Source organism: Anguilla rostrata, chromosome 15 (genome assembly GCF_018555375.3).
Source record: "Anguilla rostrata isolate EN2019 chromosome 15, ASM1855537v3, whole genome shotgun sequence".
NCBI lineage: Eukaryota > Metazoa > Chordata > Actinopteri > Anguilliformes > Anguillidae > Anguilla > Anguilla rostrata.
This window is the reverse complement of record NC_057947.1, coordinates 2,267,656-2,411,834: the sequence shown is the minus strand read 5'-3', so window position 1 is coordinate 2,411,834 and position 144,179 is coordinate 2,267,656. Positions and strand designations below refer to the sequence as shown.

Sequence of the window (144,179 nt, the reverse complement as noted above, 5' to 3'; positions counted from 1 at the left end):
ACGGTACGAAATCCACCATCCACATGCTGACAATGGGTACCCACTACACCCCACCGGGTCTGGATCTCCATAAAATCGTGATTTACAACCACGGTGAACTTGACTGTAGGACACCTACTTCAAAATGCACGCCTATCATCGTAAAAAAAAAGAAAAAAAAAACATACGCCTATTATCGTAATTTATGGAAATACCTCACTCAAAGGGCACAAAAGGATAATCACTAGAAATGAGGATAAGCACATTTGTGTTTAAAAATAGGTGTGACCTACAGTTCAGTTCAGTGTGGTTCTAAACCCCAATTTTACAGATCCAGACCCACTGTGGGATGTACTGGGAACCCATGTTCAGCATGTGAATGGTGGATTCGTAACACCTTTTCACCGTTTTAATCGAGGATCGTTTGACAATCGGGTGATTCAAACATGAACTGTATAAATGGATAAAGTCATGGTGATGAAATACTGGCATGTTTTAAACGCTCAGTAACTGGGCTTTCTGAAGTGTAAACAGCCGAAGAATGTGGGCTGCTGCTGTGTGTGCTGATATCCAGCTAAGTAACAGCCGGAATCAGCAGACCCTGTGTCTCCCCGCCCCCCTTCTTCTGAGTCTCTCCCCTCTCTCGCTCCCCCCCTTTTTCTGAGTCTCTCCCCTCTCTCGCTCCCCCCCCTTTTCTGAGTCTCTCCCCCCTCCTTCCCTCCCTGCATCTCTCCCCCCCCTCTTTCCCTCCCTGGGCTATCCCAGATCACTGCTGTACTCACCTAGGAGAGTAGAGGCTGTAGGGGCTGTAGAGGCTGCTGTACTCACCCAGGAGGGTAGAGGCTGTAGGGGCTGTAGAGGCTGCTGTACTCACCCAGGAGGGTAGAGGCTGTAGGGGCTGTAGAGGCTGCTGTACTCACCCAGGAGGGTAGAGGCTGTAGAGGCTGCTGTACTCACCCAGGAGGGTAGAGGCTGTAGGGGCTGTAGAGGCTGCTGTACTCACCCAGGAGGGTAGAGGCTGTAGGGGCTGTAGAGGCTGCTGTACTCACCCAGGAGGGTAGAGGCTGTAGGGGCTGTAGAGGCTGCTGTACTCACCCAGGAGAGTAGAGGCTGTAGAGGCTCTAGAGGGCGCTGTACTCACCCAGGAGAGTAGAGGCTGCCTCCACGGCCCCGTTGTAGGCGCGCTGGTTCTCGGACGCGGGGAAGACTTTGTCCCACAGCACGTGCACGTAGAAAAGCACCAGGTAGTACCCCGTGGAGTTGAAGACCCACCACAGGCTCCAGAGGCGGAGGCTGGGCACGCGCACCACGCTCTTCAGCTCCTTCAGCATCAGCACGAACGGCGACTCCCTCCAGCAGGAGGAGCAGGAGGAGGAGGAGGAGGAGGAGGGGGGCCCGGCCTCCGGCCCGGCGTCCGGCCCGTCCGCCTTCATCCTGCTGAGCTCGTCCGCGCTGCTGCCGGCCGCCTGGCGGAGGTGGCGGTTGAAGAACAGGCTGCGCCTGGGCCAGGGCAGGCAGAAGGACAGCAGCAGGCTGAAGCTGACCAGGCCCAGCGAGGTCATGGCCAGGCCCCGGTACCCCACCCCGCCCAGCGACAGCAGCAGCTGGCCCGTGACGGAGCTGGTGAAGACGCCCAGGAGCACGGACGAGCGCGAGTAGCCCGCCACGCGCTGGTACAGCTCCGGCGGCACCAGGGAGAAGATGTAGGAGGAGTAGGCCACGCGCGCCGCCATGCTGATGCCGTAGAAGAACTCCATGAACTGCATCTCCAGCAGCGAGGAGCCCAGGAGCAGCAGCAGCCAGATGGACACGTTGCTCAGGCTCTGCAGGATCAGCACGGGCTTGTAGCGCAGGAAGTCCGTCAGCAGGAAGATGGGCACCAGTACCGCCATGTTGGAGTAGACCAGCACCGGGTTCACCTCGTTGGTGATCTGCGAAGGATGCAAATATTTCCTCTTTATAGAAAATGAACGACAATCACGTGCCGATATTTACTCGCAATGTCTTACTTATTGTAATTATGATTATTTTTATTATACAGTTGGTATTTGATGACATTGGTATTTACTGATTCATTATTTATTTTTTTATTTTTTTACCCAGACAGCCTTGCTCATTCAGCCTTTACGAACATTTACAAAATATTAATACTCAAGTATAGGCATATGCATTAAAACTGTACTTGTTTACATGTATTTAGCAGCCGCTCTTATCCATAGCGACTTACACTGTGTCCAGTTATACAGCTGGATATATACTGGAGCAATGCAGGTTAAGATTCCATGGTGATTTTCCCCAATCTCCGGTTTATTGCTTGTTTGCACAAGAGGCATTGAAAAACACAATGAGCAAAGTATTATAATATGTACTTATGTATTCTTGGAAACATAAGCGTTATTAAATTATAGATCCTATTTTCGAACGGTTGTAGAAAGTTGTATTTTGCTACGTCATTAATACAGTAATCACTCCATTTCACGCCGTAAGAAATCTGACAGGACACACGTCTGCTGTTCAGACAATGCAAATATTTGACTAACGTTAGGTCACTTAAATTAGAGTGCTTTAGATTATTTCTGTATATTCTTTAGCTAGCTAGCACGTTAGCTAGCTAGAGTTCTTCATGCAATGTTATCGATAACGTTAGCTGCTAGTTTGCTTTAGAGGCGTTATAGTTGTGCTTTATCTTAACTTGGCTAGCTAGATATCAAAATTATCATTGGATATAAGTCAACGTCCTTACCTTAGCTATCTACCGATACTTGATATACTAGCCCTACTAAGCTAGCTAGCTTGTGAAAATTCAGTCTCCCAAAGAGAGCGCATATCATGGGGGTAGCTATGGTAACGGGGCACGGTCTGTCAATCATAGCTAACTGACAGTTCTCATTACCACGCCCAGATGGTTCGGGTGAATTTTTATCGTGGGAAATTTAGGCTTAGAAAAATACGTTTTAAAGTACATTGAAATGACTGAAGAATAAAAAAATTATGCACATTTGTTTTGTTGTTGCCTGAAGACAACTGGAAAGTGTCACGTTCAACCACCATGGTACTCCTTTAAGAACCTTGCTCAAGGGTATAATGGCAGTGTCCTACCAGGGAATCGAACCTGTGACCTTTAGGTTACAAGACCAATTCCTTAGCCATTATACTGCACTGCCGCCTATACTTCCTGTTAAATACACAAACTACTGACAATGATGACATTACTATTATTATTATTATTATTATTATTATTATTATAAAACACAAAGCCAGGTTACATTAAATAATTTAAGAAACATTCGGCAGCATTGCTTTGGAACAGTGTTTGTTTGTGTGAGCTAAGATAGCCAATATGGTTTGTTGCAACTTGGTCTCATTTTCATCATTACTTTTAATGGCAGGCCTAGTTTTAGCAGTTTTAAGTAATGGCTTATAGACAGTGCTTAGCATGCGTGAGTAACTTGGTATTTTTTAAATGTTGAAAACCAACGCACATAATGATACCTCAGATATCCCTTTAAAAGTTGCACAATTCATTTAACAACCTGTGTCTTTAAGATTTTCTTAGTTGAAAATGAGACACAAAAATGTGTTACTGGAAATATGACATGGTAAATACAAATTTTCCCATGTCTGCTCTCCAATTTCTGATGCATTGATAAAAATCCGCTGTTGTATGTCTGAAACATAAAGGTTCCTCTGTCTTACTGCAGGCAGGACTGCAAACAAACAGTGACCCACTTAAAGAATGTCTACTTTGACCTCATTCAACAGGCTGGAACCCCCCCCCCCCCACCCCTCCATTCGGCTCCTCACTAATGAGGTGCATGCTGGGAATGGCCAGAACACTCCCTACCCAAATTTTTTGGGCTGTTCCTAGAGTGGAATTTTCCGGTGGATTACCATTCTCCTTCAGCGGGTGGCACTAAGGCTTTCAGGAAAAATGCTGAAGTGCATTTCTCTCTGATGCTGCGAAGCCCCACCATGACGCAGGCGTATAAACGCTTATCTCAAAGATGCTTTCTGAAACCTGCTAAGATCAAAGTATGCAGCAGTCTCTTCATAAATGTACGTATACCGCACCGTAGTTTGGAACTGACCGATAGCGTTCCAGGTAGAATTAAAAGTAATTGTACTGCACTGTAGATTTGTACTGACTGACAAGGTCCCACGTGGTCTTATGTCAGCAGTTGTTTAAAGCGGGGACAGCCAATCAGGGGACGGGCTGTACATGCTCCCGGCGTGTGCATTGTGTCCCTCTGAATAGCCTGCTCTGCCACAGCAGCGCTAACCGTTCCACAGCACTGAAAACACCCGAGGGTTTACTGCCCTGTGAGGGGGATTTGCACGCCAGGCCCCGAAAGGCCAACCCAACACACGTCTCTCTGGAGGACAGACCGTACGGTGCTGCGGCTGACAGCCACGTAAAACATCCACGTCTGCTGCGGTGATTGGGGGGGGGGGGGTGACTTTGACTCCCAAACGAGGCACTGCCACTGTAATCTTCTGCCATTCACCGAACATGAAGTTATCCAGAAAAAGCCAGCCGTACAAATGATGACATAAAAAGACTATCATCCACACAAGCTGCCCTCGATATGGTTATCAGCTAAATTAATGATTGAAGTGTTATAAGCAAAATACGGCTATTGCTTATGAACCTAGCATTCCAGTCGCCGTCAATGTTTACACATCACCAAATTACACAAAAGTGTCTGTGTCTATTTGCAGTGAAGAAGAAGGCAAAGAGCTATCAGTATTTTCAAAATAGAAGCGTATTCTCAGTGCCAGTTTCCAAACAGGCCATGGGAGGAGATAAGGTCACAGGGAGGGAGATATCTGCACGTACTAGAGCACACTGATATTCAAAGCATTCACATGATACAATGTGCTTGTTCCATGAACGGTACTACTAGCAACGGACATGCAGATAGTCCTCATGTATGGCAGAATAGCCCATTTCAGAAAGTTTGAAACTTTGGGAAACACTGCTCTACCCTTCTGTAAACTGACTATATTGTATATATTGGAAATATATGGAAGTGTACTCTTATTATATATTTATAACATCATGTGTATGTTCGTCGACATATTGGGCAAATATTGATATTGCTATATATATCTACGTATATCCCATGGCCAACCGTGAAGTTGAAATATCTTCATAAAATACTGACCCACTCTGGGGTTCACAAGCTAACTGACCTGCTCTGGGGTTCACAAGTTAACAGACTGACCCACTCTGGGGTTCATAAGCTAACTGACTGACTCGCTCTAGGGTTCATAAGCTAACTGACTGACCCGCTCTGGGGTTCACAAGCTAACTGACTGACCCACTCTGGGGTTCACAAGCTAACTGACTGACCCGCTCTGGGGGACAGACTGAGCTGACTAACCCGCTCTGGGGTTCAGACTGAGCTGACTGACCCGCTCTGGGGTTCAGACTGAGCTGACTGACCCGCTCTGGGGTACAGACTGAGCTGACTGACCCGCTCTGGGGTTCAGACTGAGCTGACTGACCCGCTCTGGGGTTCAGACTGAGCTGACTGACCCGCTCTGGGGTTCAGACTGAGCTGACTGACCTGCTCTGGGGTTCAGACTGAGCTGACTGACCCGCTCTGGGGGACAGACTGAGCTGACTGACCTGCTCTGGGGTTCACAGTGAGCTGACTGACCTGCTCTGGGGTTCAGACTGAGCTGACTGACCCGCTCTGGGGGACAGAGTGAGCTGACTGACCTGCTCTGGGGTTCACAGTGAGCTGACTGACCTGCTGTGGGGTTCACAGTGAGCTGACTGACCTGCTCTGGGGTTCACACTGAGCTGACTGACCCGCTCTGGGGGACAGAGTGAGCTGACTGACCCGCACTGGGGGACAGTGAGCTGACTGACCCGCTCTGGGGGACAGTGAGCTGACTGACCCGCTCTGGGGGACAGAGTGAGCTGACTGACCCGCTCTGGGGGACAGAGTGAGCTGACTGACCCGCTCTGGGGGACAGAGTGAGCTGACTGACCCGCACTGGGGGACAGTGAGCTGACTGACCCGCTCTGGGGGACAGAGTGAGCTGACTGACCTGCTCTGGGGTTCACAGTGAGCTGACTGACCTGCTGTGGGGTTCACAGTGAGCTGACTGACCTGCTCTGGGGTTCACAGTGAGCTGACTGACCTGCTCTGGGGTTCACAGTGAGCTGACTGACCCGCTCTGGGGGACAGAGTGAGCTGACTGACCCACACTGGGGGACAGTGAGCTGACTGACCCGCACTGGGGGACAGTGAGCTGACTGACCCGCTCTGGGGGACAGAGTGAGCTGACTGACCAGCTCTGAGGTTCAGACTGAGCTGACTGACCCGCTCTAAGGGACAGAGTGAGCTGACTGACCTGTTCTCGGGTGAAGTTCTTCTCAGCGCTCAGCAGATAGGGGGTGATGAAGGGCTCCCCCGGTTTCAACTGGAACATGAAGCCGTAGAAGCAGAGGAAGAGGACGGACCACGCCCACTTGCGTGGCTTTTTGGGCGGGGCCTGCGGTGCGGCCTTCTCCACAGCCTCAGGCTTCCCCGCGTCCTTCACGTCCCCGCCCCCTTCTGTGACATCATCGGCGCCCGCCATCGTGTCCACCTCGTCTCACCGCCGAGTCCTGAGACGCCGCGACCTCGACCTGCCTCTGCCCCGATCCGTTCGGCTCCGCGAACCGTCCAATGGCATGTGGCGGAGCGCTGAAGCTCACTCCGAACTCGCTTTTCAAAAAAATAAGTTTTACAGTAAGACAGTAAGCTGAGCTGCTCCAGTCCGCACGTGCTCTCACACGCACCTCAAACCCGTTAACCTTCGCCCGTCAGCGCCGGCTAATGACTGAACCAGAGCCCTCGCCGACAGCATCGCCACTCACCGCGCTGCACCTGAAAGGGAAAATGAGCGCACGTTCAGGTCATCACGCGTTATCCCTCGAAAGCTACAGTACAATGCTGGTGTCACCACAACTCCCAAGAAAAACGAATGCCCGCACTTTTCAGACAGCAAGTCCGATTTACTGAACCAAACACTTCCAGCACATGGCCGTCATCTGCGTGTAGCACTGATGGACGTGCAGCTCCTACTGCATTTGGTTCTTCGTACACACACACGTGCGCACAGTAGGCGCGAGGCCCAGCTTTGCAAAACAGCGCTCTTCAGATTCAACCAAACTACTCATGATGGAAAACACTGCTCCTGTTCAAAAAGGACATGCATACCGAGTACTTTTCTGGTGCGTGATTGCACTGTTCCTTTCTCCGGATAGTACTGCCCTTTCTCTATATGCCTGACATCAAGCTCCCGTAGTGCATTTCAGGGCTTGGTGTCTTGACCCTTTGAGATGTTATTGAAAGGTTTGATGGGAACTGTATTAAAATCCCAAATCACAAGGCTGCTATTTCAGAGCACAGGAGAATTATATAGAGATCTACGGAAACTATTTTTGGTATATTTTATTACCACAATGTAAATATAACTAACAACATATGCAGCAAATTAAAAATGGTGGACTTTAAATCCTCGAGTCTCATTAAAGTTTTGCCTCTGATGCAACAGGAGAGAGGGCAAAGGTCCTGCGTCAGTATGCTGTGACATAACGACCCAAATTCTACAGTCACAAAGCCCATTTTCAGTAAATAACAAACATTACAAAACTACTTGGCCCAAACCTACATGTCCACACAACAAAAACTACATATTCTAGGTCATTATTGTTGGCACATAATGCGATGAAATCCTGTTTTATTACGCATCCTGTGTTGTACCCATGTGACCTGAGACAGTAATCAGGAAGGAGATCACCACACACCTGCCATATAACACACTGATCCAATATTTGTCAGAAACAGGCCAGTAAACTGAGAAAAAGCAACCAGACTGGAGCACACAGATTTACAGCTATTATTGCAAATGGACGACAAACAGACTATTCGACTCTGCTGAAGCCACTGAATCAAAACATTCTGTTAGCAATAAAGCTTGTAAATTCGAATGCTCCAGACCGAAGTCTTTAGTATGCAAAAGACCCTGATGCAAAGCGCCTAAAAAAATGAGTGCGCAGCCGTTTGAAAACAGGAATGGCTGTAAAAAAAACAACTTACCTTGAACTTACTAAATTGTCTAGAGCCAATGCCCTGCTGATTTCATAATGTGGATTTCATGGGCAGTATTAATATTCTCCAAAGTGCTCATTTGGAGAACAGCGTGAGCTTTACTTAAGCCTCTGAATTTCTCTGACTGGGATTTATCAAATATTTATAAAGAGCAACATGCTGTCTAAGGCACATGAACCTTGTTTTCATACAACTTTCATCAATGTTGTATGTTTCTCAGAAAATACACATGCAATACTGAAATCCTGAAACTGGCTTGACAAATATTTAGAGTACTGTGCAACTTGCTTTGTTGAGGTGTTCTAAAAATATTCAAGCAATGCTTTCTCCTTCGTCCTGAACTCATGCATGCAACTTGGTCCTGCGTTCCACCTGAGAAGAATGCGGCCTACTTCAAAAGAATGCAGTCTACCCAGAGACAGTAGAACAAATGGACCTTGTCACTGTGGTGTCACTCATTGACTCTCCATGGGCTTGGTGAAAACACACTGGACCCAGAGGCTGCACAGCAGGGACAACCCTTAAATGGGCATGGATTCCGGTCGTCCACTCAGCATGAGAGATACAGTGACTTGGCAGTGACAAAAACTGTCCCAAATTCATCCACAAAATATCACAGTCTTGTCCAAATAACACAACAACTTAACAAATTGGCTAATGGGGAGACATTAGCACATATTGCTTGTGGGAAAAAATTATTGACTTCGTATTTTGACCGTGTTGTTATCAATGACTTATATTGAAGGGGTGGCTAAAAGATCTATACTGGAGCCAACCGAACTGGCACGAGTGAGTTGTATAAACTCCTCCCTATAGAACGAGGATACAGAATGAAGTTACGCCTTGGCGGGGGCATGCCCCATACCTATACAGCACCGAGAGTTTTGCACTTTTCAGGGTTCCCCACAGAAATAACCACAACAGCCACAGACACTCAGCCCTTAAAAACATTAAATTCTGTACATTCTGACCCCATTTCAACAGACAGATTTCATAAACAACTTCACATGTCCACACAATAAAGCCCTAAACTAAGGGGATTTTGCGTTTTCTCCTTCTCATTCTTATTTTTCCTGCCGCCTATCCCACTAACAACATGTCTCCCCATAGGACATTTTACCGACACCAGCCAAATTTTCACCAGGGCCAAGCGACTTGAAAGAATTGAGGAAATATTGGGTAGCATTGCTTTGGAATACAACTTATTTAATTTTGGCGAGGCAAGACAGCCTATATTGTTTGTAGTACCACTTGGTGTCATTGTGATATCAATACTTTTAATGGCAGGCCTGATTTTGGCAGTCTGAATGAATGAGTTATAGACGGTGTATGTCTTGTATGTGTGAGTAACTTGGCATTTTTGTACGTTGAAAACGTGTTTTTTATGAGATTTAAACATCCCCTAAACATAACCGCGCACGCATTCTCCTCCGGCAGCGCAGCGTTTTGTGAGCCAGAGACTAAATTAACCCATTTTACACATCAGTTCAGCACGAAATTCTGCCAACTGGATCAAAAGCTCACTGACAACGACTGGTAACGACGGAAGCGGTTGCTGGAAGGCACAAACACAGTTTTGGCTCAAGAAACACGGTCTTATTTAACTCACACCATGGGTACAGTCACACCATTTTTGTTGAATTTACTTAGTTTTTAAAATATATTCATTTGCCAATAACTGAGTAAATAATCACAAGAATATTAAGAATATTATCTAACCAATAAAAATCACCTGTTGCTGTATAACTTACCGCTATTATCTTGGCTATGAAACATGGCCATGTATGTGAATCATTAGATAAAACCCGTCTGAATCATGAATATGGTTGACTCCAACTCATGACTGGGTTAAGTCAGTATGCTAGTTGAGTCCACAAAGCCTTATTTTCCAATAACATGTAAACGAGCACGACGACAAAACACAACAGGCCTATTTAATCAAACATTCAAGTAAACTTCAATCAAACGTCAGGCGGTGACATTGTGTCTGCCATGCATATTAGACAGCCATGCAAATTCAATCAACTTTCACGTTGTAGTGGGCCAAAAACTTTCGCCATTTTAGCCAGGCACCGAAGTTATCTATCAATTTTATATTCAATTCTGTCATTAATGAGGTCGAGTTATCCACGAAAAGTACCTTCACCACGTTGTTTTTACAAAAATCCGCCTCATGTGGCAGCAACGTGGCCGACGTCATATTCACCCACATAGCAAGTTAGCCTGTGTTGGCTAACGTTAGCCCTGCCTAGATCTACCGCGCAAAATCTTTAAACGGGTTTCTACACAGTGAAAGTTAACTTCAGTGGCTGCTGAGAACGCCAGGTGGTCAGCCTATTTATTTGGCTATAGAGACTAGCTCACTTCAAAAAGTAGAGTCCGACGAGGCAGTCTAGATTCTCCGTGATATTTGGAAGCTAGTGTAGCTATCCAGCTATGTTCCTTAAGTCCTTATCTTATAAAATAGACAATGATGTCCAATAACGTTAACAAGCTAGCTATACCGTTAGCAGCACTCCTAAGCTGTCTCGAAGCTAAATTAACCCCAAATGGGCAGTCTGTCAGAATCACTCGGGTCATAAACTTTCATTTACGATGTTACAAAGTCTGTCCTTTCGTCCTCGGAGACTCCAATTTAACTAGGTATCAAATGCATTTAGAAATATAATCGAGGTTAAAGCTGTTTTCCTAACCGCTTGCGAAAGACATGTGATCATGCACAACGACGTTGGCTAACAGTCCAAATAAACCAGCTATGATACACGTGTGAGTCCAGCTAGCAAGCTATAAAAACACAAGTATAACCCTTCCATTTTATATCAAGCTAGCTAAACGTTTATGGTTTACTTAGCTAGCTATCGTAGTAGATCGGCGCATTGACAATGTATTGACAAGCGTAGACACCAATGATCCGATTAGTTAGCTAGCTACGCTATGCTGGTTAGTTTGAGGATCTCTCTATAGTGCTACTCCATAATCATTTCGTTTATTTACAAATTGAGCACTTAATTCAGCAGGTCTGAAATGGCCTATTTTACTAGCGCACGTGGAAGATTAAAAGAAAACAACTTTAGAGAAGTATTTCGTTACCTTGCCGCTGCGTGTACTGCCCGTCCATGCATGCACGCACAAGTGAATGCAGGGTTATGTAGTTTTATGTATTCGGTCGTGTGTAGCCAGATGACGATGTACGGGGTTTGCCTCTACTGCATCCCTAGGCTAGCTCAGCTGCATACATCCCTTTATGTTTGAATGGGTTTGCATTTAAACTTCTCTTCTAACCTACAAATAGTCTACAAATTGAGGTTCGACAGCTGTTCAGCCTATATTATTACGCATGCCACTAGATCGCACTAGTTCGAATTGGATTGCAAATTGGACGTCATGTCCAGCGAGGTAAATATTGTCATGGAATATAGTTTTCAGTTTTACTGAATTAAGCGTGTTGCGATTACTATAGCTTCCCCTCACCTGTTCACCTTTAGTTTATATTCTCTCCATCCTACTCCACTACGGACTACTTACTCCGTTCTTTTTTCAGTTTTCTTCTTTTAGGCTCTCTGCGTTGTTCTCCGTCTTTACAATGGCGTTTGAGTTTGAACACTTTCAGTTCCACTGGACTAAATATCTGGTCAAACTGGTTGATAAGCTGATGGTCAAACTGGTGGACTAGCTGGCATTCACTGCCTCGTGACCATGGTCATATGTGCTGATGTTTGTGTATTAATTTCCGTTTTCACTACTTGTTATCATCGATTCTTATATGTTTCTTTTTGTTTATAAGTTTAGGCGCAAGGTTTGGAATTACTGTGTCTGAATGTTTTTGTAAGGTTACTTGTCATATGTATGTTTCTCATCATATCGGTTGTTTGTGTTTTTCTTTTATTTTTTCTTTTATTTTATTTTTTAAATCGAGGAGCTGATTTTCCATGGCATTTGCTCTTTACAGATTCACTTCCTAGCTATCTAAAAGGAGCTGTGGGACATGCTGTTTTATTTATTTATTTCCATTTTCAGGGCTGAGATATGAGCTCTGGTCCACAGCAGCAATAAGTCTCCTTTCTCCCACAGAGGGGCCCATGGTATTGATACACAATGACAGCCAACAGGAGCAGAGTAAACTCCATACAAACTGAATTGAGTGACAACAGCTCCACTTCATTTGTAATAAAATGTTTCCTCAATGGATAATCAACTCAGTTTCCAACTTGATAAATCCATCAGCATTAAAACAGTTGTCCAAAAGGTGTTTAAAATACAGCCAGGTAAAATGATGCAGAATGAGCACAAAAATCAGCAGACATGGTGTCAGTGAGCTGTAACCAAGAGTACATTCTTGGCCTGTAACTGTATGATTGTACATGGTGTATTTGTGTGCATTATTTAATTGATGTAAAAATGGATAGAGTTGCACTTGTAGAATCAGATCGCAGTGATCAGATTCAATGAGAAAGAATACAAGGATAAGTCAGTTATGATTCAGTGGCCCTTAAATCTTTGTGATGTTTGGGGGGGGGGGGGGGGCAATGATGACTATGTAGTGTAAAAGATACACATTTTACAGCGCGCGGTGTAAAAGATGCATACCCTCATACGTAATATTACACTATGCTCTTACACACCACTGAATAGTCAGTGATTTTTTGCATTCTGAATCTGATCGTAGAAACCTGATTTCATTGACAAATGTCATGGTCATTGTGACCACATACTCCCAATAAAGAAAAAATCATACAATTCTGTCTACATATGATTAAAAAAAGCCCATACTGAATCTAATTTTACACAACATAACAGATACCTTCAGAATAGGAAACATCAGTGTCCATGTTCTTGCCCACAAGTGAAAACATGGAATCATTTATGATGTCTACAACAATCACAATTTGATAACACTCTTGTGGAATGTTTAGCTAAGGAAAAGGAGGGCAACTCAAAGCTTCAAAGCAAGAGGTAGAGGAATATTTAAAAAAGACTTACTCAGATGCAGGAAAGAATAGAGAAATGGGCCTTCCTCTTGCAGGGTTCATACACTTTTTCACCAATGATTTTCAATGACTTTTCCATGACTTCTCCACAACCTTTAACTGAATTTCCATGACCAAAACAAATGACTTTATCTCAGCGGGACGATTTAAAATTATTTATTGTAACACTAAGTAAAATTAGGTCTGCATCTGAAACATATGGTGCCTCTCTAAAACAAATAAACACCAGATAGACATACTTAGATACATTCTCTCATATTTTAATTTGAATAGTTTAACATTTTTGTCAATGTCTCAAACAGGGCTCGAAATTGCGACCATTTTGGTCTCATATGCTCCCGAAATTTAATCTGTGCGACCTTGAAATATAATTGGGAGCATTTGTGCGAGTGCAAATAATTGTTCTGGTGCGACCTTTTTTTTTTCTTTTCACAGTCGAACGTCTCTTTCTCTGTACATTCGCTAGTTAGTACACTCAGCATGTGCCTTGTGAGCTGACGGTGACCCTTCTAACCAATCGTGAGCTTGACATTCTTACCTTTAATGCTGATTTTAAATTTCTTAATATTAGCCTTCAATCACTCCCTGTCGCTGCACTCCACTGTCACGCGTCACAGAGAGCTAACGCGTTAACTAATGTTACCTGAAGACAAAAGTTTATGTTCAATTTATTAGCGTTATCGAAAGCTGAAAAGTTGAAGCGGACGTTTTGTGTAGCGACCCGGTTGAAACAGCTAATTTCTCCGATGCAGTTTACTGGCAGTTGATTTAATTAGCGGCATTAATGTGACGAGAAGCGCTTTGTCGTTTGAATGCATAACACGCAATTCCTTGAAGAGTCGACACATTTTAGGCGTGACAGTTTAACTTTTACTTGTAAACCGTACTGTTATATTGTCGTTTTTTATCAATAAAAAATCTATTGCACATATTGTTGGTGCTCCTTACATTTCGGTGGGTGCTCCTAAGTTTTTGAAGTTGGGAGCACCAGTGCTACCAAGTAAAAAAGTTAATTTCGAGCCCTGATATATTATTGAAGCTGCACTCCCCTGGCATATTGTCGGCACAGTAGGGCCTACGTTTACAAACTGCTACATCAGCAGAGGCGTGCCTGTAAACAGACTGAGCCGGACCGAATTAACTTCTCACACCACCAAAATACCGCGAAGGTTACGTGCCGATTTACGTTTTATTACTATACATACTATTTTTATGATAGGATTAATTAGTAATTATATTTGATGCAACTTTAGCTATATTTCCATTACTTTTCAAAAAATATTATTTTCCATAACTTTTCCAGGGCCTGGAAATTGCATTTTAAATTTCAATGACTTTTCCAGGTTTTTCATGACTGTACGAACCCTGCTCTTGATATACCACCGTTAGGTGAGACAGAGTATAGGATGGATATTAGGCCATCAAGGTGGAAGGAAGTGGAAGCTGTAGTAAGGCTTCTTCAGCCCCAAGGCCGAATTGAGTCCCCTCTCAGGTTTATAAAAGTGCACCTGATGTACTAAGATTCTTGTGGAGGTTACTGAGAGTAGTATGGAATAAACAAGTTATACCAAGAGCTTGGTGTAGAGCAGGGGGAATCCTAATTCCCAAGGAGAAAGAGTCCTCAGTTTTAAGCCAGTTTCGAACCATATCCCTCCTGAATGTAGAAGGTAAGATTTTCTAAGATTTCTTTCGTATAGGCACAGAGGCTAGCAAGACAGTGCAGAGAGCAGGAATTCCAGGTTTTGCAGGGTTCATAGAACACACTAGCATGATATGGCATCAGATTCAGGCAGCCAAGATAGAGAAAAGAGATTTACATGTGGTATTTTTATACCTGGCAAATGCGTTTGGTTCGGTACCGCATAGCCTTATTTGGAGTGCTTTTGATTTCTTTAGAGTGCCAGGGGTGATTGTAAACTTGGTGAAAGCATCCTTCCAAGATATTAGAATGTGTTTTAGTACTACAGATTTTACAACAGCATGGCAGAGACTCAAGATAGTACACCCTGCCATAATACCTACCTCCGCTAGCATTTACAATGGCGATGGAAGCCATTATTAGAGCATCAAAGTGGGTGGTAGGTGGGGCGAGACGGCAGGGCGGGCTGCGCTTCCCACCAATTAGGGCTTACATGGATGACATGACGCTGGTGCCCATGACAGTGTCACGGGTCGAAGTGAGGTGGACCCAAATGCAGACTCGGACAACAGAGTGGCGAAACTCCCATAGGAGATATTTAATGCGGAAGTACACAATACAGCAGGCAGTCTCGTAGTCAGTTCGTGCAATGATCAAAACCAGAAAAAACCACCGGGGCAGAAGTACAAAATCGGAAGGCAAAATCAAAGTCGGTAAACAGGCGGAGGTCAGAACAGGAAATCAGCAAAACAAAGACGCAGGCAAAAATCGGTGGTCAGGAAAACAGGCAAGATCTAAACACGAGTCAAACAAACGAGAGGGTAAATGCTGGAAAGGCACTGTAAACAGGAGGCACAATCTGGGAAGGAAGAACAGGGAAACAGAGAATATATACCAAAAGAACCAGGTGAGTGAAATGAGAGATAATTGAACAGAGCGTGAACATGCAAACAGGGAACAGGTGAATGAAATGAGTGATTAGCCAGTGCATGAGAATGCGGCCAGAACAGGTGAGAGTGATCAGCTGAGGGGAGAGAGAAAGAGAGAACCACGCCCATACTACAAACCGAAAAAAAGATTGTGCAGGAGAAAAGCAGATTGTCAACTAAAAACAGAAACATAACAGTTTGCCCCCCCCCCCCCCCTCAACGGGAGCCTCCAGGCGACCCACCAGGTTTCCCAGGGTATTTTTTATAAAAGTCCTTAATAAGAGAGGGGTCCAAAATGAGTTTGCGGGAAATCCAGCTACGTTCTTCAGGCCTGTATCCCTCCCAGTCTAGCAAGTACTGGTAACCCCGACCTTTGCGGCGGACGTCCAGTAGCTGACGAACCGTGTAAGCTGGATGGTCATCGATGATCCGGGGGGTGGGGGGGGGGGGGACGGCAGGCGGACATAGCGGACTGACGGACACTGGTTTGATTTGCGAAACGTGGAAGGTGGGGTGAATCTTCATGGTGGTAGGTAATTTTAATTTTACGGCAGTGGGGTTGATGATTTTGTCGATTTCAAAGGGTCTGATGAAGCGGGGTTGAAGTTTCTTGGATTCGTGTTGTAATGGGATGTCTTTCGATGATAACCAAACCCTTTGTCCTGGCTGGCACTTGGGTGCTGGGGTGCGATGGCGATCAGCGATGCGCTGGTTGCGATCGATGGAGCGGAGTAGGGCGGCGCGGGTATTCCTCCACACCCGGTGGCAGCGAGTGATTGACGGGGCGACAGTCTGTTTGAAGTCTGGGAAATGGGGCCGAGCCCAGTAGAATTCCGTGCGTCAACCAGGGACAGTACAGCTTCGAGTTCAACGGCCGGAGCTATCCCATAGTGATATGCGGAAGAGCGAAGACCGTAGGGCTTGGAGGCTTTCTGCAAGTAGCTGCGAGATCCAAATTCCTGAGTGTCCGCGCTCAGAAGGGCCACACAGAAATTCGTGCCACGCGAGGGTCTAGGTGCGATGATCAGCAGGTGTTGCAGGTAGAGCGACGGACTTCGTATGCACGGTAAACGACACAGTGATTGGCAGGAACCTCGGAACGAATACGTGAGTTATGACGAGGAAGCTTGGAAGACTCAGGATACCGGAGATGGCGAAGTGAGATCGGTTCAGTGGTGTAAGTTGGAGCAGTGTGCATGCAGCAAATTCTGAGTGTCCGCGCTCATGGAGGTGCCACCAGAAATTCTGTCTCAGGAGGGTTAGGGTGCGATGAATCCCCGGGTGGCAGGTGAAGCGGGATGTGTGAGCCCATTGCAGGACCTGGGAGCGGACAGCAGAGGGTACGAAAAGGAGTCTGTTGGGTCTTCTCCGGGGGGCATCTTTCACGAGGGATTCTATCTTCCAGGTAACTGTAGCCACTAAACAGGTTGGGGAGAGGATGCTATCAGGGCTAGCGGGAGTGGCATCGGAGATGAATTGCCGGGAGAGGGCGTCTGGCTTGATATTACGGGAACCGGGCCGGTAGGTGAGGGTGAAAAACAACCAAAAAACAACGCCCAACGAGCTTGACAGGAGTTGAGTCGTTTGGCGGATTGAATGTAGGCTAGGTTCTTGTGGTCGGTCCAAACTACAAAGGAGTGTTCAGCGCCCTCGAGTCAGTGTCTCCACTCTTCTTGGGCGAGTTTGACGGCGAACAGCTCCCGGTTGCTAATGTCGTAATTTCTGTCCGCAGGGGACAGCCGATGGGAGAAGAATGCACAGGGGTGAAGCTTTTAGTCCGCGGCAGAGCGTTGGGACAGGACAGCTCCCACACCTGCATCGGACGCATCTACTTCGACGATGAGCTGGCGAGTAGGATCAGGATGGATGAGTACAGGAGCTGAAGTGAATCGCTTCTTTAGGTCAGTGAAAGCGGCTTCTGCCTCCAGGGTCCAGGTAAAAGGGTTAGCTGGGGAAGTGAGCTGGGTGAGGGGTGCAGCAACTCGGCTGTAGTCGCGGATGAAGCGCTGGTAGAAGTTGGCGAATCCCAGGAATCGCTGTAGCTGCTTAACAAAAGTGGGAACGAGCCAGTCAGCTACAGCTTTAATCTTCTCCGGGTCCGCCTTTATTTGGCCCTTTTCGATGATGTAGCCCAGGAAGCAGACGGAATCGACATGGAAATTGCACTTTTCTGCCTTGACGAACAGCTTATTCTCAAGTAGTCTCTGGAGCACTTGTCTAACATGCTGCACATGTTCCTCCGTGTTGCGGGAGAAGATCAGGATGTCGTCTAGGTAAACGAACACGGAGTGATTCAGCAGGTCTCGGAGGACGTCATTGACGAGGGCTTGGAAGACTGCAGACTACCGTGGACTCAATAACATCACTGTTTTTTACAGTGATGTTATTGAGTACGCAGTAGTCGATGCAGGGGCGAAGTGATTTGTCCTTCTTGGAGACGAAGAAGCAGCCCACCCCTAGTGGGGAAGATGAAGGGCGAATGATGCCAGCGGCGAGTGAGTCCCGAATGTAGGTCTCCATGGCTTCCCTCTCAGGCCGAGACAGGTTAAAGAGTCTACTGGTGGGTAGAGGAGCTCCAGGAAGCAACTCGAGACTGCAGCCGTATAGCCGATGAGGGGGTAAGGTGAGTACTTTTTGTTCGCTGAATGCTTCTCCAAGGTTGTCGTATTCGGAGGGAACGAGTGACAGGTTGGGAGGTGTATCAGGTGGAGGGACAGTGACCCCTGCTGGTGTTAGAGCTGATTTCAGGCAGGTGCTGTGACAGAAAGAGCTCCAACTCTGTATCTTGTTAGTGGACCAGTTTATGTGGCGGTTGTGTAGCCCAAGCTAAGGGTGACCGAGAACTAGGGGATTGTTGGGTGAGGTGATGACGTGAAGTTGGATTATCTCGTGATGATTTCCGGAAAGGACAAGGTGTAGTGGCTCCGTGATGTGGGTGACCCGGGCGATGAGGTTGCCGTTCAGAACTTGAGCATTCAACGGGAATTGAAGGGGATGAGTGACGATGCCGGCTTGAGAGACCAGTTCGGCGTCCAAGAAATTCTCGTCGGCGCCAGAGTCGACCAACGCCTGTAGCCTGAGGGGTTGTTGGTCCTGAACCAGTGTGGCATCGAGCAGTAGGCTTGACTGGGCGGTAGAAGTGGAAGTGGTACGGCTCACCAGGGTCCCCACTCCAATATTTTTTGGCCGAATAGGACAGGAGGATAATACATAATAAGTGAGCTTTACAGACAAAGCCAGTTTTTGGCCGCTTGGGTCTACCTCAAAAGACCTCCCTGTGGAGGTCAGAACAGCTGAGACACTGACCCATTTCAAACGACGACTGAAGACTCACCTCTTCAGGCTGCACCTCTCCCCATCCCTCCCTACCCCCCTGTAAATGACTGTAAGCTTAGGGTTGTAACTAGGCAGCTGTTTCGTAGGTGACTTAGGTGCATGTTGCCGTTCTCGTTGTTAGTGTTAATCAGTTTAATCTTCAGGGTCCAAGTTGAACTATGCGGTTGTTCCCTGCACTTGGACCGGTACTTCTCTCTAGGGGTTTCGTCATACTTGTTCCTGGTTATGGTTATACACTTTGTTGTACGTCGCTCTGGATAAGAGCGTCTGCCAAATGCCTGTAATGTAATGTAATGTAACAAGCACTGTAGGGCCTCAGAGAGTTCATGGCCTGTGTTAGCAGAAAATACCTGAAATTTACTGTCAGTCACAACACTGTGAGACACACTTACTCCATTTGATTGGATTCTTTCAGAAATACTTAACAGCCTGGCATGTAGTACACAGCATTTTTGTGTCAGATGAAATGACAGCATTAACACCAGTGATACGCATGTCAAAAAACATCAGGGTAAAAAAATAAAATACTGCTAATTTCAAAAGAAACTACTATTTCTGTTGTAACGTGTTTCATTACATTTTTTAGTGAGTGTTTTAAAACTTAACAGGCATCTAAAAAACTGCACCCCACAAGTACTCCACAGGTGTAGATTTGGTACTCTGCATTCACTTCGGTTTGATGGCTGTTTTAGGGTAGGGTGCTCACAGTAGCACTATCAACAGTAACAATCCCAGATCCAAACAGCTCCATAAATGGAAGAGTTTCTTACAGAAGAACAGTGTAATCTTCCTCCTGCTAAAGCATGTAGACTCTGCTGGTTAAAGATGGCGGCCCAACACTCCACCAAGTGACTTTACATTGGCTTTGCCAAAGTCCTTGACACAGATATTATGGTTTATGGTACTAATGGTGCCATATAGTGATGATGTAATTTGATTGCCAGTGCCACTATTGTTTTTTTATGCATTCATTTAGTAATAACTGATTAGATAATATTCATATAATCTTAAAATCAAAATCACTAAATCGACTTGACCTTTGCTTGGATAAACATAACTGTTGTTCTCCATGGCTGTACCAAGAGTTCCAATGGTGCCACCATTACTGTATGTCACTTAAATATCTGCATGTTTATTGCTTGCTACATAGTACATGTTGGAACACAGGAAGTATGTGAATATATAGAATATTAAGCGTGCATTCATAGTGTGCATCATAACCACTCTGCATGCATCAAACCTTGTGTGTTTTTCTGCGATCACAGTGGCATAAGCACTTTTACAGTGTACAGCTAGCTATCGGTCACCACTATCTAAGTAAATAGGTAAATATTGCTTTTGGCAGATGCAATCCTAACAAGATTCTACAGATGAACCTTCATCTCATGGCTAATATAATGAGTCAACATTTTTTAAATATCTGATGATTCCAGATAAGTTAAATCTTTTTAAAAGCTGTTTTTGTTTATTATTTTATTTTATTTTAATGTATGTAGCGACGTCCTGGCAAGCATACATTTAGGTTAGGCAAGCAGACTTTTACCTGACCAGACTTGGGGGTGGGGGGGGGGAGAAGAATTTATTTATTTATTTTTAAACTTAAGAGTTGAACCTTCACATGACGTTAAATATGCAGTGAAAAAGAATAACTTTCTTGAATACTGATTAAATCAGTGGCAGTCTCCTTGTCAAGTAAAACATTTTGTATGCTGCATGCACGGTCAAGATACTGCAGCATTTCGCCACAGGCTACACATTTGGAAAGGCAAAGCTGTAGTCTCAAAAGTCAACAATGCATTTAAAAAAGCTGTCAACTGCCTTCTGGTAACATGGTGAAGTTGTACAAACTGCTCCCTATAGAACGAGGATACAGAATGAAGTTATTTAAATAGCCTCTACCCTCCACCAAATGGAATCAGGCATTGCGCCTGGATGTCCCGGATGAGCTAAACATAACCGCGCACGCATTCTCCTCCGGCAGCGCAGCGTTTTGTGAGCCAGAGACTAAATTAACCCATTTTACACATCAGTTCAGCACGAAATTCTGCCAACTGGATCAAAAGCTCACTGACAACTACTGGTAACGACGGAAGCGGTTGCTGGAAGGCACAAACAGTTTTGGCTCAAGAAACACGGTCTTATTTAACTCACACCATGGGTACACAATTTTTGTTGAATTTACTTAGGTTTTAAAATATATTCATTTGCCAATAACTGAGTAAATAATCACAAGAATATTAAGAATATTATCTAACCAATAAAAATCACCTGTTGCTGTATAACTTACCGCTATTATCTTGGCTATGAAACATGGCCATGTATGTAAATCTCCTGAATCATTAGATAAAAACCGTCTGAATCATGAATATGGTTGGCTTTTACGATGTGACAAAGTCTGTCCTTTCGTCCTCGGAGACTCCAATTTAACTAGGTATCAAATGCATTTAGAAATCTAATCGAGGTTAAAGCTGTTTTCTTAACCGCTTGCGAAAGACGTGATCATGCACAACGACGTTGGCTAACAGTAGTTTTATGTATTCGGTCGTGTAGCCAGATGACGATGCACGGGGTTTGCCTCTACTGTATCGCTCAGTTGCATACATCCCTTTATGTTTGAATAGGTTTGCATTTGAACTTCTCTTCTAACCTAATAGTCTAAAAATTGAGGTTCGACAGCTGCTCAGGCTACCCAAGATGTTGGATGATTATTTATGACCATACATTATTTGCACTATGTTTGAGTAGTTATATTTTTGTGCCCAAAACGCGGTCTGCATTCTCAGATGACAAAGGTCATACGACAATGACATGATGATGAAGTTATTATTATTATTATTATTATTATTATTATTATTATTATTATTATTATTAGCCTATTATTATTGCTATCAAACGCAATGTAGCTAATAACCGAAAGGGCAGAGTTTAACAAGTCCATCGAAAAACGTTAGTTTTGAATGCAATACTTTAATAGACTTCTCAGTCCAACAACGGTGCTATTTGACCTTATTTGGGGTACAGCCCCGTCAATGCTATGCAAGAACGCAATGAAACAGGTGTATGACTTAATTGTTGGGGTAGCCATTCATTTATTTGGTCTGATCCCAACAGCATCCTGACAAATCTAGTATTCTTAAATGTAACGACGCACGGTGCCATTTTAACTGTAAACAGAGTAACGTATCTTACTCCAAAAATACACCGTGAAAAGCTATTAACGTTCTCTTAATCCAAATTATGTAAAATATTGAACAGCCTGTTTTATCAATCTAGTCTGGAAAGTATGCGAAAGTATACACTGCTAGCAATATAGTGCATTGTAGCATGGTAGTTTGTTACATTCGCAGAATTTTCTATGGCTAAAGTTATGAATGCATTGCTGTTGTTGCTGTTGTTGTTTTACCCTGGACATGATATATTTCCTCGTACATGATATAAACAAATTCTGTCCATGATATATTTCAGGATGTTTAGTTCCAGCTGTAATGATTTGTCTCTCCAAAAATGTGGTATAAATATATAACTTATGAAAAACTGTACAAAGAATATCCAGTAAATCACCTTCTCTTGCACATAGTGTTTATTTATTGGTTTATTGATTTTATTTATTGACTTTTGATTTATTTTATTTACCTATGCCGTCTTTTGCCGTTTCTTATGTACTGTCGTGTCATACTGTATGTTGTACTGCACTGTATCTGTACGGTATGCGTCGTTTTGTGCTGACTGTGTTGTTTTTTTTTTTTTGTTGTTTTTTTTACCTATTTACTGTTGCTGACGCCTCTTGGCCAGGTCATCATTGTAAATGAGAATTGGTTCTCAACTGATTTTACCTGGTTAAATAAAGGTCAAATAAATAAATAAAATAAAAAAAGAAAAAGTGGTTCTGCTGGAGCTCAGCTTGCCCCAAGTAAGGGGTAAATTGGTCATGGTTAATCACGTGGGGGTAAATTGACCTATTTACTTTTTCCTCATAAAAATTGTGACATTATTAACAATCTCTCCTCTAAGATAAATTGAACAGCACATTCTCCTTTTCAAAAGAGTTTAATTCATTTTCAGCATTCATTAACAAAATTAATCCAACCAGAAATAAAAATTACAACATTATTTTCCTTTCTTTGGCTGTCCCTGCTGTGAAAGCTGTGTTGTCACACCTGTTTCATCTAGCTAAATCTGAATTGATGCAATGTTTATTTTATTTTGATTTTTTTGTGAACAAAAATATTCTTACCACTTTTCCCACGTGGTTCCCTCCATCAATCAGAGCAGAATAAAGGAGCACTTCCGGACATTATGGCCACGTGACAAATTGTGTACGGTTGCCTAGATACAGGATGGCAGGTGAACTTACCCGCCGACTCATTCTACCCCACTCTCCCCTAATCTCATTAGCCTATTCGCCATGGTATGGTAGTTCAGGAGCCTAACGTGAGGACAGCCTGTTTGTATGATGGAATGGTTGCGGTTTATTCCATTCAGAGTGAGAAATGTGTATCTGTGCTCTGCACCCTGGCCTGCTTGTTTCATTCGATGTGCATCCATCCATCCCTGTCTGTATTAGAGAGGGTCTGTGTCCAGCCAGTTCCCCAGCCCTAATTCTTGTATTGTGTGTGCTACAACAGTGGTTAAATAAAGCTTCTTATGGGGGCTATATTACATCTCGCAATTCACTATAAAGCAAAACATAATCTACAACATTAATATTAAGCAACAGACATATTATTGTGTAAGTTACAGTATGGTTGGAAATGGAATGTTGGATACAGTAAACAATACACACTTTAAACATCATAGATATTAACTATGCATGTTAAAAATAGAAAACCATAAAAGATAGTTGGATCATAAAAGTGTTATTTATTTGGCACTCTAAGAGTTAAAGTATATGGACTGCTACAGGACTCAAAATGCATCAATGAAAAGATTACATTAGCTGCTTTGCTACTCTAGTGCCAGTACTTTACGGTATGTTTGCAGAAAAATTAAGTGAAATCAATTAGTAACATAAACCGTGAACACTTGATGTTGTTTTTCTGCCCTAATGCTAACTAAACTTGTCAATGAAAAGGATTAATGAGTGATAATTTATACTCCTTAGGTGAATAACTTATTCTGAGCCCCTGCTTGCAGTGCTCACTGAAAAACAGTTCCAACTTCACTTGGAATTCATTTGTTTGTTAACCACTTATTGAAGCCTTTGATACACAAGCTCACAACAGTTTGTTTAGCATATTATGCAAAGGACAAATAAATTGCCCAACAGTCTTTAAAAAAGAGAAAACAAAAAATAAAACCAACAAATTGCATAGCTAAATTTAAAGTATGATTTCAGATTTTATAAACAGCCAAAATATTATCAGAATATCTTTATTTTTATAATGAACCTGGGAATTTTGGAGTGGTCCCATTTCGCATGAAAATCATACTGTGTCTGCCCTCTAAATGCAGCTTGCCTACATTTGTCTTGCTTTAATGAGTAAAGAGGTGATATCCAGGTGACATCAATACATCAATCTTGCGAATATACTCCCACACAGACACAGCTGGTTATGTGTGTGTTGGTGAAGTTGAGTGGGATTGGCATACTTGAAACATATTTGAATGTTTACACCCATTGTTATATTTGTTGTGATCTAAAATTGTGTGTAACAATGGGAGGAGTAAAAAAAGAAAAACACTGCACCACCCTCACCCCATGTGATGCATCCCGTAGTTTTGTAAAGGCTGATGTATTTGTTTGGGGGTAGCTTTTGCATGCTGTAATATTTCATCATATAGAGTAAGGATCCAAGTACTCTTTCGTTGCCACTTCTGCATCAGTAAGCAGTGGGCAAATTGTGTTTATGCACTTACACTATGCACTGATATAATTCTTTTTAACAGGTTTACATAAAAAGGTAAAGAAAGGAACCACAAAGATGTTAGACATTTTTTGTTCAGTGGAGATTTTGAACATGAACACATATACTACATGGCCAAAAGTATGTGGATACCTGATATCCTCCTATTCAGTGAAGATTTTAAACATGCACACATACACTACATGGCCAAAATTATGTGGACACCTGATATCCAACATATCATCCCAAACTATGGACATTAATATAGAGTTGGTCCACTATTTGCTCCTAACAACCTCCACTCTTCTGGGAAGGCTTTATACTAGATGTTGGGGCATAGCTGAAGGGTTTTGCTTCCATTCAACCAAAAGAGCATTAGTGAGGTTGGGCACTGATTGGGTGATTCAGCTTGGCTCACAGTTGGCTTTCCAATTAATCCCAAAGGTGTTGGATGGGGTTCCACTGGCTTCAGGCCAGGCAAGTTCTTTCACACCGATCTCAACAAAATCATTTCTGTATGGACCTTGTTGTGTGCCTGAGGGCATTGTCATGCTGAAACAGGAGAGGTCCTTCCCCAAACTGTTGCCATGAAGTTGGAAGCACAGAATCATCTAGAATGTAATTGCATTAAGAATAGCCTTCACTGGAACTATGGGGCAATTGAAAACCATGAAAAACTGCCCTAGACAAAGTGGTGTCCACATACTTTTTGTCATATAGTATATATGAATTCGGAAAGAAAATCCAGTAATCTACACCGCAACAACCTCCTCTTTTTTGGACACCTGGCCAAAGAGAGGGGCATTGGCAGGCACACCTGCCTCTTTCAGTGCTGCATACCCATAATTCACGTCATTATATGACAGAGCATTATTTATATTGTATATCTATTTGAATTAAAATATATAAAAACAATGAATGAATGACTATCCTGTGTGATACAATACAATGAAAACGGCTTTTTTTCCCCTGCTGACTTAATTGTAAAGAAAAAACTTTATTGAGGTGTTGGAAATGATCGATTTCTATTTTGTGAACAGAAATATAGTACTGAACAACACATTGCTACGATTTCAGAATTTTGGGCTTTTTTAATCTGTTAAATTTGGAAGTAATTTTTTCATTAGATGGTTGTAATGTCTATCAAGAAAAGATTTGTAAGGCTACATAATGTCAGAAATAGCTATATCACTTAATCTTTTAGATCAATTCATGCTTTCACTTTCTGTAATGTGCCATGTGGCAAGTGATTCCTTTATGAAGTGGCTTCACAATTGAATTGATTATATTCTAGACTGAAAACTTAAAGGCAGAGTCCTTATATCTGAACTTGTGGGAGTCAAGGAAACGAAAATATTTGATGAAAATGAAGACTTGACGCCAGTGGCAACGAGCCATACCTGCTCTGTTAAAACAAGCTTAAAGAAAAAAATAAATAACCTGGTAATATCTAAACAGATTTTCAGCAACATCAGGTGATGAACAGTTGAACTGGCTATGGCAGTGTCAGCACATGCTGGTTTTGAGAACCCTCGCTGTTATATTTATTACTGAGTGGAAAGCTCCTATGCTAAAAAGCTTGGGAGATAACTGTCAATCATTTGACAGATGCAGCAAAATGGGCTCTTTGCTGCTGTGGATCAGACATGATATTAATGGGGCTTCCACCCCGTGCAGTATTGTGTTTATGTGCAGCTTTCTCCTGTAGAGGTTCTGTACCACTGACTCTGCTCATATTGCACCAGTCCCCTGGAATTTCTCTTCTGTGATTACACACACATTGCCTTGTCACGGGGGTACATTTGAAACATTTGGGAGTGGGAAAAAACAATGCTTGATTTTTTTGTTTGTTTGATTTGGCTTTTTTAGTTTTTTTTTACTGCAATAAAGCACTATAAAACCATTCTGTTGTATTTAATCGTGATCAAATTATTATTATTGTGATTCAGTGTTGTGATTATCACATCCAACATGGCTATGGAAAATACCTTTTCACAGACCTCTTAAGTAATTTTAGAGTCTTACAGAGCTTCTGTAAATCTGTGATTCTGTGTCTAGAATGTTACAATATGAATAATGTTTGAAAGAATAAATAAATAAGGGAAGTACACCACAAAAATACATTCCAAGTATTATTGTCTGCATTTGTTTAATGCTGATATTAGTAAAGCACCTACACATTTCTTTCTCACTGTGATTTTTAACATAACAGATAGCACTGTTGATTGGAAAATATGTGTTTATTTATTTATTTATTCATAGCCTTGCTATGTTGTAAGGTTGTTAAGGTGGCAAAAGGTGTTTATGTTTCAGTTGAAAAGGAAATTTCCAGCTGTTTGTTTTATGCTATTTTGGAAAATGATTGGATACATTGATGGATTTGGCCATTTCTTACACCCGCCCACCCCTCCCCCTTATTGTACCTATAATTAAAGCCATTGAGACTGCAACTGCTAAACCGTTCCAGCAGAATTCCTGAAGAGAACATTTTGTTTTATCCTGCAAGACGAAAGGAAATTTACAGCCGATTTCATTGGGGTGGAAATTTGGAGAAAACAAGCTGTTTACCTTATTTTATGGCATTTTATATTGTACTAGCCATTTGAAAAAGTATTTTGATGCTAACCTAGGTAGAATGGATATTTCTATTTAAAAATCTGCATTGTAGGTGCTCTGAAATAACTGAAATTGTAATATAATAATATTAATATTACATACATATTGAATAGTGGTTAAGCACGTAATAATTAACCAGAAAATTTGATTGGTCTCTCAGGATCTTTCATTTTAGCTCTGGATTTTTAAATATTTTTGCTCTAGCTTTGCAAAATTATTATAATGCCACATGCCCATAGGGTTTCCAATAAAACAGCAGGATCAGTGATCTGAAATAATACATTTTTATATTTATATGCTATCCATTTAGAGGATGAAAAACAATCTCTCTCTGCCCTGTCTCCTGGCCACACTGCAAGGCTTTTGACATTTAAGTCCTACCTCTTACGTTTAAATATTTAATGAGGAGAAGATCATCTTCAGTAGCTCTCCCTGGTATATCACAGCAAGACCTCTGCCTCCACAGCATATCAGAGTCTCCCTCATTTAACCTGTTTATGTGCAAGACCTCTAATCCCACATCATATCAGAGTCTCCCTCATTTAACCTGTTTATGTGCACAATCTCTAATCCCACAGCATATCAGAGTCTTACTCATTTAACCTGTTTATGTGCACTGATGCTGAGACTTTTATATCTCTAATGTGCTGTTCTGGATTCCGAGTCCCGTACCTGTGATTTGAAGAACTGTGATGATGATCCTCATCACAAAAGTGTTTTTGAAGTGGAGCTGTATCACCCTACACCTGTAAAACATAATCTAAAGTCATGTGTTTGTCAGGTGTTTTGACTGTTGACTATGTAATCTTGTGACTCATGTGATGCCATTTCTGGTTTCAATACAAATATATGGGTGGACTTGATCCATCATCATTAGGAATATACCAAATTCATATTTCCAAATGCAGTTCAAACTTTGAATCAAATACAGAATCCAAGATATTCAAAAATGCATGTATGAAAATAGTCAAAAACAAAATTTAAGACAATAACTTATTTGCTATTCATCTTTTTTCTTTTTCAAGTGCATGCCTCTTATTATTCCCAATAACAAATCTGCAATGTGATTTTTAGTCAGTTTGAACCTGTAAATCTGTAAAATTGCACTTGATTGAGTGATTATAACTGCTATCACTCGAGACAGAAGTTGAACAGATGTCAGTGTAGGGCACTTGGGTCTTGCTACAATAGGTGTAATGGCTTTTGCCAGTACTTGTCTGCGAGTTATGCCACGCTCTATGATGACTTGTACATATCACACACAGACTGGCTGGCCAGTAGCTGCACAGTGTCATTAGCATGAAGCTGGTCTGAAGTGCATGTCTGTTCCTCAACTTCCTGTCTGGGTCTGAATGGTCTGGGCCATTTCTATCATGGCGTATTCAGTGATGGCCTCATCCTTTGCTATCGATTACTTTGCCTAGATCTGACAGTACTTTTTTTGTTGGTTTAGCATTTTAGTAAATCATAAGTATATACAATGCTATATATACATAAGACTGAAAGTGGATAATGTACAAATACATAAAATACTCAATACCTAATGCATAATGTACATAATACTCATAATATACGATATAACCACAAACACATGGAACCTGCCACAAAATACCCACACAAAACTGCACACTGCAAACGAAAGAGAACAACGCTCCTCAGTACAGTAGCTGCATGCCCCTACAGGTGCAAATGAGGGGTGGGTGGGGTTCTGAGGGGTGGGCGGGGTTCTGAAAGGTGGGTGGGGTTCTGAGGGGTGGGTGAGGTTCTGAGGGTGGGTGGGGTTCTGAGGGTGGGTGAGGTTCTGAGGGGTGGATGGGGTTCTGAAAGGTGGGCGGGGTTCTGAAAGGTGGGTGGGGTTCTGAGGGGTGGGCAGGGTTCTGAGGGGTGGGTGGGGTTCTGAGAGTTGGGCAGGGTTCTGAGGGGTGGGTGAGGTTCTAAAGGGTGGGCAGGGTTCTGAGGGGTGGGTGGGGTTCTGAGAGTTGGGCAGGGTTCTGAGAGGTGGGTGAGGTTCTGAGGGGTGGGTGAGGTTCTGAGGGGTGGGTGGGGTTCTGAAAGGTGAGTGAGGTTCTGAGAGTTGGGCAGGGTTCTGAGGGGTGGGCAGGGTTCTGAGGGGTGGGTGGGGTTCTGAGGGGTGAGTGGGGTTCTGGGGCTGTCCTTGGTTCCTTTCAAATTTCTGGTTCCTTGCAGAATCATAACTGCACTTTGACTGTCCTCAGACTATAGTCTATATGCAATCTGACATATCTTCCCATGTCCTTTAAAATTTTAATATACTTTTCTCATCCAGGTCACAAGAAAATGAAAAAAAAAAACATCCCCAGCATGGTGGAGGTATTTTATAAACCGGCACTGTTCATTGCACAGACCTGTGATGCTCTATGTATTTTAAACAGCAAGAGCTTATGTCTTGGGATGCTTGTCACAGCTCAACACAGCTCGTGCTGACATATCTTTTTGAAGGATGTCAAATCGGACAGGAGATGGGGCTCTGGTTTAGTTCCTTGTCGTGTTGGACAGTATACACCTTTCAGTAATTAACTCCTGGATGCATTTGGGCTATTGTTTAAAATGAGCTAACAGCATTTAGTGGAACAGGATTACTGAGCAAATAGCTGGAGATTTTTCCTCTTTTGGGGAGTAAGGAATTCTGTAGTTTCCCACTTTCTTTGAGGCACAATCAGCTGAAGTCCCCTGGGAGCGTCTGAGAGAAATGTAACTTTTTAAACATGTATCAGTCACATCAGTCAATAACATGCTGCAATTAGCCGTTCGTACGCAGCCTTAATGCGTTTACCCTTTCAGCTGCTGATCTTTTGTTCACGCAGAGGAAGAGAAGGCTGCGCGACGAGCCTCTCATTTCTCAGTTTGACAGCTTCTATCGATCGTTCGTCAAACTGAGACGTCTGCGGAGTTGTCAAGCTGGGAGACGTCACGCAGTCCACAGGCCATTCCGTAACGCAAATGCATCACTCTCCCGTCACTGACAACACAACTGTGCATGGTACAACATTCTCAAAAACCTACTGATACATATTTACACACACACACACACACACACGCACACATTTATATAAGCATATTGCATTTTGTGATGTGGTAGTGACTGCTCAGTGAATTCTTTCTCTTTGCAGCTAGGCACTGCCTGTTCTGCAGCAAGGCGTGTTGTGTTATTTTGCTGGGTTAAGTGCTTTGAAATCTAATTACTCTAATGTCTGTTGCGGTCTTAAATCACATTTATTGGCTAAGTGCACCGGTGTGTCTGTCCTTCAGAAGGAAGCTCCATGCTGATCCCTGGGTAATTATTCCGATTGGATATGAGCAATTGCCCTTATTGGCTGAGGCATGGCACCGGCTGCCTAGCCTCTGATTTGCTGCCGGTGATACGGTTTGGTGGCGGCTGATTGGCTCCCGGGAGGGAGTGGGCGGGGACTCCTGGCTTTCCTCCCTGTATTGGAGCGTGCGTGGATGTGAATGCCTTTTCCTCTGCCTGTTATTGGAGTGAATGCAGGTGTCGGCGTCTGCATGTGAGTGTGTGTGAGAGAGAGAGAGAGAGAGAGAAAGGGAGAGAGAGAAAAGAGAGAGGCGCGTGGTGTCTCTTCTCCCCCCCTCTGGCTTCCCTTTCTCCCTGCTCCTTGCTGCTCCTTCCTTTTTTCCCTCCCCGTCCACCCCCCGCCTCCAGACGGACCCGTCCCGGACCCTCCACCTTCCGCCCTTTTGACTATCCTCACTTCTCCATCCCACCTGGCCCTCTGGAGCAGGTAAGACCTCCTGAAAAAAGCAGCACGACTGCATTACTGTTAGAAAGCAAAGTGCAAGCTCTCTGTCTCTCTGTTTCTCTCACTCTCTCTCTCTCTTTCTCTCTCTCTCCCTCCCTCCCTCCCTCCCTCTATCCCTCCCCCCTTATCTCTCTCTATCCTCGTCTCTTTTCTCTTTCCTGTGTGAAAATGCTGGGATTCCTTTCTTTGAAGTGTTCCTTTTAGTAGTTTTTCTCTCAGGGGGTGTTGGGGAAGAGAGGCATTATAATGGAGGGGGGGGGGGCATGGGGGGGTCATGTTTTTAATTCGCAGAGCTCCCACTCTTGCTCTGTGCACTTCTGCCCCGTTCAAATGTCACCTGCGTGCCTGCGCTTGTTCGGTCTCTGCGTTTCACAGAAAAGTTCAATGAAAATGGAGAGATGGATGGAGTTGGAAATGGAGAGTGATAGAAAGAAATGGCTATGAGATTACAAATTGTCTTGATGACTTGTCTGTTTTTTAAAAAAATCTGCAAGCAATTTTTGGGCCATGTTTGCTTTTGTGATTGATTACCTCTTTCTGTTGTTGCAAAATTATTTATAGATATGTTATGGTCAGCATGTACTGGTTCCAAATGTTGAGTTTGCAGAAGAGGGAAAAAAGCAAACAGCCTGACGTGCACAGAGAGGTAATTGCTTTGCATCGTAACTATTGGCCTGACAGAATCCAGTGAGGCTTGTGCTGCGTAACTCAAACATTACAGTGGCCCATAAAGTATTATGGGCTGCAGGAAGAAGGAAAAAAAACTGCTTATCTCACAATCCGGACGTCCGGCAGTTCACTTAGCCAGCAACGGTTTCAAACAATTACATTCAGAAACTTTATCTTTTTTCTGACGACGTTTCTAACATCATCTTCTGGGTTGCTGTAGAAAGGAATTTGATTGATAATGTCTGTGTGTGGCGTGGCCGAAAAGCAGAGGCCTGTGTAATTCTGGCCTGTGATATCAGGGTAATCTTTTTATTATTTTTTCAGTCTTGATCAGAATCTGTGTGCTGACCGAGGAGCCGCTTGTCCACTATGGAGAGCCGGCTTGGCGAGCAGTGCGCTTCTGTTATTGTCGCTGGAGCAGGTCACAGCTCAGCGGATGTTTTTAAAGCACGTGGGCGTGCGCTGATGTCATACGCGCTGACGGGAAATTCTAGATCTGAAGACGGAAAGATGCTTTCTTGATTTTATTTGACTTTGAATTCAGGTGTGCGGGAACTGCCTGATTCAGCTCTTCTTGCTTTGCATCTGTGTGCTTCTGTTCGAAGCGCGTGGGGAGGGGTTCGGTCAAAAGCAGGTTTTCAGTGAATCATATCCGAGTTTGGAGCGTGGGGACCGAGCCCAGTCCCTCTCCGGCAGGTAAAGCGCTCGGGCTGTGCGTTCCCCCCCCCCGGAGGGTGTTAATTGGTGCTGTGTACGATCTTGCAGCTGCTGTCTGGAGTCGCCCGGATCCGGTCATTACCGTGCCATGTGGACGTGTGGATATATTTAACATAATAATCTCATACCCGCGAGGATTACACTGAAATCCTACATCACAGACGCGACTGCTACACGTCCCTCTCCCTTTAACTATATTCGTAATTTATGGGCATCTAAAGGACTCTGCATAACGTGTGATAATGTATTTAATAATGGAAGCCATCTATGGACTTGAAGTTGATTAAATCAGACATCCACATGCTTAGTGGGGAGTTGTTTTAAGCATAAAAAAGGATTAGCTTCCAATGTACATAGTGTTTTATATAAAAGGCTATGATAGGAAACTATGTGTACATGCACGCGCGCACACACACACACACACACACACACACACATATATATAGTATCAATGTAAGATATTCAAGTTAACATCACTGCATTCAATAGCAATGCTATGTGGATTACCACAGTAATTGGGCGCGTTTGAAATTATGGATAAGTTTGCCCGCGCGGAAATGAAGTTGCTAAATTACAAATGTCTGCAAGAGGGGTCTAAATGTGCAGAGAATACTGAACACTGTTCAGTATTCATCCGACCCAAATGGCTGTGTAGAGTGCTGAGGGGCAGCCATTAGCGTCAGACGAGTGGGGTATGAGCGGTAAGAAGCTGTTGATGTGTGGGGTATGAGCGGTAAGAAGCTGTTGATGTGTGGAGTATGAGCGGTAAGAAGCTGTTGATGTGTGGGGTATGAGCGGTAAGAAGCCGTCGATGTGTGGGGTATGAGCGGTAAGAAGCCATCGATGTGTGGGGTATGAGCGGTAAGAAGCCGTTGATGTGTGGGGTATGAGCGGTAAGAAGCCGTTGATGTGTGGGGTATGAGCGGTAAGAAGCCGTTGATGTGTGGGGTATGAGCGGTAAGAAGCCGTTGATGTGTGGGGTATGAGCGGTAAGAAGCCGTTGATGTGTGGGGTATGAGCGGTTTGAAGCTGCTGATGTGTGGTGTATGAGCGGTAAGAAGCTGTTGATGTGTGGGGTATGAGCGGTAAGAAGCCGTTGGTGTGTGGGGTATGAGCGGTAAGAAGCTGCTGATGTGTGGGGTATGAGCGGTAAGAAGCTGCTGATGTGTGGGGTATGAGCGGTAAGAAGCCATTGATGTGTGGGGTATGAGCGGTAAGAAGCCGTCGATGTGTGGGGTATGAGCGGTAAGAAGCCGTCGATGTGTGGGGTATGAGCGGTAAAAAGCCGTCGATGTGTGGGGTATGAGTGGTAAGAAGCCGTCGATGTGTGGGGTATGAGCGGTAAGAAGCCGTCGATGTGTGGGGTATGAGCGGTTCTGCTGACGAGCTCGCTCTCCACGCAGCTGCTCTTCCGCGCCTCGGCGTGCTGCCTTTCCCGGATCTCCCACTGGCCCGCCTCCCCAATTTCCTGCTCCGTTTTGTTTGGGCGTGAAAGGGCGCTCGGGACGCTCTGAGAGCGAGGGGTGCCGGGGGGGGGGGCTTCTCCACCCCATCTGAGAATGCTTTCTTTCTGTCGCTGTCTCTCTTTTTATCTGATACACTGTAGCAGTGGCTATTGATTCTCCTCCCTGGCCTGATTGGAAAGCACATCCCCTTCAGTCCCCCCGCCCCCCCCCCCCACGGTGTCGTAATTCATATGAGAGTGCAAAGAAATCCTAAGAGGCTAAAACTGAACGTGAGCCTGCAGAGATGTATGAGCAGTGAATTCTGGGGAGTTCCGCCTTACTGCTGATCCTCTCGTCCAGGGGGGTCAGGGATCAGGGCAGGACAGATCTGCTATAGGGCGGGGGCGGGGGTGGGGGGCAGGGATCACTGTACAGGGTAGGACAGATCTGCTGTGGGGGGGTCAAGGATCACTATACAGGGCAGGACAGAGCTGCTGTGGGGGAGTCAAGGATTACTGTACAGGGCAGGACAGAGCTGCTGTGGGGGGGTCAAGGATCACTGTACAGGACGGGACAGATCTGCTGTGGGGGGGGGGGGGGCAGGGATCGCTGTACAGGACAGGACAGATCTGCTGTGGGGGGGTCAAGGATCACTTTACAGGGCAGGACAGAGCTGCTGTCTTCTCCACTTTGTGAGGAGTTTTTGTCACTGTCTTTGATTCAGACAGATATAGCCAGATATAGCCAGATATATCTCACCCATTTGATGTTAATTTTTTTCATGTGTTAAAGATGTTACCCTGAGGAATTTCCAGCAACACCGTGTTGGTGCTCATAATCTTTTCAAATGCTGTGAAAATGTTACAAATAATGTGCAGCTCTCTTGTGACTGACCTAGCTAGTGAATTTTGGACTACCCTGTATAGGGTTGGGAACTGTTTCTTATCTACAAAGCCATTAAAAAGTATTTGTATTTCTGATTATCTCTATTACTGCATATTTGTCACACTGAATAGTTCAGATCTTTTGAAAAAATGTAATATTAGACAAAGGGAACCGCAGTAAACACGAAACACATTTTTTTAATTATGATTTTACTTATTTAATGAAAAAGGTTATCAAACAACCATATCACGAAAAAGTAATTTCCGCCTTAAACTCAATAGCTGGTTGTAGTTGCACCACCATTAGCAGTAATAACTGCGACCAAACGCTTCCTATAATTTGATTTCAGTCTTTCACATCACTGTAGAGGAATTTTAGCCCACTCTTCCTTGCAAAACTGCTTTAATTCAGACAGATTGTTAGGTTTTTGAGAATGGACTGCTTGTTTCAGGTCCTGCTACAGTATCTCTATTGGGTTCAAGTCTGGACTTTGACTAGGCCACTCCAAAACTTTAATTTAGCTACTTTTCAACCATTCAAATGTGGACTGGCTTTTTTGTTTTGGATCACTGCCTTGCTGCATGACGCAATCACTCCTCAGCTTTAGCTCGCGGACAGATGGCTGGACATTCTTGTTGTCAAAGTGTGGAGCATCTGGGCGGCAGTGCAGTATAATGGCTAAGGAGTTGGTCTTGTAACCTAAAGGTTGCTGGTTTGATTCCCCGGTAGGACTCTGCCGTTGTACCCTTGAGCAAGGTACTTAACCTGCATTGCTCCAGTATATATCCAGCTGTATAACTGGATACAATGTAAGTCGCCCTGGATAAGAGCATCTGCCTGTAATGTAATGTGATCCGGCCTGGTGGTGTTGTGGGCTGGGGTTGTCAGGGTTCGACTCCAGGCTTGATGCAGTGCTGGATGCTCTCTAGACCAGCAGAGGCCCTAGACTAGGGGTGGGGATAATTAAACTCTGGAGTGGGCAGGTTAGTATTTTGACCCTTGACCCATTGCTTAGGTTACGGATCAGCCCCCTAAATGCAGAACCTGGGGAAGGTCTGCTGTAGGCTGCAGTGAATGATCTACATGCACCGAATGACCTGTTCTTAAACTTGAATATCAATGTGCTTTTGTGTTCCTGTCTGGATGCTTCCATGTGTAAAATAGTGGACTTTAGCATGCCTTAAGTTCAGTATAGTTTATATAACACTGGCAGTAAACTTAAGCAGTGAGATCATCGCAGGATGCAGGACGGTTTTCTATGTTTTCCATGATTACTCTGGCACAAGAATGCTTAATTACAGTTTTTCTCGATTGCTAACACACTAAAACTGGTTCTTTTAGCAAAAACTCCCGAATGATTACTTCAGCTCATAGAGGACCAACACAGCTCTCAAAACTAAAAACAGTTTTCACTTGTTTTAACACATGCTGCAAATTGTCAAACTTTTTCTGCAAATCTCTACAAACAAATGCCCTCATGTTACACACTGTGCTCATGCAACAAACACTAGCAGTCAAAACATTTAACTCAAGTCATCACAACCTAAACTCAGGTAGCACACCTTTCTCAAGGTGCAAACACTTGGCAGAAAAGTTGTTAACACATCAGTCACCAATCACCAATCACCAGTCACCAATCTCAGGACCAATAAATAGGGCCACAGTTTGCATCTGTGTGCTTATGAACAATGGATCCTCAACATGGACGACAAAGGACGGCAGGAAGACAAAAACGAAGATGAAGAGGAAGTGCCAGGAGACAATTTGTCCCAGATGAAATACGTGCCACCTTGATTGACCATGTGCTGGTGCATAGTATGACAATGAGGAAAGCTGGACAGAGAGTTCAGCCGAACTTGAGCCATTTCATGGTGGCATCCATTGTTCGTACTTTCAGACAAGAAAACAGGTACTGTAATTTACTGTACTGTTACATATTGTATCTGCTGTACTACTGTGAGAGGATATACTGTTTATGTAATGTTGAAGTGTATTTACAGACTATATGTTCTTTAGATTTTATTGTACAAATGGATGACTCTGTAATCATCAGTAATTGTTTGCTTACATTGTGTTTTTGCAGAACTGAGAGGTGGCCACCGGCTGGAGGCAGGCAACGACTATGAACATGGTCATTGCAAACAATACCATTCGCCTGCGTGAAATTCAGACAAAGATCATTCAAGATCAAGGCGTTTTTGGAGGGATTGACCGTAATGCCATATCAACCATACAGCGCATACTTCACCGCAATAGGCTGAGGATGAAACAAGTTTACAGAGTACCTTGTGAAAGAAATGCAATCAGGGTGAAGAACCAACGGTTTCAATATGTGCAGGTCCAATATGGTACACTATTTTTAGGTACAGTACTATATTTGTAGAGTATACTATGATGGTCTACCTCTCCAGTACAACAGTACTGTATGGTAATGTAATGTGTGTACTGTAGTGCCCTGCTGTAAATTACTGTATGCAAGGCATGTTTTTCATTGTGGCAAAGTGTGTGTACACTGCATACTCTAGTACATACCTTACTGTATTTAGAATATATATACAATGTTTTTTTTGTAGAGAATTTTTGAGCTTGATGCTCTGGCTGAACCCCACAAATACATCTTTGTTGATGAGGCGGGGTTTAACCTGACGAAAAGGCAGAGAAGAGGAAGAAATATCATTGGTCAGCGCGCCATTGTTGAGGTGCCAGGACAGTGAGGAGGCAACATGACCCTATGTGCCGCCATCAGCCAGGCGTCCTCCACCACCATGCTACCCTGGGGCCTTACAACACGGCACACCTCCCTGCATTCCTAAATAACATGGAAAACAACATATATCAACAGGAAGGGGAGCCAGGGCGGCCAGAGCAGTCCCACTATGTTGTCATATGGGACAACGTCAGTTTCCATCGTGCTGCTCTGGTTCGTGCCTGGTTCACTGACCATCCTAGATTTTCTGTTTTATTTCTGCCTGCATATTCGCCATTCCTCAACCTTATTGAGGAAGTTTTCTCTGCATGGCGGTGGAGGGTGTACGATCGCAACCCTTGCGTGCGGGAAAATCTCCTGCAGGCCATGGAGGAGGCCTGTGGAGATATTGCACTTGAATCCATCCAAGGGTGGATTAGGCATACCAGGGCATATTTCCCACGCTGCCTTGCACAAGCTAACATCATGTGTGATGTGGATGAAATTTTGTGGCCTGACCCAGCCCACAGACGAGACGGCGATCAAGCTGACAATGCTAAGTAGTTTGTAAACTTCTCTAAATTGCTGTTTTTTTTTGTTTTTTGTGCTGCACATACTTTTGAGTTCCTTTTTTGAATACTACTCTCTTGAAATTACTACTTTTTTTTGTTCCTTCCACTGTGATGTGTACTGTATACTGTACAGTATTTCACTTTTCAGTATTGCAAATAAAATATTTGGAAAGTTGCAACTCCAGACTCACTGCTATAAAAGGTTTTTGCAGTAGTGCTTTGAATTTAACTCACTGGTGTGTTACGGGTAATCTACATTGTCTGTGATTTTGATGACTTAAGTGTGCCATATGAAGTCAAAGTTTAATTGATGTTTGGCATGGATGTTTGAGGTTTGTACTGATTGATGTGTAGTTTTGGGATTGTGTTAATAGTTTTGAGAAAAGGGGGAATTGTTTCATAAAATGTATCTTAGCAATAGAAAAAAACTGTAACAGAATTTGTTTCTTAGAAGATTTACCAAGGTGTTAATGCTGCTGAAGATCCCATCCAATCAGCCTGTGTGTTTGTTTCACATCCCACAGTGAAGACACTGTGGTGGTCCTCAGATGTGCGTGTGTGTGCCTGTGCGTGCATGTGTGTGTGTGTATGTTGTGTGCGCGCGTGTGTGTGTGCGTGTCTGTGTGTGTGTCTGTGTGTAAGTATGTGCGTATGTGTGTGCATGTGTGCATGTGTATGTGTGTGCATGTGTGTGTGTGTGCATGTGTGTGCGTGTGTGCATGTGTGTGTGTGTGTGTGTTGTGTGTGTGCGTGTCTGTGTGTCTGTGTGTAAGTGTGTGTGTGTGTGTGTGTGTGTGCATGTGTGTTTGTGTGTGTGTGCATGTGTGTGCATGTGTATGTGTGTGTATGTATGTGTGCATGTGTATGTGTGTGCGTGTGTGTGTGTGCGTGTGTGCATGTGTATGTGTGTGTGTTGTGTGTGTGTTGTGTGTGCATGTGTGTGATGGGCTGTCACCGTGAGTTCTTAAACCCCTCCCCCCAGCACTTGGCACTCTCTGGTTCGCACTGCTTTTAGTTGATTAAAAGCGTAAAGGGTTTGTTTCACACTGTCGCTGCTGGAGCAGGCCTGACAGCTTAACCACTGATTATTCAAGCCTCTTACAGTAAGCTGAATCATTTGAGTGATGAATACAATCTCTCTCTCTCTCTCTCTCTCTCTCGCTCTCTGCTCTCTCTCTCTCTCTCTCGCTCTCTCTGTCTCTCCATTCAGTAAGAAACAACACAAAGAGGATAAGGTAGTAGAGACGTGATATGGAACCCTGTTGGATCCCTGGTTCACAGATCAGCGTGAGGATGATTCACACAGTGTAGAGGCTTTATTTAGATATAATCTAGCCACGTTCTGGTCAGGACGTCCCGTTGGGCTTGTGTCAGAGCTGGCCCCGGTAAGAACATCCCATTGGGCCAGCTGCTACCCTCCATCTTCAGTGATCTCTCTCCAGGTCACATGGACTGCCGAGTCACATGTCTCAACCCGTCGCGGGCCAGGATCCTCAGGGGAGTCTGGGATGCAGTGTGTCTCCTTTGTGTCATCTCAAGGCTCTGCTCCAATCAGAGCGCACAGCCAGAGCACACCATGGCTGTGACAGCTCAGTGTTTGTTTCTGTCCGTTCCCTGCTAGTATGGATTTGACAGGCTGTATTTTACCTTCTGATTCAGCTCCTGATCTGGGTTAGGCTACCTCTTCATAAGCTAGAATGGAAAACAGTGATGTTTTGTGCCTTGTTGTCTGTCAGATTGACTTTTCTGAAATATCTTCACTCTTTGAAGAGTACATTTTTTTTTTCATTCAAAATTCTAAGTCAGTGTTCTGGAACTCCATTGCTTTCAATTAACAGTAGCGATCGTTACATCGGCATTGGAATGTTTAATTAAGAACATCCCAGTTGCGTGTTTGTGATCTTGCGCCACAAAGGGTTAAAGAGGAAAGTGCTCTTCTGCTGAAACGACCGCTCAGAAGGCAGTTTTTGTGCGCAGCGTGTTCCAGCGAGCTGCAGTTCGGACTCTGCACTTTCTTTTCAGGCGTCTGCGAGGGCTCAGCCTTCAGCTGCCTCCCCTCCGCTCTGAAAGGCTCGGGGACGCGCCCTTTCTCTGACAAATGTGCTGGCCCGGCACGCTTTCCGCCGCCGTCTGCGTTCTGCCTTCCGAAGCGCCCGCGGAGCCCAGTCAGCGGGAAGCGCGGCTCTCGTAAGCAGGTGTGGGGGGAAGGCCGACGCTGAGAGCGCTCTGAACGCTGTAATGTGGGGGGGGGGCAGGGGGGCGGGGGGGGGGTTTCGCTCCCATGTCAGGGGTCTAAAGGCACAGGGGCTCAATGCAGAGGCCAGGCGTTTGAGCAACAAAGCGCATTCGATCGTTCGGCTGACGGCGCTTTCATCTTTCCCCGCGATGTGTAACTTCGACATTTGAACGGCACGTCACAGTCTTAGACGCAATCTGCCCCCCCCCAACCCCTCAGAGAAAATCTTGGAAAGGTTCAGGTTATTTACCCGGATAGATTTCCCCGCGCGTTTCCGAGTTTGCTTGACTAATTCCGTTTTATGGTTTTTCTGAGTGAGAAGCGGTGGCAATGAAATGTTGACACCCCCCACACACACACATTGAGCAGAGAGGTAAAGCCAAAGAGGTGCTGTCTGTTCTTCCTCAGCAGGAATGGGGGGTAGTGTTCAGATTCCAAAAGCCCTAATCCCACATTAAGACTTTAAGGACTTCAAATCTTCAAAGTGTCTTAATACCCTCGCTTTGCGGAGAGAGGCTGCTCTCCCAAGTTACTGGGGCGTCTAGTGTGGAGCTGAAGGGAGAAGGCATATCTCATTCCACATGCATTCAAAAGGCAAATCTGAAGAATATTTTTCGCTATTAACCGACACATTAGAAAGAAGAATTGCTCTGTAGATACTGCCTATAGGGAAAAACAAACAGCCATGACACACAAAAATAGTTGTGTTTTGATCTCTTCTCTTTTATTAAGAGAGATCAGATGTTTCATGGTAAGGTCATTAGGCTCAATGGGTGTTCTGGTTTAAATTATAATACTTCTTTGCGATCATGTGACATGAAAATGACTGAACTGACTCCGTGTAGATCCCAACTAAATAACAACAGAATGAAAATAGTGAGTGTGTGGTGTGTGCCGGCATGCGCGCGAGTGTGTGTGTGTGCGTGTGTGCATGGATGAATACAAATGCATGCATATTTTTCACGGTTACTTTCGTGATTTTGCATATCTGGCAGAGTAGTCATACAGTACTTATATATTGCATTTTGGAGAATGTTTAAAATGGTTAACCTATGAAAGTCTAATGGATAAGTTTTGAAATTTAACCAAATTTAAATATGGAAGGAAATACATTAATAAGGAAAATGTTAGTCAAAACCAGATTGAACACAGATTTTTTTTCACCCAGTCAAACAGATTTAACTCTCCTTGCAGAAAAAAGAAAAATGTGTGTTGGTTACATATCTATAACCTGCATACTGTCAGATATAAAGGTTCACTAGGGGCTCTTCTTACATTCTAAAGGTGTATTGAGGGCTTGTTAAATATCCATCATTTCTTTGAAGTTCCTTAACATGCTAAGATAATAAGTAGTTATAATAATTCTTTGAGGAACCTTTTAATTCTACAAAGTGTGACTGATCCGTCTCTCTCTCTCTCTCTCTCACACACACACACACACACACACACACACACTATAAGTTTTCAAAGATTTGAAAGGAAACAGTTATTTTTTTCCTATCTGAGGACAGTGTAATTTGTGCCCGTAACTTCCTGCGTCAGATGGAGGCGGAGCACATTTAGTCAGGTGCTGTAATGGGCGGAGCTCCTGAGGGGCGAGGCCTGTGGCAGAGTCTGTAGGTCAGCCGAATCTCAGGCCCTATGCCACTGACTCCCCGCACATCTGGGGAAGTCCAAGTGTTGCACCAGCACTTCAGCTGTACGCCCTTCTCTTCCTGTTTCATGGTCAAAATTACCTCATTTTTCAAATATTTCTGCATATAAGTCCACCAGACACATCGATACTAATGTATGCAGTAAAAAGTTACCAAACACTGTTTACAACATTTGGAAACACATCAAAGTGCCCAAAATGAATACTGAATTATGAGAACAGGACCACTGTAGGTGAGATTAGCAGTAAGAAGAAAGAAAGAATACCAACTATCCACCTTAGTTTGAAATGGTTTTATGGTAAATTCTGGTCTACCAAACTCCTTTGACGTGTCATGCAACTTTCTGCTTGGGAGTGACCGAAAACCTGTTTTGAAAAATGTGAATTTTTGGGAAGTTTTTGTCAGCACCAAACAGGGGAATTGCAATGCACTGCATTTGGCATCAAGCCTTTGACTACTTTCAGCATTTACCCCTTACCTTATCCAAGTCAAATGCAGTTACAATGATGAAATTAACCTTAAATAAATCAACCTTAATGCTCAATTGACTTTGTTTGATGCTATCAGATGTAATTTATGGCATCACGGTCCAGTGTGGACTGGGATAACTTTTAAATTAGATGCAACTGGTTTTCCTTGCAGAGGAAATAAAATGTACAAAAAATCATTTTTTTGTACAATCAGTTGCATTGACTGTAACTACAGACAAGCTGTTAGCCTACTTGACCAGCTTCATCATTTTGTGCATGTTATAAAATGCATGGGTTTTTTCCCACGTTTTCAAGTGGAATGTTTACATTCAAAAATGCAAAACACAAATGGCACCTTTTCTTTGTTCAGTTCAGTTTTTTCCCGCAAACAAAGGATGCTCCTCGTCATTTCAGACCATAATTGATGTTTTTTGTCTGTAAATGCTGGTCTATTGTTTTTTGTGCTTATATGGATTAATTACAAACTGTTCTAAATAAATTGGCTCCATTGGTACACAGTAGTGCATCAGGAGGGTGCTATTGCACACTGTCACTCAAAGGTATTTTTGTGTTTGACATTTTGTCCGTTTGTAAATCAAATGCTTTTATGAGGATGGCAGTTGGTCACCAATGGTATACACATCCAGATGATCGCAGCAACCCAAAGGCTGCAGCGTAACAGGGGGAACCGGATGGTAATCATTTTGGGTCACGTGACCTAGACAAACTGGTGTGCCTCCTGGTGATGCCTGGTTTCTCAGATGGGTCGAGGGCCTGGTCTTCTCTGAGGCAAGGTAGCAGAGTTCGGAGCTAATGCATGCAACACAGCCGACCAGCACCCCCCAGATCCGTGTGTGCTGGGGTCCTGCATTCAGCTGATTACTCAGTGCTGATTGGCTCAGTGTGAACAGGAAGTCTGTTCTACGGCCAGGTTTATTGGTCAGCTCTGCTACCACACCCAGTGTAGGCTGCGGTTGCCTTTGTGACACACACACACACACGCCTCTAATCTAATAACTTTGTCTTCTTTAATAACATAACTTCCAGTTAATGTAATAAAAATCTTGAGCGTTAACACAATGACTATTGCCAGTTAATGTGATAAATTACATTAACCAGTGGTTATTAGATTCACAGTGGGTTTATAAAATTTTTTGATGAATAATGTAATACTTCAACCATTAACAAGGCAAATTACTGTCGATATGTTCGATTTCATATCTAATTAACACCAAGTATTGTGCCTGTGGTGGCCAAGCGGGGTTAAGGGCATCGCCTCCGAAGGTTTGAATCTGGTCTACTGCCCTTTGACACATCCCACCCCCATCTTTTCTGCCCCACTCTCACTCTTACCCCCCTCCCCCCCAAATACACACACTCACAGTCACACCCTCAAAATCATACGCATGCACACAGACATACGCACAATATTGGTATGAGGATGTATGCCATTGCCAAAACACTATTATAATAAACTGATAGTGTTTTGCATGACAATTATTACAATATGTGTTATGCTGTTTTTGTATTCAAATATGTTTTGATATACGTAGCTCAGATCATAGCGTTGTAATTTCCTACAACAGAATAATTCCTATACCATTTCTAACAATTTCTACAGTTCATACAACAGTATAATTCACAAGTACTGTATGTACACAGTACGACATGTATGATATGAAATGATATGTAGGATACAGGATATGATATGATGTGTTCACTTCAACGCAGATTCTACACATCGCCTGTGGGTCTACTGATATGCATTGAGTACACAAGAATACAGTGTTGAATTGCCATTGCCATTATTTTAATACAAGAAGCACAATAAACAAAACTATGTGTTGCTCATGCAGCTCTCACTGCAGCTCTGAAAATGCTTTAAAGTAACTGAGAAAAAATAACTTTGCATTACTACGGCATTAATGGAATACGTAGCTAGCAAACAATCTGACTATTTTGACCTAAAGTCAAACTGAATTTTAAAATTCAGTAACATAGCTGACACTACTTTTGAGTAGTGTATCTGAGGACCAGATAAGCTTGCCTGATGACCAGTTTTCCATTGTAATGTCTTTCAAATTATTTGTACTTTGTAATTTAATGAAATCATCAATGTGATCCGCAGTTTCGATTGTCCACCTTCCCAATTAAGCACCTGACCGTGTATGTTGTCCAGTTTTAAAAAAAACTTGTGGGTCGTGTATATGGATGGTGGACATCACCCAATGAGTGAGGAGACCTATGACGCCATATTGAAGGCCCTGGAGGGGGAATTTAATGTCCCTGTAGCATAACAAACAAGAGCTTCAGTCTGTGGAGAGATAGAGATGTCTATTCCCTCTGTGTGGAAGGGCAGACATTAATGTGTACAGGAAAATGAGTAGCCCCTTGGTGGTGCAAACTGTAAGAGGAACAATCCTATCCTATCCTGAAAGTTACAATCTCGAAGATTTCCGTTTCGTTCTCTTTGGCGGTACCTATGGCGAGCAGTGGTAATTGCAGGTGTGTTTTTGGACCTCACATCCCATAGATCCAACCGGGTCCAACCAGTGTCGCCTGTGTGACGTCAGTCAGTTGGCACCTGGGCCACGCCAACTATAACACATACTATTTACTGAATAAAACATGGTTGTTATAAAAGTAACGTTATGTACATACTCATTCATTGTCTAACATTAGGCTAACTTAAGCTGTCTTTACACTGCCGAGCCGGGTTAAAATGCTGTAGCAGACCTGGGGTAGAATTAGTGATGATCAATTTCCACAAACGTTCTTTATCCACCATTTGCCCGGTATGAACATCTTTACACTGCAGAGAAGAATTCGCGGGATTCGCTGTGGCTCGTGCAATTATGTATCTCATGCACAATAAACAGTCGTGAATGATTGTTGTGTGATATTTTTGAAACTACTGCCTTGCAAAATGTTACCCCTGGTGTTTCTGGTTTTGCTAGCTAAACTGTTCGAGAATAAAGCTGAGCTGGGTGTTAAATTAGCAATCAGAACAAGAAGAATAAAACAAAAACAAAGGAGATTTCATCAAAAAAGGGCATCAAGGCTGAAGGAACATATGAGGAAGCGTGATAAAATAACAACAACGCTAATTAATCCATACTGCCGTATTCTTTTATTTAGTTTTCTCTGACATCTTTATACTGAAATCAGACCCGGCTCTGCTCCACCTATACCCAGCTTTATTCCAATCAATATATTGATGAACTTGATGGCAATGTAAATAACAGTAACGTTAAGGCCAGTTCATATCAATGATTAGCAACGAGACGAAACGGTTTTAGAATGTTGCAGAGAAAATTGCAGCGGTGTGAACTGGTTAGTAGCAGAGCATCTGAAGCCGTTGCCTGGGGTCTCAAAAGACCCACTTTGTCAAATCGCCAAGTGCAGATTTAGAACGTTTACAATCAGACGTCTTGGAATTTTGCAAGTTGCATCCAGTCTCGTTGCGAATCATTGATCTGAACTGGCCTTCAGTTAGCTACATTGCAACGTTGCAACAAGGTAGCATTGTATTCGAGAGATGGTTTGCGAGGTCGGTACCAGTCGGTAGCGTTAGCTAGCGTTTTTTCTAATTGTTAGCTGACATGAGATTGTGTTAATTACATTAGCTAGCTAACGCAACGTTACCTGATATGAGCGATGGATACTGTGCGCAACGTTGTCTAAACTAATGTTGCCTTTCTTGACATGGTCTGGTAGCTAGTGTTAGCTGTGGAAATAGCTATGTAATTTAGTAACGTTACATTGTCATCAAATGTAATACAAAATCTACGTCAACAAATAATATGACCTCTCATGTTACACAAAAACTTTTTAGGGTTCCATAACCCCCCCCACCCTTAACGCTAGCAGACACCGGAAAAAACAGTACGCTGCTCACACACAAGTGAGTTGAAGAGCAAGCCTGTTGCGTTAGCTCCGCCTACCCTCTCTGGCGGACCAACCACTGATGGGTGATGGAAAACGCGTCACTAACTATGCACCACTTGTGATTTTTTTCCGGGAATGTTGCCACAGACACCCAGTTCTTTAATAATAATAATAATATAAATTAATATAATAATAGACTCATTCACCATTGTGTTACGTAATTCGGCGATAGATAGTGACTTAACAGAAATTTATTTTAATGAAAATCTTCGAGATTATTACTTTAAGCTACAGTATTCTTTACCAGATGGTCAACAGAATAACTGCAAAAGTGCAAACCACAGCCATCTAGCATTACCAGTATTTTCAATAAAATGATAACAGTATTTATAATTGAAACTGTATTTAAATCTGACGTAATGTTAAATTGTCTCAGAGGTTTCAGGTCGTATCCAACTATCCATTCATCCATCCATCCATCCACCCTCCCATTTTATAACCATTAATTCAGGGGTCACAGTGGCAACAGGGCAGCCCTGATGTCCCTCTCCCCAGTGACTTCCTCCTACTCATACTGGGGGATCCCAAGGTGATCACAGGCAAACTGGGAGATATGCTCCCTCCAGCATGTCCTAGATCTAGGTCCTAGGTCTTCCAACTTTCGCCTCAACTCAGAGTACCCTGCCAGGCATTCCCAGTAAACCCTCACTACACATTTGGGCCTACCTGGTCTGTATGGCAGCTTCCCCCACCATCTGATTCAACTCACCACCAGATGGTGATCAGCCTGACCCATGGCCTTCTGGTACCATGTACACTTATGAACATCCTTGTATTTGAACAAGGTGTTTGTTATGGACAAGCTATGTCCAGCACAGAAGTCTAGTAACCTAACACCGCTCGGGTTCAGATCAGAGAGACCATTCCTCCCAGACAGCTCCTTCAGGTTTTACAGTCATTGCCAATTGAAATCTCCCAGTGGGACTATGGAGTCCATAGGTGGGCCTTTTCCAGCACCCCTCCCACCTTCTCCAAGAAGGCTGAATACCCCGAATTGCTGTTAGCGCAGAAGAGTTTGCCGCTCCACCACTCGTAGTCAGGTTGAGGCAACCCTCTTGTCCACCACAGTAAATTCCAACTGAACGGCGACCAGCCAGGGACTTGTGAATATCCCCATTCTCACATAGTGCCTCTCACCCTGGACAACTCCTGAATAGGAGAGAGACTACCCCCTATCAAGGAGTTTAGTTCGTGGTTTGGGCTAGGCCCCTTAGTTCCAGTGAAGGCAAACCTTAATGCTACAGGATACAAACACATTTTATCATTCTGTGCCTCCCCAACAGTTTCAGCATGACAATGCCCCTGGGCACACAGTGAGGTCCATATAGAAATGGTGTTGTCACAGACGGTGTGGAGCAACTTGACTGGCCTGCACAGATCCCTGACCTCAACCCCATCCAACACCTTTGGGATGAATTGGAAAGCCAACTGTGAGCCAGGGCTAATCGCCCAATCAGTGCCCGACCTCATTAATGCTGCTCTGGCTGAATGGAAGCAAATCCCTGCAGCAATGTTCCAACATCTAGTACAAAGCCTTCCCAGGTGAGTGGAGGTATGGAACATCATTCTTCCAAAAGATATTCCCTCATATGGTGTTTTGATGATGGTGGAGAGCGCTGTCTAACACGTCGGTCCAAAATCTCCCATAGGTGTTCAATTTAGTTAAGATCTGGTGATTGCAAAGATCATAACATAATGTGATTCACATGATTTTCATACTCATCAAACCATTCAGGGACCCCTTGTGCCCTGTGGATAGGGGCATTATCATGCTAGAAGAGAGCATTTCCTTCAGGATAGAAATGTTTCCTGATAGGATGAAGGTGATCCCTCAAAATAACTTCGCATTGATTTGCAGTGATCATTTCCTCTAAGGGGAAAGTGGATCCAAGCCATGCCAGGAAAATGCCCCCCCCACAGCATAACAGAGCCATTGAGAATATGGTGAAGGATGACTCATCCGACCATATAACTTTTTTCCACATCTCTGTAGTAGACCAGTGCCTATGGATTTTACACCACTGAACTCTCAAATGTGCATCCATCTTTGTAATAAAGGGCTTATGCACTGCAACCCTACTATAATATCCCTTTCTAGGTAGTTGTTGACAGACTGTTCTTGCTGACACAGTCTGATCATGTCCTGAATTGACATTCTCAGTCATGTGAGGAAGAGCTGCTCATCTGGTCATCAAATGTACGCTTTCGACCACAATTTTCAACCATATTTGCTGATGTCTTTCCCATAGATCCATAGATCTAAATTCAAATGTCACTTTAGTCACTGTTCCAATTGAAACATGTACAGTTTATGTATGTATAAAATAAGGACACTGATAATGCAACCAACTAATTTTATTTCAACTACTGGTGAAACTGGTGTTAGGCTAAAAAAACTGAACTCATGCAGTTAATACACAAATCGACTATACACTCCAAGGACATTATATAAAGAGGGGCTTCACAGTTACAGGCCCTCCGGTTGCTGCCATTAGTGCAACTGACCTGGCATTCACTACGATGTGTGTGTCTCTGTGTGAAATGGTATTCCTCAAAATGATGTTGACACAGCGGATGCATGTGAGTGCTGTCTGTCTGTGTGGACTCTAGTTCACAGCATCCCAGAAGTGCTGGACTGGATACGTGCCAGGTGGATCCTAAACCCACTCCATCAGCTGCATACTTTCCTGCCACTGCGTCATTTGTCATTCCAGTACTTACCGGATTCCATCCCACTTTTACCTGTCAGCCAGGTCATCTGCACGCCACAGTGCTGGGATAGTACGACGCTGTGTGTGTGTGTGTGTGCGTATGTGTGTGTGCGTGCATGCATGCGTTCGTGTGCGTGAGTGTGTGCGTGTGTGAAGGTTTTTGGTTTCAAGTTTATTTAGAAGTTTTTAAAATGTCTTGTCTGTGCTGTGCACCTGTACTGTGAGCCTGTACTCTGCACCAGTGCTGTGCACCCATACTGTATACCTGTGCTGTACACCTGTACTTTATACCTGTGCTGTGCACCTATACTGTACACCTGTGCTGCACACCTGTACTTTATACCTGTGCTGTGCACCTGTCCTGTACATCTGTGCTGTGCACCTGTACTGTGTACCTGTGCTGTGTACATTTACTGTACACCTGTGCTGTGCACCTGTACTGTACACCTGTGCTGTACACCTGTGCACCTGTACTGTACACCTGTGCTGTGCACCTGAGTGCATCATTCCTGTTCTGGCCTTGGCTGAACAGACACAAAAATAAAAATTTGCAGATGTGCATTACATTTACATTACATTTATTTGGCAGACGCTTTTATCCAAAGAGACGTACAAAAAGTGCATTTCATGGTCATAGACAACTGCTAAACACAGGTTCAGTAAGGTACAATACTTATTTTGTACAGCTATTTCTAGCCAATAACACAGTTTAATTCACACAGTGAACCGTATTCAGACCTAACCTCTGCAAAGCCAACTAGGCAGAAGAATAAGCTACAGTATTAGGACAAATACAAATTACCAAAAAAGTGCTGGGATGGGGCAACGTGTAACAAGTGTCATGAAAAAAGGGGGGGGGGAGATTTAGAGTGAAATATACAGCGTGGTGGTGGTTAGTCTAGGTATATCTGAAGATATGAGTCTTCAGGCCACGGCGGAATTTGGGTAGTGAGGGGGAGGTTCGGAGAGGGACAGGGAGTTCGTTCCACCACTGGGGAGCTAGGGTGGAGAAGCTCTGTGATCCCTTTGGGCGGGTGGGAGGGGTTACAAGTCGCCCTGCTGCCGCAGAGCGGAGTAGTCGAGCAGGCACATAGAATCGAGTCATGTGCTTTAAAATGCTGTTGAGTCAGTATCGAGTCATGTGCTTTAAAATACTGTTGCAAGATCCTATAGCATTTTCTGTGGTGTTTATTTTATGTAAGATTAATGTAAGGTTTTAAGTGGGTTTTTAATATCATACAGGAGTTTGTGCTTATTTGATGTGTCTGATGTTTCATTGCTGATTATGATGCCCCTGAAACACTCTTTCTGTGGCGCAGCTGAAGTTTTGCTGCATGGTGTAGCTGTCTGATTTCACTGCCTTCTTCTGAGTCCCTTCAGATTTAGGTCTGCCACTAAATGTCTTACCTATACACTTTTAAATTTAAACTGTGTTGAATTTTTTATTCAAGTGTGATGGTTTGAAGCTAGAGACAAGAAAATATAAAAACTGTAAAAATCCTATATACGTTAAATTAGGCAACTGTTTAACTTTAACTTAAATGGAGTCAGCCATTCATAAAAAAAATTATATTGATAATTGTGCTATTCTTTGTGACAGAAAGACATTGCCTTTGATTGTTGCTGCCGTTAAATGGCAAGTGCTTTGCTACTACAGATAAATAAGTCAGCCAACAAGATAATCAATACATGAATTAATCATTTGCATTAATGAATAAACTCACTGCTGTCCTGTAGGACTTACAATATTGCTTACAAAACCCTTATTTTCTTTCTTTTTTCCCTCTTTCCAGTAAACATTTCTTGCTTGGCTGCTAGAGCCAAGATGTGTCTTGAAAACTTTTGAACTTTTTACATTTCAATGCACTCCATCACCTCCTCAAAGGAATCAAAACTCCCGCTCCGCCCCATTTTAATGTGGTCTGTGGAAAGCAGTCCGATGTCCTTCATCGGTGAACTCCATGACTGTCCACTCTATCCATTGTCTCCTGGCATTTAGAACATACTTTCGATACATTCAATACATGATTCTTTTTTAAATTATTATTAATCACTTTGAACATAATTGCAATTTAAAGTGTCATTTAGCTCATTCCCAGCCTGTGTGAAAAGTCTGTTTCTCAGCAATTCTCCAAGGTTCCTGCTCTCTCATGCAAGGGGAAAAAAGCTGCTTTCTATTATCCTAGGGCCGGTGTGAACATTATCGCTCAGCAAAGCAGATGGATGAAAACATCTTCGTCTTGTCCAACAGCAAAAACTAAAATCATAAAGAATTAGTCACTATTTTTGGCACGAGGATTAATTTCAGTGCGAGAAGTTATCTATTTCAGGGCCCGTGAGCGTACGGTTCTGCCCTTAACTGAAGAGATCGTGTTGCTGATACATGCTAATGGAAATGTGATGGTATAGTTCCCCAGCACTGGTTTTCAGTGGTGCAGAAAAACCAGGGAATTACGCCTTAAATGTTTCCCTCCTTTTTCTCAATGCAAGGCTATTTTCATCCTGATTTCTGCCTTGACTCAAGCTCCTTTTCACAGATGAACGCTCCCTAATGGAAAGTATTTTTTAAATGTGCTCTCTTGGTTGTTGATTGCTGTATTTTTATATAATATTCACTGGACAGATAATATTGAGCGTAGCTTCGATGGAGCATTTTGTATTTGTAATATTTTAATGAAATCTTTTGAGTTACAGTGCAACCATTTAAGTAAAATAATAAGGAACAGTGTGTAAGTACTAAACATTTCAACCATGTAAAATGGCCCTAAATTGTTTCATTTCAAAGCGGCAATAGCAATTTACTTAGGGGCATTTCCATAAAAAAAACTATTTTTCTCTCTCTTCTTGTTCCCATACATCCCATAAATTGTTGCTTGATGAATAAACTGTTGTGTTGGTGATACATGAAGCCTCTTCGTTTATACCCTTTGGTGAAATGGAAATGTCTGCTTTCTTCCTCAGCTGAGGCTCCTGTTTTGAAGAGAGCGGTTAAAAGGCCCGCAATCCATTATTGATACTCACAATATAAATAGAGCCGGTCCGATAAATATTTCATGAAACGTATGGCGGACAATTTGAGTGACAGCAATTTGCGAAAACGCTAACAGTGGTGTGCCAAACCGCATGGTGACAGAAGATTCCTGAAACAAGGATTGCCCGCGTTCTGTTGATGGAAAAACATATTAGTGTTAGTTTGGTGTCTTTTTTTTTTTACTGTGATTCCTGTTTCATTTGTGAACTTCATTTGTGGTTTTCTGTATTTAACTTTGCAATATACTACTAAATGAATATACCTTGATTAACCCTTGGAGGGGACTGTTCCAGTGTAAATACACAATAGCTACTTTGCAAAAGTCTTGCACGTGCTCAGTCTGAACTATGCCCATCACTGACTCACCTTCTCACGCCGTTAGGGTGTACTCCTACAGACTGGGCTAATGTGCAGCTTGACTTAATTTCAGGGGAACTCCTGAATCAGGATGTGGAGAAGGGCTCCTCACTTCCCCGTTCTTGTGGGAGGAAAGTGCTCTGTACAGCACATCTTTCCCAGTCCTTTAAAATGCCTCCACCCGCCCTCCTCAGCCCCAGTATCTCCACTAAATCTGACGATGTGCGATCTGTGATGTATTTCCTTTTTTACTGTAGGTTAGTCCTTGTGCAGGGGTCGGACAGCAATCTGCAGAGCTGGGGATAGTCAGGAAACGGATGAGAGAGAGAGAGAGAGAGAGAGAGAGAGAGGGAGGGAGACAGAGAGAGGAGCATATTAGCTTTTCTAAATCATTAAACATTAATACAGTCTGATTCATCTCTCCAGTTTTTACAGAATTGAATGCTGACCTCTGGGAGGCCTCAGAATGCGGTTCTGTAGAATAAGACATCCGGCCATGGCCTCCTTTAGAAAAGAACGACAATGCGTGTGATTAACTTCACAGACCTGTGCAAACAGTCCCTTCATCAACAGATGCCTGAACAGTATAATGGTCTGTGTGTGTCACTGAATTTATTTTTCAAAATTTTTTTAAAGTTTAGTTAAAAAACTAAATGAGTAAATTAATAAACTTAATAAACTCAGTGGAATGCCCTTCCAGTCGCTGGGGTACAGTAATAGCAGACCTGGGTCAAATACAAATACGTATTTGTATTTGTATTAGAAAATGTAGTTAAATACCAGGGGTAGACAGTAAAACTTAAGTGCATTTTTCGAGTATCTGTACTTTACTTGAGTATTTATTTTTTTGGAAACGTATGTCTTTTACTCCACTACATTTGAAAGATAAATATTGTACTTTTGACTCCACTACATTTCTATGAAGGTTGTCGTTACTCGTTACTTTGAAGCATAGCTTTGAAGTCAGCAGTTGAATATTTTTTTATTTTCTAAAATGCGATTGGCCACACGTTGTGTTCCTCACAGGAGAAAAACCAATCACAGTAGCCTACTCCTACTATGCTGTCGGTCATGTTCAAAGTGCTTAACCATTGAGCTTAAAAAGGGTCTAAATTCTTTCAACTCCAATGATATCAATGCGCTACAAAATCCAGCATTCTAAAGCAGTTAAAACAGCAACATTATTCTTTCGATTTTAAATTGTTGTTACGTCCCCTCCCCTTTTCAATGTCCAATTTCGCAACGTTGAATCACGGTTCTAGTGACTTCATTTAGGGATGCCAACCATAGACATATACATGCCAACCATCCCACAAAATACGGAATCGTCCCTTATTTGGACAGTAGAATAGGCGTTCCGTATTTAACTCGTGGCTACGGGACGCATTTTCACCTTTGTGAACGATTCCGTTTGTAGTAACCGCTGTTTTGAATACAATTCAATAGTTAGCTAGCTAGCTGGCCGGCATAACAAGCATGCTGTGAGATCATTCTGACCTAAACACCAGAATTTTAATATTGGCTAGATGACAAGTGACGGCGAACCTATCATAAAGCTAACTGGCATTCAAACCCGGTTTCAGAGTGTCTTGGAAAAACGCGATGTCTATACTGCTAGACCGCAACATTTTAAAAAGCAAGACAGAGCTAGGGAGATTAATTTGATTGAGTTATGGTTTCATGTAGTTTTCTTAAATAATGTAATGGGAAAAATGACTAAAATTGGTGCTAATTGTATGGTATGAAACAAGAAGGAACTATTTTTTCTTGATAGAATCGTTGGTTTCATAGAATTAACGACCAGAGGTTTTTGCTTAACAACGGTGCAAATAGTAGAACTACCATTATTTTCCAATAACAGGACAGCCCGTCGTGGTTTATTCCTTACATATAATAGTGGTAAGAATATATAATGATAAACTGTAATGTAGACAGGTTGTGCACTAATGTATATGCATAATGAGAACTGATGAGGATGACGTTAGCACCCACTGGCGCCAAACTTTGTTTTTCTTCATTCGTTTAAGAATTGTAACATAATTATCAACTGCAGCCATTTCCTCTTCTCTTTCTCATCGCAAGGAAAGTGGTAGAATGACAATTGAATAGTGTGGGAAACACGCCTGCCACAGGCCACCGAAGTGGCTTTCCTAGGGGCCCTCCAGCACAGAGACACAGGGAGATGATGTTCCAACAGTCCACATTTATTTGCAAGGGTTTGGCAAGATGTTACTGCCAAGGAGCAGATGTTAAAACACTGTCATGACAGAGGCTCCCCCATGTGAGTGGGGATGGAAGATTTAACCTGTGCGCACTGATTACCTCACTACGCACAGGTGCAGCCACTCCTGCTCCAGGGTCCAATTAGCCTGGCCAATTATCGAATTAATAACCAATTATCTAACTAGCCAGGTCTAATTAGCTTGACCCAGGGCAGGTGTGGCTGCTTAAACCAGCCATCCCCACACCACAAATAGTTTTTTTGGACTCAGATCAAACAACAAGGGACACAGCACTGCGGCACGTTGAAAAGACAACATTTACGTCACGCGGACCAAGGTATGAATTGGCCTTCAGCCAACGCAGCAGAGGCTTGGACCCGGAAACAGTATTATCGTAAGGTCTATTTCACGCCTTAACAGTTGTTTTTTACAGTCTCTGGGCTAAACAAGCGGACTGCACCACTGCACCAGTGATTGAACTGTTCAATTTGAACTTGGCGGCGGTAATGGTGGCGTCGGCAGAAGATAAGGACAATTCTTCACCACCAGAGCATCCAATGGCCATATCTGAAAGTTCATGTTTGAGATTTGTGAATTTCAAAAAGATTCATATTATTTTAAATGTTTGCTTACCGTGCACGCACTACATCGCTGCATTCAAAAACTCGCCGTCCAACCTGAAAAAGCATGTCGAGGTGTGTAAACGTTAGCTAACGGTAGCCTGTTTGCTAATTATGAAGTCTGAGCTTGTAGTGGTTGCAGTTTTTATGCTAGGATTGGTCAGATGAAATTTTATGGAATTTGAGCGGTCATCCAACTGTTTCACATTTCAGACAATGCTATCTATCATGTGTTGCTATCTAATAACAGTTAAAATTCACCTGTAAATGAGCTTCTGTAAATGCATCGTAGAAACAATACAAGTGCGTTGGCATTAAAAAGAAAACGTGCTTTTGAATACTTAAGTATTTTTAAAAGCAAGTAATCCAGTAGCCTACTTTAACTCAAGTAAAAAATTTGACTGAACAACTTTCACTTGTAGTGGAGTAGTATTTGACCGGGGGTATCTATACTGTGACTCAAGTAATGGGGTTGTGTACTTTGTCCACCTCTGTTAAATACATTGTGGCAGGCTCACGGGTGTGGGGTTTCCACGTCACCAATTCGATAACTAAACAATCACACGAAACACAACTGGAGTGAAATGGGGGGGATTTATTTAGGGAAAATTTACACAAGGAGGGGAAGGGGAAATTCAGCAACCAATCCAAAGTCCACAATCCGTTCTCGTTGTCCTATTCCGTAATCCAGGGATATCCAAAAACCAGGTCCTCAGCCAAAACAGTTCGGTACACAGCGGGGTTAGTCAAACAGTCCGGGTCACAACAGGTAATCACACAGATATTTTTCGCTCTCACTTACTCTCCACAACACGCGTTTCCCTCACGGTACTTTGCGCCGTTCGTGCACTCCGCTTCCCCTTTTATCCCTCTGCCCTTAATGGCTTAATTAGGCCCAGGCTTGCCTCGTTGGGGCAGGAAGTCCATATAAGGCTCGGGGGTGGAGCCAGCGGGCGGCAACGTATCTGCCCTCATTTCTAACTTCCTGGGCGTTGTGGCCACGTAAACATGTTTGACCAAATACTTTCCCAAATAGTATTTAAAAAAATACATTCCTTTAAATAAATACTTTCCTGGGAAACCACATACTTTTTCAAATAGTATTTAGGGCCTTTTAAAAATACATTAAAATACAGATACAATTTTAAAATATTTTGAAATAATTCAGTGATAGACAATAGAAATACCCAAGCCAGCAATAATATAGGCTTCACGCTGAACGAGGTATGCCAGAGTTCTTTGTACAGTCTTTGTGAGTGGCCCTGATGCCAGCGAGATATAATACTGAGGGAAACTACTAGGGGCTAGTGGTTGAATTTGGATTATGGGCAAGGGTAGCCTACGCTGGCAATTTTAACCCTCCTGTTATGTTGCGGGTCAAATTGACCCTTTTTAAAGTTTGAAAATCTAGGAAAAATACTTAAAAGTATTTTTTCAGTATGAAACTTCTACTGGCCTTAATTAGTGTAATCAACATTTGAAATGAAAATGGTTCATTTCATGTATTTGCAAACCCCCCCTGCATGTTTATATCACAGAGATACTGTTCGGGTCCATTTGACCCGACAGTGAAAGTGGAGGCTAAAAGGGGTCAGAAGTGTCAAATTTAGACCATTTCTTTCTTTGCAGATGTGAGACATAAGGTATTTCCTACTCCCTCCCACCATATTTCACCCCAATCACACACACACACACACACATGCACACACGCACACACAGACACACACATACATGTTTGTATTGCTATACTTGTGAGGACTTCCCATTGACTTACACTCATTCCGTAACCTCTAACCCTAACCCTAACCCCAACCAATACATGCCTAACCCTAAGTCCTAACCCTAAAACAGCCTCTTGAACTTGTGGGGACCAGCAAAAGGTCCCCACCTTGTGTAATTTTCCTCATCCTTCTATCCTTGTGGGGACATTTGGTTTTCACAAAGATAGTAATACATGCCAATACACACACACACACACACACACACACATTTCACCCCAATCTAACACACACAAATACACACATACATACAAACACTCTTTCTCCTTATTATCCATTATCCCTACCTCACCTGTAAAGTGCGAGAAAGTGCAGATATGCCGAACTGTTGGTGATCAGTATAGGGCCCTTCAATTGTCCAAGTTCGTCTTCACAGACACCACAGCCACAGTCTCATGAGCACTCTCCATAAAAATGCCGAAATCAGCACCAGAGAGGACCAGAAACCAAGCATGATCCTAGATTACAATGCCACCGAAGGGGGGGTGGAACAACTTGGACAAAGTAACGGGGTCCTACAGCACCAAGCGAATGACTGTGCGCTGGCCTTTAGGCATTTTTTATAACATAATTGATGTATCGGCCTACAATGCATTCATCATCTGGACGGAGATTTTTCCTGAGTGGAACGTGTCAAAGCTGTACAAGAGGCGCATCTTCCACGAGAAGCTGGGGAAGGCACTCGTGGTACCGCATATACAACGGAGGCAGCACAAGGACCCCAGCCACTTATGACTCATTTGGCTTGATTTTAAGTGAACGGGTCAATTTGACCCTGAACAGAAGAGGTGTCTCATCTCTAGCAACATCACCCCATGAAAAAAAAATGTTTAAAAATGTAAAACAAATTTAAAATTAAATGTTATATAAAACTAGTGTATTTTATATCTAGGTTTTTCCAATATACAGAAAAAAGAGTTTGAACATGTATTTTTTATGAAAAACAAGTGAATTATCATAATGAAACCATGATCTGTGAGAGGTGAATAACACCATTGCACTGTTTTCCTTTCATAAAGGGAATTAATGATGAGTAGAACCATGCATTAAGACAGCATGGTTCTACTCATCAAGGTCTAGATTGAAGAGTGTGATAAATAAATCAGTTGAATCAAGTGTTGTAGGGTTGGGCTAAAACAGAAACCTACACCGAGACTGGCACTTTTCTGATAAGATTGGACATCCCTGATGTCCCATATATTCAAAACAGAGATGCCCACGTAAGTCCTGAATGATACTGTATCAGCCTGCTGTTGTTTTTCTATTTTGGCAGCAATGTTATATCAGATTAGCTGTGTTTCTTAGTAAAAGGCCATGAAGGTGAATGGAAATTTCTGAAATCTGTGTGTCTTTATTGGCAGACGTGATCTCAGGAACTGGTACCAACCGGTCACTGACAAACTGGCTTTTAATCTCATATCTGAAGATCTGTGTCTGTGTTGTCGATGTTGCTGTTTCATTGAGAGTCACTGTCATCCCCACGCCCCAGAAACCACTGTCACATATTTTTATTTACATCTCTAGTAATGTCAAGACATATCTCTGTAAACATTAGTTTATTTTAATAGGAGTGCTTTTTAGTGATTTGGTGCCCTGTCTCATGCAAGTTGGTTTGCTGACTTTTAAAAAATTATTTTAGCGTTACTTGACTTTGACTTTCTAGTTTTCCTGTGCAAAATGGCCAAATAGACATAAACCTCAAATCTCAATTCTCTGAAGTACTGCTTTGTACATGAAACAGCCATTCTTCCCACCGATGAAAATACGTTGATCATGATATACAGCTCACACTTTTTTGGTGAATTCCGGAGGCGTTGGTAAATCTGCAGCCGTTCTTCATATGACCGTGTAAATTACAGATAATTTTCCCTTTTGTGTTTACAATGGCATGTCATGTACACAAACCGCAGTTGGAGCCGACTGATCCATCACCTGTTCTTTCTTCTCCTTTGCTGTCGCCCTTTCATAAAGTAATGGCCATGTGTCGCAGGTCAATGCAGAGGGTTTTCACACAAATGTTTAACACAAGCGAAAATAAGATTAATGATATGCTTGTAATTTTAGATACACTTTTTCACATGAGACAAAAACTCTTACTCCAGGAGAAATCAAACAGAAACATGGCATGAATTTGTTTTGGCGTTGGTTATTTTGTGATTAATATTGGCAATATTATTGTACTTCGTATTACTAGAGATGTAAATAAAAGATATACCATTACAGTTTTCAGTATTTTAAAAGTAATTTTATACTGTACGATACACCATGTTCCTGTAATCCATTTGTAATTGTACTTGATTTGAATCTTGTTGGGTTCCTAGTATTTTTCTGTTTCAGCTTTGCTTTTATTTGTTGTAACTGTCCAGTCATGCCCAGTTATTTCCCCTAACAAATGTTTTGCCAGATACAATCATCCCCCTAGTGTTGCCTGTGCACTAGGAGGATACAGGATACAGTGCTAAAAAAAAATATTACGGGGGCATGGTGGGGAAAGGGAGAGGGACGGTTGGGGAGGTTAGGACTCCTTGTCTTACTCTCATCAGTTCACTACCTGCCTCTGTGAAATAATGTGGTTCTTGTCAGAATATTCTAAGTTATCCTTTATGGCAGACCAGGTTTCTGTAAATCATGTGTAATTCTACTTGTGTTGAATCCTGTCATGCAAGTTGGATTCCCAATTCTCTTCTGTTTCAGTTTTGCTTTCGCTATTTTTGCCTTTTAAACAACCCATGCACTGCCTCTAACAGACAGTAGCCTAAATGCTCGTACATGTCTTTTCATGGAGGGGATGGAAAGCTCAGACTTTTTGATAAGCTACTTGCCAGTTTATTTGTACCCATGCAATCTTTTTAAAGTTAGTGGCCTTTTACTGTATTTCCTCTTTTTTTCTGTTGCCAGAGCACTCAACAGCCATATGTACAGGTCCGTCTTTTACATTTTGTAGAAGGTTAGACACTGATGAAATAGAATTCAGCCGTGCATATTCACTACCAAGTAACAATGGAAATCGGTACAATTGGACCGGGGCCATCAGCAGTTACTTGATGCGTTCTCATCAAAATGCTGTCCTCTAATTAGACAAAATGTTCAGCTTTCAGAGGTGATAGGTTCCCACATATCCAGTGCCTTTCAAGTCTTTCAACAGCTTGGTGCAATTGCACATGTTGCATCACTGGCCTATGTTGTGAAAGTATTTTCAAATAGTTCCATTAAATCAAACACTTTTGTATTTGAAAATTCAATATTTTAAATGTTTTTTAATACATATTTGAAATTAATTGCAAATACATGAGGTGTTCCTTAAAAGTATTTTCAAATGCATTTTGTTATTTAAATACTCAGTATTTGTAAATCCTGTGTTTCAAATAATTTCTAAAAAGTAATTAAAATACTTTAAATATGTATTTGACCCAGGTCCGAGTAATAGACTCCATGCCTTAGTTTTCTCGAAGGGGAAAAGGACCTATTGAGTGACAGCAAGGAGTTGTGTTGCAAGACCATGCTTATCCACCAACAGAGGGCGCTGTGATCAAACTGATAAAAGTAGCAAGTTGCATGCAGTTTTCAGGGCAGCAATAGACAGTCTTTAGTTGGCTATCACCGTGCTTCATTTCCCCATAAAGCTGAACAGATGAACTTACTTATATTTTCTTTCTCTTTTTTTAAAGGAGTATATCTGTGTTCAGATTTGGACCTCTCACATGAGACAACAGCCACTGACTGATTTTCACTCAATGTAAGCACTGACTGTTACTATCATGTTCATTGTATCTCAGCAGATATAGAAGGAAGAACACTGAAACTGTACTGCATATAGTTTGTACTGAATGCTTAGTATATGAAAGAGGGGTGGACCGCAATCGCCCCTCCTTAATATTTAAATTATTCCATATTGTTTTCAAACCACCACTTTGTATATGAACTTTCTCTGAGACCAGCATCAGAATACTGCCTGAGGAAATGGTGGATGTGGCCTGAGTGGTGTTTGTTCTGTGCAGTAACATGTGGAAGACCAAGCCAGTTTACTACTGTTTTATTTGCTTTTGTTTGTTTTGTGTTGTCTCAATTAATCCATTAGTTGAAAGAGAACCATTTATTATTTAAATATAGTCAAAAATATACTCATCAATATACTAAAATACCTCATAACTTTTTGTTTGATAGATTCTTTGCTTCAAGAAAGAAAAGTAAAAGATTAAAGTCTGCGTGAATCGAGCCAAAGAATATTCATACACCTGCACACCTGAGAAGAGAGGTAAAACTATTCAGGTAATTCCTTTCCGCATGTTTATTTCCCAATAAGGGATTTTCAAAATTCCATGTTGTTTCTGTCAGAGGCATGAACAGTATGGCAGCCAGTCTCTTTGTTGCAGGTTTGAATGCCTGCTCTTGTTACAGGTGGACCTGCACCGGATAGACAGACTTCTTCCCAGTCTTCTGGAGGAGTGACATCACAAGGTCACATGACCTGGAAGAGAAACCCCGAGAGACCTCTAGGATCCCTCTCTGGTTAGAGCTGAAACCCTGCTGATTGTCATCGGATGCTCGCGTCGCGTGCGGCAGAAATCATGCCCCGCATGAATAAAAAATCTTCGGCTCAGCTTAGAAAACAACAATCAAAACATCCCACTTCCCCCCTAATAGGTTTTCCTCCTGATGGAAACCAGTAAAGCGTATGGGAAGTGGCATTAGCACATTAGGCCTGTTTCTTTACCCCTCTTCTGGCTGTGAGCCCCATTTGACTCTGAAGAAGCCCGAAGTGAACTAGGTGCATAGATGCCAGGGGGGACGTGATTGGCTGAAAGCGAGGGTTGCTGCCGTGGCGACGGTGTTGTTCTCACGGCTTTTGCTCTCACCCTAGAATGGGCCGGTGATCAGCCTGGAGAGAAGTGTAAAGGCTGATGAACTGATCCGCGCGGATACGCAGCTGAGCTCGCGTTCCCTCTCTCCCCGCCGGGCCCTCCATTTATGCCCTGAGCTCCCGCAGCTGGGTGGAGCTCTGGTGAGTACACTCTCCTCTCCTCCCCTCCCCTCTCCTCTCCTCTTCTATCCTCTCCTCCCTCCCTCTCCTCCCTCTCCTCCCTTCTCTCTCCTCCTCCTCCCTCCTCCCCTTCCCTCCCATCCTCCCCTCTCCTCTCCCTCCCCTCCTCTCCTCCCCTCCCCTCTCCTCCTCCTCCCTCTCCTCCCCTCTCCTCCCTCCTCTCCTCCTCCTCCTCCCCTATCCTCCCCTCTCCTCTCCTCCCTCTCTCCCTCTCCTCCCCTATCCTCCCCTCTCCCTCTCCTCTCCTCTCTCCTCTCCTCTCCCCTCACTCCTCCTCTGTCCTCTCCTCTCCTCCTTCCTCTCCTCTCCTCCTCTCTCCCTCCTCTCCCTCTTCGCTCGCCTGGGCTCAGTGATCGCTCTCCTCTCCTCTCTCTCCTCCTCTCCTCCCCTCTTCTCTCCTCTCCTCCCCTCTTCTCTCATCCCCTCCTCTCTCCTCTCCTCCTCCCTCCTCTCCTTCCTCCTCTCCTCTCCTCCTCTCCTCCCTTCCTCTCCTCCCTTCCTCCCTCCCCCTCCCTCTCTCCTCCCTCCCTCTCTCTCCTTCTCCCTCTCCTCCCTCTCTGCTCCCCTCTCCTCTCCTCTCCTCCCGCACGGCGAGCTGGGCGGGGCTCAGGTGAGTACGCTCTCCTCTCCTCTCCTCCCCTCTCTCCTCCCCTCCTCTCCTCCCCTCCCCTCCTCTCCTCCTGTATGCCGAGCTGGGCAGGGCTCATTCTGCCTGTTTACTGCATATCCTGATGGTTAAGAAACGTATGAAGGAGAACTTGGACATGGGGTTCTGCTTTAACAGTTACCGTTATTCCTTCTGTAAAGTGAAAATTTGCTCTCAGCCTACAAATCTTCTTAGATGGACATGATTCGATTTTGGGTGCTAAGAGCCTGACAATGACAGTTTACCCAGAATCCCCTCCTTCTGCGCGTGTGTGGCGCTGACGAAGAGCTGCGTATAGCACCGCAGATGGTCTCCTAGGTCTGATGTCACCGCCATGACGTTTCTGAACTCTGGCCTGCTGTAGCAGCCTTGATGTAAAACCTGAAGCTAGACCATGGTAACAGCAGCAACATGCTTTCATAGATTTTAAGGGCGAGAATTTCCCTAGTGCTGCTGGATGTTTTGAATGTATGTTTTTTTTAAACTTATCTGAGCCTCTGGGGTTGAGGGGTGTGTTCAGCTGCAGGACTCACCCCAAGAGTGCTGGAGGCCGCATCCCTCCCCAGGGGAACTTTTGTCCTTTGTCATCAGAAGCAGTTTTTCCACGTTGGCAGCTTTGGCTCAAAGGCAGCCAGTGCAGGAGCTGCAGAGTTCGGGATTAAAAATAGCTCTCTGAGCCCAGAGTGCTTGAGCCGGACTTTAGGCCGTAAAGAATGGAGAGTTTCCGTAGTGACAGGAATGCCTCCGTGCCTGCAGCCCCCCCGTCCCCAGAAAACTGAGTCTGAGACTCGCAGCAGTGTATATATATAAATGTGCATATATATATATATATATATATATATATATATATATATATATATATATATATATACATACACACACACACACACACCAGCCACTTTATTAGGTACACCTTGCTAGTACCGAGTTGGACCCCCTTTTGCCTTCAGAACTGCTTTAATTCTTTGTGGCATTGATTCAACAAGGTGCTGGAAACATTCCTCAGAGATTTTGGTCCATAGTGACATGATAGCATCACGCAGTTGCTGCAGATTTGTCAGCTGCAAATCCATGATGGGAATCTCCCGTTCCACCACAAACCAAAGGTGCTGTATTGGATTGAGATCTGGTGACTGTGGAGGCCATTTGAGTACAGTGAACTCATTGTCATGTTCAAGAAACCAGTTTGAGATGATTTGAGCTTTGTGACATGGCGCGTTATCTTGCTGGAAGTAGCCATTAGAAGATGGGTACACTGTGGTCATAAAGGGATGGACATGGTCAGCAACAATACTCAGGTAGGCTGTGGCATTTAAACGATGCTCAGTTGGTACTAAGGGGCCCAAAGTGTGCCAAAAAAATATCCCCCACACCACCACCACCAGCCTGAACCATTGATACAAGGCAGGATGGATCCATGCTTTCATGTTGTTTACGCCAAATTCTGACCCTACCATCTGAATGTCGCAGCAGAAATTGAGATACACTAAATCAGGGACCAGGCAATTTTTGCCTCAGTTTCAATTTTTGAGCGACAGGAGTGGCCTCGGTTTCCTGCTGTAGCTGACAGGAGTGGCACCCGGTTATTTGAGTTACTGTTACCTTTCTATCAGCTCTAACCAGTCTGGCCATTCTCCTCTGACCTCTGCCATCAACAAGGCATGTTCGCCCAGAGAACTGCCGCTCACTGGATATTTTCTTTTTTTCGGACCATTCTCTGTAAACCCTAGAGATGGTTGTGCGTGAAAATCCCAGTAGATCAGCAGTTTCTGAAATACTCAAACCAGCCCATCTGGCACCAACAACCATGCCATGTCCAAAGTCACTTAAATCACCTTTCTTCCCCATTCTGATGCTTGGTTTGAACTTCAGTAGATCGACTTGACCATGTCTACATGCCTAAATGCATTGAGTTGCTGCCACGTGACTGGCTGATTAGATACTTGTGTTAACGAGCAGTTGAACAGGGGTACCTAATAAAGTGGCCGGTGAGTATGTGTATGTATATATATATATATATATATATAGCATCATTATATTTGGGACAAGGTTAATCATTCGTAATCAAACAATTCACGTGGCGCAGATTCCCAGCTTTTATTAAAGGGTATTTTTGTACATTTTGGTTTCACCATGTAGAAATAACAGCACTATTTATATATAGTCCCCACATACCGGGGTGTCATTGTATTTATAGATGGCTTCACTAGTGTTTCTGAGTAGTCAAATGTGTTCAATTTCTTCTATCTAGTTTTGATTCAAGCCTTTTGATTGCCTTTGGAGTCTATTATTAATGTTTGTCAAGTCAACCAGAGGTGTGCCAGTGAAAGTAAAGGAAGCCATTGTGAGGCTGAGAAATAGGAAAATAACAGTCAGATATATATGCCAAGCCTTTGGCTTACCAAAGTCACCTGTCTGGAACATCAAGAAGAAAGAGAGCACTGGTGAGCTCAGTAATTGAAAAGGGCTTGGTAGGCCAAGGAAGACCTTTACAGTTGATGACTGAATAATTATCTCCGTAATGAAGAAACTCAAAACTTGCCCAGAGAGACATCTCAGAGTCAGGCGTGATGGCAGTGACACTGTCCACAAAGACAACAACATTACTACAGGGGCTACACTGCAAGATGAAAACCACTAGTTAGCCAAAAAAACAGGATGGCAGTTTGCTGAGAACTACTTGAAAGAGCTTGCAGAGACCTGAAAAAAGGTCTTGTGTAAAGATGAGACCAAGATGCACTTGTATTAGAGTGATGGCAAGAGCAAAGTGTGGAGGCCAGAAGGAACTGCCCAAGATCAAAGGCACCCCCCCCCCATTAGTGAAACATGGTGGTGGGGGTGTTATGGTTTGGGCATGTATGGCTGCCACAGGTACTGGCTCAGTAGTCTTCATTGATGATGTCAGTACTGATCGCATCAATGTATCCAATGTATCTGCTCAAGTCCAACTCAATGGCTCCAAATTCATCGTATTCACTTTAGAGGTCTTCCCAGGCCTCTTTGTGAATTTTGAGCTCACCAGTTCTCTTCTCCTCTTAATGACGCTCCTAACAGTTGGCTTTGTTAGCCTAAGGTTAGGCCAATGTCTCCAACTCTTTTTTTTTAACTTGTTCCTCAGCCTCATAATGCCTTCCTCGGCTTTCATTAGCACAACTCTGGCCCTCACGTTGACAAATACAAATAACAGACTCAAAAAATTGCAATAATTGGAAGTTGAAATAATGTGTATGTTTGCCCATATATTGTGAAGTGGTCTCTTCTGATCTTGATAGCGCACACAGCGGTTTCTTGTGTCGTGCATTCCACGTCTGTATGGCAGGCCCCTTCTGGCTCATTTGGAGTTGATTTGTGTTCGTTTTTTTCTGCTCAGTGTCCACATAAACACTGCATTGGACTTCTCTGCAGGTCTTTCTGTGGTTTTGGTGAATGTAACTGCAGCTCGTCGGGCGGAGTTTTCATGTTCGTGTTTTCCACAATGGTGTTAGTTCCGTGTAGTAAACGATGCCACCGCCTGTGGTGATGTGAAAGCACGGCGCGTGCCGGGAGATTTATCACATCTGCAGGAGTGCAGGAGTTAGCATGCACGAGGGACCACTTCGTCACTTCGGCTGCAGCGAAACTCTGATTTCCGCTGTTTCGGCACTTTGGGTTGAGTGATGCAGTTGTCAGGGAAACGTACCGAATCCAAGCCCATCAAGAGTGAAGATGGCTCCTGGAGATCATTCTCTCCTTCCGAGACTGGCACTACCTCAGATAGGTCTGAAGTGCAGTGCTTGTGAAGTGAGCAATCTCAGATGAAGCTAAAGTGCTTTAAACACTCTTAGAAATTAAAGTTCAGTAAGATTTTTGTTCTTTAAGGAACAGATTTCCCAAATGTACCCTACAAGTACAATGATGTTGTGTTTTGGTAATAATAAGTACCTTTAACAAGAAAAAAAAAGGTACAAATTGATTATGCATTGCTGGCATAGGTGGTTTGAGAGAAAACCCTAAAAAATGATTGGTCTAAGCATAGACAACACACATGCGCACATGCACACGCGCGCGCACACACACACACACACACAAGTATGTACATTTAAAAATTCAGAGATGAAATTATTTAATTATTAGTTTTTTTATGTGAGTAACATTTCAATGTTTTTTTCCCATTGTTAAGTTACAACATACAATATATTTAAATCTAATGTGATTATGACCTCATTAGTTACTTGCTAATCATGGCTAATAATTAACATGTAAGGAGGTGAAATGAATAAATATCATTTGGCATCAAACTGACCTGCCTTGTTTCAGCTGAATAACCTCTAAGGACCTTATTTTCACCTTAAATTCAATTTATATTAGCATTTACTGCATCTTACCAACAAAGCATGAATGGAATTCCAGTCATTACAATTTGAATTAAACCTGAAAACCTTGACTTTTAAATTCACATAATTCCATTAAAATATACATCATACTTTTAAATGATCAGTGATCAAAGTGATATTTGTTTTTATCAAAGTTTTATTTGTTTTTGTTTTTCAGTGTAAAGGCTTTCAAAGTCTCACATTAAGTTGAAACTAAAGGGAAACGTCACACAGTAGATGACTTGCATGCTTTCACTAACAGACTTGCAAAGCTGACTCCATTAGGCTGCAGTAATGATCCTTAATTTTTTATGTTGTGTTTTTGTTTATTTTTATATTTTTGAACAGTGCTGCTAGGCAAAGCATGGCTGTGTGTTGTTTGAATTAAGTGAGTTAGGCTTGCAGTAAGAAGCAGGACACACAGAAAAGGGGGCGGGGTCTGGCTGGCCATGCTATGCTCTACAGTACAAAGCTAAGGATCCAGTTTGAGACTGATTCAGTCTGACTGTCCCTTAGGAAGGACACTGAACACTGCTTCTGTCTTCATGAAGCACACATACACACATGCATGCACTCACTCTCTGTTTCTGTATCTTTCGCTGTCTCTCTCCCCTTCTCTCTGTCTTTTACTCTCTCTCCCTTTTCTTCTCTCCCCTTCTGTCTCTTTCTCTCTGGTTATAAATTAATAGTTTTATTTGTGCTGTTTATTTCTTAATTATTTCTTAATTTTTGTTTTATGTTAACATCACATTTATTGCATATTACATTTAGTATGCCGAAAAGAGAAACTGCTGCATTAATTGTCAAACCGTGTTTATAAATGGATGTTAGTATAATTTGTGTGCTAGCTTCTTGAACCCTAGAACCCTCTTGAGCTCTATCATGTTCACGTGTTACATTAGACATAAACTGTAGGAAAATTAGAGTGTAGATATAGACTATAGGTAAGGTAAATAAGGTATTAAATAAGGAATCTACACTATCACCATTTTTTTACCAACCCTCCTCCCTGGTTTTATTGATGCCAGCATTGTTACTTTTTGCCATTATGAGTGTTTTAGGTTCTTTTTTTCCGTCCACATCAGTATTTTTCCCTCAGGTGAGAAACGTGCGCTTACAAGCCTGCTTGCGCTATAGCCATTTTAGAACCATACTGTTTTCAACAGCTAACAAGCCGTGTTACTTAGAAGCTGAGCCATCAGATGCAATACAAGCGCTAACAGTACACAAAGAAGATGGAGAATTACCGTCAGAGCACAGCAGACGAGCATCTCCAGAGGGAGGAGAGTGATGGGAGGATTAGCCAGAGAGCAGGAGCACTAACATCCACAGAGGGAGGAGAGGATGGGAGAGATTAGCCAGAGAGCAGGAGCACCTAACATCCACAGAGGGAGGAGAGGTTTGGGAGAGATTAAGGTCCAGAGAGCAGGAGCACTAACATCCACAGAGGGAGGAGAGGATGGGAGAGATTAGCCAGAGAGCAGGAGCACTACCAGGCAGACGACATCACCACAGAGGGAGGAGGATGGAGAGATAGCCGAGAGAGGAGCATATACAGAGGGAGATGGAGGACCAGAGAGCAGGAGCACTAACATCCACAGAGGGAGGAGAGGATGGGAGAGATTAGCCAGAGAGCAGGAGCACTAACATCCACAGAGGGAGGAGAGGATGGGAGAGATTAGCCAGAGAGCAGGAGCACTAACATCCACAGAGGGAGGAGAGGATGGGAGAGATTAGCCAGAGAGCAGGAGCACTAACATCCACAGAGGGAGGAGAGGATGGAGAGATTAGCCAGAGAGCAGGAGCACTAACATCCACAGAGGGAGGAGAGGAGGAGAGATTAGCAGAGAGCAGGAGCACTAACATCCACAGAGGGAGGAGAGGATGGGAGAGATTAGCCAGAGAGCAGGAGCACTAACATCCACAGAGGGAGGAGAGGATGGGAGAGATTAGCCAGAGAGCAGGAGCACTAACATCCACGAGGGAGGAGAGGATGGGAGAGATTAGCCAGAGAGCAGGAGCACTAACATCCACAGAGGGAGGAGAGGATGGGAGAGATTAGCCAGAGAGCAGGAGCACTAACATCCACAGAGGGAGGAGAGGATGGGAGAGATTAGCCAGAGAGCAGGAGCACTAACATCCACAGAGGGAGGAGAGGACGAGAGAGATTAGCCAGAGAGCAGGTGAGCCAAGAGCAGGTCACCCTTGAGAGAACCCCCAGATCCTGGACCCTTTGCCTTCCCTGTTTCTGTGGGCCTTCAGCCAGCTGTCAATTATTTACAAACAGGCACAGGAGTGGTAGCTAAATCTTAGCTAATACTCCTCCCTTAGTACTCTCTGTTAGCTGCAGAGGTCACTTCAGCTGATGTCAGGCATAGAGTTCATTATGCTACTTTACAGTAACATTCACTCCAAACAGGAAACAGCCAGTTTTGTTTTGTGGTTGTACCCAGTAGAATCCTGGTTTGTAGGTTACCCAGCCTTGTCCAGAGGGAATCCTGGTTTGAAAGTCCCCCAAACTTGCTCAGAGGGAATCCTGGTTTGGAGGTCCCCCAGTCTTGCTCAGAGGGAATCCTGGTTTGTAGGTCCCCCAGCTTTTCTCAGAGGGAATCCTGGTTTGAAGGTCCCCCAGCCTTGCTCAGAGAGAATATCTGTCACTCACAGCCAGTGGTGGAGCAGCTGATTCAGAGATATGACTTCAGGATAGGGGAGGGGTTGGAGTGGGGATGGTGGCATGTACTTACAGAATATGACATTTCTTTTTAGTGGTTTGCACGTACATTCTATATGCATTTTCCCACCATTCATTTTCCTGTGACTGAAAATAGTTCTGCATATGCCACCTCTAATAATAATATACCATTGATATTGGTGTCAAGCTGGCTAGGACAGAGATGGCCCTATCTAATAAGCAACATAAGTGATTTCCAGGGGTCCAATAATTATTCTAGAATATATGTTATTTACTGTATAATGTAGGGTTGGGGGGCCCCAAATAAAATCCTGCTTTGCGGCCCCTCAAAGACTAGGGCCAGGCTTTTAAAGCAGTTTGTGTGCCATGAAATTGATGTTTTTGTTTAACTACCAGGTTATATGATGATGATTATGACTAGCAGTGAGTCAAAATACAATTAGCAACAATCACTGTCTTGCTAAAGACACACATTTAGTGATTTACAGGTTCTCAAGCCTGACCTGAGCCCAAGAAAATCTCAATGTGTCTCCTTTCACACTGCGAAGTAAATAAATATACTTATAGCAACTAGCTCCTGATGCAAATAAATCCATAACTGCCTATATAGAATATACACAAAAATCTTAACCCCGCTCAGATTTAAAACAAAAACAGTTAGAAACAGATAAAAACACAGCTGATATTAAGTACATCATTCAGTCCATTCAGAACTGGTTTTTCATAGGGACTTTTGAGTTCATTTTTTGGAAACGAGTGTAATTCACACCATTCATCACTTCAGAAACTTATTTTGGGTTTCTGTACATTTCTGGGTCACACAAATGGGGGTTTAAAATCTTTCTTTGAATTGTTCTGCCAATATGGTCTCATTTGCCTCAGCAGTTAGTGGAAAATAGATGGGCATTCAGACTAGCCATAAATTTGTCTTTTTGTTCTTATCCTTGGCTGCAGTTGAGGGTAGAACAGGGGATTTGAATGGTTTTAACCTTTCAGTGTGGTTTAGGGAGGAGGACATGGAATGAAAGAATGTTATGAATAAATGCTGCTGGATAGTTCATCCAGTTGAGGCACTGTTCTAGTACATGGGTGGGCTCTTGGTCTGATATCTGTTAAGGCTTTGTTCTAGTGCATGGATGGCCCCCACAGTCTGGTATCTGTTAAGGCACTGTTCTGGTACATGGGTGGGCTCTGTAGCTGGTACCAAATATATACCATGACAGTGCTGAATGTGGCAAGCAGCCCCACAGGGTGAAGGGGGGGTTCTTCAGAAGATGTAGAAAATCAGTGAACACTGGGCTGTGGCTTGGGATTTCAGCCCTCTGCTTTCCCCAGAGATCGGCTCGCTTGTCCGACACTGAGAACGCTGCTCACTCGCACGCTGCTCACTCGCACACTGCTCGTGGAAACACTGCTCGTGGGCACACTGCTCACTCGCACGCTGCTCACTCACACACTGCTCATGGCCACACTGCTCACTCGCACACTGCGACTGCCATGACACTGCTCTGGGCACACTGCTCACTCACAGCACTACTGCTATCCACTGCTCACACACTGCTCACTGCCTGCCACACCTGCTCACTCGCCACTGTCACCGCACACTGCTGGCACACTGCCACTCACACATGCTCATGGGCACACTGCTCACTCACCATGCTCATGGCCACACTGCTCACTCGCACACTGCTCGCGGGCACACTGCTCACTCACACACTGCTCATGGGCACACTGCTCACTCACACACTGCTCATGGCCACACTGCTCACTCGCGGGCACACTGCTCACTCGCACACTGCTCACGGGCACACTGCTCACTCACACACTGCCACTGCCATGCTCACTCACACTGCTCATCGCACACTGCTTCGGCACCTGCTCGTGGCACATCTCATGATTTGCTCCTGGCACACTGCATGGGCACACTGCTGTGGGCACTCCGGCATGCCATCGCACTGCAGGCACACTGTGCCTTCTTTTTCCTAGAGTGCACTGTGTGCGCTCGAGCAGGCAGGCTTTGGCCTTTACAAACACAGGGCAGCGCCACTGATGCCCCCCCCCTCCTGAAATGCTCATCGGCAGCCAGGATGCCAGCGCCTCATTTCTTCAGACGCAACACGAGCGGAAATTAGAGTTCAGACTGCACAGCAGCTGTGTGTGTGTGTGTGTGTGTGTGTGTGTGTGTGTGTGTGTGTGTGTGTGTGTGTGTGTGTGCATATGTGTTGTGATGTGTGTGTTGTGCGTGTGTGTGTGTGTGTTGTGAAGTATGTGTGTTTGGTGTGTGTGTGTGCTTGTGTGTGAATAGTGTGCTTGATGTATGAGTGAGTGTGTGTGTGTACGCATGTGTGTGTATGCGTGTGTCTGCATCTGTCTGTGTTCTCTTTCACTCTCTCTCTCTCTCTCTCACTATATCCTATATAATATAGATTTATTTACACACTGTATTTTCTGAGGATAAAATATATATTCGCTCCAGTTCACCATAGTGTTTTACTTGGTTATTCATTTCTGAATCTTAAAAACAAAAAAAATTCTCTCCTGCTTGAAGGGAAATCTGTGCTTTGAGATTGAGATTGAACTGATAGATGCTTCAGGGTGTGGGACACAATGAAAGAAGGTCATAAGATATCACAACACACAGCATTACCGCATAGCCAAAGGAGGGCGGAAAAAACGAATAAGCAAAGCAGACGTACAACCAGCTGGCCCTGACCGATATCTAAAGAGAAATGGGACAGATATAGTTGTGAAGTGTAAGCGCTGCTTACTGGGGGTCGAAAAGCTTTCCGTATGGCCAGTCCCTTGCATGCGGTCAGATGAACATGCTTTTAAAGCACACCTGCTCTCACAGTTTGCCTGTGTATTGCTCAGGTGGATCATTTGCCTAAATGCATTTTAGATTTAAGCATCTATGTATGGAATTCATGCAGAAGATTTAGTAGGTTTAGTTATTTCCATGAATGTTGCATGAGTCATTTTTATGCTTTGAAAACTCCTTTTCCTTCCTTCCTTCCATTTCTGCCTTCTCTCCCTCCCTCCATTCTTCCCACCTTTGCTCCCTCCCTCCCGTCTTCCCTCCTTTCTGAAAGAGTGCAGGGGGATCACCGGATTAGGTGATCTTTCAGAAAGCTCAGACCCCAGCAAAAGGAGTCATAATGTTAGCGATGAGTAGTACATGGTTACCCATTCTTTGGCTTTATCTGTGTGGAATATGTACAGTTTTGCCCTGTGATATGTCCAAACTGATTTAATATTTGGAGAAACACAATAACATACAGCTAATATATACACAGATGGGTGACAAATTAAAGGAAAAACCTGAACAAATGAGTGGAGAAACATAAATGTGGATACTTCCATATGGGTGTACTGCATGATACAATTAAGCAGTTACCATCCCATCATGCTCTGTGGCATGTATAAAAATGCTGAGCAGACCCAGTTGACCTTGATTTGGGATCAAGATGGCAAGAGCAAAAGATCTAAGTGATTTTTAAAGAGGGTCCACTATTGGGCCATTGAATACAGGAGCTTCAATCACAAGGACTGGCTCTGTTATGTTGTGGGCGGGATTTTTCTGGCATGGTTTGGGTCCACTTGTCCCCTTAGAAGGAAGGGTCACTGCATGTCTATACATAGTTATTCTGAGTGATCACCTTTATCCTATGATGAAAAATTTCTATCCTGATGGGAGTGGTCTCTTCCAGGATGACAATGCCCCCATCCACAGGGCATGAGGGGTCACTGAATGGTTTGCTGAGTATGAAAATGATGTGAATCATATGCTATGGCCTTCACAGTCACTAGATCTCAACCCAATTGAACACCTATGGGAGATATTGGACTAACAGCACTGTCCACCACCATCGTAAAAACACCAAATGAGAGAATATCTTTGGGAAGAATGGTGTTCCACCCCTCCAGTAGAGTTCCAGAGACTTTTAGAATCCATGCCTTGCATTGAAGCTCTTCTGGCAGCTTGTGGTGGCCCAAGACACTTTATGTTGGTTTTTACGTTTTACTAATTTGTCACCCGTCTGTATATTTCGTTTTTTTCACCCAGGCCCACTGATGTTTTCAAGTTCCGATTGTTACAGAGTGCAGTACCTAAATAATCTTGTGAGAATAAGTACTGAATGGGAAGCCATAATGGATGTGTGAAACTTTCTTTTCCCCCATTTCCTTTCTCATTATTCGGATAACATTTACATTCAAATGTGATGGCTTTACTGTGCGCTTCCTGCTGTATTGCTCAGTAAAGGCACTTACCGTCACAAGCCTTGCTCAGTAATCTGCAGCTTGGTAGCAAATTAAACACGATGTGCATTGATGGCGAATTGATATTTATACTGTAATCTAATCGTGTATGTTTTCCTACACAATTGTTAGCCTGTGAGGGGGCAGCCATCATAACAGCCCTGGCTCAAATGCAGCAGCTTGTGTTCCATGCACTGAAGCACGGGTGCAGAATGCGCATGGAGATCGCAGGGCTGCATTAAAAGCCTGCTTTCAGACCCACGTCATTATTTATCGGTTTTAGCTGCGAGGGAGCCCATTATGGGGAACATTGACTGCAGCCAAAAGAAGGTCAGGGGAAATTTTCCATTAGAGGGGCGAGAGGGGCAGGACGGGCTGCTCCTGCATGTCCGGAAGCTTCCAGAGAGCAGAGAGCCTTTCTTCCCGAAACAAAGAACTGTGCCTTAGAGCCACAATATCCACTCCTGGCGTACCTCTCTTTTCTACGCACCCACAGCCGCTGAAGAGAGCGAGGGGTCGGTTTCATGGGGGGTTTTGTCATGGCTTGTGTTCTCTTTGCCCGTAGGCTCGATACGCCCTTGGGACAGAAGGTGACCTCATATTGAACAGATGATGTAAAGCACTCTCCACTCAACTGAATGTGTATCTGAAAAGCAGAGGCCATAAGTGAAATAATGGGGCGAGGATGCTGATTGTTCTGAGCCATTCAGGGCATTTTGGTGGAACTTAAGTGGTTACGCTTCTCATGAAATGCCCTTCTATACCTCTCCTGACCTGGGTTTGTGTCTTGTTAAAACCTTCATAACTGAATTCAGTTATTTTTCTTTACAAACACGAATCAAGTTACCTCTATTTTAAACCTTTAACCTATAGCACGTACTACTGAGAATATCTATCCTGCAACCCCCACGCAACGTCCCAGCCGATAAGTCAATAAAGAGATATGTAATTATCCATGCACCCAACAGCGCTTTCTGCTCAATTTGAGGCTGAGGGTGACTGACAAAGTTAAAGCTATCGATTCAGGAAGCGCTTCATTTCAGTGAACATCACCAAAGTCATAACGCCTCAAAGTCCCCTCCTCCCGTCCAATCTGCCGCTGCCCATTTGTTCCCGCCCCAAATATTCAGCCCGATTGGGTCCTGTCCACCGCTGTGGTACGTTCGTGCTCTCAGACATGACTGTGTTACCTCTTCTATCGCTCTCTCTCCTTCACGCCCGTCTGGACCAATTAGGTTGTGGGGATGATGAGATGGTGATGTAGCCTTGCCTGAACCCCCCCCCCCCCACCCCGAACCCCATCCCCCCCAACCCACCCATGGTCCAGCATAGTCACCTTGCTGAGGGCGATGGGTTAGTTGCTTATAGGACTGGGCCTGCTGTTCTGTCTCTCAGTGCTCCCCTAGTCTTCCATCTTTCCATCTTTCTTTGGTCCCATCTGAATCCTCAGGAACTTTCCCTCCGACCGGGTAAGACCCACTTCCTCTCGCTTCCCGTGACTCCGGATCTCGTTTGCTTCACTTTGTCTGGAATGGGAATGGTAATGGGAATGGGGCTGGGAATTCCTGTTCATCCCTTTGGAAAGGACAGACAGTGTGAAGTGTTTGTTTAGAGAACTTGTTCCTCAACTTGGTCTTGCGTTGCATATTTGTCTGTGGATCTGTTTCTCTTTTAGAATCATGAATTTGCGTGCATTCTATGCTTCCAGGTTACAGAGGCAGCATGAATTGTGTGTGTGTGTTTGCATACATATGCACATGTGTGTGCTAATTAGAGTGTGAGAGAGAGGGAGAAAGAGGAATAAAATAGCCTGGGGAAAGAGTGTATGCATTTTCAAAGTTCAAACTTGCTCTTCTTTGGCACCAACTATTCTGAACATGAAGGTTGTCCAAAACGCGTTTGCATTTGAAACGAATCACTCCTGACTGGCTGTTCCATTTGCTGTGTTCTTTGGGGCACAGCTTTCCTCGTTTCCACGGTGTCATTTGGTCATATTTAATGCTCTATTTCTCAGATTTTCCCAAAGGGAGTTTGATAGTTAGAGAGTTCTGCCATTCTAGTTTTGGGAAGAAAGATCATTTGAAAGATAAAAACATAACCTGAATGAATCAGTAAGATTCAGTATCTAATAAATTATGAATTCAATGAAGGCAGAATAACTGATGATTATGCAAAGGTCTTTCTGGCCCTATTTGTGAAGGCTTCATTTGTCTATGGTAAATAGTCGAGGGCATTTTTTATTATTATTCATCAGTGCAGCTGCATTGTTGAAAAGCCCCCTCCCCCCCACACACTCACCGTTGTTCTGCAGTTGTTCATCTGCAAACGCTCTTGATTAATCCCCATTTCTGATCTCCGTCTGAAATCCTGCTGGATTTGCTCTCAGGCTGAGCAGATAATTCTGGTAGGATGTCAGCGCGGCTGCTGTTAATTCCCCCACACCGTCAGATTAAAAGGTTGGCTGGACCATGCCAATGGGAACATGCCCCGTCTACCCCACCCCCACTTCGCTTTCAACCCCCCCCAGGAACTGGAATGCCAACCTCGGCACATCCAACCCACCCCCCTGCCCAACAGCCCAATAACCCCCCCCCCCCGTTCCCCTCCTTGGTGTCCTGTCTGAGCCTCAGGTCCTGTAGTCTGGGCAAAGGGAGGGCAGGTCACCACGGGAATGGGCATTTGTGGCTATGGAGGTTTGGGGGGGGGGGGGGGGGGGGGTTCACCCTGTTGGAAATGAGGTGGGGGCAGCGATTCCGGGGTTCCCAGCCTCCCCGCCCCCGGGGGCCGATCCATCCGCAGCTGGGACACCATCGCCCCGCAAATAATACGACCCACTTTCCCGAAAACACAACAAAAACGCACACGCCAAGGTGCCGCACCACCACCACATTCAGATTTCCGTTTTTTTTTCGCCATTCCGCTAGAGGTCACGTGTTCTTTTTGCCGTGTCCACGTGACCAAGTCCCGCAGCCAATCAGCCGTCAGCGTTCTGTCTGGGCTGAGTGAAAGGAGAGGGGAAAAAATAATTTTCCTTCTGCGGTTTTTAATCTTTAGCGAACGTGGAAAGAGGTGGCCATCTGTCTGAAGCTGCACAAAGGTAAATCCTTTTTTAAATCTGATCTGCGTTTTCGTGTGTTGTCTGTGGTTATGGACAGATCCAGTTGCTATTTCTCTAAATATCAGACACTGAAGGGTTCCATTGAAAGGAGATGACGTGTCTTTAATCACTACTTTCCTAAATTTTGGTTCACGAGTCATAAGAAGTGGTGACTTTCGATGGTAGTGCAACGGGCGAAGACTGATCTGACATTGGTCCAGTTTGGTTGAGTGAGTTTATATGACCAAAAACCATATGTTCTTTCCCATGGATTCTGAGCGCTGACTCCGAATGTGATACAAATGGCTTCCTGGTGACCGTCGCAGAATGGGTGATGACTACATTTATTCAGAATGATGTGATTGCAAAATCATTTTTTAAAGATTTGTTTTTGCTATCTCTTGGCATTGTAAAGACAAACCCTAAACAGGAATATCTTATTCAGGTATTAAGTCATCATTACGTATTGGTCCACGTATTTCTTCTTTGGTCAAATACCAAACCATAGGCACTGCCGGAGTGCATGTTTGCTCCTTGGAAAATGCAAGCATCAGTTGGTGGTTCTGCTCTGAAATCTTTGCTACATGTCAATGTGTATGGGAATGCATGGTTTTATTACCTTTAACAGTCACTATGCAGTCATAATGGCAAAAAAATATCCACATTGTCATATCGTGATGGACAGTACGATGTCCCTTTCATTACATGTCCTTTTGAGTCTCATTACTGACCTTGACAGATATCTTTCCCATCGTGAGCAGTACATTATTCCCATAATTATACCTACAGTATTATTGAGTAATTTTCCCCATCGTTATTCCAATTAATGTCATCCATTCGCTGTCTGCCATGGTGATTCCTTTAGTGTTCGCCTATAAGAAGAGAAGCGAGGCGGCTTGTCTATTCAATGGCGTCTCAGTGTTCATGGTTAACGTGAAATGAGCAAACATCCCCACACCAAATTGCGAGAGACATTTCTTTTTTTTTAAATTCTTTACATAAAGTTGTACAAAGATCATAAATGCAAATGAGCAACATGTAAAGGATGTAGAGTAATTTTCATTAACCCATATACGCAAGAATTACTTTTGTGGGTACATGTAAAAATTGAATTTATTGGGATTCCCTTAGGTTAAAAACTAAAGGAGACTGTTTTTATATTTTTAATAATACCACTATATTTTTCTTTTGGACTGGAGCCCTGTTTGATGTTTGTGTTCAGGCTTACAATGAGCTTTGTGATCGATCTTGTGTTTCGTACCGGAATCCAAACATCGGTCTTTGAAGTGGCAGATGCTCATGTGTAGATGGTGTCAAATTATCTGAGTCGGAATTCAGTCCATGGCTTCTTTACTCGTCGCTGATGTGGTGAACGTAGCGAGCAAGCTGGCGCAGGCGCGAGCATGGACGGACGGACGGACGGGCGGGCGGACACACAGGGGCGGACGGACGGGCTGCAGCCTGGCGTGATGCGACGCTCCTCCTCACACGGAGGAGACACCGAGCCCGTGCGGGAGGCGCGGTCCGCTCGCGGCGGCCGCCCTCTCCTCCCCCCGGCCGCCACGGCGGAGCCCTCTTCCACGTCCGTGCGAGGAAGCAAACGTGGCCGCCGCAGTGGCACACCCCCCCACACGCCCTCCCCCCCCCACCCCCAGCCTGCGTTTGACTGTAATTTGGGCTGAGATCTCTGCCAGGGCGACTGATTGGGGCTGACAGCTTTAGCCCCGGCTGTCAGGCCGTGTAGGGCCGGCTCTCCGCAGACGCGCGCGCTAACGAAAGGGTCCTCGGGAGCGGCTCGCAGCGCGGCGTCCGCGCCTCCTCGGACGCCCCGCTCCCCCCCCTCCCCCCCACCACCACCACCACCCCCGTCCCGGATGGGACACGGTTCCAGGAGAGGGAACATGCAGCCCCAGAATGCTTGGAGCTCACGCCCGATTGCAGTCACATACAGTCAACAACACGGACAGACAACGCAAACGAGATGGTGATTTGCATCAGTGATTAATAAGCACCTTATAACCAGCAGTTTTACCAGTAACCAAAGGCATGACCCCTGGCCTTCCTGTGTACGAGACAGAAGTAGCGCTGCCATCCTCATCTCAGGTTTCCATTGGATACCGATTGAATGAGTCCCTCTCAAGCATTCTAACATGGCTGCCTTCGCCACTTTCAGCTGTCGTTTCAGTTCATTGGATGGGACAGAACCATCTGGGAACACTGCAAACTGTTGGGCATCACGCTGAGGCAAAATGAACACAGTGTTACTATCTGTAACAGTAAACAAGTGGGTGACGGACAGGAGAGAGGCATCGTGGGTATCTTTGATGGTGAAAAGAGAGGAGGGCTTGAGTTGTGTGGCAATATATTTATTTATACTACATGTGCTAGTTATCCCAGATAATGTTAGGGAACTGGGCTAACATTGTGGGTGTTATTCTGAGTCAGACCTTGTGCTTCAGTGAATATCCGGCTGTTTAAATGTGTTATAGTGGGTGTGAAAGAATGCATGCTGTGTAAGTTGCTCGATAAGAACATTTCCTAAATGCCTAAAATGCTCAATTTTACCTTTGTTTGCACGCAGCTATTTAACCAAGGACTGAACCAAACACCATAGAACAGAGCAAATGACACATAAATTCACACAGTCATACTGTAATGACATCACCCAGTGACATCACCATTTCTCTGAGCAGCTATTCTACATTAATCTCCGAGGACAGAGGGCGGTAGTTCATCTGACATTTTCCTTTTCTGTCACAAGGATATTTAACAATGTATTCTAAAGCTATTGAAGTAATTGAGAATTAAACTTTTTACAGTGTCTTTTTTCAAAGTATGATTTTTTCCCCTTTTTTTTAACATGAATATGACTCTAGTCAAATTAAGTGCAGTTGTTTCTAGAAATGGCATATTGCTGTACTTCCTTTCTTGCTGAACTTACTGTAAAGTTTTCATCCACAATAGGTCAAAATTGACCGTGTCTGCACGTATGGTTGGAAGTTGTGTCTTAGCTTCATGCCAGAACCATCCTTGAGAGAATCTGTCTTGTCAGTAAATTCTGTGATTTTCTTTAGAAATGAATGATAGCCAGTCTCCGAACCCCACCCCTAAGGTACTGTATGTGTAAGGTATGCGAATCTTAAACAATTAACTCATTAAATTTGGCAAACAAAGAATTTGGCATGATGTCTTCATGGCAAAAGTAACGTTTCATCACACATGCATATAAAATATATTTTGCAGTAAAAAATAAATAAATATATTTTTAATGTCAGAGACAGCATCTGAGAAGGCATGCGTGTGGTCCTGCAGGAATGCTGGCTGACTGACAAGGTCAGAGGTCAGTGTGATGTCATCACAGCACAAAATGACAACCTCAGCCATGCACTGGCAAAATAGGCTTCTGCTTTTCATGCAGAACATATTTCAATCGTATAATAATAATTTACCGTGACTACAATTATTGCAATGACCTTGATAATCTGCATTACTTCTTGGCTCTGGGTTAAATTATCAGTACTAAGTGCTTTACAAAATATGCAAAGTAGGTTTTTAACAGGGATGGATTTAATTTTACAAGTCAGCGAGGCTGTCGGAATCCTTTGCGAAAATACATTTCAATATGGTGACATTTTCCTTGCAGGATATACTCACTTCCTGGGAGAAGGAAAACAGTAATGCTTGTGTGTACTTGCGTGTAGTCAATGTCTTTCTGCATTATCCACAAGGCATTAGGAGAAATGAGACTTAAACTGGTTCCTTTGAAGTTAACTCATAAGCGTTTTTATCTAGCTTGTGTGTGTGTGTGTGTCTATCAGTCTATCTGTGTGCGGAGCCTTAAGGATACAGACCCATTCTCTGAGTGCTGCAGTTCTTCAGGACGGAAGGTGCTACAGACTCATTGTATTGGCACCACAGTTTCCTAGCTCATCGCCCATGTTTATGGATGGTTCATATGAAAATATAATAATCAGTGTGCCTGGGAGGATTAGGACAGAACAGATGATGGGGGATGGACTCAGATTATACTGCATCCACCCCCATTCGTATTTTAACAACTCACAGTTTTCGAACTGCAAAAGAAAGCAGTCTATGGCTAATGCAGTAATCATTTTGTGTTTGTATTTTTAATGGGGGATTTCTAGTCTTGGTCGTTGTTAAGATCCTTAACAAAAGTGGGCCTGTCCCCTCCCCACCCCCGGCAGTCTGCCCTGCAAAGTGCTGTTTAAATTCAGCTGGACAGTTTCTTTCTCTTGTGGGGGTCTCTCTGAGTGAGGAGGCTTGGTCGAACCCACGGCCGTCCATGCGCAGCTCCTGGGCAGCCGCCAGCCATGTCACGTACAGCGAAACAGCGCAGGGCAAGCAGCGAGCGAGGTCAGCCAGTCACCGGGAACGCGGGGGAATGACCGCACGTTCACGCTGTCATGTGCTAGGGACCGCCCCTGCTCCGTTTGGGCAGAACTTCACAAGCTACAGCTTTAGCATATCTGGCCTGTGGGTTTTGAAGGGAAGTGCTTTAATGGTTGAGCAGTAACCCTGCATCCTTAGCATAGCCTTGCCATTCAGATTAGCATACGGTGCCTCAGGTTTCCACAGTGCGAGCTGGGGGTAATAACCCTAGGTCAGGGAGGAGAGGCTGCCTTAGCTTCTGTACTAATGGAACCAGTGATCTAGAGGTGCAGGCGAAACACTCAGCTTCACATTCATCCCACAGTTTGTTCTGAGTCTGTACCCGTCCGAGAAGGCGAGATTGGCCGTCGTCGCCTACCGATGAATATGAATGAATACGGACACAGAATAATTTGTGGGGTAAATGTGAAGCTGAGTGAGATCTCTCTCCTGCAGCCCGTTAGCTGCTCATAGCAGCTGAATCTCTCTCCTGCAGCCCGTTAGCTGCTCATTATGGCTGAATCTCTCTCCTGCAGCCCGTTAGCTGCTCATTATGGCTGAATCTCTATCCTGCAGCCCATTAGCTGCTCATTATGGCTGAATCTCTCTCCTGCAGCCCGTTAGCTGCTTGTAGAGGCTGAATCGCTCTCCTGCAGCCCGTTAGCTGCTCGTAGCTGCTGAATCTCTCTCCTGCAGCCCATTAGCTGCTCGTAGCTGCTGAATGTCTCTCCTACAGCCCGTTAGCTGCTCATAGCAGCTGAATCACTCTTCTGCAGTCCGTTAGCTGCTCATAGTGGCAGAATATCTATCCTGAGCCTGTTAGCTGCTCATAGTGGCTGACTATCTATCCTGCAGCCCATTAGCTGCTCGTAGAGGCTGAATTGCTCTCCTGCAGCCCGTTAGCTGCTCGTAGCAGCTGAATCTCTCTCCTGCAGTCCGTTAGCTGCTCATAGCAGCTGAATCTCTATCCTGCAGCCTGTTAGCTGCTCATAGCGGCTGAATTGTGGGCTGTGGTGGGAAGGGGAACAGGCAGTGCGCCGCAGGCTTTAATTGGCCCTGAAACCGCGTACGAGCCGCGCAGCCCCTAATAAACACTGTCACTTCTCGTTATCCACGGGCTCTTGATCCACTGACAGGACTGGTGATCTATTTAATAGGATAAATCCCAGCAGCCTCTCCAGATGGCCCCTCTGCCATGGCTCTTACAGCTCAAAACCCAGACAACTCTCCTTCCCTCAAAATGGCCTCTGTTTCCTACCAGGCTCTCCGGCTGCGGGTGTGGCTGTCACATCTTTTGGGGAGTGGGGGGGTTAGGATGCATACATTGGAGATGCTGGGGTAATTCATTTTCTGGACCATGAACAGGATGCTCATAGAACGAAGGTTCCTCCACACTTTGGATGCTACATCAGCCACGTGGAAGTACTTAGATTTGGGATAGCGGGAGCAGAACCCCTCTCATCCTACTCTCCACCTGATCATGTATCACAGCATGAATCAGATGATATTAAGTATAAGGAGCATGTGCTCTGTGCAGGCTTGCTCAGCCTGGTTGCGCTACATTGGAAACATTCATTGGTGACACTCATTGAAATAAGAACATCAGTGTTACATGTTTTCACTGAAGAGAAGGACCCTCCCCGAAGCAGAGGCTGCAGTGCATCATCAGCTCATACATGTTTGGATGCTCCTCTTCTCTTCCATTTGGGTGGCTGTGTAATATAATGGGTAAGAGACTGGGCTTGTATCTTAAAGTTTGCAGATTCAGTTCCTAAGAAGGACACTGCTGTTGTACGTTTGAGCAAGGTGCCTAACCTGCATGGCTTCAGTATTTATCCAGCTGCATGAACGGATACTATGTAAAAGTGCAAAAAAGCTGTGTCAGTTGCTTTAGAAAAAAATATCTGCTTAACGGCTTTGATGTAATGAGTTGATATCTTTCATTCGGCTGTAGGAAAGAGACTCCCCACTCTCACCACAGGCCCCTGGCATTATAAAGACGCCTTTAATTCAGAGATTCAGGCTGTCCGCAGCTGACTGGGCTGGCAGAGTTCACCTTTGTCTTCGTCCAGGTACATCCACAGCCACCTTGAAGGCATGACTTCACCTTTGTTCATGAAGGAGTGACTGAGTTTGACAAAACCTGATAGATGGACAGTGTGTTCATTATGCAAGTGGGAATAGTCCATTTTCAGTTAAGGGCATTCATGATCTCCTTGTTAGGTGTGAAGGCTTTTCATACAGCAGTAGGACTGTGACCACGAGGCCATTATACCAGAGCACTTCTTCTCCTGAATGAAACATCCATCTGCCCTTCACCTTATAAATCCTTTATTTATTACATTATAGGTGTTTACACATCATCCCATTGCACAGGATCTCTGGTGTAGATGAGCTTGACTGTCTTCACTTGCAAGAGCTCTTTTATTCAACCCTTTGCTTTACATTAGAGGACCTTGTTCTGAGAAAACTTGAGCTTGTCACCTATCTCCAGTGGAGGAAGACCTGGCTTTCCTGGATAAGATGGCCTCTTATGTTGCCATTCAGAGCCTATTCACCTACCTGTGGTGAGCTGTGTATCCCCTGCACGATAATATTCTTTAAATCACTACTAAACTACTACTGATGCTGAAATCTTCAAAATCTCTGCTAAAACTGTTATAATGATGTTAATGTAATTGAACCCGCTGCCAAAATCGAGCACTCAACCTACCTGCTGAGTCATAAACTCAATTTTTTGGCTGCTATTCTTTGAATTATTAATGAATCTCAGGAGGCTGGGACCGTGGCCAAAATGCTGAAAAGCACATTAGATCTGTTCATAGAAAAGCTTTTTTCACCCAGAAATGCTTCACATATTTTCACCATTTGGCTCCAAACAGTCAAGCAAATGCTTGTGAGAGACATAATGAGATGGTTTTTATCAGTCCTCTGCTTTTAAATGGCAATTTAGCTTTTGCCTCATTGCTAGCCATGCAATTTGATTGGGACATGAATGAAATCATTAAAGAAAAAAAGGTGACATAAAAAGGCTGAAAATGGTGTTATGAGGTTCCACATGGGCCTGTCCTTGGCCCTATCTAAGCTAAGCCCTTTATGTTAATTTTAAGCCACTACAGCAGTACCCTCATTAAAAAACACTACAGCCTGAGCAATGTTGTCGTAAGGTGGAGCGGAGATGGAGGAAAAATAAATTACAGGTGTATTATTACATATTTAGACAGAAATTTACTGCTTTCAATTAGGTCATTAAGTTGGCTAGACTTTAATAGCTGATAATTATTATAACCCCAGAAAGCTCCTCTCCACTATCGACCGCCTTCTCAATCCTCCCCATGCCCACACAAGTGATTATTTCTCCATATCAGAATGCACAGAATTGGTTTCTTTTTTCATAGGCAAAATTGTAAATATTTGCTCTGGCACTAAAATTCCTACCCAAGAGTTTGATGTGATTAACCATGACATGCTGTGCAAATTTCTTGCGGAACTCAAGTCCTCACCCAGTCTTGTAGACCCTATCCCCACCTCCCTTTATAAAATAGTTTTTAGTGCTCTGTCTGACAAAGTCTTAAGTACTTAAGTGATTACTCCCTTCAAACTGGGGAGTTCCCATAGGCTGTTAAGACTGCTCTAGTGAAACCACTTTTATAGAAAAGCACTTTAGAGGAACTAATACAGGTTTTATTATGAGTGGACATGACTACTACAATTTTTTCTGGTTTGTAATTATTTATTATCAATCACTTACAGCTAGTCTAAAACTCTGCTCATTTATTGACTAAAACCAAAAAGAGAGCACACATAACTCCTGTTGTAAAAGCACTTCATTGGCTACCAGTCCATTTTAGGATTGATTTTAAAATTCTTTTAGTTTATAAGACACTTCATGGCCTAGCACCCCCTACCTATCTGACTTGCTTTCGGGGTATGTGCCTAATAGAGCCCTTGGATCCTCTGGCAGTAACCTATTTATTCATCCCTAGATACAGGACTCAGACCTTTGGCATGGCATCATTTAGTGTCTATGGCCCCAGCCCTTGGAGGGTCTGAGGGATGTTCAGTCCTTGAAAGTTTTCACAAACGAATGCAAGACATACATTTTTAGCATTGCTTTTACATAACTCTTTACTGGTCCAGTTTTAAATATTTCATTTATTTTAATTTCATTTTATTTAATTTATTTTTTTAAAATTGATATTTAATGCATTTTTATGTTCTTTTAATTTATTTTGAAGCACTTTGTGATGCACTAAGGTATATGGAATGTGCTGTACTGTGTAAATAAAGGATGATTGACATAATTGATTGATCTGTCTTTTGGCCATGGCAGTATGAATGGAGCAAATGTCCTTTGCAGTTTTGGTACAGTGGCACTAATGGCAGTCCTTGTAATCTGAATAATCTGAATAATCTGAAAGTGTGTTCAGATCCAACCTTAGTTTTGCAGGTTCCTGTATCAAAAATGTTGAAAAAAAGGAAAAACTGCACTGGGCTGTGAAATTATAGTGCTGATTCTTATAACCGTCACCACGTAGATCAGTGTTTCTCAACCCTGGTCAAGCTCTGCAGAAGCCCGATAACGACCCATTCATTTGAATCAGGTGTGTTGGAGCAGGGAGACATCTAAAACATGCAGGGCAGTGGGTCCCCCTGACCAGGGTTGAGAAACACTGACATATATCATTTTATTGCATATGTTCTTGCCAGGAGTCGAAAGAAACTGTTGAACACGTTTCAAACAGAATAGATTAACTTCATTTTTCAAGGGTCAGCCAGCATACAATAAATTAAATGAACAATTTACATAAATTACGTTAAGAAATAAAATGACAGAAATCACATAGAGATTCCTCAATTGACATTACTATTGCAAATTAGAAATGAAGAATTCTATTAAAGACATTATGGTAACTTCCATATGTGCATTACACAGACATGATAAAATTTACTGAAGATCTGGAATCATTAAAATGGATTACATTTAAGGAGTGCTGTGACATTGATGAGGTGAACAGATGTTGGCACAAAGCTGCTGCTATGTTCACCTCTGCCCTCTGCACATCTGCATGCCCCATACACCCAAATGGGGGGTCTGGAGGTGCTCAGGACAGAGTGATGCTCAGTACAGAATAATGCTCAGGACAGAGTGATGCTCAGTACAGAGTAATGCTCAGGACAGAGTGGTGCTCAGGACAGAGTGGTGCTCAAGACAGAGTGATGCTCAGTACAGAGTGATGCTCAGTACAGAGTGATGCTCAGTACAGAGTAATGCTCAGGACAGAGTGATGCTCAGTACAGAGTGATGCTCAGTACAGAGTGATGCTCAGTACAGAGTGATGCTCAGTACAGAGTAATGCTCAGGACAGAGTGGTGCTCAGTACAGAGTAATATTCAGGACAGAGTAATGCTCAGGACAGAGTGGTGCTCAGTACACATATTAATGCTCAGGACAGAGTGGTGCTCAGTACAGAGTAATGCTCAGAAGAGAGTGATGCTCAGTACAGAGTGGTGCTCAGGACAGAGTAATGCTCAGGACAGAGTGATGCTCAGTACACATATTAGTGCTCAGTATAGAGTAATGCTCAGTACAGAGTGATGCTCAGAGGTAGAGTGATGCTCAGTACAGAGTGGTGCTCAGGACAGAGTGGTGCTCAGGACAGAGTGGTGCTCAGGACAGAGTGATGCTCAGGACAGAGTGATGCTCAGAGCTATATCTTCTTTGTTCTCATGGCCTTTGCTGCACTTTGTTTTATGAAGCATGCCACTAGATTCTGTCTAAGCAGGTTAGATAATGCGATTCTGTCTAAGCAGGTTAGATAATGCATGGGTGGTTGTATAGATTATTTGATTAGCCCAGACAGTTTCTGTGTGGAAAGTTTTTAATGACCTTCTGGCTTTACAATAGTGGATGTGGGGGCATTTGGGGTTCATGGTCTAAATTTGCCCTGAATTTAAAAAGAACCATTCTGCTTAGCGCTTCTGGCTCTTCTTCATCATCTTCTTCTTCCTCTTCTTCTTTACTTTTATAATGTTGCTGAAATTAATTATCGACAATGATGCAGAAGCAAAGGCCCTGATATTTAAAGTGTGTTTTGAGTGACAAAGATCCTTTTCTAGGATGGCCTCTCCCCCAAGTGAAGTTAGGACCGCAACAGCAGGGCCAGCCCTTCAAACGCGAATGTCTGTGACTGACTGAGTGACTGAGTGATGAAGTTACACCATTGGTCGGCCGGATCACGTGTGTTAGGTCCAGCCATATACTAGGTTTTGGTCTGGTCTTGTTGTTGAGGACGCAAGAGATGGGGTTTTGTCTGGGGGTATAAAACCAGATGGTTTTGCAGTCTGCAGCTCTCTTAAACAGGCTGTGTGACGGCCTCCCGATGATGAGCTGTCTCCTGTGTCTGTGCCTCTGTGGCACGTTTGAGCACCGCATGGGTGAGATGGGCAACGGCCCTGATGGAGAAGTGGAAGGTGGCGCTAGATCTGAGCGAGAGCGGGGTCACGCGGTGAGACTGACGACGCCCACGCGTGTGTCAGGGAGGGGAGGAGGGGGGAGGTGGGAGTGGAGGGGAGGGAGGGGAGGGGAGAGAAGGGAGAACGGCAGGCGTCGCTCGGTGACAGCAGCGCGCGGGCAGACGTTTGCCGGGCTGCGGGTCGCTCTCGCGGCCTCGTGAGCGAGGCGGAGCGCTGGCGTGTGGAGGACGGCGCGCGTGTTTGTCCGCGCGCGGCCGGGGGGGCGCTCGCCGGCTCCGCTACGGCTTTTCATCGGGCCGCATTTTCTCAGATTCCCGCGATCGGAAAGCGGGGCGTAAAAAAAAGAAGAGCGAACGCCCGAATGAGCCCCTCCCTGCACATCGCTTTGCGTATCTTACGAGGGGGCGGGGCGCCGGTTTGCGTTAAGGGTTTTAAAAACGGAAAATCAAGGCGAGGCTTGAATCAAATGTAATTTGTGCCTCTTGCCCGTAAAACCAAACTGTGGATATCGACTTTTGATTGGCCCTCCTCGAGATGACGGGTTGTGATAGAATCACCCGTTTAAAAAAAAAAAAAAAATCATTAAAAATCCGCATCTAGTGGGGTTATTTTTTTAGATTTTTTTCATATTAATGTTGTTATATTCATTCATTTACAGTTCAATAGGCTTTCAGAGAAGATGCATTAAGAGGCAAAAAAAAAAATGAATGAAGGAAGGTAGACCACACAAAAGTGCACTTTATCTGTGTATGCAACTCTGGTCGTGAAACACAAAGCAAAAGGAGAGGGAAAAAGAGCATTTTCCGAGCGCTGCTCAGCCATGCGTAAAGCGTGATTAATGCAATAGCTAGCGCGGAGGATGGGCCCAGAAGCGCTTTACAGGAAGGCTTGACCCACTTTCGGAATCAGATGTCATGAGAAATACAGCTCTTAATAACTACTGGGCAGTTTTCTGTGAAATTAGCATGAAATTTACATGTACATAACTAAATAAAAGTAAGAATTAATTCACTCTATTTTCTTCTTTCGGCTACAGCTCATTCTTTGTTCAGTCCTCAGCTTATTCTTTGTTTGGTGTGGGGGGGGGGGCTTAAGGGAGAATTCTGATAATTAAGAGTGAACATGGCTTTTGAGGTCGTGTTTGTTTGAATAGGCTGCCATTTTGTTTGAACAGATGGCTTGGAAATACAAGCTCAAGATTGCAACATACAACAAACTCATTTTATGTGTCTATATTTGATGCCATTTGCTTAAAAAGCTGTTAAGATAAATGCTTTTTTTAATTACGGTCCAAGTGTTTGTGATTTTAATGTTAATGATGAATGAAAGGAAAGAATATGTTGATCTTTTCAAACAGCTCATTTAATTGGGAGAGCTTGCTCTAAGATGATTTAATTGTGTTGTTCTCTGACTCTGGATCTGAAATTTGTCTTTAATACTTAATCGTATTAATTTAATTTTAATTTGAATAGATGTGAGAAGAGTTTTCAGATGTTCTCTCAAACAGTGAATTTACTCGAGGACCAGACAGAGAATTTGTCCCAGAGGTACAGTTGGAAGGATCAGATATTTCCTGAGTGCATTCTCTTGCAGAGGCACAGGATGTTCGCCTTCCATTATTGCCTGTAGAAATTTGGCTTGACTCACCACTGCCGTGACTCAACCCTGGATTGTCAGTTGGCGCGTGTAAAAATGCAGTCCACTGCAAAAGGGCGGTCCTCCATGTTCCCGAGTCTGTCGTCGTTCCCTCCCAACCAGGCACACGGCTGGTTTTACAGTTTTACTGCGTAGGGATAACCCAATGAGTTTGACCTGCACACAGGTTAACCCTTTCAGCAGAGCAGGTTCCAGCAGAGCAGGGTTCTGCAGAGCAGGTCTCTGCAGAGCAGGGTTCTGCAGAGCAGGGTTCCAGCAGAGCAGGGTTCTGCAGAGCAGGTCTCTGCAGAGCAGGGTTCTGCAGAGCAGGGTTCTGCAGAGCAGGGTTCCAGCAGAGCAGGGTTCTGCAGAGCAGGGTTCCAGCAGAGCAGGGTTCTGCAGAGCAGGGTTCTGCAGGGCAGGGTTTCTGCAGAGCAGGTTTCAGCAGAGCAGGGTTCTGCAGAGCAGGGTTCCAGCAGAGCAGGGTTCTGCAGAGCAGGTTCCAGCAGAGCAGGGTTCTGCAGAGCAGGTCTCTGCAGAGCAGGGTTCTGCAGAGCAGGGTTCCAGCAGAGCAGGGTTCTGCAGAGCAGGTTCCAGCAGAGCTGGGTTCTGCAGAGCAGGGTTCTGCAGAGCAGGGTTCCAGCAGAGCAGGGTTCTGCAGAGCAGGTTCCAGCAGAGCAGGGTTCTGCAGAGCAGGTTTCAGCAGAGCAGGGTTCTGCAGAGCAGGGTTCTGCAGGGGCAGGTTCCAGCAGAGCAGGTTTCTGCAGAGCAGGGTTCCAGCAGAGCAGGGTTCTAGCAGAGCAGGGTTCTGCAGAGCAGGGTTTCTGCAGAGTGCATCTCGGCGGGTTCGCCCCAGTGCGGGGTGGAAAGGCCCTAAACTCGTCAGCGCTGGTCTCTGGCGTTTCCTTAAGCGATCGGCTGCAGGGACCAGCCCCCCCCGCTGTTAGCCCCGGATTAGAGACTTTATGTAATCTGAGCTCTGATGCGAGATTGTAGAACAGCTGGCACTGCATCTCATCCCTCAGCCTCTCTCCCCCTCCCCCCATCTCTCCCTCCCTTTCTCCCTCCTCCTCTCTCTTCAACCCGTCTGTTTCCCTTTGCCATCCTCCTCTTCCTCTCTTACAATTAGGCTCTACTTCGCTTTAGGTATTCCAGAGGTATGGAGGCATGCTTCTGTGGTGGTTCAGTGTTAGAAGCCAGAATTACGCAGAGTGCTGCACTGAGAATGTACGCGCTGTCACAGTCCGATTTGAGTTTCAGCAGAGTGCTGTCTGAAGCTTCTGATCTCCTTTATTTATGGTAGATTTACATTACTTTCCGGCATAGGCATGACAACCTCCCCCTGCCCTGGTTCTGCTAGAACACCCTTTGTGATTTGTATGAAAGCGATTAGTGTGCAAGTGAATCCTGTAGAAAGTGATTTGTGTGAAAGTGAATCTTGTTAAAGTGATTTGAGTGGATGACATTGCAAAATGAAGTGAAGTAAAAGTAGCTTTTTTTGTGCTATTTTTATTTCAGCTATTTAATTGTAGGGATACTTGTGTCATTGATGTAAAAATGGGGCTTAAATTCTTGACAGATTTTAAAAAATTGAAACATATTATTAAAACTAACTAAAGTTATTCTCTGAAACCTGAGTACGAGTTTTATGAAAAGTGCTCCCTCTTGTGCTAGAATGAAGCATAACCCCATGATTTATTTAGTATCAATTTACAACCAAGCAATTAATCATTTTATCATTAATCATACGATTTTTTCATATTGTAATCAGATGTAGATTTATCAGGTGGTGATTATTTATATGTAGAGGTTCATGTTGAGGAAATGTGCTGTTTGACTGTGGAATTGCCTAGTCTTACTTAAAATGGGCGTGTCTCTGTCCCCCCCGCAGGTGATTGGTTGGCCACTGTACCATCACACTCTTCCTGCCCCCAGGGGACTCCAGTCACGTGACCTCACTCCTGTCTCACCGCCACTCCCAGCATGGAACCCACCAAAGTCCAGTCAGAAGGCGGGCTGAACGTCACCCTCACCATTCGGCTGCTGATGCACGGAAAAGTAAGGGGCGCATTGCATTGTGGGTACAGGAAGGGGAGGGATGTGGAGGACAGTGACGCACTGGGAAAGGTCTTTAAAGAGATCTCTTTAGCTCACTAGCATTATTTTCATATTATTATTTAAAATATTTAATATTATGAGCGATGCATTGGATAGCGCTGTCACCCGACAGCAAAGGAGGTCCTGGGTTTGAATCCTTGCTGTGTGTAGTTTGCATGTTCTCCACATGTCCATATGGGTTTCCTCCCACAGTCCAAAGACATGCAGGTAGGCTAATTGGAGACTGCAAATTGCCCATAGGTATGAGTGTGTGAGTGAATGGTGTGTGTGCCCTGCGATAGATTGGCGGCCTGTCCAGGGTATATTCCTGCCTCTCACCCAAATGCACGCTGTGATAGGCTCTGGACCCCCGTGACCCTGACCAGGAATAAGCGGGTTAGAGAATGGATGGATGGATTTTATTACTTGATTAGCCCAGACATTTTCTGTGTGGAAGGTTTCTAATGACCTGCTGGCTTTACACTGGCTGATATGGGGGCATTTGGGATTCATGGTCTGCCCTAAAAAATGCACTTTAGGTGACTCTTACAGTGGCTTTTACAATGTTGTTATGCCTTCAGGGGTTGTACTTGTGTATATTACCCATTATTCTTAAACAATGTGCTCATTCTTAAATCTCTTACTCATTTGGGACTATTTCCTATGGCCTGAGGGACTGTGCTTGGGACTGTGCTTCCTATTTCAACATCACTACAGGGGTAAATCTTTGCGTTGCTTGAGAGCTGAGAAGGAATGAAGTACTGACTCTATATGCAAACTGATAGTTATGCATTTGCATAAACACTGTGAAATTAATCTGATGTCTGTATGTCTGTGTGTCCAACATTGTAAAGCCCACCAGTGTAATACTTTTCATTGCACATTCAATAGAATGGACCAACTGAAAGTATTAATTAACATTGAAATAATGTTAAAAAAATATTTTAATTAAACATACTGGCCTGATGCTCTTGTGGAGTCCTCCTGACATTTAAAAACATTCAGTGCTGAATACAACAGAATGAATATCTGTCTTTTTGGCAACCGGTATTCCCAACTGAATCTAAACTTTCCAGTAAGTACCTCAAAATGTAAAGCATTTCAATATTGAAAACCCATGAGAAAATTAAATAATTTCTGCAAATCTTGAAATGGTATGAGAAATATCTTGAATATATTCATTTCTGTCATTACAGGAAGTTGGAAGCATTATTGGCAAGGTATGTATAGAACTGTCCACAAAATGGGCACTTTTATTCATTTTATGTATGGACAAGCAGATATATGATATTTGGGAATGTTTTCCTTTGAGAAATATCACCCCGGTTGTTTGACTCTTCCTTTTCAGAAAGGGGAAACTGTAAAGAAAATGCGTGAAGAGGTAGGTTTTCATTCCACTTCCTGTATTTGGAGGGTTCCTACAGTTTATCATATGCCAGTTGTCCCCAGCCCTGGTCCTGGAGATCAAAGTTAGAAACAACCAATCAGCAGCCAATTCAGACCCAAGAAAGCAGGGGATTAATTAACTGTGCAATCAGCTGCTTTGATTGGTCCAATAAGCTCTGATTAGCAGTGAAAACCAGCAGTGTATTTGACTTTCCAGTCCATGGTTGGGGTCCCCTGCCATAGATCATTGTACGTTTTGCAGATTGATTGTTTTGACCCGCTTGTCATACAGAGCGGTGCACGGATCAACATTTCGGAGGGGAACTGCCCAGAGAGGATCGTCACCATCACGGGTCCCACAGACGCCATATTTAAGGCTTTTGCTATGATTGCCTACAAGTTCGAGGAGGTATGGATCCTCTTCCTGACCATACCTGTTCGTGTTTACACTGTCACGTTTCTGGTACAATTTGAATTTTCTGTTTTTCAAATCTGTTTTGGTCTGACTGTCCACACACGTCCACACCCTAAATACATACGTACATACATACATATTGTGGCAAGTGAGTGCCACCCCTCCTGTTTAAACACACACTCACGGGAGACAGTTGGTCCTTTTGCACTGCGTGCCTTTTATTTACCGACGCGTTTTACAGAGATATGTAACAAAAACACGGTTCCACAGTCCTTGTTGTCAGCCCGCTCCAGCTTCCGGTCTTCCTTTAAAAAACCCCAGGCTCACTGTTGAAAGCAATCAGAGGCAATCAGCGCAATTAAACAATTAACAATTATCGGCGCTGATTACCTCCAGCTGACAGTCGTGACGAAGGATCCGAGAGCCGCTCCTCTCACACTCTCTCTCTCTGCAGCCGACGCTCAAACCACGCCCACCCCACCACACATATGTATACTCACACACACACACATGACTTGTACAGTATGTGGTCCTGTGTGCCTGGACAGACAGATGCTGGGAAAAGCACTTGAATGTAAGCAAATGCACACACAGGCCGCACCCAGAGAACTGGAACTGAATCTGAAAAGAACACTTTGACGCTAATACAATCACAATGTGTTGTTCCCTAAGCGATCCGACTCAGATTTATGTCAGATGACCATGCCAGTCCAAAAACAGCCTCTTTCCCTCTAAGGTCAGCTTTTACATTGAAATGGATGCCTAATGAGGGAGAGATTAATGGTGTGTAATTGTCCCAAATGGCCTTCCAGGATATAATCAACTCCATGAGCAACAGTCCAGCCACCAGCAAGCCCCCCGTTACTCTGCGCCTGGTGGTGCCGGCCAGTCAGTGTGGCTCCCTCATCGGCAAAGGAGGCTCCAAGATTAAGGAGATGAGGGAGGTAAGGAGAACACCCCCCCCCCCTCCCCCAAACATCTACCCTTCTGGAACTCTGTTACACGACCAGAACATGGGTTACAGTGCATCAAATTACATTACATTACAGGCATTACATTACAGGTTTTATATTACATGCATTAGAGTGCAGGCATTTCGACTTGACAACTTTTGCACTTTTGAATATTACCCATTTATACAGTTGGATACATGCTGAAACAATTCAGGTGAAGTACCTTACTCAAGGGTACAATGGCATTGTCTTACCTGAGAATCAACCCTGCCAGTTCCCTTACCATTTACTACACTGCCACCTTGAGTTCCTTCCTGACTATGCCCTTACACAACAACTATTTAATGAATCTAATACCATTTTGAAAAATGCAGTGTAATGCATTTAATATACATTGGGGAAGGCCCTTTTCTGTTTCACCATGACAATGCCCCCGGGCACTCAGCGAGGGCCGTATAGAATCGGTTTTGCCAGTGTGTAAGAACTTGACTGGCCTGCACAGAGCCCTGACCACAACCCCATCTAAAACGCTAGGGATCAGTTGGAAAGCCAGGCAATGTGCAAACTTTTAGCATAAAGTCTACCCAGTAGAGTAGAAGTTGTTATAGCAGCAAAGGGTGGATAAACATATTAATTCCCATAATCATGTTGAGATGTTGTATGTCAGGTGTCCACATACTTTTAGCCATGTAGTGTATGTTTCATTGTGTAAGCATTAGCCTGTAGGCATGTTAGCCTATTGTGTGCTGCTAGCTGATATCCTCTGTGGCTAGCATTAGCCTGCAGACCTGTTATCCTGTTGCATGCTGCTAGCTGCTATCCTCTGTGGCTAGCACTAGCCTGCAGGCCTGTTAGTCTGCTGTGTGCTGCTAACTGCTGTTCTCTCCAGTCCACAGGTGCTCAGGTGCAGGTGGCGGGGGACATGCTGCCCAACTCTACAGAGCGTGCAGTGACCATCTCTGGGACCCCTGAGGCCATCATCCAGTGTGTCAAACAAATATGTGTGGTTATGCTAGAGGTAGAGTATGACCAGAGATGGGTGGCCATCACACTGCACCTCAGACACGGTCATCAACCCCTCAAATACATGAGTCTCCACCTCAGACATGCTATTATCCACCTCCAACACACTAGTCCCCACCTCCGGCATGCCAATCACCATCTCAAACACGTTAGTCACCACCTCAAACACGTTAGTCACCAACTCAAACATGTTAGTCACCACCTCAAACACGTTAGTCACCATCTCAAACACATTAGTCACCACCTCAAACATGTTAGTCACCATCTCAAACACAGGGCTCGAAATTGCGACCATTTTGGTTGCATATGCTCCCGAAATTTAATCTGTGCGACCTCGAAATATAATTGGGGGCATTTGTGCAAGTGCAAATAATTGTTCTGGTGCGACCTTTTTTTTTTTTTTCTTTTTCCAGTCAAACGTCTTTCTCTGTACATTCGCTAGTTAGTACACTCAGTATGTGCCTCGTGAGCTGACGGTGACCCTTCTAACCAATCGTGAGCTTGACATTCTTACCTTTAATGCTGATTTTACATTGGTTAATATTAGCCTTCAATCACTCCCTGTCGCTGCACTCCACTGTCACGCGTCACAGGGAGCTAACGCGTTAACTAATGTTACCTGAAGACAAAAGTTTATGCTCAATTTATTAGCGTTATCGAAAGCTGAAAAGTTGAAGCGAACGATTACGGCATTTTTTTTAAAACATTAACGTAGTGTTTTGTGTAGCGACCCGGTTGAAACAGCTAATTTCTCCGATGCAGTTTACTGGCGGTTGATTTAATTAGCGGTATTAACGTGACGAGAAGCGATTTGTCGTTTGAATGCATAACACGCAATTCCTTGAAGAGTCGACACATACATTAATTAGATTGCTATCCAGCGACTACGACACTTTAAGCGTGCGTTATTTATTGTAAACCGTACTGTTATATTGTCGTTTTTTATCAATAAAAAATCTATTGCATATATTGTTGGTGCTCCTTGCATTTTGGTGGGTGCTCCTAACTTTTTGAAGTTCGGAGCACCAGTGCTACCAAGTAAAAAAGTTAATTTCGAGCCCTGAAACATGTTAGTCACCACCTCAAACACGTTAGTCTCCACCTCAGACACATTAGTCTCCACCTCAAACACATTAGTCTCCACCCCAAATACACTAATCAACCGCTTAAATACATGAGTCTCCACCTCCACCCCAAACACTTTGGTCTCCACCTCATACATGCTAGCTATGTTGCACTGTGCTCTCTGTCACTAGAGCATCTAGAAAGGGAGGCTGTAGAAATGGATTTTCCTGCAATCTAGCCAGCACATTGTAGCCATGATACAGGTCAGAGGTTAAACTGGCTTGAATCATCAACTCCAATTGGAGCCTCACCTACATGAGATCATGACTCATCAGGAGAAATAAACAACCATTTTGTTTTTGTGTTAGCCAGGCACATGCCACGACCCTGGATTTGGGTGGACTTACCTCACATTTCAGTAGTGACCTAGTATGGCACATAGTAGCAAATGCTAATGACCCTGGTGAGTGAGGTGACTCACACTCAACGCAGGCTGGAAGGAAACTGGCCAGTCCAACACTGGCCTACGCAACAAAAACCCTATGTTCTGGTTGCCTGGGCAATGCCAGCATACAAGCCCACACTCTCTTCACCAATGGCTGAGTGTCAGCCATTTTGTTCTTGGGCTTGAAATGGGGAAACGCTGGTTTGTTAGGCCTCTTTGTTTGACAGTTATTGTGGCAGATGTTACTCTAGTCCAGGAGCTAAGCTATTAGGGCGTATTAAGGCGGGAAAATCCCGCTGGCTGCTGTATGTGGTATGAGGTCAAGGTCAGTGTGTTTCACACACAGAACTCACATACTAACTGCTGTGGCGTTTCCTCCTCCCGCAGTGATACCTACTCACACACTCTCTCCCCAGGAGATGCTCCTTATGCATGATTCAAACCCACAGCTTCAACAGGTCTTTTACAAACTTTAAGTCTTCCCTCTCAGACAAGTGCAAAATGAGGATTATTTTTCTTTTCTACTTGTTTTTAGATGATTTCAGTTTTTGGCCTGGAGAGACCCCGCCCACAGGTAAGGTAAGGGGCGGAGCCTGGGAGTTTGACAGACAGACGTTTGCTCTGAAGCCCTGGGCCCTTGCCTGCTCTTAACGGTTTCTCTCCTGCTCTAAACGGTCTCTCTCCTGCTCTAAACGGTCTCTCTCCTGCTCTAAACGGTCTCTCTCCTGCTCTAAACGGTCTCTCTCCTGCTCTTAACGGTCTCTCTCCTGCTCTAACTCTGTCTCTGCCTCTCCCTTCTCCCCTCTCCTAGTCCCCACCGAAAGGTGCAACCATTCCCTACCGCCCAAAGCCCGCCTCCACCCCCGTCATTTTTTCAGGTGGCCAGGTAAGAGCCGATCCTCTGGCGGCGTCCGCAGCAAACCTCAGCCTCTTACTGCAGCACCAGCCACTGCCTGTTAGTGCTCAGGTTTTACTCATCTTCTCACTTGCATGCTCCCGCCCAGAAAAGCCAGGGGGGTGGGGGGGCGAGGGGGGGGGGAAGAGAGCTTGCAATGGGTCTGCTTTTGAGAGGGAATCTTTGGATCATCTGCATCAGGATTGCAGGTGTGACACTCACATCCAGGGCTTGAAGACAAAATTTTTTCTATCTGGTCATTCCGAGCAGAATATATAAATAGTGATTAGATATCAGACTATAATAGATATTTATTACTATCAGATGGAAAGAACAGCAGCAGTTCTACTGGTGTCGAGGGAGAGTGTCATACTAGACTAGTCATACACTAGATGCATAGCTACTGCAGGATTCACTCAGTATCTAGAGGTTAGAGTATCAGTTTCAGAAAACAGCCTGAATGGCTAAATTCCATAAAGCACACACCTGTTGCACTTGACTATTGCAGAAGTTTAAAACATTCCAGTAAGGTTGTGGTGAACAATGTAGAAATGTTTCTTTTTCTTAACTACCCCAAAATTTCTACTTTACCGCTGCTTTGCAAATTAGGTCCAGATCACGATTTTATTTTTTCTCGGCAGGAAAATAAACTGCCATGACATTCCACCACCTAAAAAAGATTTTTTTGAATGTAGATGAGGATGGCAGAATTGTAGATGAAGCTAGACACTCTTGTGGGGTTTGCTCTGCATACAAGCCATCTGTAAATGAAGTGACCGCACCCAGCTCAGTGCTATACGCTCCTGTGTACAAGGACTACCTCCATCATTTCCTATGAATGAACCAATGTACAGCAATTATGGAGTACAGGTGACATACCTCTGGACTCTAGCGTTAATAGTTTATAGTCTTACAAACGCACCGTTCAGGCAGCTGGGAATTGGGAAATTTCCAGTTTGTGAACATCCCACTTCCTAGTTGAGAGCGTTCACATGACGACAACAAACAGGCAACATGGCCGCCCCCAGGAAATCTGCTCTATTTCTGCTGTCAGAATACAGAAAAGTGACAAACAACCTCGTCATCACCCATATAAACCAACACAGGGACGGAATGGAGCTCAGGAGGTCAATATTATTTGTACACTACATTTCTACATGTTTTGATGTACTGCCGTTTTTCGTAAATAATATTTAACACAGCTAGCAAACTAGGTAGGCTAGGCATCAGCTGATTTCTGTCAGTTACGGTATTGACAGTTAGGTAAGTAGCTAGCCATAAGGCTAACATTACGTTAGCTACACGAAAACTAGCTACATGATGAAGATAAATTTATGGAAGTAAACTGCAAAGTATCGTTTAACATCACAATCTCCTGCGCTAATGAGTATGACCTAAATTAACAATGAAGTGACTTATTTGTGTGCGGAGCAAGTACATTTCCTTACATTTCACCACAAACACTGCCATGTCGAGTGACGTCAAACCTGCTTCTCGGAGCTCTCAAAAACCTCCCACTTTCCTAGTGGGGTGTTCCTAGTTCAACAGGCGTTCAGGTGTATTCTCCCACTCGGAGGTTGGAACTTTCCCACTTCCCAGTTGCTCATGAACGCACCATATACCCAAAGAACACAAGCTAGAAGACTATAAGCTATAAGTCTTTTGTTTAAGACAAGTTGTGCAAGCTCTCTTTATTAGTTCCTACACCCCTCCCCCTGGGAAGATAGCATATCCTTTTAATATTGAATATACAGCCTCATGACCTCCATATGTAGCTCTGGAAAAAATTGAGACCACATCAAGAGACTAAATTCTCAGTTTCACAGTATATGTTCTATGTATCTCTGTAAAATTCAACTTTTGATATTCTTTCATGAACTATTGGCCACATTTGATTTTAATTCCAAAAACCGTATCACTGATTGGTGTATACAGATCTGATATGCTGGGCTCTCCAGTGATATTAAAGGGATATAATATCAGCACGTTTGTCAGTGTCATTCCAGTTCATTCTATGAGGGATGATGCAATGAGTGTGGGAGGAGCCAAACCTGACTCCTCCTCCTCTTGTGTGTCATTCATATGACAACACCAAGTCTCTAATGATAAACTCAGGAGGTCCATGAATTGCTGCTCGCTATCCCAGAATTCAAGGTCCCTGAAATAAGTATTGAAATTAAACTTGTTATAGCACTGGGGAATGCTCTATGGGAGTGATTATAGACGGAAATACTATAAAAGAATGGGGTTGGATGTTAGAACGGGTCATTTGGACTCTATTTACTGAGAGAATTTAGTTATTTCATGGACACTTCTTTTGTGGAATTGTAGATTTTTACATGCTATGTAGAGCACAGTGAGAATTTATAAAATTAATTTAGCGAAAGGAAAAGTACCCCCTGGGCACAGCGAGAAGCAGTGCTCAACAGAACTAAAGGTGAAGATTGTAAAATACTCTCTCTCCCTCTCCCTCCTTCTCCCTCTCTCTCTCTCTGTCTCTCTCTTGTAGGCCTACACCATTCAGGGACAGTATGCCATCCCTCACCCAGATGTGAGTTGCTTATCTCCGCTCTCCCTTTCACTGTCATCAGTCTGCATGTGTCTCTTCTCTCCGCTGAACTCTATTAATATTAGATCCTAATATTAATACCACATTTCCGATCTGTAATTTGAGTCATATTACAATCTGAAATTGCTCGCAGCCTGTGGCTTCCGAAGTGTGAACCAAACGAGGACTTGGCCTGTGCCAGGTGAAAATGGCCGCCCAGCGGGGTTGTCGTTTCTTCCGAGTCAGCTCCGGCTAAAAAGGGTGCGGTGTAACAGAACGCTCTTCATCCCCTCCGCCCCTGCGATGATGAGTGTGGTAAACCCGCGCGGGCCGGGGATGTGGGTCGTCCACACCTCCCGGCTCCCAGAAGACCATGTTGTCTCCATGACTAATCTGACATGATCAGTCACGGTAGTAAAAAGCATCCAGAGAGAGACTGTGTGGCACATGCTTTAATTCGGGAGTGGCGGTGATTGATGCCCGAGGAGACGTCGGGTGACTTTACCATCGGTCAAGCGGGCGCTGATGTCCCCTTCATCTCGTTAAAACTTTTTCTAAAGGGTGAACCCATTCCTCAGCGTGCGGTCTACCCGCGTCCTGCGCCACTGCGGCACTGTGAATGAAAGCCGTTACCTTCATAGAGTTTGCGCTGCGTGCGGGAAGGCGGAGGGGGGGGGGGTGTTAGTGTGTCTAATCGAGGTCATCACCCCTCCACTGCGTAAGAAATGGCTTGGGGGGGAGGTAGGGTGTAAGGTGTGTATCCCCATGATGAATTTGGGGTTTTATGGGTTGATGCGCTACTCGGTTAGCGGACAGAGATACCCGGCGTAAGCGTTAGCTGAATGCTACCTTCTGCCCTTTGCCTGCACATGCATCATGCTCAGAGGATCATCAGCACGTAGCATACGCCAAACAAACATAGCTATGAGGCCACCAAGAGGAAGACCTGCAACACACGGTGTTCAGCCAATCACAAAGCCACAGCACAGTGTTCAGCCAATCACAAACCCACAGCACAGTGTTCAGCCAATCACAAACCCACAGCACAGTGTTGAGCCAATCACAAACCCACAGCAGTGTTCAGCCAATCACAAACCCACAGTGTTCAGCCAATCACAAACCCACAGCACCGTGTTCAGCCAATCACAAACCCACAGTGTTCAGCCCGTCACAAACCCACAGCACAGCGTTCAGCCAATCACAAACCCACAGCCCACAGTGTTCAGCCAATTACAAACCCACAGTACAGTGTTCAGCCAATCACAAACCCACAGCCCACAGTGTTCAGCCAATCACAAACCCACAGCACATGGTGTTCATCCATCCATACATTATCTATACCCGCTTATCCTGAGCAGTGTCGCGGGGGGTGCTGGAGCGTATCCCAGCGTACATTGGGCAAGAGGCAGGAATACACCCTGGCCGGGCACACACACCATTCACTCACACACTCATACCTATGGGCAATTTAGAGACTCCAATCTGCCTACCTGCATGTCTTTGGACTGTGGGAGGAAACCGGAGTACCCGGAGGAAACCCACGCAGATACGGGGGAACACACAAACTCCACACAGAAAGGCTGAGATTCGAACCCAGAACCTTCTTGCTGTGAGGCGACAGTGCTACCCACTGCACCACCATGCCACCCCACCCAGTGTTCAGCCAATCTCAAACCCACAGCACAGTGTTCAGCCAATCTCAAACCCACAGCACAGTGTTCAGCCAATCACAAACCCACAGCCCATGGTGTTCAGCCAACCTCAAACCCACAGCACACAGTGTTCAGCCAATCACAAACCCACAGCACAGTGTTCAGCCAATGTCAAACCCCCCAGCACACAGTGTTCAGCCAATCACAAACCCACAGCATACAGTGTTCAGCCAATCACAAACCCACAGCATACAGTGTTCAGCCAATCCCAAACCCACAGTAGTGTTCAGCCAATGTCAAATCCACATCACAGTGTCCAGCCAATCTCAAACCCACAGCACACGGTGTTCAGCCAAACTCAAACCCACAGCACAGTGTTCAGCCAATCCCAAACCCACAGCACACGGTGTTCAGCCAATCCCAGGCCAAGTCCTATGCACGTTTTTCACTCTCTCTCTTTTTCTCTCTCTCTCTCTTTTCCACCATGATGTTTCATAGCCTCTCCTCGTTGTCTGTTTATTCTAGTTTAGTTCTTGATTTCTTGGTGTGACTTGTGTTATAAAAATAACCTCTTAGTTCTCCTGTCCCTCCCCCCCGTCAGCAGTTGACCAAGCTCCACCAGTTGGCTATGCAGCAAACTCCCTTTACTCCCCTTGGACAGACCACCCCTGCTTTCCCTGGTACGTACCCAACAGCCCTATTCAAATGTCCTTCTCTTTTACCTGTAGCAGCTCTTTCTCCTTTTTCATTCACTTTATCTCTCTCTCCGTGTTGCGCTTCTCAACGTGCCCCTGGTGGTTGCTGTCCACGTCTCACGTGGTGCTTTTCTTTTTTTTTTTGTTTTTTGGCTGTTTCGTCTCACACTTCATTATAGAGTCCCCAAGGTTTTCCCAGCACATGAAGGTTGGGGAGGGTTTAGCCTATGGTTGGAGAACGTTCCGTCTGTGGTTGGAGAGGGTTCCATCTATGGTTAGAGAACGTTCCATCTGTGGTTGGAGAGGTTCCCTCTATGGTTGAAGAACATTCCGTCTATAGTCTGAGAGGGTTCCATCAGGGGCTGGAAAACGTTCCATCTATGGTCAGAGAACTTTCCGTCTATGGTCCGAGAACATTCCGTCTATGGTTGGAGGACGTTCCGTCTATGGTCGGAGAGGACGTCTCTCCAGGCAAAGAAAGATCAACTTCCTGCAAGCAAAAAGTTTGAGGTTCCATCCTATCGCCCCCCTCCCCCCCCCCCACTTCAGTAACAAAAAAAACCTGTATCAGATTCACCCTGAATAATGAACACCAGACAGGGCAACAGATAAATCTACAGTCTTGTTAAAAAAATAGCTTTATTCAACAATTTTGTCCTGGAGTCATCAACAATGAATCAAGCCTCACTTTTCCTGAACAGAACAGATTTCCATGACTATGAGACTTCAAAAAATAGTATTATTATTATATCTTTATGCACATAAACACAAATGCTATGCATACTCCAGGCAACCAACCTTTATAAAATATCTTTTACAGACACAGCTATTTTATATTTTGTTCACAACTAATTTATTAAACTAAAATCATCTCAACTCCAAACAATGGCAAATTATTCATCAGAATAAGGGCTTACACAGGACTACATGATTTTTATTCCATCTCCTTGAAATTCATTCCAAGGATCCCACCCATAACTTCTTGTTACCCCCTACAGCAACGTCTGTGCAAGGTATTAAGGGCGGGGCCCCGGTCTGTCGTCGTGACGGAGGGAGACTGGCTCCCGTGGTAACTCTATCGCCATGGAAACAACTCAAGTCTATCTTAAATGCTATTTATGCGGCCCTCTCTCTTTGCCCTGCTCCTGACCCAGGTTTGGATGCCAGCCCCCCGGCCAGTACTCATGAACTCACCATTCCCAATGATGTGAGTATGTGCTGTTCCTAGGAAGTCCCCAAATCACGCTCACATCACCATGACACCATACCCACATCACACCAACGTCACACGCACATTACGATGACATCACACCTATGTCATGCCCACATCACTCCTATATCACACCAATGTCACGCCCACATCTCACCAACGTCATACCCACATCACACTCACATTACAGTAATGTCATGCCCACATCACAACAATGTCACACCCACATCACACCAATGTCATGCCCACATAAAAATGTCACGCCCACATCATGTCTACATCACAACAATGTCATGTCCACACCACGCCAATGTCACACCCACATCACGCCAATGTCATGCCCACATCACAACAATGTCATGCCCACATCACAACAATGTCACGCCCACATCATGTCTACATCACAACAATGTCACGCCCACGTCACCATAGTGTCACGCCCACATCATGTCTACATCACAACAATGTCACACCCACATCACACCAATGTCGCGCCCACATCATGTCCACATCACAACAATGTCACACCCACATCACGCCACTGTCACGCCCACATCATGTCCACATCACAACAATGTCACACCCACATCACGCCACTGTCACGCCCACATCATGTCCACATCACAACAATGTCACGCCCACATCATGTCTACATCACGCCAATGTCACACCCACATCACACCAATGCCAGGCCCACATCACGTACACATCACCTCAATGTCACACCCACATCACACTAACGTCATGCCAATGCCATGTCCACGTTCATTTATACACCAAGCCCTGGCTAGATTCAGAATGCTGAAAATATGAATATTTAATTATGAATTATCTCTATAAAAAGCAAACCAGCATTGATAAAACATTAAATTCGAAGAGCCTTCTGAGCATACAAATTACATACAGGTAGATTACCTGTGGAGAGCTGGCTGATAAATGCTTGGTATGCCCAGATGAAACCTAGCTCTTAGGTCTGTTAGTTTTCTCAAACAGTTCTCATTGATAACTGCCAATGTACGGCAATATGTAAACATACTGTAAATATATGTACTTAAAAAATTTCTTTTGATAAATATATTTCACAGCATTGCAGTGCAAAATTATTTTGCATTATCTGGTATTAATTATTCATGCAATGACACATGCATATTTGCCTATATTGTGAAGTGTTTATATATACATAATACATTTTAATATATTTTAATTTATAAAGATTTTATGAAGATGATTCAGCAAATTCTTTTTTCCTGTATCATGTAGATTATGCATGAAAAGACTGCAGATCTCAAAGATATCGGCATGCATTTGTATGCAAGAGGAGCAAGAGCGCGACCAGTGTCATGAGACCTTTTTTGGGGTGTGGTTTTTCTTTTAAGAACCTCTGCAATTTTTTCTCAGCTAATAGGCTGTATAATCGGGCGCCAGGGAACCAAAATCAACGAGATCCGACAGATGTCTGGAGCGCAGATCAAAATCGCTAACGCCATGGAAGGGTCATCAGAGCGTCAGATCACCATCACAGGAACCCCCGCCAACATCAGCCTCGCCCAATACCTCATCAACGCAAGGTACCCAAAACCGCCGCTAACACCATTAGCTAGACCCAATACCTCATCAACGCAATTACCCAAAATCACCGCTAACACCATTAGCTAGACCCAGTACCTCATCTACGCAAGGTACCCACAACCACCATAAATGTTAATTCAGCTTCTAAACCTTGTGCACAAGACCAAGGCTGTGACTATACTGTAGGAACTGACTGGATACCACAGGGAATCTTCAGATTTGTCAGAGTCAACATGTTTTCATTCCAGTTTGTGGTTATTTGAAAAAAAATAATGGACTCCATTAAGTATTGTCCTTAACTTCAAATCCTGATTATTGCTGGGATCCTCCTGAGATTCTTTTTTTTCCACTACTGTTTGACTGTTTTTTCTTACCACTGTGGTTTTTTTTTTTTTTTTGCTTAACTTGCTCATTTTTGTAAGGGTTCAGGCTCAGTCTTTAACATTGTTCCTGTTTTCTGGTAATGTATCTTTGTGATAGCGGCTTGTATTCAGTTAACATTTGTCCTTAACTGTGAGTCACAAGTAAACACTAGTTTTACACTTTTTCTTTACAAACTCAGTTTGGACTCACCAAACTGACTATGAAGACTAATGTTTATTGAACCACTGCCAGTGTGGGGGGGGTGCAGTTTTGGGGGGGACAAACAAACTGAAGCAGCACTTCATAGCTCAGCAAAAAATCGAAACACAACACAACACACTGTAATGTTGCCTAAACACTGGCCAGTAGCACTACTTGAACATATTTTGCCCTTGTTAATAATATAAAATAATGTGTAGAGATGACAAAATGCCCATTTCACCTACATCACCTAAAGTTACCAACAGGCAACAGCTCAATTTCTAAATATGGAACTTTTAAAGTCATTTTTACTGCCACTGTTACATTCTATGAAGTCATAAAAAGAGTAGGAAAACATTAGCTAACTCCAAGGTCATTTATAGAGCCTTCTGCTGCCATCTGCTGGACAAAATGTGAATGTTGAAGTTTAAAGGAGGCAACAAAATTCACCAACCCATGGAATATCCCGGGATTATCGGAGCTCTCACTCTCATCATGGCCACGCAAAACCAACTCAAAGGCTCCACAAAATTTCACAGTCTATTATTCTGGATGTGTCGATTTTTCACCTCTTCGTTGTGCCTTCTAATGCCAATCCAGTAGTCTCCATCTAGCTGTTCAGCAATCCTAAGCCTGCCAAAAAATTTAGTCTCATACTATTGTCTAGATGGCTGCGGCTACTTTCGTGCCGTTTGCATTTTTCAGAAAGATGTTATAGGTCTTGTACCCCCGTCGTTGTCCTCAATGCTTTGGTGCCGACACTTTGAAATAGCAAACAGGGAAAGCAATAAAAGGCATTACTTACACCACATCCAGCTAGCCAACTCCGTTTGTCATAATAAGAGCGGGAGAAGCCCCGGGTATAGGCTCGTCCTCGACACTTGCCTGCTGCTGAATTTGTAAATTTGGTCGATCTGGTCCAAGCTCCTTTTCCTCTGTTTTTCTTCCAGTGAACGCCTTGTGAAAGGGTGTTTTTGTAAGGAAATAACCGAATTTTCTTTGATTTCTGTGGTTCCACTTGAATTTGCCATTTCCTGAAAGTACCGGTCAGCTAGCTAAGGAGCAGGTGTGACAGTCGCGCATCTGTAGTTATATTAATGGCGGGTGTGAACATGAAAGATAGCGTTGAGAATTGTCCAATGACATTACATCAACAAACATAAAAACAATACCAATTCGCTGCCAATAAAAGTGGGAGTGTCTGGAGCTGCGCCCTGTGGAAAATCTGAAGCAACCAATTAGAGAGCAGCCTCAGGTCACCTGCTTGCCAAAAGTTGAAGAACTTAGATACACACTCATTTGGCCAGCGCCCTACACCCAGGAAGTATATGTATTCAGACAGAAATTAACCAAATACAATTTGATTTTGGAACCAATTTTTAATAAATGCTGACAGGCGCTGATAGACTACCAGGCGCATTGTACGAGTAAACAATTTTTATTTTATAATTATTTCGCATTTAGGGGGGCGGCGCCCCGCATTCATGAACCGCCACTGAGCACTACCCAATGAAATCAGAATGGAATGGAATTAAATAAATAATATTTAAGTGTTCACCCGTTTCTATTACAAACTCACCAGACCGTGTTTGTGAAGAATGTACCCAACAGTCACAGTTCATTCCAACTCAAAGTAAGAACCCCAGCCTAAATATACTGGAGTTTTAAAATCCTGTCAGGAGCTTTAGAATATAACAGCTGGGCTGTCATCGATAAACATTAACCAGGCAGGTTGAGAGATGTAGACTAATGGATGTTGCTTTACTGTCATTGGCTGGCCAGGTTCAGAGATATAGACTAAAAAATGTTGCTTTTCTGTCATTGGCTGGCCAGGTTCAGAGATGTAGACTAACGGATGTTGCTTTACTCTCATTGGCTGGCCAGGTCCAGAGATGTAGACTAACAAATGTTGCTTTCCTGTCATTGGCTGGCCAGGTTCAGAGATGTAGACTAACAAACGTTGCTTTCTGTCATTGGCTGGCCAGGTTCAGAGATGTAGACTAAAAGTGTTGCTTTACTCTCATTGGCTGGCCAGGTTCAGAGGTGTAAACTAACGGATGTTGCTTTACTCTCATTGGCTGGACTGGTTCAGAGATTGTAAACTAACGGATGTTGCTTTACTCTCATTGGCTGGCCAGGTTCAGAGATGTAGACTAAAGGATGTTGCTTTACTCTCATTAGCAGGCCAGGTTCAGCTATGTAGTCTAACATATGTTGCTTTACTCTCATTGGCTGGCCAGGTTCAGCGATGTAGTCTAACGGATGTTGCTTTACTCTCATTGGCTGCTCAGGTTCAGAGATGTAGCAGCCATGTGGAGTGACCCCTCGTCCATGTCTACATCCTGAAGCCCCAAACCGACTCCATCATCTGCAGCTTTCAGCAGGCCCCTCCCTCGGACCCATCCTGCACCTCTCATCCGTCCTGGCCCAGTTAACCATGCCCACTTAACCACACCCAGTTATCTGTCCACCTGACAATCAACCTCCAGCAGCTGTCCTCCTGGTGTGAGGAGGCAGCTGCTAAAATGGAGACAAAATGATGTCGTTTCGTTTTGTTCTTGTAGTGCTTTAGTTTAGTATTTCCGCATGCCAAACTCTTAGGATCCAGCTGTGTTATTCTTTGACTCCTGTTTGCTTGTATTGCTGAGTAGGGTTGTTAAGTCCCTTGGCCTTTGCCAAGAAAATAACATATAAAAAAGAAACAAAAAATAATGTACAAAAAAATGTAAAATTTCTTTAAAAAAACGTATAAAAATGTAATTGCATCTGATTGCTACTAGGCAATGCTGTTGGCTAGGAAACAGGTGTGATGTGATGCACCTATATAGGGATGTTGCCATAGTGTCCCTCTTAATGATAGAGGCAGTAGTTTTAATACAAGAAGGCAAGGAGGAAGTAGTCTCAGTCCAAAAAGCTCAGACATACATATACCAAGTTGGATTGTTTTCTGTTTTTTTTTCTTCTTTTTTTTATGAAATGAAATGTTACCTTTGCTTATTTAACTTTCGTTCTGGTCTGGAGACTTGTTTTGCTAAATGCTTCTATCAAAGAAAAAAAAAGTTTGGAGAGTATTTATAGTTGGAAAGTTTTTATAGTTGTCAGCCCGAATTAATTAGTGAATCTGTCCTGATTACAAAGCTCTGGCAAAACGTGGAGAGAAAGCAGTGAAGAACTGCAGAGCATGTCATGTCGTACGGAAGTGTCAAATGCTTTCAGAACCATTCTTTTAGATTTCTGCCCTTTCCTTTTGCCTCCCCCACCACCTCCCTCCCTCGATGTTCAAGGACAACATCTGAGTTGACTGGAATGGGCGCACTCTAAATTCTACCCATAATCCTTCACTGCATCACATGACCCTTTTAAGCCAATGGCATTGCACCTAGTTTGTTTTCTCTTTCTCTCTCTGTATTTGGCCTACCCTGCATTTTAAGTGATTATAACCCATTTATATACTATACTGTATACTCATTTAAATATTCCTGTTCAGTCTTCCTGTTCCACTTCCCTGTTGGTAAATTAATAGCTCCAGTCCTACTACCCATTGCTTCAAAGAACAATGTCATTTTTTTGACACTCTAGTACCGTACATGTTTCAAAAAGGCGCTCTGCACAACCATAAACTTCACTCTCATTCATTATTTTTTTCATTTCTGTGTCTTGTGTACTTTGGGCAGTCCAAGGAAAATCATTTAAAAGCCTTTACGGTGGCATGGGGGAAAATGCATGATAAAAAAATAGATTTTTTGAAAAATGCATATGGATTTTTAAGACTATGGGCCGTGTCACTTTAAGCTCAGGTGCCACGTACTAGCTTGTCCCCCATGTGTATCTACATGAGGTGCCATGACGATGCCCAAACAGACTTGAATTGGCATTCATTTTTCAGGTTTCACGAAATTAACTTGAAAGTTATATGAAAACGTATGAAATTTGGACTGAAAGCAATACCTGTGGAATTTTGTAATAAAATAAGAATTACAGATGCAACTTTCGCACAGCACTGAATTTGTTGAGGAACGAAAGTTATCCGATGTAGTTTCTGCTGTGTGCATTTAGGTGCTTTAGACCAAATCTGTGCAGTGGACTTATGAAAATACTGAACTTGAGAATGGCTCCTCTTCCAAGTGTCTGTCACATCTTTCTGCAGCGAGTATGCAAGCACTCCACTGCAGTTATACGAGGCTCTCGCACACCGACTTTATAAATTTCCTCCTTTTGTGCATTCTTTCTCCATGAATCCACAAAGGCCTGGGCTTTCTGTCTGCATGCATTCATTCATATGCAGAAGCTCAAAAATGCCCTTGTACATTTTTTTTACACTTTCACCTGTGGCACACTGAATAAACACACAGTCTGACTCTACGCTTCAAATGGCCTTCGGACCATTTACCCAGCATTCCACATGAGAGCTGTCCTGAATGCAGAATTGTGTTGGGGCTGAAACAGATTTTTTAGGGCCGTGGAATGTTCTAGGGTTCTGGCCAGTGGCAGACACCAGAACCCGGTCTGCCTTCCTCTTACACATGATTGTTTCTTTCTCTTTTTCTTTGGTTTTTGTTCAAAAGGCCATCATGTTTGCTTCAGCAAATCCATGGTATTTCTGGATTTAAAACAAGTTACAAAACAGATTAGATTTTCCCCTTTTGGTCAGATTATGTGATTATAAACAGCTTGAAATAATTTTGCTTTCAATAAAGGAAATGTTCTGCATTTAATATGTTTGTGCCAATATCCAGAACATGCACGTTATTATGTCCCTTATTGCAGTGTAATTATCTACGTTTACAAAGTGCAAACTTTGTAAATCAACTTTACCATGCTACTTCTGTATATTCCATATTTCATATATAACTGTAATTACGTCAGAACAGTGCATTCCCCCCTCTGCTGGAATCACAAGCTGTTTCTAAGAGACGAGGGGAACGGGCGCTGTTTATAATCACATACATGAGCCTTGTTCTTTCCACAGTCCTTCCGTTCACTGTTTGCTTTTAGGTTATTTTAGTCTCTGTTGGGTTTTGATTTGTTGCCGTAGTTATTGACAATGTTAGTTATTGTAGCCCTTGGCCACTCCCCCGGAAATGGTGATCCGTATATCGGAAAGACCGAGCCCCCTGAAAACCGAACCCTCGTTTAACCGAGTCCCCAAAAAACCTGCGTGCTCACTTGCGGTTGCAGTGCTTCCTGAGGCTGTGTAGTGTTTGGAAACACGTTATGTTATGTATCTAGGCCTCAACCGCATTTGAGTCAAAAATTTGTTTGGCACTATCACTTAAGTTGAATGTAAATCTTTCAACAACACAGATTAAGCAATGCAGTCTTTTTAAGCTGACTTTGAGAAACGGCATCATTTTAAAGTGTGCTTGTTAATAACACTTCTACATCGTAATGCTCAAGGATGCTTTCTTTCTTTTTTGTTTTTAAGTAGGTTTTTTCCATGCATCCGAATGCATGCAACCATACACCGAGCCAAAGGCAACCTGATTTTAACTGGCTGGCAGCTGAAGATGCTGAAATGTCAATGCTAGATGCTACAGGTGTGGAGCTACAATGCAGTGACACTGTATACTGGCCATTAGCACTGCAAGCAGAAGGAACATGAGCATGCTGTATCATCAGCATAAACTCATGAGGAGGTTAGGGTTAGGGTTAGGGTTAGGGTTAGTCACTGGATAATGTGAGTGAAGAATCGGTTTTTGCTGTGTAACCTGTGTACCTAGCTGGAAGAGATTTAGAGATTTCTCTGTTAGCACGTTGACTTGTGTTGAATATGATCAGCAGCTGTCAGCCAGACACATTTATTTATTACTTAACCTCACGTGGAAGAATGAAACAGGCCAGTCACAAATATTTATGCTAAAATGTCTTTATATTTTTGCTTTTAGTTGGCTCATATTATGTTGAGGATTATGGGGAATGCATATTTAATTTAACAGTTCATATTCTGCAATAGTTATGTCATTTGATATTTTGCACAGCTTTGCGTTTTAATTCAAAATTATTTAAAGGATTTATTTTAGTTTAGTTTTTGATAATTTAGTTAGATTGTAACTAAAAAGCTTGTATGGAATGTTCTAATACAGTAGTCAATGAATAAGTCAGTGAAAAAAAAACAATGCTCTTGGGCTGTGTATGTGTAGCATTTTATTGTGTTATTATTATTTTTATTATTATTATTGTTATTATGGGTACTAAGATAACACTACAGATGCTACTATTATTGACTGGTGTTTCGCTCATTTTATTCCATTAAAATCATTTGTATTTGATAAGTTTTTCTTAGCAGTATTGTGTTGTTGATAATGCAGCATCATTATTTGTGAGGCAGAGTATCAAGGTAATCTCACTACCTACTGAATGTCTAAAGTCATCGCTGTTGCAAGGAAATTCTGCATTATATTTCTAAGCAGCTGTACATTGCAAAGATGCAGCATAAGGCTGATATTTTAACCCTCTGAACACTGCTTATTACCTCTCACTCATCCGTTGTCCAAATTCATAGCATCACATAATCATTCCTACCATCCAGATTTACACTGGAAAACCAACAAAATAACTTCAGAGTGTGCAATAATCTTCCCTCTGCTATTTAAGGCTTGAGCTACAAAATAATGTTTTAACAGATTTGTCACTTCATTAACTTTACTACCATTTATCTTCTTTTATCTGTACTGGAGCTGCAAAAAAAGGAACATAATCCCCTTTCTGTCCATGTTTATGCATATTCTGCTGTTTGAAACTGTAGCAAAGAGTTCAGGATTCATTTTAAGTTGAATATTCGCTGCTTGCAGATGTATATTAGATTTAAATTATTGAGGTTAGGTTACATTTGAAATGTTTTGTAAAAAGGAAAAAAATAAACTTTCTTTTTCCCTTGATTAGATTCCTGCTTTTTGTGTTTTGCACGTGTGTGTGCGTGCATGCATGTGTGTTTGGAGTGTGGAGACATAAATAACAAACTTATTTGTGAACAGTTTGGCCGCTTTTATATATGTATCTCTTATATAATGAAATCGCATGCATCACTTCCCAACTTGCCCAATGCATGCTGGGATATGACCAGGATAAACAGGTATAGATAATGGATGCATGGATCTCTTCCCGATCTATCAGTCTTGTTCATTCTTGTCATGACTTACAAAATCTTCGCCACTAGAGGGCTCACAGAGCCAACAAAGGAGAATGGCTTTTACGGGTAGATTCGGCATTTTATTTTTTATGATTTCTTTTTCTAAATGGGTGATAGTGTTTATGAGAACTAAAAGCGTCAAATATTCCGTTTACCAAAATGAATCCAAATGCATAAATGAACTGATGAATCAAAAAAAAAAGATGAATCAGACAAACATCAAGTATAAATACATGTATAAGATATTAATTGCTAGTCTTTAAAAAGTCTCTGTCTTCAGAATTTGAGTTAGCATGCACGGCTCATGAATGAAAATTATTTCAAAGTATAGTAGGACAAGTTTAAGAGAAGCTGGATTAAATCGGTTTTTGTCCTTTCATTTTACTTTGGAATGAATTAAATGAGTTAGTTACCTACATTACAACAGTTTTTGGTTATTTCTGAAAAACACCAAAATGTACTCACTAAATGGCAAAAAAAAAGTCAATAGTAAGGAAAGGTGTTAATAAAAAGGTTCTCGTGTTTTAATAAAACTATGCTGAAATGTGTTTGAGTGCCTAACATCAAAATGTGTAAGACCATCATCACATTTTCAAAAACAGAAAAACAAACATTTTTAAAATGCCATGTTTTGACTCATATTCATTTAACAACCACGCTGAAATAAATTAATAGAAATGTGCTTTACAAAATTTGATGAAAAATGTGTTGCAGTGGAAAAAAAAACAAAACAAACAAAACAAAAAAAACGTTGGTCTTATGTCCACAAAGTGAACAAATTCAAAAAGAATTATTAAATTATTTTTTGATTCAGATAGGCAGGAAATCATGTTATTTTAATAATGTCTTCAAATGAGTGGGAAATCATTTTTATTTACAGTTTTTCTCGATCGCTTACACACTATAACTGGGCCTATTAACTAAACATCCCAAACCATGACGCCGTCTACCAAAAGACAGACCCATTTCCCAAAACTATAAACACTATTCCCGTTTTCACACATGATTCAGATTTGTTGAACTTTTTGTGAAAAGAGTCAAAATTGTTCATACACCAATCAGAACCTCAGGATATATAGATAAAAGGGCCAATGGTCAGTTTACTTGTTTTGGAACAATGGATCCACAATGGTAGAGGAAGAGGACACAGGAGAGGAGGAAGAGGAAGGGCAAGGGCTAGGAGACAAACAGTTTCTGATGAGATTCATGCAACTCTAGTTGACTATGTCCGTCTCCATGGGATGTCAATGAGGGAAGCTGGGCAAAGAGTGCAGCCGAATCTGAGCCGCTTCACAGTAGCCTCTATAATCCGGAAGAGGAAAATAGGTAGGTAATTTTCATACTGCTCTCTACTGTAACTTTGGAGTGCTGTACTCTGCGCTGTTACAGCACATACATGTACTGTAGCTAAAATAAATAAATAAATAAATAAAAAAGAAAGAAACGTCACCTTCTTTAATGGACTGGAAATCATTTGTATTGAATAACCAGGGTAAAACATGTGCACTAATATGATTTTCCAGTCTCATGTTCAAAAAGTGACAACAATGCCAAAAAAATGCAATTATGTTTTTTTTCTTCATTTGAATAGGCAGGACTAAGGTGAAATAAATTAAATAAAATGAGTTTTAAGATGTTTACGATTTAAAAATGATTTCAGTAGAAAATCACAAAAATACATCAGATGATAGTCTTACATCCATCCCTCCATCCATTATCTATACCCACTTATCCTGAGCAGGGTCGCGGGGGGTGCTGGAGCGAGAGGCAGGAATACACCCTGGACAGGCCGCCAATCTATCACAGGGCATACACACCATTCACTCACACACTCACTTGTGAGCAATGTAGAGTCTTCAATCAGCCTACCTGCATGTCTTCGGACTGTGGGAGGAAACCAGAGTACTCGGAGGAAACCCACATGGACACGGGGAGAACATGCAAACTCCACACAGCCGAGTTTTGAACCCACAAACATGCTGTGAGGCGACAGTGCGACAGTGCTAAAATATTACATGTTTTTCATGAATTTTGTTGTGAAATCATCTTTATTGAAGAACCATGGTGAAATAAATGAGAAAATTAATCTGATATTTATTATGATGAGCTAAATTCATAACAAGAGTTAAGAATGTAACTGAGATTCTATGAACTTCGAGAAGTGCTCACTGACCCTGTCTATCACTGACAGATGACATCCTGTGCCCCCCTCTTTTTTGCCCTATGTCATGTTCCAGCCACCCTGTGCCCCCCCTCTCTTCAGAGCGGGCAGTGTTTCGCCCGATATCATGTTCCAGCGCCTCACAGGCAAACTACCTCAGCTCTCGTCCACTTGGGCCTTTCTCCTGGCGATTACATCAGAGAAGCGTGTGAGCGAGCTCCATGCCCTGTCAGTCAGTGAGCTGGGTTTGAGATGGAGCCCAGATGGTTGTGGGGTCACGCTTTGGCCAAACATAGCATTTATCCCTGAAGTGCTCACTCATTCACAACTAAAAAATTTGGTTCTCCTCAGAGTGAGGGGGATGGGAGTGAGAATTTGTGTTGCCCAGAATTGGTTCTGAAGACCTATGCTGAAGTGACTGTGCCTATTCAGCAGACAGAAAGGTTATGCTCTATGTAAGCAATGTCTGTCCCGCTAGATTGTGAATGTGATTTCACCATGGACATGGAATGGGAAATCTTTCTCCGTTTGCCAGGGTGAAAAGCCGCTCTACCAGGAGTGCTGCCACCTCATGGGCAGCATTGAGGGGACTGCCCCTGGGCACCACATGTGCCGTGGCCTGACGGTCATCGCCTCACACTTTTTAAAGGTTTTAAAAGTTAGTGTCGCTGCCTCCCTCCGTTTGTTTGCTGAGCCAGTATTACGCAGTGCCTCAGGCACTCATCCATATTACGCACTGCCTCAGGCACTCATCCATATTACGCACTGCCTCAGGCACTCATCCATATTACGCACTGCCTCAGGCACTCATCCATATTACGCACTGCCTCAGGCACTCATCCATATTACGCACTGCCTCAGGCGGTCATCCAGTACTACGCACTGCCTCAGGTGCTCATCCAGTACTACGCACTGCCTCTGTCGGTCACTACGCACTGCCTCAGACGGTCATCCAGTACTACGCACTGCCTCAGGCACTCATCCATATTACGCACTGCCTCAGGCGCTCATCCATATTACGCACTGCCTCAGACGGTCATCCAGTACTACGCACTGCCTCAGGCGGTCATCCAGTACTACGCACTGCCTCAGATGCTCATCCAGTACTACGCACTGCCTCTGGCGGTCACTACGCACTGCCTCAGATGGTCATCCAGTACTACGCACTGCCTCTGGAGGTCATCCAGTATTACGCACTGCCTCAGGCGGTCATCCAGTACTACGCACTGCCTCAGGAGGTCATCCAGTACTACGCACTGCCTCAGGAGGTCATCCAGTACTACACACTGCCTCGGGAGGTCATCCAGTACTACGCACTGCCTCAGGAGGTCATCCAGTACTACGCACTACCTTAGACGCTCATCCAGTACTATGCACTGCCTCAGGCGGTCACTACACACTGTCTCAGGCCTCATCCAGTACTACGCACTGCCTCAGGAGGTCATCCAGTACTACGCACTGCCTCAGGAGGTCATCCAGTACTACGCACTGCCTCAGGAGGTCATCCAGTACTACGCACTGCCTCAGGCGGTCATCCAGTACTACGCACTGCCTCAGGAGGTCATCCAGTACTACGCACTGCCTCAGGCGGTCATCCAATACTACGCACTGCCTCAGGCGGTCACTACACACTGTCTCAGGCCTCATCCAGTACTACGCACTGTCTCAGGCCTCATCCAGTACTACGCACTGCCTCAGACGGTCATCCAGTATTACGCACTGCCTCAGGAGGTCATCCAGTACTACGCACTGCCTCAGGAGGTCATCCAGTATTACGCACTGCCTCGGGAGGTCATCCAGTACTACGCACTGCCTCAGGAGGTCATCCAGTACTACGCACTGCCTCAGGAGCTCATCCAGGTCTACGCACTGCCTCAGACGCTCATCCAGTACTACGCACTGCCTCAGACGCTCATCCAGTACTACGCACTGCCTCAGACGCTCATCCAGTACTACGCACTGCCTCAGGCGCTCATCCAGTACTACGCACTGGCGATGAGGAAGGATGAAATAAAACTATAGTTTTATGTCCAAAAGTGACAATAAAGCAAAAAAAAAATGGTCATTTGTTAAATCTGATGGATGGGAAGTAATTTTTATTTAACAACCAGGATGAAATAAGTGCATTAATATGGCTTTGACAAAATTTATGATGAAATACATGTTTCAGCTGAAAATGAGCAAAATATGTGAGAGGACACTTATGTCCAAAAAGAAAACAAACATGCAAAAATGTCATTGTTAATTTTTCATTTAGATGGACAGTAAATTCTTTTTAATTGAAAATAATTTTCTTTCCATCTGAATAAAAAAAATAACATTTTCAAATGTGCTATTTTTTTTAGCTACTTTTAGCAATTAGACTATATTGTTATGCATTTTGTAATTTTCCACTGAAACACCTTTGTTTTCATAGAGTTCTTGAAACACATTTCTGTTCATTTATTTCACTGTGGTTCTTACATAAACATGATCTCCTATCTGTCTGTGTGAGCTCTCAGACTCCATCCCCATGAAGACTCTGGAACGTTCCACATCACCCAGAACCAGCCCTGACCAATTTGGTGCCCTCAGCAAGACTTTAGCTGGTGCTCCTTGCATCGCAGCCAATTCCACATATACATATAAGACTAATCAATAATGAAAATTACAACTATAAATTACAAAAGGCGATGGAAAACGAAAAGCATTTTAATTGGGATGGCAGGTATGCCATCCCGCCAAGTTATGCCTTGGCGGGGGCATGCCCCATACCTATCTCCTTCTTCTCCTCCTCCTTCTTCTTCTTCTTCTTCTCATTCTTATTTTTCCTGCCGCCTATCCCACTAACAACATGTCTCCCCATTGGACATTTTACCGACACCAGCCAAATCTTCACCTACACGGCCCAATCAAAAACTCATATACACACGCAAAATACCCATACCTTTTTACTCTGAAACATTTCCAGTTTAAACAGCTAGTTTGCCTGTGGCCTAGTGGGCACGGTCCCAATCTTGGGAACATGGGGTTCTAGGTTCAAGCCCAGCTAGGAACATGTTTCTTTAACCTGCTTTTACCCTCAGTAATAATTGTCTACTACTTCTCAATTATTGCTTTTGCACCATATCTACCCGCCGTTCACCGAACGTATACACTGCATTATGACGTACCATCTGCACGTTCAGTTATTAACCAGCTACAATATTGCAAAGCCATATGGATTCAACGGGAGCTCTTCTGTGCTTACTGGCCTGTGTTCTTCTTTAAAACCACGGACAGGTTTGCTAATGATATTTCACGCATTGCATAGCTACGTCATGGTGCTGCAATAACAAAGTCACAGACTGGTAAACCTCCGGTTGAAGGATTGAATCCCGCCTCGCCCTCATGCAGATAATTTCCTCTTTTACACTAACGTTTTCTTATGCTTATATTTGCTTTACCAAAACTCACTCACAGCCACCCATATGCATTTCATGACGGCAAATGTATTCCTTTCATTAAAAAGTTACACCGGTTCACCACTGTGCCATTTCTACTAACTATATTTCTTCACTTGGCTACCGTACAAAACCTTCTTATCAGCAAACACCACGTTTCTACATTCATGTTACCTCGCCCTGTTCTCTATCTAGCCACATACAAACAATTACTACGTATGTACGTTCTGCAACTCCCCATTAAAACATTACATTTAAAATCATGACTCACTCATAATTATAACTACTACTACTGAACATAAGAAAAGCACATCAGTGCAATAGATTTCACACGTTACTTAACCCTCCACTTTAACGACGCATGTTGTATACAGACTGTTATATAGGCCTAAACCGTTCGATAAGGAAACTAAGGTCGCTCATGGTCACTTCATTTACTTCGCACTATAGTCTGTGATCATATCAACCTTCACCTACATGCCCATTCTCCTAAAAACATATTGTTCCAACTACGCAATTTCATCACTTCTCCTAATTTATCTCACGCTTGTTATTTTCTCATATGCAAAGCCTGCTGGGACATACGAGTCTGCTCCTATTCTCCACTATCAAGTTTTCCGGTTCTAGCTTAGCAAAACAGCGAAGAGGATTCATACCTGCAGATAAGCCTATCAAAATGCCTTATAAACCATACAAACACTAAAAGTGCATCTCCACAAAATAACAGACAACGGAGCAGGACAGAAGGATACACAAGTTGCGACCTAGGGAGCTCTAATTCTACGGGCTTGCTGATTCTTTTGTCAGTCAAAGCTCGTTGGATGGTCATCAAATCCGTGAGTACATACACTGGCCATATTTCACCTGCGTTTCTGATGCGTTTTAACTTACGCCACCACACCCTTTGTCACAGCCACTTTTTTACATATATAGCAAACCAAAACTGCTAAACGGTACACGCTCATCAGACTGTACAAATTCACACAAGGATAGCCATATTCCGCAACCGTTTCTTACAGGGTCACTTCACATTTCTCACTCTCATAATAACACGCTTTGCAAAAAGAAATGATATCTCATAAAAAAAACACGTTTTCAACATACAAAAATGCCATGTTACTCATACATACAAGACATACACCATCTATAACTCATTCATTCAGACTGCCAAAATGCAGGCCTGCCATTAAAAGTATTGATATCAAAATGACGCCAAGTTACGGTACTACAAACAATATAGGCTATCTTGCCTCACCAAAATTAAATAAGATGTATTCCAAAGCAATGCTACCCAATATTTCCTCAATTCTTTCAAGTCACTTGGCCCTGTGTGTATAAGCATGCAGTACATGGACAGGCCAAACATATGTGTGGATGGCTTTCTCACAGTCAAGATGATTGAACAGGCATCTATATGTCCAATTTGTATTGGTATGTATGTATTTCGCTGCCCAGCCTTTCTGTTGCGTGAATGATTGTATGTTTCTTGGTATAAATGTCTGTTTTCTGGAGAAATATGCTTCCTGTAGTTACTGACCAGCAGTTTTCTACATGAATTTCAATGTGTTCCATGAGGCAATTCGAAATATTTCACACTTTGATCTGACACAAAGTTTGCATGCCATTGTAAAATGGTAAGATTACAGAACACAGGGCCAAGTGACTTGAAAGAATTGAGGAAATATTGGGTAGCATTGCTTTGGAATACATCTTATTTAATTTTGGTGAGGCAAGATCACCTATACTGTTTGTAGTACCGTAACTTGGCGTCATTTTGATATCAATACTTTTAATGGCAGGCCTGGATTTTGGCAATCTGAATGAATGAGTTATAGACGGTGTATGTCTTGTATGTGTGAGTAACTTGGCATTTTTGTACGTTGAAAACGTGTTTTTTATGAGATTGACTATTACAAGCAGGGCTAACGTTGGCTAACTAGACTTAAACAACGGCTTGGCTCAATACTCGATTCTGATTGGTCCAAGGGTGGGCATTATTTCTCAGTAAAGGGACACCTCGGCATTTTAACAGTTGTAAAATCAATGCGCTACAAAATCCAGAATTCTAAAGCAGTTAAAACAGCAACATTATTCTTTCGATTTTGAATTTTTGTTACGTCTCCTCCCCTTTTCAATGTCCAATTTCGCAATAGATGGCAATGCTGAATCAAGGTTGTAATTACTGGCTTCATTTAGGGATGCCAACCATCCCGCAAAATAGTGAATCCTCCCTTATTTGGACAGTAGAATATGCGTTCCATATTTAACTCATGGCTTTTCATCCGTATCTTTGTGAACGATTCCGTTTGTAGTAACCGCTATTTTGAATACAATACAATAGTTAGCTATATAGCTAGCCGGGATAACAAGCATGCTGTGAGACCATTCTGACCTAAAACCCAGAATTTTAATATTGGCTAGGTGACAAGTGACGGCGAACCTATCATAAAGCTAACTGGCATTCAAACCCGGTTTCAGAGTGTCAGAGTGCAATATCTACACTGCGAGACAGCAAGACAGAGGTAGGGAGATTAATTTGATAGAGTTATGGTTTCATGTAGCTTTCTTAAATAATGTAGGCTAATGACAAAAATGACCAAAATTGGTGCTAATTGTACTATGGTATAAAACAAGAAGGAATTGTTTTTTCTTGATAGAATCGTTGGTTTCATAGAATTAACGACCAGAGGTTTTTGCTTAACAACGGAGCAAATAGAACTACCGACGACAGTTTTGGTTCGTGCAGCACACTTAAAAGAAAAAGTGTATTTCTCAAAATTATGTTGTAGGTTATTCCCAAACACCTGAATATTTCCCTAATGAATTTAAGGTGGGAGTAACTGATGTTAACTCTAGCTATTAAATTAGCGAACGTTACTATCGTCCAAAGTAAGCTATACACTCTGCGCCAACGGTAACTACTATGCAAAAGATCAACTATTCATTCATCACATTACCGCTGTCTTTTTCCTGTTTTTCCTCCTCTTCTCTTCTTTTTATTCCCTGGGCACCAGAGGGCTTTGGTTTTTTGACATGATATATTTGAATTAGGCTACTGATCTTAATCGTATCACGTTTCAAGGTCAGCGTCACTCTAGTTCAGATAACTCGCCCATCCCCCGCAATCTGGTAAATCTAACTAAGAGCCGGGAGGTTGAGGGGGTGATGCCGCGGACAACCAAGAAAATAGGGCCTATTTAATTGGCTATGTCGTTATGTTGTTGTGGACTTTTTTTCGTTACATTTATAAATAATAATATTAAAATAGTATTAGTAAAAAATTGTAAAAGTTTTTAAAATCTTGCTTTTTTTTTCATTCCCTCATTTGGGGCACCCCTATGGATGGACGGCGCCCCGGCAATGTTTACAACGTACTTGTTGCACCGGCTGCAACTTTCACAAAATACTCCCAGCATCAGCATGATATAGCAGGCGTGAGGTAGACTAATTGACAGCTGACAAGTTAACTACCACGTTCTTTTTAATAAAGCTACTTTTCTAAAAAAAAAAAAAAAAAAAAGGCTTTTAAAATGCTAGTATGTTTAGGTATTACTCAATTACTGTCTGTTTTCTTGTGCTACCCTCGTTAGCTAACTAGCTAGCTAGCAAGCAAGCAAGCATGATACAGGACAGTTCAGAGAACAGACTATTCCTTTAAATGTGAAATCAAATGGTCAATGCAGTCCTCAAAACTATGTTCTAAATGTGCGAATTTTCATATATAAATATCATAGAATTGTGGGAAATGCACTTTTAAAAATTGGACCCCCTCAATGTCTATACCATGGTTACGCCCTTAGTGTCATGGTTCCTTATTTCGTTTGTTGTGCGGCGCCGTTTCGTGCTAATCGGCTACTCAGTAGGCTATCCCTGTTGAGCAAACTGAGTGCTGTTTCAGGTAACTGAGTGTGGTAATCTTCAGGACCGCCTGAGGGCGCTCCGTGATTGCTTTTGATTACGACCGATTGTTAGCACCTGATTTAGAGAGCTTAAATTCACGGCAGATCTATTCTTCTCTTTAGTGCCTACTCACGTTACACGAAAGCCGGTAAGTAAAAAGCTCTTTTAGAGAAAAGTGTTGTAAGGAAAAAGGTATAGAATTTTGAATATAGCTTTTTGTTTTGATTAGTAGTAAGACTTCGGTCCTACTAGCCACTTAGCTTTATTCTTTATTTTCCTTTAAACGCCGTTTTTGCCTTCCTCGTTACGAGGCACATTTTCTTTGCTTTTCTCCCAACTGCACTGCAGTTTTACTAAAATACGCCTTAGTTCGTTCTCCCGCAGAGACTATTAGGCTATTTTGTGTTGGGATCAGAGACTGTAAAAAATATGGACAAAGCTACTGTGACGTCACCCATTGCCTCTCCGTGGGTCTGTAAAACACGTTTTGAAGCTCAATGGCGGGCGCGGCCATGTTCTCGATTTGGAGCCAAAACCATAGAGTTAAGCGGTCTTGTGATTTTTGCAATGTGATTGACAGTCCGGTGCGGAAAAGCCCATCAACCTGAACGAACGATTGCAGAACGAACTTGAGGCTAGCTGACTGTCTGCCGTTATGTTTTAAAATATACGATCAAATGTTTACGGAGTTTAATTTCCATCCGTGACTGTACTGTGTCATGTAATCACGTTGTATGTATGACATTAATAATACAATTATGTTCAGTTATCTTCAATTTATGTTTCTCGGCAAAACGAATATGCTTAGCTAGCATATCAGCTTGCCAGTGAGCTAGGTAAGCTATCCGTGGTTAGCTCACGCATTAGCAATATGAACTACAGGGGAAGAACATCGACTGCACTGATGGTCAATCAATCAGAGATGTGTAGACTACTGGTGATTTGACAAGGCTAATTTTCATATAACTGTCTGGCAGACCTGCTGTTAACCAAGCAAGTTATCGTGGTAGGTTTTCGCCACAGTCAGTTAATGAGCCATTAACTGCTACTACTCCATCGTCGTTTGTGGTGTTTACTTGCTGGGTGACGCTAGCTGACCGATCGTTCGCAAGTCACTTTTTACCGAATAAAAATTAACACCGTCAGCGGTGATTAACAAATCTACCAAGTATTTTAATAACCTACTCTACAGGCGTGTAAATATGACAACGAACTTTGAAGAGCAAGTTTTCCACCTGTTGCATAAAGACAAAAACAATGTACATTTAATTTCTAATTATTATTATTTTCTTGCTAGCTTCTAGCTTTGTCACATTCGTGCAGCATAGCCCAGGTAGACATTTACGGAATGTACACGACTGACAAGCCGTCAAACACGTTTGACAGATGGAATATTTGCCGGTTAGGGTTAGCTAGCTAGTCAAATGGCTTGGTAGCCGAAGTTGCGAACTGTTTTAGCATAGGCTACTGGACTACCACATATAGCAAATAAGCGTTTGCTGATTACGCTTTCTGCCAACTAATTATTTGGTTAAGTGGGCTAAAGGAAATAGTAAAAATGACTCGGCTACCGGAAAACTTCAGAGGAGGATTATTTTATGGTCGTCTAGTGCAGCTGTAAATAGCACACGCTATAATGAAACCACTACAAAATGGGATGCCTGCATTTTCTGACTTCGCACAGGTGGACCGTGGTCGGAGCCGCAATGTCAAGGCCAAGAGACGCCACCTCCCACCCCAGTGACCACAGATTGTAGCCCCTACTGTAGCTCAGTCCTCTGCAGTAATCCGGAAGTGACGCAAACTGTACCTCATTGGTCCAGAACAAATATTGGCACTGTGCCCAAATGACGCAATAAATCATGAAATCGACCCATGGACAGTCATAAGACGAATAAAATACACCTATTATGACCATTTGTTCTTGTGAGAAAAAATTATTGACTTTGTATTTTGATCGCATTTGTACCGTAGACTTGCATGGAAACCGGATATGAAAACACCTATACTGGAGCCATCCGTAGTGGCGCTAGTGAGCAACCAGGAACTACAACACCAGGAAATGAGCTTCAAAAACGAAGTCTGGTTTTGGCCGCTTGGTAGGGACGAGCCTTTTTCAATTAACCTGAAATACACAAGACGGGACACAATCTTAGCTGTAACTATCGGAGAAATTTAGATGGTAGACCCGAGGAGAATAATGTTAATTCGTTAGTTCGCTAGCTGAATTGGTACTGTATAAGTAGGCTGTGTTACTGAAATACTCTGATATAACCAGTTATCAGCAACATTTAATCGGCATAGCTAATCGGTTAAATTGAATTCTCCATTTTTGCTAGCGTTCGTATGTCAGAACAGAACCGGATGGCGACGTTTTTCAGTGAACAATCTACCCCATAATGAAGTTGCAATTGCACTGTAAACAATCATGTGTTGTGTTCATTATTTTCGCGCTGTTTACCAGCGCGTGAACAACTGGGTATGCAGTAAGTTAGGCGACAGAAATGGAGCCCATTATGTTCGTGATGGTCATGCTACTTTTCATGGGGTGTACATTGCACATGAAACGGGGAAAAGATTGGCTGTGGTGAGGAGACAGCGACTGATCGTCGAAAACGGGAACCGACGAAGGCAGGCTATCCGGAGAGCGGCAGCAAGGAGACGAGCATTACTGAGAAGGGTTGCGCTTGCCAGCACCGATGTAGGTAGTCAATATAGCCAGCTAGCTAGCTAGCTACACTGGTTCACATTATATATACTTAAACTTACAAAAAAACTAACATTGACCTCACATATTGCGTTACTCATTCACTCTATCACTTTACTTTTATACAAACTCTTCATGTATCATTTCAAGAATTACATCATTTAAATTTCCAATCTGCACCACTGTTAGTACTAAACAAAAAGAAGACAGACCCCTTGAAGTAACGTAAAGTATTTATTTACTTTGTCAATTTCTCTCTAGGGAGAAAGCCTTGCAAGGTATGGCAGGATTAATGTCAGTGTCCCGATCCTCACAAAATTTTTTGATGAGGACCAGGATCTCCAGCCAGACTTTCGTTTGTCCAGACGGGCAATCCGGAGTCTCTTGAGAATGCTCCCCAACATGAGGGACCATGGCTGGGGCTACAAACTAGATGTCCTCACCTTTGTGTACTGGCTGGCCTGTGGGACATCCTACCGTGTGGTGTCAGAGGTGTTTGCTGTCCCACGCAGCAGAGTACACAGGATGGTCCATGCCATTGCAGATGACCTGATTTCCATCCTGCCGAGAGTCATACACCTCCTTGAAACCGGAGACCTGGAAGCCATTGGAGAGGGGTTCTGTCGGCTGGCAGGACATTCAGCGTTCAGGAAGGCTGTGGGAGCCATTGATGGGTGCCACATACGATTGAAGCCACCCGGAGGAGTCACTGGACAGTGCTATATCAACAGGAAATTTTTTCCATCAATTATCCTGCAGGCTGTCTGTGACTTCTCTGGGAAATTCGTGGATGTCTTTGTGGGTTTCCCGGGGTTCATGACTCACGGGTCCTGCGGAACAGCCCCATATATGTACAGCAGCTGTATCCTCCCCGTGGATACATGCTGCTTGGTGATGGAGGGTATCCCTGCTTGGAGGATCCAATCCACCTCATAACCCCCTACAGGGAGCCTGTCCAGGGGCCGGTGGAGGCCCGCTTTAACCGGCATCATTCCAAAGCTCGCTCCATAATTGAGCGAGCTTTTGGACTGATGAAGTCCAGATGGAGGAGCATCTTCTTTTCATCCCTAGAGGTGCACCCTTCATTTGCACCGAAGGTTATTGCAGCCTGCGCTATCCTTCACAATGTCTGCCTGGCTGCTGACGATGTCCTGGAGGAAGACAGAAGACCACTGTCAGAAAATGACCCTGACCCAGTGCCCATCCTTAGGGGGGAGATGCCGGGACAGCACCTGAGGGCAAGACTGGCGGAGGAGGTGTCGGCCCCAGATGTGTGTCCTGGTGGTCTGCAAGACCACATTTATTGGCGCTCTGATGTAGTATAAAATGTGTTTTTTTTTTTTTTTTTTTTTTCCAATTTGCTTATTTTTTCTAAATTTTTTATAGTACCTTCCCTGTAGTGCATTATTTGCTACATACTTTTTTGCCATATAGCTTATTGTTTGTAAATGTTGTTCCATCTCTCCATCCATGTCCATGTCCCTCTCTTCACAATAATTAAATTGTTTTTAACAGTTCACTCGATTGTGACCAATTAAGTATGATAATCTGTTCATTTAAATACTTGTTGCTTATCAGAAGTTACACATCTTTTAACCCTCCTGTTCTGTTCATTTTTTAGGTACAGCAAAAATGTTCCCGGGTCAATCCCCATACAGGGGGGGTTTGCAAATACATGAAATGAACCATTTTCATTTAAAATGTTGATTACACTAATTAAGGCCAGTAGAAGAAGTTTCATACTGAAAAAATAATTTTAAGTATTTTTCCTAGATTTTCAAACTTTAAAAAGGGTCAATTTGACCCGCAATATAACAGGAGGGTTAATTAGCAAATTAAAAACTTCTAGAATTTACCTTTTTTTTTGGTTGCCACGACATGCAAACCACTGATATTTGATAAAAAGCTGTACTTTTGTAACATGAAAAACAGATTAAATTACTTCTATGAGGACAGAGGTTTACAGCAAGTATAGTATGTAATTTAGCCTTTTAATAATGACAAAACTAACACAGCTGCTTAAAATAATTATTTATTAGCATATTTCTCAAACACAGCCAGAAAGTGGCCCAGAAACTCCCTCTCCTCTCTCTCATGGGCTTCTCTCCTCTCCTCCCTCTGCAAGGCTTCCACTTCCCTCTGCCTCTCCCTCTCTAGTGCCTCCCTCTCTCTCTCCTCCTCCACCTCAGCCTGCCTCTGGAGGAACTCCAACAGGTCGGAGTTCCTCAGTTTCCTGCTGCTGCCTGCCCGCTCCTGCCTTCTGCTTTGAGGGGAGACCACCACTGCATCCCCTTCACCACTGGCGGAGGCAATCGGGACAGGAGGCGTAATGGACGGCCTCCCCCCGATTGCCTCATCCATCATGGCAAACCACCACCAGGATGCAGCAGTGGTCTCACCCCCTTCAGTGCTGACCCCTGTGGGGGGGTTCTTTAGCACCTAAAGAGACAAGCAATGGTATACTGACCACAAATGTCTTTCAGATTTTATTAACTACATAAAGTAAACAAGCAAACGTACATTATGACAAAAATCGATCATCATTATATCCACAAAATTGATTTAAACAAATTCTCTTTTTGAAATACTGACCATGTCAAACTTCATATGTACACATTACAGATACATACCTTGTACTTTTTTTTCAGGTTTTCCCATTTTTTCTTAGCTTGGGCAGCTGATACCCGCCCTTGCAGGCCTGTGTTACTGAAACTGCCTGCAACATAAACAATTCCGGATATAAGAAAAAACAAACAAATTATCTAATCAGATTGTAATTATATATTTATTTCATAAGTACTTACTCCCATCCTCCCTTGGCGGGATTTCTTTTGCCCATGAAGAGGGCCTCATTGTCCCTCCGCCAAAGGGATCTTGTGTCATCACCTGTCCCTTGTGTCACATATGGAAAACCAGGTGATGATATGATATACTTTATTGTCCCCTTAGAGGAATTTATCTTGGGCTCAGTATTGCGGCATTTAACAAATGTCATTCTACATTTTACATTATCCATATGTACATACATTCAAGTGCTGTTAATGAAATAATGTTAATCACAATATATATCGCATGTGCTGGCCTACTTCCATGCACTTTAAATGATTTCTCAATAATAACATCTTTGCCTGTACAATCGGTTTACTAAACCCAAGAACAAGGGTGAGGCTCACTTCAGTTTTCTTGTTTACTAACTATGAATTCTCCCTTGAATATGATGGAGTGGTGCTGGGTTGTCTTTCGTGGTATCATATGACAGGCGTACCACTTTAACCGGTTTTAGGCTGAAACTTTGACATGGTAGAACCAAAAAAAAACAGTAATATAGAATACTTTCTTAAAGTGTAATTCTAGCTAAGTGGGTCGATGTCCAGCCAGGTAGCAAGTAAGAGCACATGGGAATAAATTCGTAATAAATATTATGAATATTAGTTTAATAATATTCACGTCCGTCTAGCTAAATCGCTACTATTATTGCCTTTGTATGGATAGCAAGATAGCTAGTTAACGAACTGGAGATTGGTAGCTCCGGTTAGCCACATTATTCAGCTGGCTGTATTACCATTGTGCTGTACCACATGTTTTCAAATTTTTAAGAATTTTAGCATACAAACTGTTGATAAATTACTTACATTTGTAGAAGGCCTCAGGAGGAACAACCTGACGTCCGTCATCCGCCATTGTCGTTTTCTTCTAACAGTTTTTCTCGAAATTAATTATGGGATTTTTCCCAGTCGGAGCATGCACGGATGGACACTTCAAATTTTGATCAAACGGAGTGCGCATCCGGGTACTATCTGTGCTCCGCACTACCGAACTCGGAGCACGGAAGTATGCGGTTTGGGACACAGCCATATTGTCTTGGACAATCCGTTTGTGAAATATAAGCGGATTTGTGATGCCTAGGTACCTTCCAAAATAGCTGGGTGTAATACCACACGTTGATTACAGCGTTGTCGCCATTTTTAGTACGGTCTGGCTTGATTGACAATTCATTTATTCAGTAGGTGAGAGCTTTCTAACGATGTATACTATGTCTAATTTAGCTTTTGGAATAGCGTTTTTTTAGGTCAGCGTAACCGAAATTTTTCTTATCGCATTCACTTACGCTCTGTGGTAGCACTAAAAGACGCTGCACCTAACAAAACGTGGTCATTTTCTTCGAAAATAGTATTATTATTGAGGACTGGACATAGCTAAGCCATATGTTTGCTGATAGACCTAGCTGACATCGTTTTCTGGTGAAAGATATGATTGATTTACTGTCTCTGTCTCTATTGAAAACAGCTTTCGTCATTGCTATGTAAGTATTACTGCTCAAAATATTTCGGTTACATACGTTATTTTTGAAATTGAGTATCTTTAAATAGGTTAGTGGTATTTTATAATGAGGATATTTCACACTGTAATGTTAGCGTTAGTTAGTAGTGTAATAGTTTTTGTGATGCATGCAGCAGTGATGACGAGAGTGTTGGAACATTGCCAAAATGTGGTGGACGGTTGAAAATAGTTTTCATGTCGTCCCATCCCCATACAAGAAAACATACGAGAGTACAGAGTATAGGAATACATACAGTAGTTAATTATTACACATTTAGGTACTGTACAGCATTGTGGGACAATATTTCTGCTTTTTAAAAAAGTCTAATCTCAATGTTTCATTTTAAACCTTCAGGGCTCATTTATTATGTGGCGACCCTGGGGAAGCTAGCTAGGCAGCTAGCTACGATTGCCGTTGCTGGCGCCATGTAAATGCTTGTGTGTAGCTAGGTGTAGTTAGTGTGCTTTTGTGTGTTAAAAGTGTAGATATCTGTGTTACGTGTGCTTGTACATTTTTGTTGTGTATAGCGTCTCTTGTAGTTGTTGAGTTTCCCCTGTGTTCCTTGCCCCTCATCATGTGTGTGTCGCAGCTTGGAGCTGGGTAGAGGCAGGCTAAAAAGCGGTTGGCTAAAAAGTTAGAGCTATGCTGTAAACCTTATTTGCATAGCCCCGTCGATATAAGGGGAGACTCCGAGCAGGGTGAGTCAGTGTATGTGTTGTGCCTAAATTACTGTAACCGTCAGAAGTAAACCAATAGTCTTTGTCAGGACTGGTAAAATAAACTGAAGCTATGTGCGAGCGACTCGTAAACTCCAACTCCTGTCTCTGCCTCCATTTGTCAAGAGTGCCACATTGATGTCAGAAGTAGGATGGAGCGAGCTCTGTGGAGAGAGATTAGGGACCTTGAGGAGACCATCGGGGAGCTGAGCCGGTGAAAGGCGGGGACTGCAGAGAGGGCGGCGATGAGCCCGGTGTGGCAGGGAACCGCAGCAGGCCGAGAGTGAGCTCCCGAGCGGCCCGACGGCTCCAGCACTGAGCGGCCCACTCATCCTCCGGCGAGCTGCCGCCGCCATGAGGGAGAAAGCTGGGGACGGACGCAGCAAGCGTGCGGCTCCAGCCCCAGCTGCCCGAGTCTCGGCACAGCGGGCAGAGGGCTGCGCTGCCACCTTCCTGTGAGCCCACTACCCGAGTGGCTGCCGCCAGCTGTCCGCTCCCACTGGGTGGCCAAGCTGCGAGGAGGAGGCAGAGGTCCGTGCGCCACCACCCGGCTGAGTTCGCACAGCGGACAGAAGGTGCTGGCTCGCAGCACCTTCTGTGAGCACCAGGCCCGCGATATCAGCCCGCGCCCACCGCCTCCACGGCAGACAACTGGGCCGCCCAGTGAGGAGACCGCCGCCCCCTCGGGGACCACACAACTCTCTCGGATGCAGGCGCATATACCCCCCCTGCCGCCCGAACAACTCCCCGCCCACAATCCTCGGCCCGCCCAACCCAAGACAAAAAATTCCAGCTGCCTTCGTAAAGGCGGGTGAGCCAAAGTTCCAGCCATGCAAAAAAGCTATTGAATTTCCAAAATTTGAATTATTCATATAAAATAGCATGAGATGAAAATGGACAAAGCAAAGGCTGTACAACATGTGTCAGTACTCAGTGAGCAATCCAATAGGGATTTGGGGTGTCTAGGTCATGTGACCAAAAAGCTGTTGAAATTCCAAACTTTGAAAAATTCATATAAAATAGCACGAGAAGAAAATGGACAAAGCAAAGGCTGTGCAACATGTGTCGGTACTCTGTAATTTGCTGACGAACCCTGACCATTTGCATTGACTAAGCGGCCGGTTGTGAAGACCGTTGCATTGCAGCTCTGAACCCCGGGTTGAGGTAGGGTAGAGTTGGGGAAATTGAATATCCAACTGGAATATCCAACTTGAAATCAACTTCACCATGGTCTGCTCGTGCGCTTAACTATCCTGTGCACTTAAGCCCCACGTTTGTGTTCTTTGGAGCTCAGTCTTCCAGTGAGTTCTTGTTTGTGAGGAGCCTTGCTCATTGCTCGAGTAGCTTTTTTTGTTCCTGTAAGTTTTTGTTTTTTTTAACTTTGCTGTTAGTGTTTACAGTTCTACTGAACCTTTTGTCAGGATTTCTTTTCTTTTGGGCTTCAAATTCAATTGCTTTATTGGCATGACATATTTAAAAATACATATTGCCAAAGCATAGTGATAACAATAATCAACCACAGTAAGAATATATAATTATAAAGAAAAAAGAAAACAAGCAGCAACAACAATAACAGCATAAATGACAGTAACATAATATTTATCTATTAAATTAACTAAATTAAATTAATTTTAAAAAGTATTTTCTCAATAAGAGTATTATATATATACTCATACGTATACGTACACACAAACATATATATATATGCACATACACACACATATATATATATACATACACATATATATATATATATATATATATATATACATACATATACATACACACACATAAATATACATACACACACGTATGCATATATACACACACATACATATGTTTGTTAGATGCTTAACCACTGTCCCTCAGGCTGTGTTAGGCAAGAACGTATTTAGCTGCGAGTGAGGCTGTGAGGTGAGGCTTCATTTGTGTCACTATTTTTTGCTGCCTTCTCAAGTAAAACTCCGTTTGACTGTTTCCCTCTGCCTCCTGAGCATTCTCTGCACCTGGGCATCATTGTGTTTGAGTCATCTCCTGGCGGCATTGATAAGGTTAAACTCCCGGCTCCCGGTCGGAATCCAGATTCCCGGAGTGGAACCTGACAATCTGAATGGGAAAAAATGGCATTTTTTAAATTTCTGAATGTTTTTGTATGTATATAGCTGTTTTTGCCAGAAACACATTTTTCTCAAGCACATTTCTATTTATTTCCATGTGGTTGTTGACTGAACAGGATTTCCTACCAAACTGAATTTAAAAAGGATATAAGACTGGTCTTGGTGTATTTGGCTTTTTTCCATTCCAAGGTTTCCGCCAGTGTATTGCAAGCCCGGCGGGCCGCCGGGCCTAAATTGACCCCCCGCCGGGCCTAAGCATCGGGGATTATTATTTAATTTATTTTTTAACGTATTTTTAATGTTTTTTAAACTACAGTTACAGTGGGGCGGCTTGGTTGGAAAGCTCACCAGTGACATCTGTTGGTTAAAACGTGAAAGCACTATAGGAAAACAGCAGGTCTGTTCTTTACCCCCCATTGTGCATAGAGTGACGTTCAACACTTGATGCTTCCAACTATCAAGGCACCATTTCTTTAGTAGGCTAACTAACCTTGTTACAAACTGTTATCACTTCATCTCGTCGGTAAGTACATTCTTTTTATAGTAACTTAAGCAGTGTGTCGGTAACGTTAAACTAGTAGCATGAATGGAATGTTCGATACATTGTAACATTACATGATGTATTAATCGCCATCTAAATAACAACTTCACTTGTTTATTAATAATGTTAGCTTGGTGATATTGATGTGCACGACAACGTGGTCATTTAGCTAACTTAGCTAGCTAGCCAAACAGTCAGTAACACAGATACATAGATGTTTTGTTGTTGTTGAAATGTGCCCAGCATTCCAAGGCTGTACATTGTTGTAAGATTTAGTAGCCAATAAGTAGGCAGTGTTGTGCATATCCCGCTCTTACAGCTCGTTTCCAGCCCAAACCACTGCAAAGAGAGCCAACTTCTTTTTTTGTCAGTGACATTTCCTTCTGACATCTACGACGGCAATCGCAAACACGACATTTGTTTTGCCTTATTGTATAGCTATTTCCATGGATAAAATCACATTTATTATTATTATTATTATTATTATTATTATTATTTATTGGTAAAAACATTTACTTCATATCCAGGGAGATAGCCAACTACTTGCACGTTACATGACATGTGTAGTCATTTCGTAATACGATCTTGTTTCAGGCTAGAAAATAACCCATTAATCCAGAGCAATTGCCTTAGAAATTGTCTTAGAATCTTTATTGCAAGAGAATGTATCAAGGCTAGCAGCCCGGATCAAATTTGTTGTGACAGCTGCCATCCAGAACAAACACCTGAGAGAGGCCGCCTGCGTGCGTGCCTCCCCCAAGGCGTTACGTCATTGTTTTGCAATGCGCAGCTGTCGTAAAAACATGCTGGCTTCGATAAGCGGAATCGATAAGCTCGGAGCCATGCGATTCCAATGAATAGGACAATTTGGGACCGGTTCGCGATTCCCATATCCTATTTAAATGTGCCTAGCATTCCAAGGCTTGTTGTAAGATTCAGTAGCCAATCAGGACTTGAATACAAGTTTTTTGTGGAGTGCAAAAACTTTGATATTATTTATTTTAATTTCTTTTGTTGTTGTTGAAATGTGCCCAACATTCCAAAGCTGAATTCTCAATTCCGCGATTCCGTCTGTGATTCTGTTATCACAGAAACTATAGGGCCCAACTTAATGCTGCCATCATTCTGTCGCAGGCCCGCGCCGGACCCCCATCAAAAAAGACACTTGGCCGCCGGCCTGCGCCGGGCCACCACCCCCCGTCAAAAGATAGCTACTTGCCACCGGGCCTAACAACTTTTCTGGGGGAAACCCTGCATTCTAACACATTTTTCATCACAATTTTCTTAAAACATAATTCTATTTATTAATTTATTCATGTATTAGTGTGATAAAATAACATGATTCCCTATTTATTTGCATCAAAAACTGACCTTGTCAAAATTTTTGCATTTTTAAAAACATTTTTGACATAAAAGGCTATATATAGTCTTATGTTCAAAAAGCATAAAATGGACATAAGGTGAAACAAACCTTATTTGTGTATTTTTCTGTTTTCTAATGAAACACACTTTCATCATAAATTTCATAATATCTTCATTTGTTTGTTTTACCTTATGCCCATTTTTGCTTTTTGGACGTTAGACTTTAGTCTTATTCTGCTATTTTCCCCTGGAACACTTCTTTCATCAAAAATTTCTTTACACAGATTCTATTACTTTATTTTACTGTGGTTATTACATAAAATCATTTTATATCCATCTGAATAAAAAAAATACAATGACAGTACCTTATCTTTGAGTTGCAATGTATTCTTAGCAGAACATTCATGAGAGACTCAAAATCTTCAGCCGGAGAAGCCAGTGGACAAACAGAGCCTCAGCTGTCAAAGATACAGTTTAAAAAATAGATTGCTGCCATGGCTATGGCAATAATAACATAATGGGTATTATAAATGCATTATAATAACTATGATTTTATGAGTTGTAAGATTGTTTTGCTTAATTTAATATCATATTTGTCGTGTTAGCTCTTATCAAATATTTTTCTTAGCCTACTGGCAGATCATTTTGCTTATTTAATTAAATTATCCATCCATCCATTAACTATACTCACTTACCCTGGTCAGGGTCACAGAGGGTGCTGGAGCCTATCCCAGCATGCATTGAGCGAGAGGCAGGAATACACCCTGGACAGGCCGCCAATGTATCGCAGGGCACACACACACCATTCACTCACACACTCATATGCACACACACACCATTCACTCACACACTCATACGCGCACACACACCATTCACTCACACACTCATACGCACACACACACCATTCACTCACACACTCATACGCACACACACCATTCACTCACACACTCATACCTATGGGAAATTTACAGTCTCCAATTAGCCTACCTGCATGTCTTAGGACTGTGGGAGGAAACTGGAGTACCTGGAGGAAATCCACGTGGACACGTGGAGAACATGCAAACTCTACACGAAAAGACCCCAAGCTGAGATTCAAATCCACGACCTTGCTGTGAGGCGACAATGCTACTGACTGCACCACCATGCCCCTCGCTAAATTGTACTTATGCTTTATTATTTTTTTCAGTTACCTTGTTTAGATTTAGTGTAGGCTACTGCTTTGCATATAATTTCCATTTTAATCGTAAGAGTTTTTTGCAACAGAGATGGGCTGTTGAAGCCATCTGGTTGTTAGCGTTAGCTTGGCAATTTTTCACTTAAGCTTCTGTATCTATCATGCTATGAAAGCTGCAGCACACAATGAAAGGCATTGCTAATTGAACTGAGAAAAACGTGTTTTTGTATTAAATAAAGCACATTACAACTGCAGATAGTGAACAAGAAAGACAATGAAGAGGTGTGTAGCTTGCCAAATCAGGACAAGCAGAACCTGGTTCATTTGTTTCTAGGTGACAGAAGCACAGCGCCATTGTGTGCTACAGTGATTGTTCCCACATAACGAGTCAAATCAGCTGATTATAGTGTTCTGGAAATCACACAAACCACAATCCCGTTTGGATTTTGCTACAGGGAGGAAAACAAGTTTATCTGACTCTTAATTTTCAGAACCTGTAACCTGTTCCCTGTAAACCTGATGTTTATGTACGAATGTGGGTTCACATATCTGCACATTGGCTGAGGTGTGCTTATGTGAAATAATGAGCAGTAATACCCTGCACCCCAGGGAGCAAGGCTGCTTCCAGACATTCATCCACTGTGAGCGCTCTCTGACAGTAATACCTTCTATCCATGGAGGAAAACTCACTGCTTATCCAGGAATCATGCAGTTCCTGTTTCTGTGCCATGAAAAAGCAACTCTAACCAGTAAAATATGAGACTAACAGCCATCCCAGGGAGCCCTGACTAAGGCACATTCCATCCTGTCAGTGAGCTGATCTATCCTGGTGCAGGAGCCCTCTATTATTTAAAGAAATTATACTAGAATCAATATGGACACTGAAGCTAACGGTTATATCACCCGTAGTTGCTGCACATCCGGCTAGCGAAACTAACAATATGCCCAGTGAGTGCCCCATTAACCACAAACCTCATAGGGAAAACAGTTTATCGTGAAACACAGTAGAACAGTCTACAATAAACGAGGACAGACAGTTAACAATGTTAAAAGGCAATCATTTTATTTACAAGATACAGAAAAGAAAGAACACTATGCTATATGAAAAAAGACAAGACAAACCGTTGAATGTGTTTACAAATAATACTCATAGGAGCTGAGGCACCAGAAGCACACTCTCCCTCTCCAGCCACCCCCCCCCCCCCCTCCCAGCACAAACAGGAACTCTCAGAAGCATGTTATTACAGAGGATTACACATCAACAACAGAAATGTATGAAATCAAATGTATCTGCCCTACATGGAATTATGAGTCCCTAATCTAAGATGGGCCTCCAAAGACTAAAGAGAGACTAACCAAGCTACTTCCATATAAGAGCCCTCGTCCAGAGAGAACGGAAAGCTCCAAGGAAAGCTCTGGAAAATTTCCAAAAGATCTAAAATCTAAAACAGTTTTAAGAAACAGGAAAATCATACATAAGTAATTGTGTAACGACCTTTTCAAAAATCAGAACCATATTAAGCTTTGCAGGACAGAGCCATAAACCTCTGGGATTGGGATTTGAAATATTAATTTTCAGTGATAGTGCCTGTTTTTAATTTTCTGTTTTGAATCTTTTTTTAATAAAGAGTGGCCCTGCAAGTCACACAAGGATTATTATGCCATTCATTTTGGTTTATTTATCCGTAGGAATAATGTTTTTCTAATTATTTTTTCTCTTTCCTTTGTGCATTTGCTGAAAATGTCAGGTGCTAGTACTGGGGATTTGCCAACATAATTTCTCTCACTCTTTTTAAGTGAGTTGAATATTACATTACATTACAGGCATTTGGCAGATGCTCTTATCCAGAGCGATGTACAACAAAGTGTATAACCATAACCAGGAACAAGTATGACAAAAACCCTAGAGAGAAGTACCGGTCCAAGTGCAGGGAACAACCGCATAGTTCAACTTGGACCCTGAAGGTTTAAACTGATTAACACTAACACAATGAGAACGGCAACAACGCAGTCTATGGAAAAAATACAAGCAGTAGTTAAGACAGTTAATGCACCTAAGTCACCTACGAAATGGCTGCCTAGTTACAACCCTAAGCTTACAGTCATTTACAGGGGGGTAGGGAGGGATGGGGAGAGGTGCAGCCTGAAGAGGTGAGTCTTCAGTTGTCGCTTGAAATGGGTCAGTGTCTCAGCTGTTCTGACCTCCACGGGGAGGTCATTCCACCATTGTGGGGCCAGAACAGACAGGAGACGTGTTCTGGAAGTGCAGGTGCGAAGAGGGGGAGGTGCCAGGTGTCCTGAGGTAGCAGAACGGAGGGATCTGGCTGGCATGTAGGGTTTGAATATCTTGTGGAGGTATAGATATTCAATATCTTCTTTATTTTGCTTTAGTTGAATCCTTGACTTTCTTACTAAGGACAGAAACAATATTTTGACAGCACAAGCACACACCTATCAAATCATCAAGCTCACTGCTGGAAGCACATAAAAAGTGTGGTACTAAAAGGACAGACAGAATCACAGCCTGAAACAGACAGATGAAAGTCTACTGGGTTATGGCTTATTCTGTTAAGATACTACTAGTGTCTGGTATCTGCTAAGGCACTGGTCTAGTGTATGGATGGGCTCAATGGGTTGACATCTGTTAAGACACTGTTCTAGTGTATAGATGGGCTCCATGGTCTGATATCTGTTAAAGCACTGTTCGAGTGTATGGATGGGATCTATGGTCTGTTATCTGCTAAGGCACTGTTCTACTGCATCGATGGGCCCCCTGGTCTGGCATCTGTTAAGGTACTGTTCTAGTGTATGGATGGGCTCTATGGTCTGGTATCTGTTAAGGGACTGTTCTAGTGTATGGATGGGCTCTATGGTCTGGTATCTGTTAAGGCGCTATGCATGGATGGGTCCTGGGATGGGAAGGTTTCAGTTGGATGATCAATTAGGCATCCGCAAATTAATCTCTTGAGCTGCACAAGATCTCTCTTCTTCCACCTCATGTCTGTGTAGCCAGACATGTCAACGGAAGTGTGATGAGATTCCCGATTTGACAATGGAGGTTGCAATGAGCATTGCAATGTAAGCATGATTGAGCATTCCAAACTGGGGGAAAAGGAAATAAGCATTAACAAGTTAACAAATGCACAAATAGCTGGAAAATGAGATGCACTACTCCAAAATATAGAGGAAATTACATTGGTAATAAACTGTGAGGTAATCAAAATTACAGAGGTGGAAAATTCCAGTCTACATAACGTGAAAAAGCTTTTCAAATCTAGTGTGGGGTGCGAAATGTGATTGGGATGGCAGGTATGCCATCCCGCCAAGTTATGCCTTGGCAGGGGCATGCCCCATACCTATACAGCACTGAGAGTTTGGCACGTTTCAGGGTTCCCCACAGAAATAACCACAACTTAAGTGACTTGAAAGAATTGAGGAAATATTGGGTAGCATTGCTTTGGAATACATCTTATTTAATTTTGGTGAGGCAAGATAGCCTATATTGTTTGTAGTACCGTAACTTGGCGTCATTTTGATGTCAATACTTTTAATGGCAGGCCTGGATTTTGGCAGTCTGAATGAATGAGTTATAGACGGTGTATGTCTTGTATGTGTGAGTAACTTGGCATTTTTGTACGTTGAAAACGTGTTTTTTATTCTATATAAAATACAATAGGCCTATTTCACAAGATGGCGAACAAAACCGGATGTAGGGATACTTTGTTTCCGGTTACCATTGCTACGGACGCAAATCCATTTCTGACAGCGAAAAATGGAGCCTAAACAGCGACGTATGTTCTCACAGTCCCTAATAGGTCTGCCAAATTTCACTATAGCCGCTTTTCCAGCGTAGGGCCGAACCGTTACCAGGGCCGCTCCGTGCTGCTCAGGACTCGTGGGAACGGTTACCGTTTCTGTTTCCACCGTCGGGCTGCTAAAACCAGAACTAGAAATTATCTAAAGAAAAACTAGTGAGGACAGCAAGTGACCCAGTGGATCAGCGACGGCGTCCCGTTGTGAATGTAATATGCGCCAGTTGTTGTCGTACTGTTTTGTTTTTGTTATGTTATGTTTCGTTGGCTGACGGAACGGACGAGGATTCTGTGTATTTGGTCTGTTTTTTGTTTTTCTTTTTAGCGTATCCTCCACTGACCATCACTGTTGCATGCATCACAAAAACTATTACACTACTAACTAACGTCTGCTACCACAGAGTGAATGCAATGATAAGAAAATTTTTGGTTACGCTGATCTATAAAACGCTATTCCAAAAGCAAAATGAGACATGCTATACATCTTTAGAAAGCTTATACTCTCACCTACTGAATAAATGAATTGTCAATCAAGACAGACTGTACTAAAAAGGGTGACAACGCCATAAACAACAGGTGTGGTATTACGCACATCTATTTTGGAAGGTACCCAGCCATCACAAATGTGCGTGTATTTCACAACCGGATTGTCCAAGACAATATATGACCACTCAGTCTCAAAAGGGACATCTCTACACGTAAAACCAATGAGAAGGTTGTATATTTATTCAATATTTAGTCCCAGATATTGACTGTAGAATGACATGGTATCATTTTAAAAAACTTTGTCTTGTTTATTTCGTTATTCAGTGAGCAGCGTTTTCACTGCCGTATTGGCATATCTTAGGGCTATTGACGGGTTTATCTTGTTGCTATGAATGAATACGATTTTTGAGTGGTGAAAGAATATTTTTATGAATATCCATATAGACAATATAAATGTGGGTAACGGCGGATCTCCTCGCACAACCTCTCTTCAATACGAGCATCCATTTTGTTATCTGGAGCATGGGCAGTCGGCACGCTTGCTATGCGTACAATCCACACAGTTACAAATTTTGGGCTGCACGCGGATGTCCGCATAGGGGTTCGCGCGGACCCTCGCAGACGTGGGTCGATGACGTACGTCCCCCTGGGCATGTCCGCGCGAAGCTCAATTTTTGTGACCGCGCGTACCTAGCATACGCGTACCTGTGTCACACAAATCATGGCTCGCTATGAAACTGTTTAACATTGACATGCACCGGAAACACACGGTGATGCGGAATACACAAAACAGACATGGAGTCGACATTTGAAGAGAGACTGGCTGAAGAGGTGAGAAGGTACAGGCACCTATGCGATTCATCCCAACGGGATTATAAAGATTTTCAGAAGAACAACAATTCATGAAGAGAAATAAGCACAACGCTGGGGAAGGACGAGGCCATGTTGTTTACAGTCTAACTTCCGGCAGAAAAGGAAAACGACGCGCAAAGATTGTGGGAAATGTAGGGCTTGGGTATGCGGTGGTACGACTGAAGTATGAAAGGGCAAACGACCGCGGACTGTCCCTGTACTTATAGACTATGTAAAAGCCTTTTACATCTTCTAATGTCTTCAATTGTTGCATACACCAAGCTGCAGTGGACGCATTTGTAAAGGACTTCAGTTGGATCCATTGTGCGCACTGCCTTTTTAATATGGCGGGGTTTATGACACATAGCTAAAATGAAGTTCTGAAAATTAAACAGCATAGGTAGGCTTGTTTGATTAAAAGAAAAAATAACATATCACGAACATCAAAAAATAATAACCTACATTTGGGGCTGATAATTCAGTTTTTGTTTGGGGGCGGGGTATGGGACTTGAACATTCCATAGGGGGGGCGTTGACCTACAAAAGGTTGAGAACCCCTGCTCTACAGGATGGCGTTGCTCGTCATCCATTGCATCTGCTCCCAGTTATGGCTGGTTCCAATTCCCCTCCTAATATACTCATTCGGTAAGCATATTACCTTATCTAAGGTCAAGTCCTTTTTATCATGTAGTGATTTTGAAAGGGTTATACATGCTTTTATCTCGACCTGACTTGACTACTGTAATGTCCTTCATGTTGGTGTTAGCCAGGCCTCTCTCTCACGCGTGCAGTTGGTCCAGAATGCTGCAGCTCGTCTTTTAACAGAAAAACGCGAGCGAAAGCACATTTCCCCCATACTGGCCTCCCTTCACTGGCTCCCTGTACGTTTTAGGACTGATTTTAAGATTTTATTGTTTGCCTACAAATCATTAAATGGGCTAGCTCCAACCTGTCTCTCTGACCTTTTACAACCACACCGGTGACCAGTTGCTTCTGGTTGTCCCAGGATCAAGGTTGAAGCAGAGGGGAGATCACGCTTTTGCAGTGGTAGCCCCCAAACTCTGGAACGAGTTGCCTCTGCATGTTCGGCTGACCCCTACACTGCCTGTTTTTAAATCCTGTCTTAAAACACATCTTTATTTTATTGTCCTTTTGTCTTCTAAACTGGTCTTTGTGTTTTTGTGTTGTTTTATGGTTTTTGCTATTTTTGATTGTATAGCACTTTGGTCAACTGTTGTTGTTTTTAAATGTGCTTTATAAATAAATTTGGATGGATGGATATTAGTAATGCAATGTGGCGATTTAAAGCAGCCCACTGTGCCCAACTGTTAAATAATATTTAAATAGTGATTATTGATAAATAATTCTTCTGACCTTATCGCTTTGATGCCTGCCCTCGCCCGTGAGTGACCCTTATGTCAGTGAACTAAGTGAAACTCAAAAACAGAGTGATCGCCAATCGTCTCGGGGCCGGGCTATGCATCATCTTCAAAAGTATCCATTCGGCAGGAGTCGCTTCCGATAGCGCAACGCTAGATTAGCCTCATTGTGATGTCTAACGGGCAGAAGCAGTAATATGTTCATCCAATCGCTGCAGAATGCATCTCCCCCCCCCCCCAATTTTAAAAAGATGCATAGACTCTTCAGCCTCATATAACTATGTTCACAAACTGGTCTCTCTTTTAAATCAAGGGCTTCAACCCCTAAGTCCCCACTGTTCCTTATGCTTTCATGGTTCCTTATGTGATCTCATCATGGTAAATATGCTTAAGTTAGCTATATTTTGTATACACCTCAAGCCTTTAAATCTGAGAAAATGAAGGAACTCGTGTCATTATTGCATACTAGCACTGTTTTTTCTGTCCTCTCCTCTATGACCCGGTACCTGTGGTGGTGCCCCCATGCGAGCCCTGACAAGCCTTTATCGGGAAATGCCATGATGAAATCTGGTTGCTGTCTGCCTCCGTCTCATTGGCAATGCAGTCCCCTTCCGGAGTTATACACCGCCACTCCTGCTTCAGTACGGCAACGACAGCAGTGACGGTTGCCAGCATTCTCAGTGAAGCTGCTGGGCGTTGGACATGTGCTTCGCTGCTCATACTGCTGCTGCTCCTACTGCTCCTATGCTGTTGCCGTTACTGCTACTGCTGCTCTTGCTGCTCTTGCTGCTGCTACTACTGGCTGCTTCCGGTAGACAAATGGCGTTTCACAGTCATCATTTCAGCCGGAGACTAACTACAAACAACATGTTGGCGTATGGTTGTTTTAGGGGTTTGCTGCTGCCCCCTCCCGGTCTTATTCATGCATGCTTGTATGGACGGCAACGAGTGAGGATTAATTTACACTGGTGCAGGTAGTAGTATATTTTCCCCGGTTTAGTTTAAATCTTGGCACTTGAGGGGAAATACCAACAAGCTTGTTGGTACACATAGCCTAATAACATTTGTTCACTATTTAGAATGGCCTGGCTTATGAGTCGCTAAGCCAAGGCCATGAAGACAGGCGTAGCCTCCATTATCACACATAGTATGTCCCCTGGTTTATTAATTAATAATTCATCTAATTATTGGCCTCAGGAGAAGGTCCAGCATGCTTGTTGGTACACAACTACTGATCCACGTAACGCTGGACGGCCTCGAGCTGACTGGACGAAGGGCCTCTTCCTGGTGGTCGTACACATAGTCATCACATCAGCCGGAGACACCCATTAATAGCATGTCGGCATATGGTTGTTTGGGGTTTGGCTGCTGGCCTCCCGGCCTTATCCACGCGGGCTGCGTGCTTGGTGGGAGAGTTCCCAGAACAGAGCCATACCGCCAAACATAACTGGTATTGCCTTTATTGTTAATAAAGATGACAGTGGTCCTGACAGAACAGTTTGTTTTACCAGTAGAATTATATCAAAAGGGAAATTCACACATTATTCATTTCTAGTTTGAATGTGGAGAAAGTGGCAACAAATGAAATAAACTGGAAAGCAAGTAGCTGTTCCAGTTATTTTACAGTTCTGTGGTCTAGGCTTTTAAACTTTCACATGACTCTCTTTCCAGAAGCTCTGGGAACAGAGGCAGAAACTGCTGGCAGAAGACTGCTATCCTCAGAGACAACTAGTGAGAGAATTTCAGTAATTGTGATAAACACATCCCTCCTACCGAAA

At 43.4% G+C, this 144,179-nt stretch overlaps 2 protein-coding genes and 2 long non-coding RNA genes across 23 annotated transcripts in view; 3 read left to right on the top strand and 1 right to left on the bottom strand.

The window, feature by feature from the left end:
• slc19a1 (solute carrier family 19 member 1) overlaps positions 1-11,721 on the bottom strand; it is a 25,906-nt gene extending 14,185 nt beyond the window's left edge. Inside the window, exons 1-4 of one of the 6 annotated variants that reach the window (XM_064310140.1) lie at positions 11,616-11,721; positions 6,776-6,863; positions 6,346-6,701; positions 1,121-1,910 (exon numbers count right to left, since the gene is read on the bottom strand). In XM_064310140.1, the coding sequence (XP_064166210.1) occupies positions 1,121-1,910; positions 6,346-6,573 (1,018 nt within the window). In that variant the 5' untranslated portion in view covers positions 6,574-6,701; positions 6,776-6,863; positions 11,616-11,721. Of the gene's footprint in view, positions 1-1,120; positions 1,911-6,345; positions 6,864-6,970; positions 7,960-9,841; positions 10,167-10,230; positions 11,130-11,180; positions 11,320-11,615 lie in introns of those variants that run through there. The other 5 variants (XM_064310137.1, XM_064310138.1, XM_064310139.1 and 2 more) reach the window with 5 other exon arrangements.
• On the top strand, positions 11,363-12,285 carry LOC135240547 (uncharacterized). The gene is made up of 2 exons (XR_010325716.1): positions 11,363-11,486; positions 12,108-12,285. It is a non-coding gene; the product is annotated as an uncharacterized LOC135240547 (long non-coding RNA).
• An 18,644-nt stretch (positions 12,286-30,929) lies between these two features.
• pcbp3 (poly(rC) binding protein 3) lies at positions 30,930-113,200 on the top strand. Of its 15 annotated transcripts, none has more exons than XM_064310759.1 (18): positions 30,936-31,199; positions 60,888-60,955; positions 61,384-61,488; positions 61,618-61,728; positions 62,081-62,221; positions 91,697-91,863; positions 93,099-93,122; positions 93,251-93,283; positions 93,581-93,697; positions 94,516-94,647; positions 95,546-95,674; positions 97,725-97,763; positions 98,001-98,075; positions 100,594-100,635; positions 102,889-102,964; positions 104,134-104,186; positions 105,588-105,757; positions 108,614-113,200. In XM_064310759.1, the coding sequence occupies exons 6-18, from the start codon at positions 91,789-91,791 to the stop codon at positions 108,666-108,668; spliced, it is 1,020 nt and encodes a 339-aa protein (XP_064166829.1). In that variant the 5' UTR covers positions 30,936-31,199; positions 60,888-60,955; positions 61,384-61,488; positions 61,618-61,728; positions 62,081-62,221; positions 91,697-91,788; the 3' UTR covers positions 108,669-113,200. The 15 variants fall into 15 exon arrangements, 13 of the variants coding, with proteins under 13 accessions (XP_064166834.1, XP_064166835.1, XP_064166829.1 ...); XM_064310758.1 differs by having other exon boundaries at positions 102,886-102,964; XM_064310755.1 differs by having other exon boundaries at positions 98,001-98,144.
• Positions 113,201-125,039: 11,839 nt separating this feature from the next.
• Positions 125,040-127,160, top strand: LOC135241196 (uncharacterized). Its single transcript, XR_010325927.1, has 2 exons — positions 125,040-125,635; positions 125,903-127,160. It is a non-coding gene; the product is annotated as an uncharacterized LOC135241196 (long non-coding RNA).
• The last annotated feature ends 17,019 nt before the right edge of the window (positions 127,161-144,179 follow it).

What these genes read in the sequence shown, in the direction of transcription:
- pcbp3 (XM_064310752.1), top strand. Translation starts at nt 91,789, where the DNA reads ATGGAACCCACCAAAGTCCAGTCAGAAGGCGGGCTGAACGTCACCCTC. An exon ending in GGCTGCTGATGCACGGAAAA is followed by an intron (nt 91,864 to 93,098) that starts GTAAGGGGCGCA and finishes CTGTCATTACAG; the next exon opens with GAAGTTGGAAGCATTATTGG. An exon ending in CAATACCTCATCAACGCAAG is followed by an intron (nt 105,758 to 108,613) that starts GTACCCAAAACC and finishes TTGGCTGCTCAG; the next exon opens with GTTCAGAGATGTAGCAGCCA.